Raw genomic sequence first — 135,854 nt, forward strand, 5'->3', positions numbered from 1 at the left:
TGAAGAAATGTTTTCTAATATCCAATCTAACCCCCCCCAGTGGAACTTGTTGCCCTTCACTGGACCTGCTCCAGCACCTCAATGTCTTTCTTGGAGCAAGAGGCCCAAAACTGAACATAGTATTCAAGGTGCAGCTTCACCAGTGCACCAGTACAGGGAAGTGATCGCTCCCCTAGTCCTGCTAGCCACTCTATTGCTGACACATAGCCTTGCCTAGCTACAGCCAATGTTAATCTATAACAAACCCTAGACATATAAACCAACTGTCTATCTTCCAGCTAAATATTTTCTATTGATGACCTTGTGTCATGAGCTTGCCCAGTTAAAATTAGCTTGCTAAATCTAGTCAGAGGAATATATATGTGCTGATACCCCACAGTTGCTGATGGCCTCACATTTTGACTGTAACCATGGCACTGCTGGATTTATCATGGCTGCATGGCACAATGTATACCCCATTATTCTTTCCTGGCAGCTTTGTATAGCTTTTATTTAGCTGTAAAAATAATTTACATTTCTTAAGCATCTGACTTAAAGATAAAATAAAATTATGACATTGAGAGCTGGAGATTTCATGCGAATTTATTTGTAAATACAAACCACGTTTAGAATGCAAAATTACACAAATGTCTTCTACATATCACCCATCTCTCAGAGAAATTAATTCTTTACTTCTTTAAGAATCATGCCTTAACCTGTTATCTATAGCGGCAACATGAATGGAAACTCAGTAGAAAATCTGAAGTGAAATTTGGGTACCCTGGGTTTCTGAAGAGATCAATTACATGATGAGGAATTCTCTCCCTTCTGTTTCACTGACTTGAAGTTGTTCCAGGTCACCAGCCTGTGGCACTCTCCGTCAGCACCTCCTGGCCTGGGATGAAATGCTGCCTCCACTGAAGTCATTGACAAACTCTTGTTTGGCTTTACAGGGGCCATGATGTTCAGCTGTCATAAGTGATGCACAGGAAATGCAGTGACACCACGAGACCACCTCATAGTGCTCATGTATTCACATCACACACACACCCCTCAGGTCCAAAAGTTATGTTATTCGACTATTCCAGAATAATACCTCTGGGAAAACCCAGATACTTGTATCTAACTCCATTACAACAAAACATCATAAATCCAAGTGATTTTTATGGTCTTTCGGAATTTCAGAATGGTACAGAATGTATTTTTTAAAGTGGGATACAAGTGATGGGGGAGTTTCTGACTATAAAGCTACTTTGTGCAAATAATCTAACAGTAGCTATTTTGATTTCAAAGTGGTCATAGATTTTGAATACAAATATGGCTTCATAAAATTGCTTTTAAAACTTTTGACAGTTTCTTTTTGCTTTTCCATTTAGCCCCTTCTCAATCTTGCTTGTTTCAACATTGTCTCTTCTTACACAAGATCTCTGCTTTATATCTAGGGGGAGGGGGAAGAATAAAATCAGTGGTTGTTTTCTTGGCATTCCAATAACAAAATCCCTATGATTTCACAGCTTGATGAACAATTTCAGTTTAACATCCCTTCTACTTGGTGGAAGCAGCATCGAAACCGTCTCAGGAATCTCCATCCTTCCCATTCTTCTGTCACACTGAATTCTCCACTGGGTAGGTCCTATTCCCATGGCATGTGATGAAAAAAAAAAAAAATTATAAAAAAAGTGGAAAATTATTTCCTAAGAGAAAAAAAAAAAAAGACCAGCATAAAAACAATATCTGCCAATGCCCTGCTCTTTCTGTAGCTGTGCTTCCATGTTGAGGCTGAATACAACTCCTGAACTGAAAGTAACACAGAAAACTTCTCCTTTAGTCAGAAAGCAGTTCTGCAGCGCGTTGGCTTTGCCAAACCTGTGTAAATCCACACCACCCGAACTTTTGAGCTTCTGCTCATTATACTACGTGTGAAGGCATCCAACTGAGTTTTGCTGTCTCTCAAATCACTTCTACACGAAGTCAGCTATCATCTCAGACGTATTAAAATAGTTATTTCAGCATTTCATACTAACAGACATGCAATTTGTCTTTGCCTCTTGCCTGCCACACAGCGCTGCTTGGCTTTCGGTGCGTACAGCTGGGGTGAACATGACAAAACCCTGCCCGATTCACATTTCTCCTGCCTGCAGCTTGCTGCCAGCTTGAGGGAAACCCAGGCAGGGAAAGGCTGAGTATGGAGCACCTCAGGAGCCCTTTGAATTACAAAGATGACTTTTAATTATAGATTGCTGCACTCAGCAGCCAACAGGCTGGTCCGGACCCCACACCTCTAAGGACTTGGTAAGATGGAAAAACTCAAGCCCCCCCCATGACTGTTACCACATATGTTACTGCCGTAGGGGCATCCTTATTTGCTTCAATAAGAATGTCCCTTATTTACCTCAATACTGTAGCCAGTGACAGAGTTGGGAGCTCAAGGAACACTGGTTCAGGTAAATTTTTACTTTCAAATTGTAATAAATAATACATTTAATCGTAAATTAAATAGATGTTTTTAAATTGTTTTGTTGTTTAGGGTTTTTTAACATCATCTTCTGAGAAACTGCGCAGGGAAGCAACTCCAGGATTACAACAGAAAATATTCACTAAATGATTGTCTGGAATTTACCAGGCTATAAACTTTCTGTTGGTGCTTTTAACTATCCACAGAATTCCTTAGAAGAAACATAATCTTTGGTGAAGTCTCATGGAAGAACTCAAAACACAAGTAAAATGTCTATTCTAGTGTTTTAACACTGAGGATGTTATTAATTTTATACATTATCAGAAGAATGATACCTTTTGTAACCAATCATTGCTTTACCAGCATACTCAGAAGGTGTCCTGGTGTTATGGGCAGAATCCAGTCATATTCTCCAAGACCACACCTATCTTGATAATTGTAGGGTAGCAACATCTACTGTGAAGAGCAGGAGAGTGATGGCTATGGGTGTTCCGCTTTGCATCCTGTCTGGTACTGGACCAAACTTTCACCAGAACATCTGAAATATGGAGATGAAATGAAGAAATGAAAAAAGAAAAAGAAAAGTAAGGTGTACGAATGAGAAATGTCATAATTAAGAAGAGCCAAGTTAAATGGAGACAGGTTTAACAAATATAGAATAGGTTTACATCTCAGGAGGCAATAATACTTTTACAACCTCAGACAGGACCTGAGGCTCCAGTCGCGAGGAGTTTATGTGCTTCAGTCCCATTGCAAACAATTGGATTTAAGCACACGTTTAAGTGTGTGGCTGAGCAGTGATGGTTTGTGAGATCTCTATAAAAGCACAACCTTCTATTCTCCCAAACCATATGGGTTTGACTTCCCATATGGAGTGACAAAATAAAAATATATTCTAAAAATAGCTCTCAAAAAATGCACTGGCTGAAGGCTGCTTCCTGTGCTACAATTTGATTAGCCTTGTGTTTTATTTCTTCAGCAGCAATTTCAATTTATCTCTGATTTGGAGCATGAAAAGCGGCTTTTATAGTTGTAAGCAGAGGAGAAAAAGGCATCCGGGAAGCAAATATAGAGAGCTCTTCTGGCTTTATAGTAGCTTGCAGGATCAAGTAAAAAGATTTCAGAGCAGCAGAAAACAAAGTGATGCTGGGGGATGATCTGTCTTTGCAATCTGTATTTAAGTTGCCTGTCAGCCCCTCAGCAGAACATTACATATTCTGCGCAGCTCCAAAGTAACCTAAAGGAGCCAAAAATCGTCAGTGCAGAAATCCCCTCTGTGGAAGGGATCTCTGCCAGCATGGCTCCTGCCCTGCTCGGCACAGTAGCCACACGCGGCTCCCTGACAGCTCCTTCTGTCCACTGCGATGAGAGGAGCTGGAGGAGCCGCTCCCACAGCATCGCAGCGTTGATGGATGGTACTGAATGCAAACATTCCCATTTTGGCTCTGCTGGGAGGTGCCTCCTTGAAGGCAAAAAACTTCTTTTTTTTTTTTAAGAAAAATACACTGGAAATTTAAAATTTTAAATTCATTCCTTAAACTTCTGCTGGGTCAGGGAGCAAACCACCAACCAAGCACATGGGGATCTGCTGGTGGCAACTAAGACCTGAATCTGCTGGCACTGGAGGAGGGGAAGGAGGGAATCTACCTTCCTTCTATCAGGTTCTTACTTGAAGGTTCAAGAAGTGTCACAACTGGGCTGAACAGGAATTACTTTCCCCCCCTGCCTCATGACAGCTGGGGAATAGCACCACAGCACAAGCACATCAGCATCCCTCGACAGCAGATGGGTCTGGAGTAGATGAAGGGTTGATGATCCCAGCATGGGGTTTATGTGTGCTTGGTTTGAGACTGACACAACAAGGTGTCTCAGCAAGGATTCTTCCTTTGGGATCCACTACAAAGCTCTTGCAACTCCAGAAGCTGTCCATGGATGCTCGGGCTTTCCTGCTCCCTGGTTTATGTTGCTGCCTTAGACTGAAGACTGGGATCTAACACCCACCCCTGCTCCAGCGGCAACACGAGCACAGGCAGCTGACATTTATTTTTCTGGGCTACACAGGTCCATACCCATCCTTGTAGCCTCTGAGAATCCAATGTGAGGTAACTACTCCGGTTAGAGACGTACATTTATTACTTGTGCCTTTTGCAAAACAAGTAAACAGACAGATAGCAGATAGAAAAGTAACTAAAAACATTTGTGCTCAGCTTTCCAGGATAACAGAGTAAGTCATGTCCTGCTTTTACAGCGTTTCAGTTTTCCCACATCCTTGAGTTTGCTCGGGTTTATGCAAATAATAAGTGTGGATTTCCTGCAGGCCTCTAACACTGCTTTAGTAACACACACTCCGGGAGAGGTTTGCAGTCCCATTTCTGGGTTAATATTTGTCACTGAGTTGCAGAAGTGAAATACAACCGAGAAAAAATGTGCTTGCAAGGAAACTGCACCCCTCTTTTCAGCATGGGGCGACGGGGATAGCGAGCACTGGTGGGGTGGGATGGGAGAGGTATAGCAACTCCCAGCTCCAGTTCAGCCCAGAAGGAATGAACAACCAGTGAAGGACCAACTACTCTCCTGGCCATGTGCATTTGCCAGGTATCTGGAGTGAGATAAAGCAGACAAACCTCTGGTCAGGCTCTTGGTACATGTCTCCAACCCACAGTCCCAGCATCTCCAGCAGCTGAAAATAAAGAGGGTTTGGGGTTGTTTTTTGATGGGTTGTTTTTTCTTGTTTCTCTCCAGACTATTAAAGCTTTAGGAATTACTTTTTCAGTCTGAAAAAAAAGCTCTAGATTTACCCTTAAATGAGACATTTATAATATCTAAGAAACATTAAGACCCAAACAGGGAAAATAAAAGATATCTAGAGTAGGAAGAAGCTGAGCTGCAAAAGCTTTGGAAGAGAAAGGATTAGAGGCCAGCTTTTTTCTAAAGAATTTATATAGAGAAAAAAGCCCAAACCACTTTGGAAACAATTATTTACAAAGTTTAAAGTATTTGGCACCCTTTGGTTCTGTAAGATAAGGGGCAACAAATAACATCCATAGTCACTAGGAGTTAGCCCAATTACTTCTGTCAGCAAAACTAATTCTACAGAAAATACATTTCTTCCAGGAAGAATACTTTCCTTGCTTCAAATTCAGTTTTACATTGCTAATAAGTCTCTTAGCAGTAGATTATAAGTGCCTCTTAAGCCAGGAACAGGCAGATCGCCCTGAGCGCAGCCAGCAGTCTCTTCTCCGGAAGAAACGTGATTGAAGCCAAGGAGAATTTCGCCTGAGGAGGTTCACTGCAGGTGTTTGGTCCCGTGTCTGTACCCTGCACTGCTACAGAAACTGTTAATAATTATTACACACCGCCAGTCTTCAGAAACACAATCTAGAACTATTCTGACCTTTTAACCTCTCCTTACATCTAGAAATGAGAGGGTGTTTCAGAGCTACACGCCCAGAGAATAAAGAGTCCATCTGCATGACAACTTATACAAGGCCCATGAGCCTCAAAAATATGGCCAAAATGATCCAAAAACTTTCTGAAACATCCTAAGCCTGGCAACTGCTGGGCCGGGTAAATCCTTCAAGGGAATGTAAGTTCAGAAGGATTTAACTTCAGTAAAACAGTGATGGATGAGAGATAAAGACAATCAGAGGCAGCCCTCTCTGGCACTGGTGGGTCCCAAGAAGCGGATATGGAGACAAACAGAGAGCTAAAACTTTCTGACGCATCAGCAGAACAATCTGTAAAAACATTTACTGTCTCTTTGTGGATAAATACAACTATACCAGCTCTACTTGAAGGCAGGGAGAAGCCCCAGGCTGCCCCTGGCACCTCACCTGCATGGTGCAAAGGCAGCTTCCTTTCCAGACAGCGTATCAGGGCTGGGCTGGGAATTCACCACTCCAACACCAAGGAGCCTGTCAGTGCCCTCTCATTTGCTGGGAGGGGTGGAAAGAATAAAAAGTGATTTTAGAGCTCACAAGAATTACAGCTGGTAACGCCTGTATGGAACAATAAGCTGTTGTCAAGCGTTGCCTGCTCTGGAGCGCTTTGCACGGAAAAGCATCAGAAACAATGCGCCTCAGGAAGCTGCCGGAAAAAATAAAGGCAGCATCTTAATTCACCCAGAGAACTGCTCACTTGTGCAAAGAAAATATTTAGATTATGAAGAGAGAGGATCGGCTTCCAGCTTTGGATATTCCGGGCAACTCTCCGATTGATTTGTGCATAGGTACTTCACTGAAGAACAGAGATTTGAGGTGTCTATAGCCAGTCCACATATCAAAAAGCATCTGACAAAGTTAGAAATCTAAATCCTGCACCCAGAAAAGGGGCTAAATTCTTTACATCGAGTAATTCCATTTTAATTCCTCATGTTCTTCAATTTTTTGTTCCAAAGGCTTTGTGGCGATTTATGTCAAAGAGCTGAGTAAATATTTTCTTGCACTGTGTGGAAGATGATGTCAGGCAATGATGGAAGTGAAATACTGACTTTGCATAACTGTTTGTAACTCAGATAGAATTGACTCATTTTCTGAGATTATAGAAAATGCATTCTGTGATTATATATGACCCTGGAGGCCCCATGGAGGTGAGATTATGCATCTCACAATGTTATTTTACCAGGAAAAATATTGATTAAGTAAATAAAAAAATCTGCAGGATGTGACTTCATCGTGCACTATTGACATCTGCTTATGTGATTTAAAGGATGTTACTATGAATATCATAGCGGCTAATGTAAATGCTGAAGAAATCATAGGTCAATCATATAATAATAAATACTATCATAAGTTTCCCAAGGCCAGAAATGGCTGAAATGGTAATTGGAATTATTAATTTGCTCTTGAATTATGTGATACTAAAAACACTTAGGTTGCTGCTGCTTTCCTGGAACTGCTCCATTAAAACCAAGTAGATACACTCTCCAATCTTTCTTATTCCAAGAAATAATGTCACCTTTTCATAAGGATATTTTCCTTTCACCTAGGCACCCACCTCACCCTGTGTGCTGCATTAAGCTGCTTTAGAGGGGTGCATTGAGCTACACATATATGTGGTCCCTGTCGTTCTGGGTGCTGGTCTGAGGATGCAGCACTCCATCTGTGCCGTCTGTGTTAGATACCTCACAGTGAGGTAGAAAAAGAGCAGAAAAGCCTCATAACTGTACTGCAGGCATAAAGCAAGCATCTAAACTCGTCATCAGCTGCAAGCCACTTCTTCTCTTAAACACCAGGATAAAGTGCTCTCAGAATGCATTAATGCAATAGCAGATACATTAAGTGTGATGAAAGACTGGCCTAAACAATATGGTTTAAATTGACAAAACACCTGAAACTCATGGCACTATTTATGACGCCTCAGAATTACCCTGGACACAGGGAAGACACAAAGAAAATGTGGTTGCAGCTTTAGCGCAATTCATTTAGGAGTTATCTGGCAGCACCTTGTGCAGCAAAAATAATCACCCTGGCCAGCCTGGTGTTGCAGAGCAAATACTTCCTCCGGAGGCTGAGGGGGCTGACAGCCACTTTAAAGCACAAAGTGCCATTCTTCACCTGCTTTCCCCAGCTCAGTACATGCCTCCTGTGATGAAGGCTGCATGAGTTTGTCCCAGAGCGGTCTGAAAATCAGACGCTGCTGCATGAAAATATTATAAGTAGTAGGAATTGCTGGGTGATCACTGCATTACCTGGTGATTCCTGCCAACAGCTGTACATGGCAGGCTGCTAAATCGTATTTTTACAGGGATAAAAACAAACCAAACAAAAGCTAACACAATCTAATCCTGTAATGCTATCTGAATATTGTTGGGTTGTTTTCCTTTAATGCTTTTAACTCCTTACTGAGGGGAAGCTCATAGCTGAGCAGTCATGTTCTAGCTGCTGCCTAATGTTGAAACACTTCATACAAAGAAATCCAGATATGCCATGAGTATTTTAGCACAGTTATACAAAAGTCTAAAATTAGGTCATAAATTATATAATCTTGCAAGGAAACAACAAATTTAATGACTATGCCAAACCAGAGATAAAAGCTGAGGAAGGAAATAGCATCTTGCTCATTAAATATTAAGGATCAGATCCTTCAAACATTCTCCAGTGATGAACTCTGTGGGAGTTTGGCATCTGTATTTGCGTGTATTCTATAGAATATGCTTATACATCATATACAAGTGCTGAATGTGATTTATGGAGCACAAACACATAGTAAGTATATTTATAATGCATAAATACATTCCATCAAGAGCACAGAAGGTGATTAGTGACAGTTTCCTAAGAGGTTTAATCAGATATTTTGAGGGCTTATTTCCAGTGTTGCTCCAAAAAATGTTTTTCATTACAGGGCACTGAGAAAGAGCAGGTAGAGGCATCTCTGTTTCACACTTACAGCAGCAGATAGCAGATAGCAGATTTAGAGATCAGCTCTGTTCCTCCTCGGCAGGATTGAAGAACCCTGTAAAAGAAAAAAGATTACCAAGTTATAACAATAGATTTGAAAATTCCCTGCAACCTTTGAATCTCTCCCCTAATGCCACCGTGCCCTGGCTTTTCTTCTACCCTTACAAAAGACAAATCTGATTTGATCTATTTGAAATAATAATGCAGGGGTGAGGTCTTGTGCACATTCCCTTCAAAGTTTTAAGCAATTCCCCTGGGACTGGTGGCTGGTGCTAATGTTCTGAGTATGTTAATGAGAGGGAATAAGAGCCTCTGATGGAATAAGCCAGATAGCGCTCCCTTCCTTGCTGTCGTCAAAGCCTCTCTGATAACCATGTCCATTTTTGCAAAGATTTGAGTCATTTGTGGATTGACTACATAATCCTTGTGCTGAAGCCTGGAAAAACTGCTGTTGATGCCCTTGGCAAATTCTTATCCTAAAAAAGCATGAAAAAGAGTACCAAGTAATTTCAATTCCATAAAATATATTAAATGCAGCACACAGGTATGTAAATGGGAAACACCAGAACTGTAATTTACTCATTTAGAGCCTGATCTAAAGGCTATAAAAGTTAATTTGAAATCTTTTCATTGATTTTAATGGCCTTTAGATCAGGCCCACATTATTCACTGCATATCATGTTTGTTTCAGTGCAATAGTGTATTTATCCAAAATGTGAATTATGTGGATTATTACACATACAGATCCACTTCTTATTGTCCAAAGGCAAAGCCTGTGAAATTTATTGACTTTAGCAGCACACATAAAATCTAAAAATCAAAAGAAAGCCCCAAATAATGATAATATTTTTTAAAATGAGATAAAAAATGAGGAGGCCTCCTTTTCATTACGTACTAATACAATCTAAATGTGTTTTAAGCATCATGAAATCCAAATGGAATTTGTCACAATTCCTCATGTCTGACTGCAGCAGTTCAACAAAAAATTGCATGTAAGTGATTCAAAACCTCTTGAAGAAACAGCATTTTTTTCTAATTTGAGGAGAAGAAAAATAATGTTACAACCCAAGCTCAGCAAGGGATAACAGTATTACAGTTGCTGCACAGAGAATTTAGCCACTCATAATTCTAAATCCTTCCCAAACGCTTTATTGCTATAAGGTGGCTAATACCAGCCTCTACACAACAGGACTCCCATAGCATTAACCATGAGAGATAGGCTTCCAGAAAGAAACTATAGCAGAGTAATTGTAAATCTCTAATGATGCATAAAACCAAGCTGAATTGGTCCTGAATTCTCAGCATAAAAGAAATGAACCATCAGAAGAACCAATTCTGGTGGCAGTATAACATACCCCAGTGTGGAAACTGTTTATGGTGGTTGCTGCAGTGGAAATATTCCTACTAATATGCAAGCAATACAAATTCATTAAAAATGCCTGAATGCTGCAACTTCTTATGATACCATGTGTGACATTAAAAGCAAATCATTAGCCAAAAGAAAACCTCATCTGTATCAAAACAATTCACCATCTTTCTCAGTCATAGATAGTTTTCTATACAATAAATTCACTGGGTTCTGCATGTTTTTAAATCCATCTTGCAAGACTTTGGTGATGGTTTTGCTCACCGTGCCAGGCTGGGCTGTCTTGGAGCTGCACCCCACTAGGACTTCTCATCACCAGGGGCTCATCTGAAACCAGACTGACTATGTGGGATCAGCCTGAAGCCTCATCCCCACCCTGCTTCACTGAAGAGAAGCTGTGCTGGGACCTCCAGCAGTGACCTGGGACCTCCAGCAGTGACCTTCAAGGGTACAGAGCCATCATCACATATCAGCAGGACAGGGTTGTCCCAGCTTGTGTGCCAACATAAACCCAAACTCTCCTGTTTCTTTTGAGAGTTTAGTCAATTCCCTCCTGAAAGGCATCTGATAAAATATTTAAGTCCATAATTAATTATACTATTTAATTGATTAATTATGCATTCACAAACTTTAGCAATAAACTCCACCCATTCCAGACACCCCAATGCACAAATCTGGACCTTCATCCATTAATCCATCACTGTCCAGATGCAACTTCCTCCAGAAGCAGGTCAGATTCATTATATAAGAGACCAGAGATCACTTACTCGTATAGAAGAGAGGCACAGCACGTGCTGAGGTTCTGCACGTTTCCCTATACAGCCTCACCCAGAAGCTTCAGTGTGGTCATAAACACGATTTCTTGAGATGAGAAGACCGTCTTGTTTTCGCATCTAGAAGATCTCTGGCTTTGTTTTAGACATTGTCAAGAGGTATTGCATGGGATGATGCTTTTCTAGCACCAGGGCATCTGTCCACCGAGAACTAGATTGACAAGGCTGCAACGGTTGGGTTTGTTTTATCATTTCACAACTCTAAAAGCCAGACATCTGAAAGCTCAGATACATCATTGCACAGTGTCAAAATCGGCGAAGGCACAGATTTGAAATCTGCATACATGGACAAAAATAGGGTGTATCTGAAATTAATTAAAATTTCTAGTCACGACCTCAAGAACAATATTTACCCACAATGAGCGTGCAGCAATGTATATCACAGTGCGTGTTTTTTAGGGAAGCTGCAGTTTTCAAGTCTGACATGTAGGACTCTGAGGCTTAGCAGTGACTTTTTATTTTATAAAAGCATTTTAAAGAATTCTGTTATAAAAACAAGAAGCAAATGTCCATGACAAAAAGTCAAGCAAAAATGAAATGAAACACGAATGACCCAATTTGGCTTTCTATGCTTGCAGTTGCAGCTATCTGTACTACATACTACATATGCGGTATAAAACATACCATAACTGTGTATAGGTGTTATGGCCTCATCTATAATCCCCATGGAAATTATGGGAAGAAAAGGTGAACAATTTTGTACAAAATTAAAACCAAAACGAAACCATTGATCTGACTGCAGTTAATGAATATTTTAACTCTGACAGCAGTAGCAAAAGTTAGGATGAGGATAAAAGGTGAAGAAATTAAGTTTCCTTATTAAATATCCTCCTCATACATAAATATATATATATAAAAACAATAAAGGAATGGAGAAACTGATGAGAGGGGAAAACCGCGGCAGGCATAAAAGAGAAACAGACTCCTTCACAATGCTACAAACTTAATTCACGTTTTCAAGGTGCTGGCACCATGAGCATCTTTTTTATTTACTTGTGAGCGGTCTTACTCTGTAAGGAATTTTTACAGCTGCTCATTTTGGACAAAAAGCCCAAACTACTTGACCATTTGCCCTGAGGATCTTACAGCAGTAAGTGCTATCCAAGATACTCCATCTGACACCTCTTTATTCAAAGGTACCTCCATTTTTTCCAATCGAACAGAGCAACTCTAATTAAATTTAAACAAGAAGCTAAAGTGAGATGAATGGTTTATAGGAGCTTCATGCTTCCCTACATTGATTAATAGATAAAGAATTCATACCTCCACCAAATTAGTTTACAAACCCTGCTGTAATTTATTCCTTGTACATGATGATCTGTAAGCACAGTGCACTCTAGTAGGGCCTGAGCTCCAGCTCCATCTAAATATATTTTGTGCTGGTTGGCTGCACCCACCAGGTATTTACATTCCACAAATCTTTTCTTTATATTCAAAATTTCTCAATATGGGTTTCATTTTAAATTAAACTAGTGGTGGTTATTCTAGCATAGAATGCCATTATTTGTGAATCAGGCTTGCAATGTGAGCAGTTGCATCGGAACACGCTGTTTCTTGGTGCCTGAAGAACTGCTGTGCTGAGTTTTGTTTTTCCTTTTGTTTTCCCTGATGTTGTCCTGCTTATTGCTCTGCTCTGTAAGTGAGCAGCAAATGCAATTTTCTTTCACATATGGATTAAGTTTTGCTAGAGCCATGCATTTGCCACTTCACAATCAAGCTCTTTAACCCACAAGCTGATCCACATGATGTCTGACTACTTGTAAAGCAGAGCATTACAAGAAGGTGGCACGCCAGAGGCTGCACCAAGTATTGCCTGTCTGTCCTGGGCAGGAGCAAGCCCCAGCCACCATGGACCAGGCCAGAGCTTTAACTGGGCTCTAACTTTTGGACACGACACTGGCTGATGTCATTTGTAAGGAGTTTACTTTTCAGACTTGTGGGGTTCAGGCTGGGGTGTGGACCAGCAGCTGGTAAGAGATGTATACAGGGCTTAATCTCATTCTTCGATTACTTTACAGTTCAATTTTGCAAGGGGCATCCAGCCCTTGAGATGGATATCCTCGTGTTGGAAAAACAGAAATCAATAAGTCTATTCAGAAAAACATAATTTCATTTTGCTTCTTCACCAGGAATTGAGATACACACAGCTCTCGTCCCCACTCTTCCCTGACTTAAATATATCCTGTGTTATATAAGTAATTGTTTTGAACCCACTCTAGGACACAGTCAGAGGCATGACTCCAATAACACATCATCAGTAAAACAAAGCAAAACAGTTTAATGTCCCTGCTGGTTTTGTATATACACTCTTAAATGAGCAGATTCTCTCATTATTCACCCTGATCTGGTCATTGTATGCTTAGTCACAGCTGTGACAACAGGTGCCCAAGCATCTTTCTCCTTCATGGTACTGCGTTTTCTCTATAGAGTTTGTTGTCAAATTCCTCTGCTGCCTTTCTCTGGTGGCTTTGCTGTTTCCTCTCCAGCTCTTCCCCGATGCAACTTCATAATTACCCCTGAAATCATCCAGGGCTGGCTGACTCTGGATGTGACAACCATTCATCTTAAGCATCATCTCTTCTTTACAAGTAGTTCTTCATCCCATCACATGAAACCAGTTTATCCACCAACTCTGGTCATGCTTTGCTTGCCTGGACCTTTTTTGCATCTTTCTTGATACATTCAATGACCACTGTTCCTAACTGCAGCGCACAGCTATGTGTTGTAGAATAGACTTTGGGACTATGCAGCAGCTAGAGATTGATTCCTCTATCAAACCAGATTATCTCCTCCTATGCCAAATGGCAGCAGGAATCTCCAATGACTGGTGGATTTCCAGATGGGCTCTTGTTCAACACTGTATTTAACATGAAAATTCTTTGAAATTAATTTATGCCCTAAGATATAATTTATATTTATGTACCATTTATATATTTTTTATACAATTTATATACATTTATGCCCCAAGATATAATTTCTTCACTTTTGTTTCTCTTTAACATCCTTCAATAGTAGTTTGAGGTTCCCAAAATTGACTGCAGAACTGCTTCCCTCCTATTTCACTCCTCTAGCCGCATATTTACGTACTGCATTTTCCCACTGAGCTTAGCACTCATTTGGGATCTTTTACTGCTGAAAATCCTGTGAGTTCTTAAATTATCAGCACTGTGCTACTGAGCACTAACAAAGTTTATCTGATACAACAGCATATCAAACATTTTTAGTTCTGTAACAAATGTTTACTTAGCTGGAAGCAAATCTCCTCTGATATTAAAGTACCTCCAAATAAAGAGACCATTTGATATTATTTTTTTGCTATTGTCTTCAAAGAATATAGTGTAGGTTGGATGCAAAATATACACAGTTCAAGCTCTTTTATGTTTTGTTGATATCAGAATTTAGGGCCTGATTTTCAAACTGCTATAATCTATCAGTCCTGCTGATTTGCAAAGGCTGGTGGGGGAGAAACCAGACTGAAAGCTAGCTATGCAACCTATATCAGTCCCCTGAAGCACTGAAAAGATTGGGCCAAAACATTAAGGCAAACACTTTCTATAATTTTACTTCAATAAAATTACAAAGGAGCACAGAAAATATCCAGCTTTTGAGTCACAGAACAAATAGATTCAGTACAGTACCAATAACATTTAGTTTGTTTTCTCCCTGAAACGCCACAGTTAGGTGTTAAGACATGCATTTATAGCTCAGGTTTCTTCCATTTGGGATCAGGACTTTTTTTTTCCCAATTCACCCTTACAGTACTGCCTTCCCTGTTCTATGGCACAGTATAATATCCCTACAGAAATTGCAACCACTTGCAGTCGATAACAAAGTATAACAAATCTTTAATACGTTGCCACCATATTTAACACAATTTATTAGCTGACAACCAGAAGTAGAGGCAGTATCATGTATTCATCTAGCTTTCTGTTGGTCACCTACACTTTAAAGAATTCATTTTATTTATTATTAGGCTTTGCAGCATTTTGGATGTATTAATTAGCATGTTGAGCTAAATTGAATTACTTAAATTTTTGCTGCCATAAAACTAAATAACGGATTCATTCATCTCTTATTTTCCCTTTTTCCCCAGATTACTCTGAAGGTAATGTAATTATTGCCAGGGTGTGTGGCTTGACACCTCCCAGGATGGGAAGTCTCCCAGGCTTGCATTTGCTAACCTAGATGGAAGCAGTTCATCTGTTCTGCTATGGTGCAAGTCTGCCTGAATGCAGGCACATATTGATCTTAAAGAAAATATAAATCTACAACAGATGCAACAAAATTAACAGAGGTGAGCAGTGATTCAGGGGAAAAAAAATCAGAACTCCAAGACCGTGTGAAGCAACACCAGCAGTGCAAAGAACGTCAAGGAAAGGAGCTTAGCCACAGCTCTTTTTTTTTTACCTTGTTCTAATTGCTTTAGTTCATGGCTTTAATTCACTTACTTTCTCCAAAAATCATTGGTCAGAATAAAGGAAACCTTGATTGCTGTCTGCCAAGCTGACTGGCAGGTATCACGTCTCCAAAGGTAACGGGACGCAGTCTTTCCCATGGGGCAGAGAGCAGGAGTTTTGAGCTGACTCCGTTTTACATGGCATTTCTGTAGCTGTAAAAGCTCCATGTTCCATATTGCTAACCTCTTTCTATTCGAGGATCCAGGAAAGGTGGCTGTGTCAGCTACCCAACCTGAAGTTGAAGACTTTTATGAGTTAGGTGACATTTTAGAGCACAATGACTACACAAAATCCTTATCAAAGACTGTCAGAGAGTTGGAATTACTGGTGGTTATCAGTCAATAATTGTTAGAGCAACTGATGGGTAAGCGGTAACCCTTCACATGCAATTCTTCTGCGGGAATGAAAAAAGCAGCTGGAAGGAATTCATAACAAGAACCTTGCAGAGCTGAAAGAAATCTAATGTATAAACAGATTATTATTTCCTGTGGATATCGATGATAAATGAACTGGATTGTGGTGACATCTGGGAAATAGCACCACACTCTAAGCCAGCTGAAATCCCTGTGGCTCAAGGTAAAAACCTCTGCTGTAACTTGTAAGAACTCAGTACAAAGAAAGCTCTAAGTATCTGGGTCACTAGAAGTACAGAAGTTTAACATTCCTCTTACACACTTTTCTTTCAATTAATCTTTCCTTTGGGTTTTCAGTGCAATGAGTCATTGATTATTACGTGGAGTGCTTTATAGGGTAAATTAATTCATATAAGAGAAACATTAAGATGTGTTAAGTAGCCAGATAAATAAATAAAACGCAAAGTGAGTTGGTCAATCGGTTGCAAGTCAGCCCCAGGGGACTCCCATTTCTGTAAATCAGCTACTCAGTGAGCACTACCAATACCTGTGCTCCTCTTTCCTCATTTTCCTCTTTACCTATACCTACAGCTTTCACAAAATATGAAAAATCCGCATAGAAAAAGCAAATATAACCAATAATCTGTTCCTCTGTTGAAAATTAGAATATATAATATTTTAACATATATAATAATATTATTATAAGAATATATATAATAATATATATAATATTCTAATATATATGTTGAGATGATAGCTAATTACATGAGAACATGCAAAAAATAACTTTTCCATTCAACAAAAACCTCTGTTCAGTGCATGGTCACTCAGTTCAGCATAATAAAGAGCATTTTTAAAAAGAAAACAAAGCAGTAAAAGTAAAATATGTCCATTTATGGTTAAAAAGAGAAAAAGTTGATGTTTGGAGAAGCTGGTGGTACCCATGAAATTAATTGTAAAATTATTCTATGGGCATGGGACAGATCTAAAGATATTACCTGGCTTTTCACAGTGCTCCAAAAAGATTAAACTCTAACGAAAAAGACATTGAAACAAGAAACATGCTCAGTGCAAACAAGGATGGAAAAGGAGCTACCTTCCTCCTTGATACATCTCCCATTCTTCTTTAGCCTTGTACATATCAGTATGTTTATGTAGAAAGCCATTAACCAAGCAGTCAGCAAAGAGTAAGTTTGCAGCTGGCTTTCAGAATTACACACAGGGGAAAACTACCCTAAAGAAACAATATAATTCCTCATGACATTACCTTGAGACCAGTCGTGCTGTGAACTAGCCTGAATCACAGAAGATTTTGCACCACTAAAAATATTTAGGAGATGCCGGGGTTATAGTTTATGAAGATCCCAAATTCCCTTAGTGTTAAACTGTATAAATCTAGAGTAAATGTTGCCTCATATTTTGACTGTACATGGAGCTACAGCATATGTGTATATCTTGGCTCCTTTGCTGGTTTTTAACATCGAGAAGGGTTCCCATCATTGTGAGGATGTTCACATCGGTCTCATTTTGTCCCTGCAAGACATGACCTTTGCTGTCTACAACTTTGGAAACTGAATTTTAGATGTTTGCCAGCAACATGCCATGAACATCCAAGCAGGGAAAGGTAAAAACCACCTCAGTTTGCAAATATATATTCTTCAATTCATACTGCAGAGAAAGAAGAAAAGAAGAAGATACCTTTATAGAGGAAAATATTCATAGAAATCAGAGTCTAAGCAGAGGGAAATGCTAAATTCAAGAAATAAATTAGCCATAATATGCACTCCGATCTAACCTGGAATGAGCTATTAACTCATTTCACACTGCAAACCTTCAGGGGCAAGAGCCACATCTTCCACAATGGGACTTGCACAGTCAAATTTAAAGCACATTAATGGTATTCACCGAGCACTGGTACCATAAGATGGCCTTACCAAGCAGTCTGAGCACTGGTAGAATAACTTATATCCATGTGAGTTCCTTCTTACAGTAATGAACATTTACCAGGCTATGTAGAGGTTGAATTAGAACCCCCTATTTGGAGCACAGTATTTAAACATAGCAAGGAGCCCTTTCCCTCCCTGGAGATCACTGTTTTCCCAAGCAAATGGATGGATTATAATAAGCCATTGTGTATTATTTTCTGTTTGTCAATGACCTAGTTCCCATGCTGTCTGCAATACTGAAATGGGAAACTAAAGCTTGGGGGTTTCTTCAGCTGGAGTAACTCAGCCCTGCTCGCTGTGTCAGTGCACAGCAGGCAGAGAGCATCTCCCAGTGAACACATGAAACTCAGAAAGTTTCATTTCTTGGCTTGAATAAAATGAGAAAGAAAGATACCTTCCCAACATCAAACAAACAGGTGAGTGAGAGCATCTTTACAAACATGAATTCTGAGGTGACTTCAATGACAGAGGTTGGCTTCTTTGACAGCTCACAAAATTAGGGTGCATTTCTGAGAAGAATGCATAGATTTTCCTTCTTGACTTGGGACTGATGAAGTTCAAATGGCTATTGACATAGGGATTTTTTTTCCAGGTTTCTTTGCTTATTACAATTAATATAAGCACGTGGTGAGAATCTTCACAAAAGAGCTGCATTCTGCCTTATTATTATCTTGGCAAAATACTTTTTATTTCCTTAAAATTGTGTGTTGCACACTGATGATCCTTGCAATGCTTTACAGATAGTGCATTTCTACATCACTTAAATCGTACATTATAATTTATAGGTTAGTTATTTTATTTTGGTGTCAATCAAAATCGGAAACTGTATGAAAGAGTTTAGATTAGAAGAAAGAGATTTTTCATGGTAATCTTTAATAAGGGAGTGATGATATTATAAGAGCTATTACACAAATAATAATAATAATATCTAATTATAAGCTTGTTCCTGTTTATTTAAATGTTCCATCTTGTGCTTGTTTGTAAAAAGTTAATAATTACATCGTGGTTAAACTGATGTAAATAGGTGAGTCTGCTCTGGGTAAAACCTGCAACACTGAGCTGCAGCGCTACCTAATCAGCGAAGAGTGGATACTGAGATTTCAGCCTTTTTTCTTGCAGCATACAACACCCTTCTAAAGAGGTATTTGATGTTTTGACCAAGTAAGTCCCATAAAACTGGCAGGGTGGACGACACCCAAGCCCCGCTCTAGCACAGACAAGAGGCTGGTTTTGAACGAGTACTGCCTCTGCAGAGGCTTCAGTACTGGTGTTGCTGGGTCAGCACAGACAGCAGTACACACAGCAGCAGAGGAGGAAGGCAGAACATCACTGTAATTTCCTCCTAGGTCTGTCTTGCCCTTACCTGACCAGGCTGGAAGCTTCCAGCGGTCCCCAGAGCATACATATATGATATTGGTGACCCTGCTTGGCACCTACCAGCTCTCCTGCCATCCATGAGCTAAAATACATTCAAAATCTTTTTAGCTAAACTTTTTATTTTTACGACTCCTTTCCTGTGTTTGTCACTGAGATCCTGCAACCCACAGGGCAAGAAATGAGCTGCTGTAAAGAATCTCTGTTGTCCCCGTATAAAAGTTATTCTTGAGGAACCAACTCTCAAAGCATCAGGAACCCCAAATGTACCAGCGTGCTCTGACCCCACAGGAGCACAGTCATCCTGACTACTCCTCCTGAAAGCCTCCCAGCAGAGGCTGGGACAAAGCACGAGTCATTAACTCCTGGAGACTGCACAAACACAACTACTCTGTTTGCTGCCCATACCACAGTGGTTAAACACTGACACTACTTACTACCTCCCTCATGCACAGCAGACCTCTGGCAGCTGTTGATAAATGCGATTTCAGGATGGGCTGTGTTAGATCACAGGTATTTGTACTTGTAAAGCCATCTCCTGTGGTAGCCCAGCCATCCACGGCCATATGGACCAGTGAGAGCACTGCTGGTTACATGTGTAGGTGGCCCTTTGGTCAGATTTGGCAGCAGCACTGCACTGCAGAACCCCCCCATACACACACACACTGCGCAGAGTCAGCTCCATAAATCACACATTACCATGCATAAATCACACACCACCATGCATCTCTCTCCAGCAATCCAGAGGCTGTCCAGCTGGACCACGGGCACAGATCATTCACCCCTTCGCATTGCAGTGGTGGGCAGCAGGTAGCAATGCATTTTGGCCAGCACAGGATGCTAAATGCTCTCCATGGTAAAAGGACACCCTCAGAGCAATGCAGGGCATCAGCTCAAATCATCTCAAGACCTAAATGGGCCCTGGTCTTTCCACCACCTTAGAGGAAGTGTAGGGGAAGAAGTCCACCTCAATTGACATTGGATTTTCTGCATAGAGAAACCCAGGTGCTTGGAAAGCAAACTTTCTTCTTCCTGAGAAGAAAACACCTCTTGCACACACCTCTTCCAGCATTTTGCCTGCTTAGAACAAATTGCTGCTGTGGTGGTTACTTTCCTGCAGAAACAAGCAGGTTAGCCTATGTGGTTTAGAAATAGCATTTGCCTTCTTCCCCACAGATGGCAAACTCCTTGGTTTCCGCCACCACTAAGCATACAAATAAATCAAGATATGATCTGCTAACATATTCAAAATTCTGTTTGGCCTGAATATTTTTTTTTTTAGCTTCAAACATCAATTTTGTTTCATAATGAATACATGCTTCATCTCATAGCATTTCATTTTTCATACATTTAGCAAAATGTTTAACTGGTTCCTTTTTTTTTTCCAAAGCAGCTTCATTCCTACCCTAAAAACATGCGAATCAAAGACATACACACTTATATAATGTGAAGAATTCCCTACCCTTGGTTCCATCGCTAAATTATAAAATATTCATAATATCTACATTTTTTCACAAAATGGATTTTATATCCTGACTTTTTTTAATGAAAATCACATTAGGATACAAAATTCTACAGGCCTCTCTGTGCAGCTCTTCCCATTTTTATTTGCCCCCCTCTCTGAAGGAAAACTTCCTAGCACCCATCCATGTGCTCCGCATGCCAGCATCCTGATAACATCGGTGAGGCACATCCAGCACTCACTTCCTAAGCTAATGCCCTTTGCAATTCTTGTCTGAACAGTTGTTAGCTGAAGACAAGAAGCCTTATTTCTATTCATTCCCTACATAATCCACCTTATGAATTTACACCTCACCTACCCGCACGTTCAAGGACCCAGAAACACAAAATATTTCCCACTGTGTTTTAAACCCACATCCTCCTGGATACAAGATAAGAGCTTAATAGCTTTGACACTGCACTGTTTTCATATTCATGCATAAGTTATGGATACAGCAACAGATCAGCTCTTCTTTGTGCTTCTCATTGGCTCTGGTTCGCTGCCTTAAACTGTCTGAGTCAAGGCCACGTTTTAATGCCATAGACTCTCTATTCAAATACCAGTATGACCACATTTTAAAAGCCACCCTGTACCACTTCATTGCCGCAGATGTCCTTTACATCTGGCAAGGCCCGTTTCTCTGCATGTCAACAGTAATTCAGTTTAACAGCTGTCTCTTTTGACAAGCTTAGTGTCAGACTCTAAAATGACAGGGTGACAGTTTTCCTTTTCTTTAACAGAACATAGTGCAAATTAACCATTTGAATGCAGGATCACTGAACGCCTCCCGAATACAGTTTTCAGAGTCAACTGAATAGGATTTGGGAATTGCTGGTATTAACAACCAACGCTAAAACCTGTAGGGTCTGACAAATCAAGGCACTTCTCCTATAATTGAGATTCTTACCTGAAGTCTAAGTGTTCAACAAGCAGTAAACCTTAAATTGGGTTGAAATAAGCGTCGGAGGTAAACACTGGGAATTTGCAAACTGGGATGAGAAGTACTTTTCCTGCATTGCAGACATACAAAGAATTTTCTGTATATTTAGTTAGAGTGTGTGTTACTACAGCAGCTAATGGTACTGTGTGTGTCAAATACCACGTGTATTTCAAACGGCAGGCTGCACACACACGTTTTCCACAAATGCCAGGAGTACAAAAGCACCACAACAGAATTTCTCTAGGGCTAAAACTGGGCCTGAGGTAATACTGTGCATTTTAGTGATTGAAACCTTTAGCATGAAAACCAGCTTGTGGACAGCAACAAAGCGCCACCATGATTTCTGAACAACTTGCAAATGCTACAAAGACACTGCTTTAGTCTGGTGCAAGAGCGAGCTTTATGAGTCTGCCTCTATTAGGCTCACATAAAAGTGAATTAAAAAAATATAAACATTACACTGTGCATATTTAAACCAAATACTGAAGTGAGTTGTATGGTGAGCCACTTCATTATGTCAATGTTATACCATGGCTGCCACAATGAGGAGGAAGGATATCGCCCTGGTTTGGTTCTTGTTCTACTGAAACCAATGTCAAACCTCGAAGCAACTGCAGTGGGACTAGAATCCAGGTCACACAGTTTGTGTTATTTTTAAAGAACTATAAAAGCCTTTCTGTTGTTTGTTCCTGGGTAAACAGTTACATCTAAAGCCCTACAAAAATAAGCTGGGTTTTAAGGATAGTACAGAGTGTAACATTGAAATGCCTTTAGTAATAGCTTTTGTTCGCTTATTAATATGTTGCCGTAAGCATTTGTATGTGATACTCATTGCTGTAACACCTGAGCATCTCATAATATTTAGAAAGATTCACACTCAAACGCCTATTACTACCTCTAAAAGGTATGCCCATTTATATGAGCAGAAATAGAGACTTCTCATTTCTCAAGTTCATAATACAGCCAAGTTCTTCCCCTTTTATTCAGCTTTTTTTAACACAGAATTGGTCATGACCACAGAAGAAGTCATTTATTCTCAACCACTCCGTAGCCAGGCCTCTCATACCATTAAACTTGTGTGTCCCTGTTCTGCAAGAGCTGGGGCAGAGATGCTGATGGTGCTGACCTCCCTATTGACTCCCTTCTTATACGAACATAACCTGTTCATTTCCATAGCCCACGAATTCATGCTTCCATAGCCAGACATGAGCCTCTGCAATTCATATTTTATTAATATATCATGAAGCAAAGTCAGCTGCAAACACATATTTTTAGTGCAACATCAACCCCATGGGAGAGTGCAGGTTGCTGGGTTTCGAGGGCTAGGTTGCTATTAGTATCACACGCAGCTCAGCTACACAAGACATATATAACTAAAACACTTAACCTCCCCAAAATCTATCATACACCTGAAACACTAATAATTCTATAATTTAAGCTAAACAGAGTACTCTTCGGCTATAAATTTTATGGCTACTCTCTCCACCTCTTATGAAGTGTGAAAAGAGGCTTCATATCTGTCAGTCTTTTCTCAGAAATGACTTTCACTGATTACTTAAACTTTCGTTAAATAAGCTTTCCACAAGCTGTAAAAACAGAACACAGTAGGGAAAAAATTGGCTCTCTTTTAAAAGTGCTGTAAAGTCTCTTTTTGAATGAGTAATTAGAAATGTGTAAACTCTTTTATGGATATGTGAGAAGCACACACAAAAAAATTGACATTCCATGCAAGTATTTCTGTGTGCTATCAAATTTCATTGTATTTCACAGAGACCAAAACTATAGAGACCCAAAATACACATACATTAGTGGACATGGGTTATCTGCCAAGAAGGAATTTACATACAGTACAAGTAAAACATCCTAATTTAAATCTATGACAATGGATACTCACATTCTTAAAGAGAAATCAGAGTTGTTTGTCTTTCCACTCATATTTATACAGATTGCAAAGCTGTTGACAGAGCACGATTTGAGCTGGGCCTTTCCAACTGCTTACTGTTATTTTTATTGCCATTGTCAGATATCTTTTCCGTATTGAGAACTGAGCTTAGATGGTCTTCTGATTTCCCAAACCCATACACAAACACAAAGAGATGCCATGCAATTCCAGGGGTCAGGCAGGGAGCAGGCAGTGAGAAAAATGGATTCCCACTGCTGGTCCTTGCCTCCTTGAAAACTCCCCAGATCTTTAGTTAAACCAACACACTTTTTCACTTTCATTTCTACATACACACACAAGCGGTCCATCCAAACCAGACTCTGCAGATGCTCTGCAACCCCTTGTACCTTCATGACTTCGTGTCCCTCTCCCTCTGCTTAAAACTCACTTTATTTGTGCTGAAAACTTGCTCTGACTTTAAGCCTCATGATCAGCTCCACAGCTGGGGGGGGGGGGCACAAGTATCTATCTAAAGAGATGCAAAAGAAAACTATAGACAAAGGGAGATGGGTGCTACCCCTGCGTGATCTCCTACCTCCCCAGGAAAGGGAACAGGGCATCACAGGGGCACTGAAATGGAAAACCTCCCCCCTCCTAACTGGTAGGATGTTTGCTTGAAAAGCTGCTGGATGTCACGCTGTGTACACGTACTGTGCACTATAAATAGTAATGTCTTCTATGCTCCTCTCCATGGAAAAAAACTGCAGGAGGGGAAATAGTCTCAAATCTGTGTAGTTTTCAAGCCAAAGAGAGCCAGCCTCATTCTCTCCTCAGTGGGGAAGCTGTAGGTAGGGGCTATGCCCCTCCAACCTGGCAGAGTCAAAGGAGCTGGATGAAAAGCAGGTCCCAGCTAATGAATCTGGGGGTGAAGAACTGCTCCCCACCTGCTCTCCAGCCTCCCAGTCCCAGTGGGTCCCACAGCCATTAGCCTCTGCCCTCCATGAGCAAACCCAGCCCCTCTCCAAAGAAGACGACTGCCACTACGAAGGGTTTATGTGGCATCATTAAGCAGGTGGCACTAAATGCCACACGGCTCCTTGCTCCCAAAAGCACCTGTGTTCAAGCGGACTGCCAGGCACTGATCCCCCTCCAAATTCCATAGATTTCCAGCATGGAAATGGTGCTGAGAACTCCCAAGAAGAGCAAAGAGCTCCGCGGTTTGAGCTCCCTTCTCCCACTAAAGATATTAATGCCGTTATTCCTATTTTCTTTTAATTCCCAAGAGAGTGATTCAGACCCCACCTGCAAAGTTCAATAATCCTGTTGACAGCAGAGCAACACCATCATTCCTGCTCCCCACGATGCTGCTCCAAGCAAGTTCTCTGGCAAAGCATTCACAGGCACAATTTGGTGCCAAGTCAGTTATAAAACCAACCACAGCATGAATGTTTTTGAGTAGAAGAACAAAAGTATGAGAAAGGGAAAGGCTTCACACATCTTTAGTGTGAAGAACGTATTTAGTGCTCCAAGAAGCTATTAGATGGGGTGATACAGGCAATTTATTGTTTTGTCAATACCTTTTATTTTGATTTAATAACTTACAAAACCTACAGTCTATTTGTCGCACAGCCTCAACTTTCTTTACACAACCCCACTTAACTTTCAAACACTTTAACTTTCAGGTCAAATCTCTGTCATATTGATAAATGGGTCTATTTAAATTTTTATCAGTGAAGAATTCTCTCTGGTGTCTTTTTCACTATCAGATTTCATGCACAAAATAACAGGATACTTACTGGTTTTTGTTGTCCAGCACACACAACAAAATGAGCCACTATAGAAAGCGCAGATGTCTTGGTGAAACGTCTGTAATTTGTCTTCAATGGTATCATTCCTACAAGCATTTCACATAGAGAGAGGTACAATACTTTCAAGAACGATGTGTAAAAACAGAGGGCAGAAAAGCCTACTCTAGGATATATATGGAAACTGCAGTCTGCCTCTGTTCTAACAAGTAAAAAAGTCAAACTATTTTACCCTCAAGAAGCATTACTGTGCACAATATAGAGGCCTTGAGTGAAGTTTAATCCTATTTGGCTATCTGACTATTACTTCATTAACCAAACTAAAAAAAATGCTGCAAAGTCAACAAATTTTTAGATATTATTGTAAATAATCACCTGGTTTTCCTACTAATAATGAGGAAAAATATAATCCTTATAGCCCTAAGCACACTATATATGTTTAACCTTTACTTTAAAATAGGATTAAATGCTGAACACTGTGGCTACTGTAAAGATAGTAAAAACAGATATTGCAGGAATATAACAGTGTTTAATGACAAGTTACAGAGTTCTACTGAAAGAAAAGCAAGAGCAAAAAAGGTTAAATAAACAGAAACCATAGTGCCTCCCATCTTTCTTACATTGACTTTTAGTAACTATGAAATTTCTGTTAGACATGATTTGATTTCTCAGATCTGTGCATTAAATATTTACTTCTAACTGTAAGCTTATATGAGACCCAAACAGAAACTAATTAGCATTATTAATGATGCAAGAAATGTGATGCTTAGTCCCTTAAGATTTGTAATAAAGAAGAAAATGTTAGAGATTTACTTTCTTTTTCAAAGGCAAGTTAAAACAATAAAACTTATTTAATTAACAGAGACTCTATTTATGAATTAGTTGTTTCTGCCAGCAAGAATGTTTAAAAAAAAAAGTCTGAAATGAGGCTGAGACTACAAAGAGTCCATTTTCAGCTTGGGAGTCTCGAGGGAAAAATCAAAGGGTTTCTTTCTTTCAACAGTTTGGGTGAGATGATATTTTGAGATTTTGACAGCTGCCAAACTGCAGAACCAGTGAAGAACTACCAAACTGAAATAATTTTTATCTTTCTGAATTTGTCTCATTATTTAGTTCAAATTCCTTTCACAGATCACAACTGAAATGTCTACTTGGTTAAAAGGTTTTTCCCCTCCTTCAATGCTTGCGTCTACTGCTTTGGGCCAAAAATGAACTCTTTCTCTTCTAAAATTAGCCATAAATAATAAAGAACCATTATCACTACCTTTAGTAGTGTTTCTAATACAGCAATGCATTAATTGCCATCCATTTCTTCCTTATGTGCTCAGAGGGGAACCAAATTTCAATGGTTAATCATCTTTATCACACTGAATGTCCTCACTATGTTTAACTTACAAGATGTTAGTAAAAACTAACAGGTTTTGCTACAATAAAGTAGAACTAAAAATTAACATTTAAAACATGTTTTCTACTTTTCTGACAAAAGCAACTTATAAAATTCAGAGCAAGACAGTCTTTAGTGAATAATAATAAGAAAAAGAACACTTTCCATGCAGCTAGTACCATTCTTAATTTTCCATTTTCTTCCTAAATCCTGTTTCCCCTGCTAAAGCCACCCCTCTTTTTCTAACCCCTTCATCTCTATTGGTCACATGACTAACCTTGTGATGGCTTCTCATCTGCTTCAGACATTGGCCCCATGTTTCCTCTTGAAGCCTCTTCCCCTGCAATCACCCCATGCGTTTCTGTCTTCATCACATATTCGTTAGCCACCTCAAAGCCGAACAAGCCCTTTCTTCTTTATTGTTCAAGCTGTCAGCCTCAGCAACAACCCCTGCTTCCTCCATCCGCTTCTGCCTTCTTCCCAGCCTTTGCTCAAGTCTTCCCTCTCACTGTCACATCTGTGTTTTGAAGATGACCTCTTTAATCTTCCTCCAAACAACCATTTCCAACCCTAACCGTTCTGTGATTTCTTTCTAAACTTGTCCTTAAAGACTCTGTCTCAGGCACACCTCTGTCTTGTCCCCTGCTTCCCCTGTGCACCCTCCCTTGCCTGAACTCCAGTAGTACCCATCACCTTTCAGTTAGCCCCCACCAAAAACAGCTCACACAACACCAGATTGAAGTAAGACAAGAGTCTTCCTCCAGGACGGGAAGGGCAAAGTCCTGCCGAGGGGTGAGCTCCTGGCACTGCTTTGGCAGATGCAATTTCTGATGTATTTTGCCATTACAGCCCGTGACCCTCAGCACTGTGATACAGAGGACCTTCCAGATTCCTGTAACAAGGATACTCTGCACTCTGCTTCAGGAGATCTCATGCAAATACTATCTGAATATAACAAGACTGACTTCTGCTGGTACAAATTCCTCAGAATTTGGATTAACTGCACTTTGGGCTTCGTTTTATAAAAACAAAAAAGAAAAAAAAACATATGCTGAATTAAAAAATAAATCAAAAAAACAGATTTAAATATCAACCACTGTTGACATTGAATATCTTTAAAAATGCAGTATCTTATAAATTATTGTGACAGCTTAATGCCCAGCAAAGATAGTGATGTGAGAGAGCGAGGGTAATATCCCCAGCTGTACTCACAGACCTCTGCCGATCAGTGACCCAAGGACTAACGCACAGTTACATGATAAATTGGAATGGATTTTAGTTTTTGATAGTTTGTTTGTTAGTGCAGAAGGCAGCATGTAACTGTTTGGGAAGAGTTCCTGTCAACACTGAAAGAAAAATATGCTCCCCTTTCAAGGAGACTTATCCACACCATTATGCTCCTAAACAAGTAAGACACAATACACAGAGTCCTTCTTCACTCTGAAAATAAGGCAGAGATATATACAAAGACTACTAATTCAGTACTTTTATGATTAATACAACAAAGACTCTCAAAATGAGGCTTTTAATTCTGGGCAACCCAGACCAGCAAAGTGCATATCCAGAGGAGAACGTAGCCTTGCCCTCTCCACTCATTCATTAATATTTTTAATATCCTCCAAGGATGATCCTCCTGCTAGCATAGACTTGATGCAGAGAGCACTGGCTGCATCCTCTTCCCCAGGGCAAGGAGAAGCAGTGCCATGGACAGCAGCATGATCTCGGCCATCAGCTCCTATGTGATGCTGCTCCCCTATGACCACCACTCAATGTGAACAGGAGCCAATGCCTCCCGTTATTCCCCTGCTGCAGCCTGGGACATTTACATTTGAAAATGGTATCTGTCACTTCCTCAAACCAGGTTTGTGTTTTTTTTTTCCTGTTTGAACCTGAATGAAAAAAATCCAAATCCCTGGGTGCCTGACATCAAAGTGTGGTAGAAAGAAACTGTTGGGATGGTGTTCTGGCATTAATGTGGCACTAGAAAGCAAGAGCAGATGGGCAGTGAGGAAGCAAATCCTGTTTAAGTGACACTGAAGATAAGAAAAAACATAAAAACTAAAAGGTAAGTAATGGGATTTTAAGTGCAATGTAAAAGGGGATTTGTGGCACATATAATTCCTCCTTTAAATGTTGATTAAACATAGACTATTTTTTTTTGCCTCTCAATTATAGTTACAGATCATTGTTTCTATGCCCTCTGCGAGCATCAGTGAAAGCTGAAGGTGCTTGGCATTTCTGTATCTATTGTATGCTTATGTTTTATTCGCATTCACTAACTGCATTTCCAGCTAAAGAAGAAAAAGGGAGGCATCAAGAGAAGAATGTGCCATAATCTCCAGCGTTCTAAGAAAAAAAGCCAATGATTTTCTGGAAGATTATGGTTTCAGTCCAAGCACAGTCCGAATCAAGCTTTATCAATTGCCATTTATGACTAGGCAAGCCTGGCTTCTGATCATGCTGCTTTTCACGTGTCTTTACCAGCAGAAAGTCTGCTGTGAGTATTATGGGATGAAGGAGCTTGACTTTCTCTTTTTTTAATTTATTTGTGCTGATGTAATCACTTGTGTATTCCAAAAAATCACTAATTTTGGGTGAATCATCATTCCTAGCATGAACAGAAATAGGTTTTAGTCCCACATTTCTGTACAAGCCCACCTCCACCAAACCCAGCCCTTGTGATGCCATTCTTCTTTGAAGCTCATTTACAGACCTAGGTGGACTAGAACAACCAGCCCTCCTGTTTCATCAAAAGGGTGGCCTTTCCAAGTGTTTTATGTCATCATTTCTATTATTTTCTCTACCTTCCAGAGCAGAAGCCTTAATTCAGTCTTTAAGTTCAACAGGACCTGTGGTGGAGCAGGACAACAGGGAAGGAGGGAAAGAGGGAGGGATGAAGACAGGGAAGAAATACTTCTTGTCTTTTTTGGGTCAATCCCACACATTTCACTGAACTTTTCCACAATCATAAATCTGAAGAGCTCCTCAAACACCCCTCCAAGCTGTGCTGCTCACTCTGCCTCAGCACTCCAGAAAAGATCTCCGTACCAGCCCTGCACAACTGACGTGATGCCGAGATAAATACGTCCCACTCTCTGGATACTAAATCTGCATTGATATTTTCTTTGCATGGGAGATCCTGACTCACGCCTGTGGCTGGGATTGGGCACGTGTGATGTGTGCTCATCTAGTATTGCTTGTGGCCAGTTAGAAAAATCATATAATCCACTGCAGATTTAAAGCATAATTTTTAACCTGCCAAGTCTCATAACTTCCAAGAAGGCAAATTTACCATAAAGAGAATGGTTTCCACTTACTAGATTTTATATTCAGATTTCTGGCACACAGCTTGCCACCAAAGAAGTCTTTTATGCAAGCACATAATCAATGGAAGCCTTCACTTCACTGCAGTTAGATTTAATGTGATAATGAATATTCCAGTGTCAGCTCTGGGTAAATGGATGAGGTTTCACCTCAGATTCCCTCCTTTAAATATCTCACGCAGGAACACACTTGCTGAGTGGTAAATAATTTAGCAGCACCCGAAGAAGGACATCTGGCATGCGTTCAAAATGCAGGTGTATCTGCCTCGCTCTTGTATTGCCCCGTGTTCCTGCTCTTGTAAACAACATCAGTAGCGTAGCAAAGAGTGCAAAGACTATGTTACCTGTTTATATCTGCCCCTTGCAATGGAGAGCACATGGGAAAAATGCATGGCTTCAGCAAGCTGCCAGTGGGGTGTACCACAGTCACACATGAAGCTCGCCGCTGTTCACCTGGTCCAGGTGTGAGGTAGAAGGTCAGGGCAGGGAAGCTTGGTGCTGCTGTTCCAGACTAAGGCCACAGCCATGAGGAATGCATTCCCTAACTAGCAGGATTTATTTTTATTATCCTTTGCAGAACTGCACATGATATTTCACATTCATTTGAAAATCTTTCTGCAGTTTGCAAACATTTACTCAAGCCATATGAGGCGAATTCTTCATGCTGATTTTAGGGACATAGAATGCAGGTGAATAATATTACTGGGAAAAACTTCGCTGTCATATTTCCCCACCTGTGTCACCATAGTTTATCCTCATTACCTAACTAGGGCTGCCTGCAGGAGCAGCTTCCCAACATAATTGTTATGGATCTGCTATTTCTTTGGTCTTTTCACCTATTCTGCAGTTACTGGCTGATGTTTTTCCTCTCCTTCCTTTTGCCAGTTTCAAGTTTCCATTCCGACACCAAACGCTTTCCTCTTTTTCTACTGCTGTTAACACTAGGCAGATCAAACGAACACAAAAGTGTTTTCTCAAAAAATAATCATTAAGCATATCGTGTAGTTTAGTTCAAGTGACAGCTGAATATTTGTTTCATTAATAAGTAATTGCAATTAATTCACGGAGTCATTTCTAAAAGAACATTGTGATGTTTCCATGGTTTTAAAGTGGCAAAACACTAGTCATTTTGTGACAAAATTTCAGTACAAATCGCTCATAAGCATCCACTGGAAAAATCCAGCCTATGATGAGGAGCACCCCCATGACATGTGAACATGTCTCCCATTAGTGCTAGTGGCGAAGTGCCTACATACAATATAAAAATAACTGCAGTATTTAGGGTTTGAATTTCAGGTGTGTGAGTGCTCACACTGCTCCTTTAAAATGATTAGTAATGAAATAACTAAAGTTAAGGGTTTTTTCCATGTAAAGCTCATAGACAACTCTTCTCCATGCTGGAGGAGTACAGCTTGTTCAACTGATCTCTTTTCAATCAAAAGGCTGGACAACCTAATGATTCTTGTCCTGAAATCTGATACTGAAGATGCTCCAGCTCACAAACTGCTGAGGCTCTAAAATCATGCCAGGAGTTACGGGCTACCCCTCCACCAAATAAGCATCTCTCCTTGGAGGTCCAAGCGGCTCCATTCTCAAGCCTACAAAGGTCATTTTTTGTGCAGAATGGAATAGGCACTATTTGCACTGATATTTTATTGAATTAAATAGCAGTTCACCATCTTTCACAACGTTATTTCTGACTTTACAAACTGGCATGATTTAGGAAAAATATGACGGGAAAGTGTTTTTAATCCTGGACACCAGCACCACTTCCACTCTAAAGCCAGGACCTGATACCTGCCCAGCAAAGGCTAAGGACATTTCTAAGGTACAGAAACAATTACAGTTGTTGCCATATCACCTTCTCAATAACCTTCTCCCAAAATTACAGGTTACAGTTGTCTGTAATCATTAACTGCCTGAAGGAGGGATACACATTACCAAAGCAGCAAACCTCTAATCAGCAGAACGGGAGCAGTGCAGAAGAGAAAAATAGCTACTTAACAAGCAAGTTGCAATAGTTTAATATACATACATATCTATACCTATCTATCTATATATGTAGTTAGCAACCCACAGTTACAAAATTAAAATGTTAGGAAAAGTGAACATCATAAATCTGTGCCTACTTGGGAATGTAATTTGCTAGAATTCCACTTTCAGATGGAAGTGCTTGCAGATTTTAATATTGAGCAGCAAGAAGACCAGTTACATTAACAAACTGACACGGGGAACACAACAGAGAGCTGGTAAAAAAAAAATAAAAATCAAATGTCTGTTTATTTTCAATTAAAATTAAGATTTTTCTTAAACTGAAAAAATGCCCAATTTCAAGCTGTTGAATTTAACAAATAGCTAACGTGGTGTCTGGTAAGCAAAGTTTTAGATAGACCCTTTTGTAAAAAATCTTTCACTGGAAGGTTTTTTTTTTTAATTTGTCAGAAAAATCAGGTTAAAAGGAATATTTTGAAAATTGTTGAAGTGCCACAATTTATGAGCTAAAAACAAATAAAGTTGGATATGAGAATCTACACATTATCTGGCAAGAAAATCTGGAAACAATCAGCTATTTTGAACCTTCCATCAATACACCATGCTTTGCTACACAATGATTTCTGTGATAAGATGTGACTTTGCCTTGAACGCAATTTGCAACCTATTCGCTTGATCCAGTTTCCAGTGAAGTAAATGAAAAGATTACCATTGACTTCAATAAAAGCTGGATTAAACTGTTCTCATTCACAGTGGGAAAAAAAAAAAAACTTAATGATTATTTATGCCAGAAATTCCAGTGTAAAAAGCAAAATTGGTGCAAATGTGTTGAAGAATTTGAAGAGAAAAATGAGCAGTTGATGTAAAATATGATTTCACTAAAAATTATAAGATTACTAATTACAGTGAATAAGCTTATGGAAATGCTATAGATGTAGTTAAATAGTACAAATATACTTCAAAATCCAATTATAGCAATAGAGAAATGATTGTACAGTTGCATTAAGAGTTAAAATAAAATATGATGCCAGATAAATGGGTATATTAGAAGGCCATTATTAGATTTTCTTGCATTTATCCACCATTGAGTGCCACTAACCCTTCAAGCTAGGGACAAATAGAAGAAAACAGATAGAAGAGGAATATTTAGTTTGCTTGCTAAATATAATCAGTAATAATTGAATATATTTCTACCAGAAAAGATAAAAGGAGATACCAGCTACCAATACATGACCTGCACAACAAATCAAAATGCTGAGTCTTGTTCACAATCCTACAGTTCCACCAGAATCATCAACTTCTCTAAGTACCAGACTATAGAAGTAGGAAAACCTGAAAAGTGTTTACTGCAAAAAGTTGGAGCGTCCCAGAGAAAACACAAATACCAATAAAGAGGCAATCATTGCAACTATCAATATTCGCCACTGGACTATCAGAGGAAAAGATATGCAGATTCAATTAAGAAAACATACAGCCATGACTATCGTCTGGGGGAAGAACATTACTTACAGATAGGAAAAGAGGCACACGCTTTATTTGTATGTTTAAATCATAATTTGATACTTTACCCATTATGTCAAGAAACTAGCATTTAGAGGAAACAAATATAGGCAGTGTCACAGTGAGTCCCTTTCTGATTTAAAACTAGAGTAAGTCATCCATCTCTCATTCTTGAAATTTATATTGATTTCAAAGAAAAAAAAAAGAAAGAAAAAATATAGTATGTGTCAGGTTTGCCAGCTTTTGAAACCCAATGGAAATAGTCACCAAATACCACAAACTTCCTTAAATCACCTTACCTGTTCTTAAAATTCAAACATAAACCAGGCACAGCTTACATGGAGTTTTTGTGAGAATTCCCCTCTGGTGAACTGGTAAATGCTCCTTTGGGAGGTTTCCCACTAACAAACACCTGCAGTTTATTCTATCTTGCAACAACAGGGAGAGGGCTGGTAAGGTTTTCAGTTTATAAGGTCACACAGACTGTATCTGCCCCCCCCATACATGTTGGTTCATTAGCATAATAAAAAGAGGAGGGGAAAGAACAAAAAGAAACCATAAAAATAGTCTTTTGTTCTGCTTTTGCTGTAATACTATAAAGACAAACAAATATCCACATGCTCAGCTATGCCTTGCCTAAGCAAATCTCATAAATGTCTGAATTTCCCATTATAGCCATGATTTCTAGAGGGAGATGAAATCTTTACCTCTCTCTAAATTGACGGGAGTCTCCCTCCTCCCTTCAGATGCCAGAATATGGAAGTAGAAGACTATCCCTCTGAAGACTGCATTTTATAATACTCCGATGAGATGCCTTTTGATTTAGGGTTTGCATGAAGGAAGAAAAAAAACCATGTAGTCTGCCAGCACATCCAACCCAACTTTAATCACTTACTGTGTAGACAGCTGTATCTGAGCTAGTCATCTAAAATCTCTTTAAAGTCAACGATGAGGAATAGATGTTTTTAGGATGGAATTAATTGATTGGAAGGAAGAGGGATCTATCATATGAGAATTGCAGCCCAGAGGGTTCTGCTTCTACTCAGCAGTAAAGTAAAACTCATTTACTTTACAGGGAGTTCACACATCTGCGTTGTAGTAGTCATCCAAAAGAGGTGAGAAGAGTATCACCAATCTCTACTAATCAATTTCTGTTTTTTTTTAGAGAAAACCTCTTTTACTCTTCCTCTTCCCTCTGTTTCTTCACCAAGTCCCTTCTGGGACATCAGTTCATTTTTCTTTACATTAGAAGCCCATTCATCCCTCAAGGAAATGAGTTCATTCATCTGATGGTAATAGAAATTTCTGGACCATAGATGACCTCTCACCTTGGCCAGAAAAACTGATCCATCAGGTTTAAAAGACACATTAACAGGCAGTTTCATGTCAACTGTCACAGAAATTTTCAGAATATGACAGAGAAAACGTCCTACCATTCTACCACTGTCCTAAGGACACACGGGTCCTTCAGCTTCCAGGACACGTCCAAATTACACTAAAAAATTATGAAGGCTCCATATACCTTAATGTGCTGGGTTGTGATGGAGACAGAGAAAACCATTCCCCCTCAACAGGACGTGGCATATCTGTTGACTTGAAACTATAGCAAACTTCAGGGGGAAGAAAAATTTCTAATAATAAATTTGTCTTCATCAAGTAAGATCCAATGAAGTCAACTTGAAATAAGTTTTGCAAGACCTGAATATTGTGGAGACCCCCAAATGCCTTTCTTTTGCCTGATCTACCACCCAATGGACAGCCCTGTGCAATTCTGTTCTGCTTTTACAAGCTGGTGAACCAGCCTATTTCCTCTCACCCACCAAAGAGCAACCATTGTACTGAAGATCTTTGAGAAATCTGCACACTCTGACATAAGGGAGTAGGTTTTGTTTCATGTTTTCCTTATGCTGGGGCATTCATCTTCAAAGTGCCTCACATACAACCAGGGAGCCTTAGAAGCGTATCAGGGGCAATTCAAAGAGCTTTGCATGGAGCAGGAGGGGGTGTCTGTTCAAAGCTGCAGCCTTGCATCTGCCAGAGAAGAGCAGATTTAAAACCGAAGAGGTCACTTCACCTACCTGTAGTGGGATCTCACATTCAGAAGACTCCAACTAAAAATAAGGGATATTTAGACAGTGTGATAACTGAAACCCTCTAGGCAATGCTCTTTCTCTCTCTCCCTCACACACAGACACATACAGAGCCATGTCTCCTTTAGGGATAAAAACCAAACAAACCAACAAAAAACAAACAAGGAGACATAATAGCCTCCAGAAAACTTACAGATTAGCTCCATTTATAGCATCCTCCTGGTTTAAGCACAAAAGTTTCCAATGAGCTGGACCACCACAGACCTCTGTTCAAACCACCTGAAACAAGGAAACTAGAATAAGCAGTTGCTTAATATATGATAGAGTGGTAAAACCACTGAGTTCTTTTAATTACCTAATCTAATGTCATACAAAGGAAATATTCTGCTTGGGTCAGAAATTACAATTACCTGTTTTGTGGTCGGACCTGGAAGCCCCTGGGTAACATAAGGGCTCTGCCAGGACGGGTGCTGTCTAAACACTGAGTGATACAGAACTGCTTTCCCCAGAATTTATCATTTACATGGGAAATACAGAAAAGGAGGGAAGAAAGTGTTATTCGCATTTTATACATGGAGAAGTGAGACAAGGAGTGATGCAGGTTCACATCAAGCAGATCAACTGATGTTTAACATCACTGATGAGGTTAAGGAAATCCAAAGTGGATTTTTAAGCGAAGCAGAAGAATAAATCTTGCAGATTATCTGTGCAGGATTTGTATCAGGCACCCAACCTTTTTTTTATTTTTAACAGTTTAGATTAAATCTTGGTAATGCCTGTTTTTTGATAAGATGCAAGCACCTCAGTGTCTGCAAGGAAGTCTCATATTTGCAACTGAGAAAGGGCAGTTGCATCTATGGGATCTAGTCCCACTGCCCTGAGTTAGCAGGGTCTATTCCCTGCTCCGATTGCCATCACACACCTGAAGCTAACCACCTCCCTCTTCCTTCAAACCTTCAGTGCTGCAGATACAAACCCCATCTCTTTACACAGATTCTACCATCTACTGTCTTCAAGGACTTGTTTTTTTCTCTTTTAAAATACTAGGTTAGAATGTACAGTGTTCTACACTGCTTCCTCAGACTCCTCTTATTTATATTGTAGCTGTCTTATTAAAAGCTGTAAAACCTTTGGGACAGTCTTTGTCTGAATGGTGCTTCACTTATGCAGCAACATTACTCCTGCATAAATTTCTGTGTTTATTAGAAGTACCTGGTTTTGTTTTTCTTTTAAACTCAGTTTAAACATTGCCTCCTGCTTCATTTTGCTGCAGTGGTATTTCAGATTCTGCTTGCTAATTCCAAGTTTTGTTTATAACAGCAGGCCAATATGGATCAAACTTTAGATAGGATTCTGCTTCTTATGTATATGTGGTTTTTCAAATCTTCCTCCTTAGCAAATGTATTATTAAAGAACCTGATCAAATATACTGTGATGTGGGAGATAATTACAAAATTTAATTGAGTTGTAAAATTATGCATGTACTACATGTACTCACACATAGCATCATTTGCTACGAGGCGTCTCTCAGGAAGAGCTAACCATTCTGAGAGCCTTTCATAATGTAAAGCAGCAAGAACACACACTATGCTATACAACCTGTTTTCAGCCTGTATTTGCAAGGTGCTTTCTTTTTCCCATGTTTTATTCTCACTTTCATTGCTCTTGCAGTGACCTCACCTGGAGCAACGACGCTGCAAGCCCTCCACAGGTCTTCACAGAAAGAGCAATTGGTGCATACCCTATATGTTTCCTAGTTGTAAAACAGCACAAATGAAGAGACTCATACTATTTTTCTTCCTGCTGTGTCCAGTCGAGCCAGAAAGTATCCCTTTACTCGGAAAGAACCTGCAAATTACCTCAGCGTGCCTGACCCACCACCAGTAACACGGCATTAGGACTGTTTTTGCCCCACTCACTCACATTGTCAGTGCAGCGCTGGCTCTTCTCCTGCTGAGCTGCTCAAGCAGTCTGTGATGCTGCCTGTCTCCACAATGCCTGGTTTGAAAGAAAAATCCTGAATGTGAGTGAAATGCAAACCTTTGCCACCAAAATATGTTAATTATTTTTTAAGAACTTCACATCGATTTACATATTGCAGGGGTAATCCCAGATATCTGGGAACTCCAAAACTGAAATAGATTTAGCACAGCTAAGTAATAAACATGGGAAAGCATTTTGGATCAAGCCAAGTATGAAGTAAGGCAGTCTGTTTTCTTCAAAGGAAGCTAAAGCTACCTTTCATTACATTCAAATACATCAATTATAGAGAGCTTTAATGGAAAAGGATTAAAAAGTGCAAAGGTAAAACAAACAGCATTACGGCAATGTCCAGTAGGATAAAACAAATTCCTTACATGGTAGGTACAATTACAGAGTTACTAAAAAAAAGGAAGAAAGGAATGGAAGCAGGAAATTCATGTACCTTGACCAAACTCACTATGACAATGATGTAAACCCAGGACACCACAGCACATACCTTTTGGATATTAGCCCCTGTGTCCCCAACCTCATTGCCAGACCTCAGATCTGAACTCTCTATTTCTGTATTTTCTGTTTATTTCTAGCCTGAAAATTACATTATTTCATAAATGCAGGCTTTTACATAATGTTGTATCTCTTTAAGTGTCTTCAAAGTATGTCTGCACCGTCCCAGACCATTGCAAGCTATTCATTTCACTCTACTTCTATTCACATTTTCACTTGCAGGATGCGCCATTCATCTCTATATTCTTTGAAAGTTTGATATCAAGTTTTTCATATGCCTAATTTGGGCTCTATTTGAGGCTGGAGTAAATTGTTACAACTTAGATGAAGTCAATAGGAGCACAGCGACTTACATCAGCTTTGTGTCAGTAAATGCTGACAAGATTGATCTCAAACTTTTGCAGAACAAGAGATTTTTGCAAATGGATTAAACAACATAAATGCTGAGCTGTTTTGCTAGACTGCAAATGGCATAACACATGCTTTGTGTGACATTTCTGAATTATCCCTTCGTGGTAATGTTGACATTACATTGCACTGACTCATGGAAGAAGCTTAAATACCCTTTTAAGTTTTCAAGACTCTTTGACAAAGCACTATTTCATTAACAAAATGTTAATGGAATCTAGGAAGCTTGAACATACAGTATAGCCTGCTGGTTTCAAGAAGCTCTGTTCACTGACCAAGAGATGTGACTGCAATACAGCAATGTAACTCTCATTTTTAGTCCAACAGAAAAGAGACAATACCAAGTGGGGCACTTGTCAGCTCAGAAAGGAGGACCCAAGGCTACTTCTGCAGCACTCCACAAAAGGGCTACCACACCTTCTGCTGGAGAAGATCAAAATAGCACAAATGAGAAAACATATCATAAAAGGTAAACTAGGAGAGACAGCAGGGTTGCATTGACTTGGAGCTAAGGCTTCTTGCACGTGAAAAGGAGGAAGATCTAGAGAGCAGAATCACACTGCAGAATCCATGCTCTGGGGACATGTTTGGGAAAAGAGTAGTTATGTGCCTACAACTAAACTCCTTGGCTCTAAGTATCCTGCTAATGACACAAAGGGCTCTCAGGTAAGTACAGGGTTTTATATTTGATGGGCTTACAGCTACAAACAGATCTGAGTTTTCAGGTTCTTGGTTCAACCCAGGACAGAGACTTGATGATGAGACAGGGGCAGCACAAGCAGAGGAGATGGCCTCAGCAGATGTCCCATGTCACTTGCTGAGATGGCAGTGGGGGAAAATGCCACAGTGGTGAGACAGTGCCACATGAGGGATTAGTCTGCACCACAGACAGAGCATTTCACCTGTGAATAGCAGAGGGCAGGTTTCCCTTTTCACCACAACACGAATCCCACAGCTGAGCTGGGAAGACCTGGTCACTGCTGAGCAACGTCCTACACCAGAGGAAAGATAGTGCTGACACTAGAAGAACAGATGCCTTTTTTTCTAATTGTCTTTTCTGAGGTCCAATAGAGCAATAGGTTGTTTATGAACAACCACCCGCACATCTTACCTATAACTATTTATAATGCACACTGCAAGTGACTCTGACATGCTCCCAACACCTTTTCAACATTGAACTCCAAATACATATAATTTGTGAGTTGAATCTTTCCATGAAAGGTGACAGACCTTTTTTTACTCACACACTGAATAATCACATTTCTAAAGTTACGCTTTTCTGCTGTTGAGTACATCTGCAATTGCTTTTATAATAAGGAAAGTCATTATTAGCAAAAGAGATTGAAAGGGTTGAGCAGCGAAATACTAAACCTCTGTCCATTTGCTTGCTTTCTGCATTTGACAGCATTTTGTGTACCACCAGCTTTCACATTTCCTCCTCAACAGTCCATTTCATCTTTTAGGTGGACTTGAAAAAAGTGTCAAGCAGAAGAAAATAATGTAAAAAGTAAAGGAAAAATTCACTGCACAAACTCAAAACTTGACTGAGGCGTTCGAGGGCCACCTTGCAGCCTGAGAACACTTCTTTTGTTTTTTTAAATTATTTAGATTTCAAGGCGATAAAATCCACAGTATTAAAGATAACTTTGCCCAGCTTTCCAGTGGAAGGAATGGTGAGAAGTTGTCTGGGAAGAGGGGAAAGCTCTCTGAGATACATGTGCATTCATCTGTGCAATATATTAAAAAACAAAATAAAATTAAAAAGAGAGATGCATATATAAATAGCAGAGTCAACCAAAAATGGCAAAGCTGTGAAACATCCATGCTCGGGTACAGATGACTGGATTAAAGGGTGAAATAATCCAGGTGTTAATGAGTCAGGATTCAAAGAGCCTCATGGGACTGCTCTGTACACCTGACATCACCTACACCATTAACAGTTTTGCCTCCAGTGTTGATGGGATTGGGACTCAGGGTTATAAAGGAAGAAGGAGATCCTCAGCTGACATGTCTGACTGATGGATAAAGGGCTTATTCACTGGCTGAAAACAGACATTTTGGTGCAGTAGTAAAGCTTCATATACATTACCCAATTTCTGCGTAGCCAAGTGGAAAGCGATGCTGATGGTCACTACTGTTGCCAGGTTAATGCTCTCTTTAACAGCATCTTATGTTCCATTTTCTTTTTTGTTGGGTTGGGTTTTTTTGTTGTGTTTTTTAAACTCAAGTAAATTACCTTTGCCTCCTGAGGTGTACAACAACTACAGTATTAATTGCAGCCTGATGTCCCCAAAGAGAAGACAAATATTCTTGTAGAAACAAAAAAATTTGTGCCAGGCTGAACACAAAGTGCAGATAATTTATCTTTCCCAATACCTTGCTTGTTTTCAAAAGGAGCAGAGAAAAGCTGCACCACATGAAGAGTGTTTAGCTGCATTGCAGCAATGCAAAAGAGCCCTGTAAATCTGCTGCTTAGAGGACTCATTCCAGCACAAGGAGATTCCACCTTTCAATTCCTCACCAAAACGCAAGAGGAAAGTGCCCAAAGCACATCCTTCACAGGCAAATCATCCCCCCTAGACTGTTCTCCAGACATGGCTGTTGGAGTGCACTCCTTCAGCTAAGACAGTTTCCTCAAAATCTTGATGTAACTAAATAAAAAAATAAAAGACCAAGGGTCTTCTAGAATAAACAAATAAAATAAGCAAATAGCAAACAAAGTGGCTATGTCAATGGCCATACCAGCATCAGTGGAGTTTAACTTCTGCACACAAGAAACACAGCCTATGAGCACAGGATCCAAGTGAGCTTTCAGGGCTCAATATTCCTACTCATATGAAAATGCTATAACCTAGTAAAAGAGAAAGGAAGAACACACACAACGTTCCTCAAAGGTTCCTTGGAGAATACCGCCATTTTTAGCACAAAACAATATAAAAGGACTTATAGAAAAGTCAAAATTCAGGGGTATTGTAGGAAGAAAGACTTTTTAATCTTGACTCCAAAGTATTGCACTCAGTCAAGGACACTGAACTTCGTGATCTCACCAGGGTCGTGAATTTTCCAGATGAATTAACAGGCGTCCATTGAGTTGCAGTGACCAAGCATGATTTTTATCCTGGCTGAGGAGCTGCCTCACAGTGTTCTCATCCCACTGCCAGGAAAGCATCTCCCACCCTCCAGATAGCGTTGGTCAAAGCCCTCTGTGAATAACCACTTTATAATGTGAGATACTTACTATGCAGTGGGTCAGTGGTAGCAGGGTTGAAAAAGGGACATTCAGATCTAAAATCAGAAGCCTCTATAGTCAACACTGGAAAAATTAACTGTCTCAAAGGCTCTTACAGACCTAAGAGGGTCAACACGTTCAAAGAACAGACTGCTGCAGTATGTTAGCAAAGGTTAGGCAAAGCTGAAAACCTTAAGGTCTTGCAAATCAATCTGTGCATTGCACAAAAGTTTCTCCTCTTCCAAACCTGAGACAAAAGCAGGTCGTATTTGTCATACTTTTAGAGAAACTAACCAAACTCTCACTCTCTTTTGAGCAAGACTACAACACTCCAGAGACACAAAGACAACTGGAAGGCAAAAGTTCTAGAGGAGGGGCATTTTACTTCTGAAATGCACTTCCTCCCCCTTGTGATTACACAGATTTTTCGTACCCTGTCAACTCAGTATACTTACATCCACATTTTTCTTCAGCTGCCACATTTACCCAGAAGTTCTGTGAGCATAAACTAAAGAAAAACAACAAAAACTTAAAAAAAAAATCCCTCCATTAACCTGCAATTGTGCAATTGCACTAACATAAAACTAACTAGACACAACTGGCACTACACAATAGGGTTTCTCCTTCCCATTCATAGGAAGGAGCTGAGCTATAGCCCACCCTCTTGCCTGCCACTCAGCACCAGCTGCTCCTCAAGGAGGATGCTCATTAGTCTAGAACAAAAACACCTGTGTAGTACAGGCACTGTTGATTTTCTTGAGGCAAGAGGGTATTTAGTATCTCTAGTACAATCACAGGAATTAGGGTTTTGGGTTTTTTTTCATCTCTGAATGGGTCTTTAAGTCAAAAGATTAAAGAACAGGGAAAAGGTATACAAAAAATGATGGTCCCAACACAGAAACTTTCCAATCATAAATACTTGTCATTCTTAGCATAATATGCAACCTGCAATATACTGTTGTGTTTCAGACACATTTATGTACCCTATAGAATTTACTTTATGCTGCTATTATTCCTAAAGAACTTCAGATGAGTTTGGATCCATCATCATTCATCATGTCAGCCACTGTACAGATAGATACACACACTTTGTCGCTCAGTTTTATCCAATTACTAAACCCCCAGGTTTTAGTAATTTTCACTGGTTTGAAGAAATTACAGAGCTCTTATTGCATATTTATAAATTATATCCTAACTTATATCCATTTTCTGTGAAAACCAACCAGTGCTTTAGAGATATATTAGGTCTTCTGATGCTGGTACTACTATAAGAAGGGCATCCCAAATCTTGTCTTGTTCTTTGTAGCTTAGATTTCTCTGTTCTTTCTGTTTACTGGGATTTAAACTTAAGGAGAAGTATTTTTGTTGCTGTTGCTGATAACTGCATTCCAAAGGGCTAACAATCAATTTGTATGGTGGGCCTTCCTCTTTTTGGATGTTCAGCAGCCTGATTTGACTTCAAACCTTTATCCTCTTCAAATAACTTTACATCTATGGGATTAGTTAGCATCCCTACATAATCAAAGGTACAGAAAATCTGAACTTCGCTTGTCACAATAAAGAAGGAGAGAAAACCAGTGGACAGTTTATTGCTGTCACCATCCAGTGAATTTCACTCCAAAACTTTTCCTGAGGTGAGGTAGAGAAAATCACCGTGTTTTAATAGTGTAATGTGGCAGCTCAGCAAAGCTTTAACTGTCACCATGGACTGGACAGCTTTGTGCTGACAAACTGGTACTTGGTGGGAAGAGCAGCAAAGGTCTCAGCACACACATTAGAACTCACATACATGAGATTACTGAGAGGAACAGGCTAAAATTTTACAGGGATGCTGGAGCCATGGGACTTCCAATATCAGCAAGACTTCCCCACAGCAGCCAGCAAGCACGTCCCGGCATGTGTGAGTGCACGTGGTGTAGCTACAAAAGTGAGCAAGAATCCTCAGAATGGCTGCAGCAGTATTTCTCTTCTCAAACAGGGAGAAGTGTCTTTATCGCGGACGTAATGGGGCTCTCCTGAGAGTACGTAACAGCCTCCTAGCATCATCAAGACAATAGGCAGCATGAATTAACTGCAAACCACAACAGTTTTCCAAAATGCTCTCTCCTCCCATCAATTCTGTTGTGTACTATTTGTATACTTGTATATGAAAGTATACAAAATACCCATTTATCTAGCATGCATAAATGGCATTTTAAATATACATGTGTAAAGCACATGTACATGTTAAATCAACATGGGTTTAGTTTATGTGCTTTCAGTGGAAATCCCCCTACATTATTGTTAACAATTGAACAGGTTTACTGCAAAGAAAAGGAAAAGCAGGACAAATATTTAGCATGCATATATTCAAATATTGTATGTTTCCTCTAGAACGTTACTATATTAGATTTTATATAGCACTTCTCAATGACATTTTGCTCTGTAAAAGCTGTGTAAGAGTCACAGTGTAAATCAGAGCAAGCCCTGGTGCAGGAAAGAAAGGCTCCCATCATGTCCAGAGCTCTACCCATGCAGCACAGCCACCCGAAGCCACACAAGCCTCATGTGGCATCCACAACATCAATCCTGTGAGCCCACACCACAGAGAAACAGCAAAATGGGGAAGCACCTGTGCAGGATGTGGGCCCCACTGAGGTGGTTTGGGGTTTGCAGCTCCTGCAAGCCTCCCTGCCACATGGCCACCTCTTGGGCCACCTTGAGTGTCCCTGGAGCTGGAGCTCCTCTCTGCCCTGGCTGCTTCATGGGTACAGAGAGCCATGGAGGTGGTTCCCTTCTTCAAACACTTCCCTTTGGAGCATTTCAGCCACCTGTTCAGTGATGTGAAATATCGGATCCATTTAATGAGGCTTCCGCTAAAACAATCCCTTTGAAGTCCCTCAGACCATGACAGCAATTAACTCAAGACCCATCTTCACTGTTGTTGTTTTACCTACTCTTATTCAAGATCAACAACACTGCTGATGGTGCGAATTATTTCCCTGTGTAAGTAAGGGAATGTGTCTCACAGCCAGCGGTTACAGTCAGCTGGCAAAGCGACCTGATTGCGATTCAGGCCACAATGTGTGGTTTCTTCAGTGTCCCTGGGCTCATCTGGGTATTTGTAATAACCTTCATTTTGTAAACATAAGACTGTAAGACAATTCATTGTGTTTACTACCAGCAGCATTTCGGTATGTAGCATACTGTATGTAGAGGTGAGGCAGCACAAATGGGATCATTAACTGTAGCTCCTGTTATTAACACTGTTCCCAAGCACATCCTGCGTCAGTATTACATATACATGCATATATTCAAAAACTTTAACCCAAATCTATGAAGTATCATTTGCATTGCAAACTGTTTATAACAATGACATTAAAAAGCAAACATGATACCATATGGAGTATAAATAAATGTAATTTTTAAAAGGAAAAAAAATCTATGAGTTTCTCCACATCAGAAAACGAGAGAAATAAGAAACGAGGAAGATAGCAACCAACAGATACCCAGAAGTCGTTAGTCTAAAAATGCCCTTGGAAGAAACTTTTTCGAGGTTTTCTGTTTGTTTTATTTCTGTTTCTGGGTTTTTATTTGCTTTGGGGTTTGTTTTTAAAGTGACCAAGAATAAGGATAAAAGGAAACTAATTCCCCACTAAAGGGCCTCCTGCAGACGAAGCAGGTTGGCCTGATGACTCCAGTAATGCCGCTGTAACCTCTGCGACGGGGAAGGCATGTGAGCACACATGGTCCCTCAAACGAGGCTCAAGACAATTCTCACTGATGGCAATACAGATGTCACAGAGGGGAAAACACAGAGGATCCAAATCCTTCTCCTTGTGTACATCTGATGATGCCACCTGCATCCTATACATTAATCTGCTGGCTGAGATTGTACCTCCAGACCCCTGAGGGTAGAACAATACACCACTCCAAAGGAAAAAAGATAGGAGAAATAGCTGCAACCTGGATTTTCTATTCTGTGTGAAATTCCAATATTTTAATGAGTGCAGAAGTGAAGTGAAATCTTAACAGATTTCTGCAAAACTGAAGTTATGAAAACATTTTCTGGGAATGTTACATTTTAAGATTATGCAGTGGTAGTCTGAAAATGTTAAAATTCCCCAAATGTAATAAAATAGAAGTCAAATTGTACAATAAACATGAAAACTACACTAAAAAATAAAAAATAAAATTAAAAAAAACCCCACCCACCAACCAGAAACGTGAACAAATCCACACATTTCAACGTCATCAAAATGGAAGACTTCAACATTATACCGGTAAAGAAACCCAAATAATGCATTCTCTAATAAATTATTACAACCAACAAAATTCCTACAGAAAATTTAGTTTTTACTCAAACTGGATTTTGGATTCAGAGCTGTTTGAACATGCTTTGACCACCTATACCCAAGAAAATTGCTGCCATCCTGAGCTCTTCTGCAAGGCGGTGCAGGCAAATAGAAGAGTGTTGCTCATTGTTACCAAAGAAAAGCCTAAGACCTATGTGTTCCATAAAATTGGTGGTCTTGTTTTTTTTCTCAGCAAAAAATGCTTTAAGGAGAGGTAAAGCAAAGCTATTGTTACTGAGACTTTCTTACTGTAAAAGCCCATACTACAGTGCATTTACTGGTATGCTATGAAATACCATAAATCATTCTGACAACATGATACTTGTCAAAATAAAGGCATAAAATACATCGTGGAGTAAAATACCCTCAATCTTATTTATTTGTTTGCTCACTCGTGCCATTTGGCTTTTCTCAGTGGGTTTCCCAATCATTAGGGTGAATTAGTGAGATTCCGCTGTAAAAACATAACCATGTGCATATTCACAGGCTTATAGACACAGAATATCTGCATATAGCACTGTACAAGGGAACTGAAAATAAAGCTTTCAAAGGATACTTCAGTTTTCCAGCAATATTTTTTTCCCTTTTCCATCATTTTTCGCCCTCCCCCCTACCAAATATTTCACTAATAATGCTCAACGGTGGCATGGTTTAAGGGAGTCCTGCATGGAAAGCTCCTTCAGCTGCTTAGCCCAACAGCATAAATTTGATCTCGTAATTAGTATTCAGCTCAGCATCTTGGATAGAAACCAATGTTACAGCCAAGAGGTGGTTTAAATCACATAAATCATAGATCAATGACAGAACTCTAAGCACTGGATAGATTACAAAAGTAAGCTTTAGTTAAAAATAGATTAACCATTTCCCTGCAGGAATTCCTTCAAAAAAGCCCTGAATATAAAACAAATAAAATTAAATCTGATAATTTTTTTTCTAATGTATGCATATACTAGATGAATTGTTCTTTCCCTTGACAGTTACACACTGATTAAAGAAATGTGTTAACATGATATTTCAATGGAAAATATTGTAAATTGTGGAGACTTTAATTTCTTTAATGAGCCTTTAATAGCCAGAAAGAACGTACCAGCAACACTGTGTACAGCAAGGTTTATAGCAATGTCACAGCAACTAACAGAAACTTCTTTTGTTGCTGTTTTTATAAAAAGGGTGAAAATCCTTCCCAAGCCAAGAAAAATGTTTTTGAGAAGCGTTTTTAAAGTATTTTATGCTTTAAATTTTAGCTAATGAAGCACCCAGCCCTAAGGAGTATCGCAAGCCACAAGCTATCCTGTTTTAAGCACCCATGGGGGTACTCAGCATCTTGAAGGATTGTGTCCAAAACCACCAAATTGTTAAAAGTTCGGTGGAAGAGGAAGTAAGGGGCTGAATCTCTTCCCTTTGACTAAGGAAGGAAGGAGGATTTGGCTCCTGCAAGGAGGATTTGGCTCCTGCAATCACATTCTCCACTGGTGTAAAACAGCATTACACCAAATGGAAGTGTACCAATGAATGCAGATCGTGTCAACAAGGAATCCACCCTGCAAACTGAGAACTGCAGAACGCAAATTAAAAGTAGGTGCTCACGCACATGTATTTTACTGTGTTTTCCTCCTCATGAGGTCAGAGGTTCAAAAGAGGAAAGAAACGCCAAACAACCCAAAACCAAAGCACAAATCTTTTTAGTATGTGAAGAAAAATGTGTACATCTATTTTCTTAGTTGTAGAACTGAAAGTGAGAAATGCCTTAGCCTCATCTCAGCCATTCCTCAGGCCAGAGGGCTGCACAGTTCCAAGCAATTGCAGCTGGAATAATGCACTCAAATTCCTCCCATTGACTGGCAGGAGCACAGAAGGAAGAGAGCCTTTTAAACACACACAGTCCAAGGCAGTTCAAGCAACACCAGACAGATGAAAAGCCGCCTGAGCATCAGGCACCCAGTCCTGCCACTTTGTGTGCACTTTTAGACTCTTTAAATGCAGCTTGAAATTAGTTAGTAAACAATCAAACAAACAGAGAGAAACCCAAAATTTCATATCCCTGGGCTAACAATTTTTGATCAAATGGAGAACTGAAAACACAGGAATTCATCCCAATAAGAAGTTGTGCAGGTCTTGAACTGGTTAATAAGTGTTACAGCCATGATATAGTGAAACCAAACTTCCTGAATAACAATGCCTGGCTGTATATTTAACTTTCTACAGGTCACAAAAATGTGAAAAATATTTCTTGTTGCCATATCTAGAATTTTAAAAATAAAGAACACCACTTCTATAGGCATTCACATTTGTTTTCAAATACTCTGGCTCTGACAAAAAGAACATTTTTAAAGTTAGTTCTTCATGGAAATTACTACTTTTGATTTCCAAGGACTTATTTCACCTTAAGAAGAAATAAAAAAGCAAGCTGCTCAGTGGCTATTTGAGGAACAACATTCAGATTTCAAAACTGGCATCCTGTGTGATAGAAGACTGCAATATATGCAATCAAGAGATAGATTCAAACAATAATAACTAGCACAGGCTCCAGGGCATAGCAGAATGTGTCATTTACTTCAGACCCGATCCTTTAAACATCAGTCCTACCAGTAGTTCAGTGGAAAATAGATGGGACTGCTCATGTAAGTACAGACTACTCATACGAGGAAGTTTTCAAAGGCTCTACATTTTCTAAGGTGCTGAAAAATGCATTTCAAGTTTAGTAAAACAAAAAAAGACGAAGAAAAAAGCCTGAATAAAGAATCTCTTGTAACAAGCCAAATTGTCAGAGAGATGTCAGGGTTAATTTTTAAAGGCACGTTTCCCTCCAGCAACAATTCTCTTTAATTATTTCAATGTGAAACACATTATCAGACATGTTCATTCCCTGTTCTCGGCTGACACAAGATAGGTACAAGATGTTAAATCTCTGATGCTCCCACACGTGGGTGCTGGGTACCCTGGTCCTTGCTGTCTCCGGTGTGAATAGAGGGTAGGCAGCACCTGCTGCACCCACAGCCCCCAGCTCCTTGTACCAACCTTTGGGGACACCACATCATAGTTGTTACACCAAAATGGGAGAGGCTATGATGGGGGAAAAGCTTCAGGATATCAGAGTATGGCTCTTGACATGTAAGCAGGCACCAAGCGCAGCACGGAGCCTGCAGTCACACTGGTTTAAGGGTTATCAGGTAACTATAACACAAGTGACAGCCTTCCAGCATATTTGCATGGGAATTTCTTCAGATACTTCTGGGTTTTTTTCACACTGAGGTTTAACAGTCACGTGGAATAGATAGCACAAATCAGGCAAAGTCCAGTGAGAAAGCTACTGGTACACAGCAGCGCACCGAGCTGCTGCAGGGCATGTGGGATATTTCTACAGGAGCTTATGAAAAACACTTTATGCTCCTCTCGGGTAGTAAGAAACACTGCTAAGAGACCCAAAATAAAACAGCACCTTAAAAATACAAGTTACAGGGGTTTCAAATTCAGATATGTAGAAGAAAACTCGATCTATGAGTCGGTTCAGTGTTGCACAGCAGCGTGTTTGATCAAGTATTTCAGATGGTGAAGGTGGGTTTTCTAATGTCTAACTTCATAATTTGAGAGACGTGTATTTTTACAAGTTCTTAAATATGCCAGAAGTCACATTCAGCCCTGATTTTGGTGCAAGGAAAGCCTAATCTTTTCTCAAGAAGGAAGGCTGGAAGGGAAGAGGCTTTAGACCAACTCCACCAGATCGGCTGTAATCTAATGGTATTTTTTATACTACCTACAGTAAAACTCAGTATATAGCTAGTCGTAAGATTAAAAGCTTTTCAAGTTGCTATCTTGGGAAATTTCTTTCAAGGAAATTACTACAAAGCCTTGTTTTAGTGTGTTCCCCTACTGTGCATCCTACTGTGTTTTTTTAATAAGGAAAGCTAGCCATCCATAGAGGTGTATCCTGTTCTCCATGCTTGAGTGTCTAACAGCAGGCACATACAGTAGAAACTCTGATGTTTTGCCTCTTTAATTTTCACTCCATAATGTTGGTGCCTGGTTTTCCTGACTGCACCTTCAGAGTAGTTTAATTATGGGCGTGCAGAGAATTTTGAGAGGGGATTTTCAGCAACAAAATTCAGATGTTAAGAACAAGCTTAATACATAAAGATGCTCAGAATTTTTTACCATAAAATAAAATCCTGCTATGCAGCTAGCACAGGATGGAAAGTGTGATAAAATTAACATGAGAAAAAAATACAAATGCTTCATGACTAAACCAGAAAAGTCTATACGGATGCTTCATTTAGTCTTCAAAAGATGCTTCATGCAGATATAGCAATGCTTCTTTTTAGTCTTTAAAAAGACAACCGTATGCTAAATATGAAAGAATGGCAGATACATCACCATGCTTTCAAGCAAATAGGACATAGTCATAGGTTTCTACACTCAAACTCCCAACCAAATGAAAATAAGTCATGACACCGAATTTATTAGCCCAAGGATTTTAACACTGATTTTGATGAAGTTTTTTAAATCAAGTCAAGCAGCTCCCTGACAAAAGGTTACCACACCACTCAAATATCAGACTTGAAACGTGGGGTTTTTTATAATAACAGGCCAGGTACCGGGTTATAAATGAGGGCTGCTCCATTGACTTCAGACAGGGTATGAAAATTGATTCAAGGGAGCACCATCAGTTCTCACCAGCTGAGTATCTGTCCTTCTAATCACAACTAAAAAGATTTTCTTAGTCAATTAAAGGCTTGAAGCCTTTACTCACTCACACAAAATCCCTGTTGAAGTCAGTGCTAACAATGCATTCATTTAAATCTTAACAAACTGCAGTATACGCACTGCCTGGTGGCACAGTTAGTGCTGTATATTGAAATACGCGCTCCTGCCATCCTAAGGCACTGACAGAGCAGTACGTACCGTTCCATACTGTCTCACGTGGCCCAGAATAATACCTGACTACCCTCCAATTCTGACACGTTTCTTTAGTAACTGACAAAAAAATTAGCACATTCATTATTTTTGCTAACAGGAGTATGAGCCATACGAAGAAAACATGTACCTATGCTGACAGAATGGGAGTACTTTAATTTCCAAATTACATACATAAATAAATCAAAGCCATATAACCTGATAAATGAAAGATTATGAAAATAGTAATATCCTGCAAAATCTTGAAAGGCATCATAATTCCTCAAACAATTATCTTCTGTCATATTTGTGAGTAGCCCGTGTAGTTCAAGAACAGAAAATACAAATGTGCTCCTTTAAAATTCATGAAACCACTCATTCTGTCATAAAAGCAGGCATCTTTCATGGCTACTTATTTCACACAGTCTCATAACTAATACTGACAGATACTTGGAATGCAAGAAAAAAATGAGCACTGGACAAAGAACGTGAGCTGCTCAATTCTTACATTTTAATGTTTAAAAGAGAAAATAAAATCATATATACTGCTACAGAATTTCTGGTATAATTAAATTAAAATTTGTAGATAAAAATGAGATTGTACAAAGACTGGTGGTATACTGCTACCAGGATTGGGCTGTGCTGCATCCATGACAACAGGATGGAAGGTTGCTTTTAATACTATTATCTTACATACCCACAGCTGAATGCTAATGCAGCTATACTGAGGAAATCAAGTTTCAGATCTGTATCCACTGAACTTACATCCACTAGGCAGGGAGTTTAAAAGCCAGGCTAGCATACAAAGACTAATATTATAGCTCTGTCAACTCCCCAAAGGTCAGATATTTCAAAAGGTATACACAAATATTAATTGTCAGGTAGTTCTGTACTGAAGACCAGAACTGAAGCAAAAATCAGGTTTTGTGACCATAATTTTCTTCCAATTTTATTTTATAAAATAGAGGCACAGAAGAAAACAGAGAAGGTTAACTCAGATCAGTTTATATTCTGCACACTGACAGATGATGATGCTGTTTCCTATGAGCATTGCCTCAGAAAGGATTTTACCTGTTTTCCTCCATGAAAGAGACAGAAAATGTGTGGGAAAGCAGCTGGGCAGTCTTGGTTTTCAGTGGATACCAGCAGTTCAATTGACCCATCCTCATCCTTGCTCAGTGACAGAGCTCCCTTGCCTGTGCCCGCATGAGGAACCTCTACTCTACCCAGAGGAATAGCGTATCTGCTCAAGCTTCTCTGCAGACATTGTCTCCAGCTTCTCAATTGATCTTGTTCTGGATTTAAAAATATGGCTTGCTATAAAATCATTAAAAAGAAATTAAAAAAAATAAAAGTTCCCGTTTTGGGACAAATTTCCCAGGTGAAAAAATTCTGAGCTGTCCTGTAAAATCAATGCATCTCTTCCTTGTTGATGCCAACAAAATCAAACGGTTCAGTGAATCCCCAGGCAAAGAAGCCCTCTAAAGCCTTGTTCTACCTGAAGTAATCTCGCGTGGCTGGCAACACTGATCCATCTTCAAGAAGGTGAAGACACCTCACAAATGCTTTAGACTTCCCTTAGTGCACAGGTAATTTTAAGACATCTAATTCTATGTATTGTTTCTTCTCCAACCCACTGCACTTGTAGGTGGAGAACTACAAAATATTTGAGCTCCTGACAACTTTCCTACAGTAAACTGTAACCCATTGTTCCCAAATCCATTTTTTTTTTAATGAAACACTGGCTCATATGCTGTCATACTCTGAACAATTCATTTTAAGTGCAGCATAAGGTTGCTGATGGGAACTCCCCTCCATAGTCTAGTGTGTGGACATTCTGTCAAGTAAAAATGCCCAAAGCTCCATTTTTTTTTTGTGAATGTATTCTTAGAGTTATATACATGAAATAAATATAATAAAATAGTTACATATACAAAGAAATGGAATAGTATAACCTAAATCAACTAAGCTGAAATATTAAGTCACTTCTGGCAAAGGCTTCTCAAATCCGTAAGGTGTACTTGGAGGAGACCAAGCCAGCTATCATAGAATTGAGGGTTCATTAGCAAGCCACCACAGAAGTGCAATTCCCAAAGGGCTTTTTCCCTGTGCAGAGTACCCTTTCTCTTCAAAAGCACGGCTTCAGGGGGCAGCAAAAAGATGCTTCATTTAAGGAAAAGTAAAAGGTGGCAACAACCGTCACAATGATGAAAGGGTTGGCTTCTAAGTAGCAGAATGACAAAAAGTTGTAGGGCTTTATGATATAGTAATTGAAAAAAGTATTAAGTTGTTAGTGGAAGTGTATTTAAGAGCCCCACACGTGGATGTAATAGAAAATTAATCCTCAGAGCCCAGAAAGTCCCTGAGGATGTAGAATCCATCATGAAGTTACCTCCTGTCCCAGATTTCCTTGTTGCTTGCCTCTGCTGACAACAGTTGTCTTTTCATTAGAGTATTTGATATCAATTTACTCAGACACCAGGGGCAAAAAAGGGTTTCACTTTCTTCATCTGAAAGACACTGATCCACAGAATTAGTACTTTGAACAGATGCCAGAGTAAAATAGTGACACATTTTCTAAACTAATAACCACAGGTGGCCACAGCAAATTGTCCAAAGCCTCTCAGGGCTGCCCAGGCAGCCACGACTCTCCTGAATTTCTGATGATTCTGATACAGACAACAACCCTCACTGCAAAGGTATCTTCTTCCAGCCAGCTCTTGCTGTGATTCGTGTTTCTAAACTAACCCCATAGAGAAATGCCACCATTTTTAATGCCCTCTGTCAGGTAATGCCCATTCTTCTGCAGCAGAGAATGCGAGGCAGTAACTGATCTAAGTGCATTTTCAGGATAAAATCTCTCAAAAAAGGTTAGCCTGCATTCTGCCATGAATTAAGCATTAAATTAACTTCATGTGATACAGCAAATAACCTCAGGAAGGGTCTCTACCTCACCTAATTTGACAAGAGTTGGCTACTACTGCTGCAAGAACCAACGGTGCAAAACGCCTGGAGAAGCAATGACCCAGTTGGAAGAAGGTTATCACACAGCTGATTCCAACTGACTTGGCATCTTGTGAAACCTATGGTTCCCCCCAAACGCAGTGTGAAACTTTGCCTACTTACAAATGTTTCCACGGCATTGGCTCATTTCTTTCTCAATCCTTGATTGCATTGAGGATTCATCACAGAAATACTTACAAAAATGTACTGCTCTGAAATGGCTGGTTCTGCACCCACAGGGGTTCAGATTTAGTTGCTCAGGTTAGAGCCCAGTTGCCCTGTAAGAACCCTGGAAGGGGAAGAGCCCTAGCTGAAACGTGGCAGAGCTGCACTCTTCACTGTGCTTTCAGCACACCTAGAGTTAGGCTTAAGCAAGAAGCTGACTCTGCAACTGAAGAAATGCTTCTGGACCTGCAGCAAGAAGAGCTTGTGCTTTGCTACAGGCAGAAGCAAATATTGAATACAAATTTAATATCTAAAATTAGACAGTATGAATTTTCTCCTAAGCACTGATGGATCTTGGTGGAAGAGTGGAAAATGAAGGTGGAAACCTGAGAGCACCAGAAACAAACCCCTCTGTTTATCAGCAGGACACCTACACAGTGGACATGAGAGCCTCTGTACTCAGTACATCACTGACCTACAGTGATCCCTCACACGCAGCAAAGATCTATCAGGGTTTGGACTCGACAAGGTTTCTAATAAGGTACAAAACCATGCTATTTTTATCAGAATACTCGTGATCAAACGGAGACAACCAATTTATTCCAACAGAAACCAGCATAACACCTGAGAATACTTGCATAGTAGGTTTTTCTCCAAAAACAGAGTGAAAGGATGTGCAAAAGCATCAGTTATTGCTATTCCTCCATCACTGTTTTGTCATGTTACTTTGATGCCCAGATGAGCTTACTCACTCAAAGTCTCCCCCTCCCTCAGGGTAGGTGTGCTGTTAATTCGGTACAAGGTGTGAAAAACAGCCTGCAAGACCATGAGATGCTGAGCAGAGCTTCCCCTCTCATCTTCAGCTGCTTCATTGCCTTCACTGCAGCTTCAGCAAAGACTGAACACAAGACCCCACTTTCTGCCCATAGGAGAAATTGTACATATTTTATCCCACAGTCATTTTGCAACATGGACAACACCCAAAAACACTGATCCAGCTTCAGTCAGATGAAGTGTGTTTGTCCTTACAAGCATCCCTGATCTGGGATGAGATCCATGAGCAGGAGAGGGAGCAATGGTCCTAGCAGTCGTCCCATCCCACAGGCACAGGATGCTCCCTGTGCCTCCCAAAGGTACAGGGCTGAAGCCCTTCTCAGCCCTCTTTATTTTGACTGCCAGTCCAGGCAGGAAAAGTGCACAACAATTAAGTGTGTTCAGATACCACATTTGCAGGGATTTCATCCCAGCCACCGTTTCCTACACTGAACATTAGACTTGGTACTTTTTCTAGTCAACTCTACTTTGTTGCAGAGAAAAACCCTGAAAAAAAAACAAACAAAAACACTGACAAAATTCAGCAGCTTTTGAAAAGAAACCTTTAAAGACAGTTACTAGTTATGTTTTTGAAGTCAGTCTAAATGGTTGGGAAGAAAATGCTCAAACCAACTTAATAATTTCTGTACTTGAATAATTGTGGTATGCATGCATATAGTAGTCTGAATGTTTTTACTGGACTTTTTAAATATATATATATGATTTGGCTATGATTCTTTAGTATTTACTTCGGAAAAATTCTGAGGTCATATTGTTATTGAGGAAGAAAAATCATACTCTCTCAGTCCAACAGTTTGCCACTTGTCAGCAGTTAACGCTATCTTCAACTCAGGTATTCAGATTTCATATAAAATTCTCTCCTCATATTTTACTCTTCTTTCTCTTAAAGAGATGTTCCTGTTTTGCCAAAGACACACCATAAATTATTTGTACTTCTATTACTAATAAAGAAGTTTTACAAGACAAGGAAGTTATAGGTGAGATAGCTCCTCAGGCTGATGCTGAGTGCCTTTGAAAAATGCCCTCCATAAACATAACATTGACATTGCTACAGCATCATAAAGTCAGAGTCAAGTCCTGTAAACATTAAAGTACCCAAGTTACTCATCTATCCGTGTCTTTAAAGTCAGTCACTTGTTGCTGTGCAGTACCACATTCCAATTACCGGAGCCCTGCTTTCCCAGCCGTGTTTCTCTTCCCTCCCCTGCATCGCTAAGGAGCCTTGGGTTTTGAGAGGTAAACTCAGCTCAACCTCCACCCAATGACTTCAGATTCATTTTCCCCATTTTTGACCAATTCCCTGTTTTTCCTGATACTTTCCTGGCCGGCTTTTCCTCGGCGATGTTTGCAGGGTGGAGCAGGGCTTTCCCTCCTCCTCCAGCTCCCTGGCAAACAGCCCATCTGGCATCCATGTGGCAGCATTTGCTACGTGGGATCTGGAGGAAAAGTGCCACATTACCAGTAGCAATCACGGCACAATGACACACAAAGAAATGACTTCCAGATTATTCCCATTTCTCCCTGAGATGTGGAGAAAAGCGTATGTGTAAAGCATCGCTTTTTTCTTTTCACTGCAGCTCACAGTGGTGATAATGTAGCACGGGTCTGCAGTAATATGTTTTCTTTAAGCCACCCGCTTCTCTCCAAAGGCTTAATACCACAAGGTCTCGCCTAAGCTTGGCTCCCAGCTGCACTGCTGAAGGTACTTGATGCATACACTTCGTAGTGTATGATCTAAAGAGCAGGGAGAATACATTTGCTATAGCCAAGTCACCCCAGATGAGAGCTGTTTGGGTTTAATATATACCCCTTAGGATTCTCTGCATTACAGGGGAAGGGAGGCAGGTAAACAGGCTTGGAGAAGAGAAAAAAGCATTGCTCACATATTTTAAAAGTTGCCTCAGGCAGTTATAAGTTACATAAAGTTGCTCCTGTTCCTGTTGTAGTTATGTCAAAGTTATCTAAGGTGACTAGCATGAAGTGACAACTCCAAACTTAGAAAACAAAGGTTCCTAAATGGGGCCTTTTCACATACACAAAATCGGAATATAACCCACAGCCCACAAACCAAGACACGACTTCCAAATCTTATTCTGATCATGAAGGTTATTCTAAGACACTTTTAAAAATAAAACATCTGTACTTAAAACCTAATTACTGGGAGATAAGCAGCACCTGAAAGAAACTATTCTTGTTTCCAGTAGTTGCAGTCATGGACTTCATTTAGCCTGGCACTTGTGTAATAATGTGAATATTTAGCTTTTTTGAGTATTTATTCCCTACACTCACGACTTCTAGAAATCCTTCAAAATCTATCACATTCGAAAAAGAAGATGAAATGAGAGATATTCTGGGGAAAATTATTCCCTTTTCTGAACATTCTTCTTCCCCACTTGCATTCTTCATTTCCCACACACATTTTTAAGGCACTACAATGCAAGTTTTCAGGAGCAAAATCTATGAGAAAAACCTAATTATATTTTTAAATAATCAAGGCAAAAATAAAAATTATCCCAACTAATTACAATGGAAAAAAGTTGTACATCTTTTGTGTATTTTATGAGAGAGAAAGGAATGATTAAAAACGTACCAAGAGCCATGAATGCCATTTTACTGTCATTTCCTTTGATTAACCTTCACCTGACCTCAATCCCTAAGGCAATTTCAGCTTCTTTTTGTTCTTCTATTTAAATTCTTCAGTACACCAGGTGAGCACATCTCCATCACTGCAGAACATTCATGGGGAGCGGATTGGTTTTGGGGAAGATTTCACAGAAAATACTTGCTCTGGAGAATCGTTTACAAAAACCTTAACAGGGACAGTAACAGGTCACATTTACTCCAAAAACGGGATTCTTACAGTCCCTGTGGAAGTACATAATGACCTTCCCTAGGTATTAGACACAACACACTTGAGCAAGCCACACCAGTTTACACCAGAGCAGGACCTTGGTGCCGCTGGCCAGTACAAACTTACCAACCCGGTCATGTTGGCAGTTCTCACTGACATCTCCGCTCTGCATCTGTAACGATGTCTGCTTCCACATGAGATATAAAATGTAACTTGCCCTCTGGAATGGGAAAAAAGCCAGCATGAACAAAAGCTTAAAAAGTAGATTATACATTCTTTGCAGAAGGAATGGATCCAGAGTTCAATGTTAGCACAGAAACCTGATAGCACAATTCTTTCTTATTTTAAAACTCACTGTTTTCAGTGAGTCTTGTGATCAGTAAAAATCATTAAATGCTGCATACTCAGACTCTACAAAAATCATATAAGATCTGTGAAGTATGCCTGATGAAATCTTAAGGAATAATAGAATCATAGAATCGTTAGGGTTGGAAAGGACCTTAAGATCATCTAGTTCCAACCCCCCTGTCTAAGCTATTTAGTTCATCAGAGACTGACTTAAGTGATGAGTCAATCCTCACCCTTAAATGATGATATGATGCTATGACTTCTGATAACAGAATCTATCAGGAAAAGATATGAGATTCAACAGTTAAATTAAGCCCAGACTCAAGGTGCATAGTTTTAGCTCTTAGGAACCACAGTGAGCCACTCTACCAGCTTACTTTGGGATGAAGAGATACTGCATCACACATGGCCTTTAGTATCATTCAAAAATATATGCTATTACATAAACAGAAGTTATGGATTCAATGAAAGCTTTACTTAGCATTGCTGCAAGCCCAATATGTGATCTGAAGGGTTCATAATATCTCAGTTCCATATTATTCACCTTGGATGAATTTTTAGGATTCAAACATAAAAAGTAAAAAATTGTCCCAAGCTGTGACATGAAACATCAATACATCCTGCAAACTGCCATCCAAAAAAAGTTCAGTTTGGATCAACTGAAACTTAAAAGAATGAATAATTTTGAATATTTTTTTATATATCCTTTTTAATTTTTATTTTCTTGCTGGCTGTAGATAAAAACAATGAGATTAGACACAAACCTATTGGGTTTCAAAATGGTAGACTGCCACGGCAAATTCTACCATTGTAAAAGAGGTGACACATTAACTCTGATCTACTCCTGTTGCAAATTTATTCTCCACAAACTGGCACTTCCTGACAACATGAAGAAGTTGCAGCAGAAAAGTCCTGTTGATCTCAGTCACGACCCTTTCCTGATCTTAAATATTTATTAAAAAAAAATAATATAAACTCTTAAAATTCAGCTATCTTCAACTGCTTTTATGCAAGCTCTGCTTCCTTTTCATTTCTAGGTACATACAGTGGGTGGTACCAGCTTTGCACATTAGACCGGGTTGTCTAGTATGTGACAGCTTCTGCACAGTTTTCCATTGCAACATCTTCACTGGGTTCCCCAGTAAAACGGCCAGCTCTTGAATGACAGATGTACTCACCTGACAGAGTGCAATATGTAAATGGAGGAACAAAAGGATCTGAAACTGCCTTAGGGAGGGAGGTCAGGTGAAGGTTAATCAAAGGAAATGACAGTTCGATGGTATGCACGGCCCTTGAGATTACATGTGTGTGTTTTGCTGGGAAATATTTAACTGCTTTAGCTCTATTTAGGAAGAAACCAAAATAAAGTGCATATATGAAAAAAATACTGAAGAATCCACAGAGGGCTTCTTGGCCCAGTAGAGCTCGCATCGGTGGGATGCAAACTTGCCAGCTGAGAGGTGAAAAAAGCCAAAAGATGACAACTTTTCATTTGGTTTAACTATCATAAAACATTTCACTAACATAAAATAAAACACAGTAGCTGGGAAGCTACTGAAATTCAATAAAGCCCTTATTTATATTGTTTCCGTATTTATCCCCAATATTTAGTAGCCTTCTCCCAGAATGGGCTCTGGAACTAATGAAGTGAAACTGCAGCTAGAAAATACTGTAGAAGTCTAGAGAAACTCATTTGTGTCTTGTAATGAACTTGGTTTGGCCATGTTCCTGCCTCATTTGCATTTCCTTCCCAACAAGTATCACACACTTGGATTTTTCTTTCAATAGTACTTTCAAAGCCTGATTTTAAGTTTGCAGGCATGTAGAAAGGTATTTCCAAATACACTTTCCTCAAACATTTAATCATGAAATTTATTTTAGTATTTGTCCTCAATTAATTATGTAATTAAACCAGTAGCACATGACTTCTCAATCACAGATAGGTAACACACCCTGAATTCTGATTGCTAGTTTTGATTCAAAACAAAAAACCCCAAGTCAATAGAACTCATGAAAGATTTTTGACAACTTTTTTTTTATTCTTCCCACAGAATAAAAGGCAAAATTCACCGAATGAATTATTAATTATGAGTTATTCATCCAGCTCTACTAGAAACTAATCTGTTTCTTTTTTTAAGCATCAAAAAGGTCTTTCAAATATAAGTTGCAATAATGAAATATGGCAGCAGATCTTGAAATGCGTCCTCACCCAGTCTGCAGATACGTAAAAGGTTACAGCACCAGAGTTATTAATCCCCCGTCACTCTGACAATTGATTTTGAACAGTCTGTTGCAGTCTTTATAATTCAAGATCATAAATGTTCAAAACTAATTTATTGCTCTTTGTTCCACCTGGCAAAAATATACTGTCAAAGTGAGTCGTGTTGACACAAAGATGCAGATGAGTCTTTAAGTCTTATTTTTATCCACATCTGTAAATTTGTTTGCAATACCTGTGTGTGATTAGAACTATTCAAAAAGGAGCAAAGAAAGAGGAAGAAATTATGCTGTCTTTAATGAACAGGAAATATTTACACAAATAGTAATAGGTATTTCTTTTAAACTTAATGGGGATGAGTCATTGTTTTAATTTGTCAGTATTGATATTTTTGGTTTGCACTGGGTTCCCTGGAAGCTGTCAGATTTTCAAAGGTACACATGTAAAAGCTCTTGCTCTATATGCATATTGACATACATACCAGGCAAGGATTCCCACAGACCAATGAGGGATATGCAAAACCTTTCGTCCTACATGGCTTTTTTTTTTTTCTTTTGAATTAGTGATTTTGAAGCCTGAACCAATTCCACTCATACTGAAAATTCCTGAACTTGCCTTTTCTGCATGCAGCAGTTGCCACCACTCTGCCCATGCCAGGGAAGTGCCAACATCCAAAAAGGGACAATCCAGAAAAGGAAGGAGAAGGGCAAAAAGAGCGAAAGGGACGCACTTTACACCAATATAATACATTCATCTGTAAAAATAAAGGGGGGGGTGGGTTAAGGATCAAAAAGAATATATTACAAGGAAGTTTAAGAATAAAACCCTGTTCCATACAGCAAGCATTCCATAATGAATGAATTACAAGTTTCCTAAAGCCTGCTACTGAAGCAGGGAACTGAAACACAAAGGGAAGAAAAACAGAAGAGCATTTCAACATCAAAAATATGCCTATTCAGAAGTCTGTTTCTCAGTCTCTGAAGTATTTTTTCTCAGTAGAAAGATGAACCTGTAAAATTACTGTTCTTTTCAAAATAACCACATAATACTTCTTTAATAACACTTTTCAATCTTGCATATTTTACAGCCTAAGAATATAAACTTCATCTTTCTATTATCTAGGGGCAGAATCAATTGATTGCCCTGGCAAGTTTGCTCCATTTGAATTAGTATTTTTACTGTGATTATGAAATAGGAGAGCTATCTGACCGCATGCTAGAACTGCCGCATTCATGACTCTTAGACATCTGTATGATATTGAAATTAATTTCCAGTATAAAACAGTTAACAGAATAACCCGAGATAAAGGAAGTATAGTATTAATTTAATTCTTCTTGTTGGCAATGTTGTAAAGTCCATTGCTCAAGTAAGGAACACTTTTCTGAGCCAGATACAAATTAATTTTGCCATTCTTCTTCAAATACTAATTTTAAAAGTCAACTAAAGGCTACAGCAGCTTTGAAACATTTCAGTGATTGTTTTAATTACCTATCATACAGCTGTGAGACACTGTGAAAGGGAGCGGTGGAGAGAGAAGGGAGAACAACACCTGGTATGCGAGCAATTGTTTTCTGACAGAGAGAAGAAAAAGCAGTTTCCAAGCACTCAGCCCAACAAAAATCTAGCACAGTCAACACAGAATATTTTTTCTATCAGTACATTAATGTGGTATTTTTATTCTGGACTGCGTGTTTTTGTTCCGTCAATAACTACTTTCACTGTTAAATAACACCACCAAATCTCCAAACGTTAAATATATGACTTCTGACAGCTTTTAAAGCTTGCTTTTCAACCCAAAGTTGATGCACACGCTACAATAACTTGCTAAAGGCACACTTGGGGCTTCTTTCTAGGGTCTCATTCTCTAGGAAAAAAAGCTCACTGCACTTTTACCACAACTACAAAAAAAAAAGGCATGTTTTTGTCATTCCAACCCTTAATAGAATTGGAATCTAGAGGCTATTAGGACTTCTGATGGCCTTTGACACCCTGGCTTCCAGCACCTCAGCAATCAGTCAGTGCTGGGGTAACAAAAGACCACTCAAATGTACAGTTGTCATCCCCACACTACATCTGTTGGCCACGCTGTTAGGAAGTGTTGACCCCATCATTTCACCATAAACACTGACGAAATCAACAACAACAAAAACAGAAATGAAAAAGGAAACTGGATGTCAGAAGTCAGGTCAGCACATTTTATTTGCACATGTGTCAGTAAAGATAGAAGGAATCACTGAATTAAATTAAATCAAAGCAAACCTGCTAATTAAAACAGCTAAAATTATGTTTGTGAAGATGTGTGACTGGTTTCCTGCTTATCTGCAAATAAGCCTCCCCATAATATAAACATGTTTCTATCTCCACTTCATTTATAATAAGTCTTTAGGCAGATTGTAATTAGTATTTTGAGTTTCTAATAGAAGATCTTTGTGTTACTGGAGAAATATTTTCCCTGACCATAAAATACTTATTATTTCAGCTTCTCTTCAAGGGTTCTCACCTGTTCTTCTCATGCTGGTCAGTCTTCTATCCAATTTATCTGAATCAAATTGTTTGGGTATGCATCTGAATACCACCATCTTCATAACATATTGCTTGTAGGTAACCACAAATGCGGTTTGAATGTATTCAGCTCCACCTACAAGCCAAACCAAAAGCAATTACCAGTTTTGTTTGGATTTGTTCTCTAGTTTTGTTTTCATTCCACAATGAAAGAATGATAAAAATTATCATGTTAGGGGGCAGAAGAATAGGGTCAAATCAGAATTTTTGCACAAAAGATATACTATTCACAAAAATCAACTTTTTGCTTCTGTTTTACTTATTCCCAAGTTCACAATGCATAATTTTATACAAACCCAATTACATAGCTCAGTGATTTACTGGCAAAGCTGGCCAGGAGAAATTATATGGCTTTAGCTAACGTGTATGCCTATTTACAATCAAAACATATCCATATAAATCTGCAAAATGACCAGAAAGGAAAAAAAAGGTCAAGTCAGAAATGCATCTGAAGTCATACAGAACGCAAGATGAAAATTGTTCTACTTATATTATGGTTTCACTGGATAGCAAATAAACTGTGATTACAAGCATGGATTCAGTCTTTCAGATCATGTGTTATTTATATATTTATCCCAGTATTTAACTTTAAGCACGTATGGAGTTTCATTGGCTTGGAAAGCATGGTGCTTTCTTTTTGCCCTTTTCATAACTTTTTAAGGATTAGTTTGCACAGTTAACGGATGTCTGGACTGACTTCAACAGGATTACTCAGATGTTTACAGTCACCCATGGGTTTCAGCAGGTCTTTTAGATTCAGGGCTAAAAGGCATTAGGCCACAGAGCTGCATGTGCATGACATGAACAAATGGCTACACAAATGGAATGTGATCTGAGGCTGGTATCTTGAACACAAAAATTGTATAACCGGAAACACTGCAATAATGTCTGTGTATTATGTAATTACTTATGCTGACAAATCTCTCTTGGTTTTGTTGAAACATTTCTGAAACAATACAGAATGCCTTGGGAAGAGCACAAGCTCTTTTTATAGTTTGCATAAAGTTAAATTTCTAAGTCAAAAATATGAACAAAACGTCTATGATTTTTAATTGCCCACCAAATAATTTCAGATTATGGTACACATATTTTCCCTGGAATGACCACTGGGCACAACTGTCAGTCAGAGATTTTGTTGGACATGGCCCACAGTTCTTTTACTCACCTCAAAGCAACTGCCTCCTAAAAATGCATCAAATTGCAAATATGCTAAACCCCAAATTTTGCTGTAATTGCATTGCCAGCACTAAGTCCTACATCAATAAGAAACCCCACTGATGTCAGCATGACTTGTGACAACACAAGATTTCCCTCCCCCCAGTACAGCTATAAAACTGGATTCTTGGTGAGTATATTTGAATTATGTGGATTATATATGATTAAACAGATTTGGATTAAATCACGGCAATGGGCTGCCTTATCAAGAACATACTGTCAGGACCACATTGATGTACAGTAATCAAGGTGACCTTACAGACTTATTTCAGCCCCAAGAAAACTCTGATCAACTTCAATGGATGAGGATTTTTTCTGCTCTGCAAAGATCAGCCTGCAAGATGTAAGGAGTTAAAACGCTGCTTTCCTGATGAATAGTTTTCAAGCCCTAAAATTATGATTCAGGCAACAAAGAGCAATCTTTCTTGCAGGGGAAGCCAATCTCAGCTAAACTCCTTGGGCTCTGTTTCATTCATCAGGATGGAAAATATGGTTGGCTGTGCCTTGTCCTAGCATGCAATAAAATCTGAATAAAGGGGAACAACACCTAAATAAAGAAATCCACCAAAACCCTCCCCAATCCAAGTTTGTCCTTCATTACATCACTGCATTATTACCTTACTTCTTTAAAATGCTCTGAATATTACCATGAATCCTTCCCTTTTATCACTGTGGTTAGTCTTCATTTAACCCGTAAATATAGCCTATCATTTCTGTTCTAAATGTACAGTAGGGTTAGCCAGAAACGACAGAAACAAATTTCTTCCTCACTGGAGTAGTGAGGATAAAGCTAAGAAAAGATTTTTGGTTACAGGATTCTACAATAACTTCCAGCTAACCAGAGTTAAAGTGTTAACTCAAAATGCTTCAACAATTCACAGGCTGCTGCTCCAGTAGAAGGGCTTTAACAGCTAGGGAGCATGTGCCTTGTGATGCTGATACATGTCCTCATATTTAATATGGGTAACATTTGGCAATCATTGCTACAGAGGTCATTCTGAGGGTAGGGAGGAAAAAGACCTAACGGATATAAAAAGGCAAAAAGAGACCCAAGCTGCCAAAGTCTGGGCTTGGCAGAGTAACAAAGATAAACTAATGAGCAGTGCAGCTTTCCTGCACTGAGGCTGTCTGATTTCCACACAGAACCCTGTGCCTCTCTCCTTTGGATTAAGCAGCCCAGAAGTTCCTAGATCCACATAGAAAGTTGAAGGGAAAGAGGGAGAAAAAGGGAAAGTAATGGTAACAGAAACACTTTCCTGAAGTTTACCGCAAATTATACATCAGCACAAAAAAAGTTTGTACCCCAAGATACCATATAAAGATTTCAAAAGGCTTGCTGGGGGTGGAAAGCTCTTATATAATCTATTACACTCCAAATATTTTATGCTGTGTTATCTCTCGTATGGACACGTGTAGTAAACATTACTCTCTGAACCTCTGGGTTCACATCTGCATCGAAGGACTTGCATCACCCAGTGAAGCTGTGGTGAAGCCACAGGTCTAGAAACTTCCTCCCCTTTAACATCCATCCTCTAAACAAGTCTCCCACCCCATCCTCTCCTCCACCAAGGACGTTTTTAGCAAGATTGCTGTGCAGCTAATTACATTACCATGGCATCCAAGTACCACACAGTCACGAGACCTACTTCTTTTAACAGCCCTTGGGTTTGTAGAGAGGTGTTAACAGGGAAACATCCTTACATTTGGAGAGCTGAGGCACAAGGTCAAGTCATTTGTCCAACATGACTGCAGAAGATGCACTGGGCAGAAAATTGCTCACTGTGGAGTAGCTGCCAGAATGCACTAGATGCCAAAGCAGCTGCATGACCACCTACTTAACCCAACCACCATGCCCTCAGAGATGCTCTCAGGACGCAGTGCAGGGATTCCAAGAGGAAACCTTGAGCAAATAGAGAGAAATACCTACTTGCCACCTGCATTCTGCTGTCCAAGATAGCTATTCTGAACCCTTTCAGCTCTTCAGGAGCAGAGAGCTAACTTAAAGAATTATTTTCTCCATGCTATTCCTCCATACATAACACAAGTATGTTTTATTTCTAATTCCTCTCACTGAGCTCACTCATCTGTTTCCACTTGCTTCCTTTAACAGACATTTTAGTCACATCCGTGCTACTGGAAGAATTTGGGCATGACTTACTGCAGCTTGTTGTTCATTAGGCTATTACTGCTATTAAGTCAGCATAAACCTTTAGGAGTTGTGCATTATCCTTGGTGCTGCCATCTCTCACTGCTCTGATGCCAAAACATTTGTTCCTATATACTTGCACAGCATTTTCCCCAGGTAATTATTAAAAAGCAACCACAATAAAACTTAGAGTGGAGGATTCCAGCCCCACTTGTGGAAAGCAGAGCCTGGCCAGTCTCACCTCCCACCATATCACTAGCACGACAAGCTTTATGATGGAAAAGGCTCAACCACAGCAGTTTGACAGGCTCTTAATATATTCAATTAACAATAAACCCACAGCACAGCTTCCTGAACCTGCCAGCCAGCTGAACTAAGACAACCAGCTGCATACTAAGATACATTCTGCCACTAACCTATCTAACCGTGCAAGACCTGAGGCCTGCTAGAATTGAAAGTAGACCCTAAATAGTCAGGAGTGACGGACTTTGACCAAAAGTGTACCCCACTAGAGAGCTCACCTCTATGACAGAACTTGTTCAAACCTTTGCCAAAAAGCTGTGGACATCATATCGTCAGTCTGCTCTGTTACTCAACATGCAATACTTGCAGTAGCAGACAGATGAATTAATTTAGATAACAGAAACAGTAGCATATAACCATAACAGAAAGAGCTGAAACCACAAAGGACTGCAGTTTCTCTATGGCACAGCAGTATTTTTTTAAGTGTCCAGTCCCTTTTCAGCAGTATTTTTAGGGGAATAGCAGTTGGCCAGATACAGACATGGATAATCAGTGGCAGAGAGAGTAAAGAAAACCCTGCCCCTGACAGTCAGCATCTACACTTTAAGCTGCAGAAGAAACAGCTGCCTTGCTGCTCATTAGAGAAGGGATTTGCCAAACACACTCCCTGATGCTCTGTTATGCAAGGTAGTACTATATGTATTCTCTCTTTTAACAGAGATGCAGTCTAAAAGCATTCGTATTTAGCTCTCCCATCCCCCTAAATCTTCTCCACAAAGGACACTGTCATCACCAAAGCTCTGCAGCAAGGATGTTGCAGACATCCTTTAAACCCCCAAAGAAAGGGAAAGGGAAGCAGTAAAGCTCTCTGAAGAGCTCTTTGGTGGAACAAGCAGAATTATGAGCAGCAGGAGAAATATGAGTAATTAAGACAACAGTATATCTATATCTTACAGCTGACAGAGTGAAGCTGCAAGTTAGCTCTGGGCAAGATGTTAGCAGAGGAAAGAACTGAGCAGGCTGTTTCTAACGTTACTGTTGAAAAGCCAGCCTGGAAAAGGGCTAAAGGGACAATTTCATTAAAAAGAAGGAAGTTGGTTGGATTAAGACAGCAGTTAGATGCAGACTTGTAACATTAAAGGAACAGGTCAACAGCTATCTGTAACAAGACAAGCAATCATTTGGGGAGTCAACCAATGTGACACTTGCTGTTCTTAAAAGAAAGCACTCTTAAATTATCTATTGGTGGGTTATACAGAAAATTAGAGCTGCAGAATTGCACTGCAGCACAAACCAAAGCACTAGGGTGGATCGAGGCTGCAGAAAAGCAGGGGAGAGCAGGTCACAATGTTTTCCAACAAGCTTCCCAAAATAATGGCTCGTTTTAGGCAGTCACCATTCACCCAGAGTCGGCACTGTGGTCATGGCACAGCATTTGCTCCCGCCCGTGATGCAACCAGCATGTCCCCATGCCAGCTCCGGTGCAAGGACCCAAGTTGACAGGGCTGTAACCACTGCACAAAGGGGCCGGACCCACTCCCATGCCACAGCTCCTCTGACAAGTGCATAAACTCGATTCCACTCCTTCCTCCAGTCCCAGCACTCGGCATGCTCCAGCGATTCCCCAGCTGGCAGGACGGCCCTTTGTGGCTACAGCAGCATGGTTTATAGCAGCCCCGAGGCTGTGTTTTCCATCTAGTATATATAAGTGAATTAGTGGAAAATTTGAGCTTACACAAATCACAGCGCCAGCACACGGTTTGTCATGGCCAGGCAGCCTGTTCTCAGGGCTGGAGCAGCAGTAATGAGGTGCAGTAAAGAAACTGAGGGCTGCATCCATGGTTCCTGTATTACAGCTGGGTTTAGAGCTGGGAAGGGAAGTGCTGTTAGACAAGGGGGGGGTAAAAAGACCAACAGCAGCTCCCATATCTACAAAGATCGAATGTATGGCCGGTGCAGTCACCTGGGGCTTGCAGCCGAAAAGGCTGATGCACGGATATTCGGAAAGGACAGCCTTCCTCCCTCGCCTCCCAGGCTCCATCTGTGTGAAGGAGGAGATGGGAAATACACAGAGTGCAATATTTGCACTGGAGAAATGGCAGAGGGGTTACTCCAAATTTACATTATTGTAAACAAGAGCAGCATTTGTCCAAATGATAAGAGCCTCAGCAAAGGCAGAGCCAGAGGGCACCAAATGAGGGTCACCAGCTGCAACTGCTGTTGCCACCCAAGAAGAGGAGCTACATGTCTGCAGCAGGATGGGGGACAGGGGAGGCTGGAAGTGCCAAAATCTCTCATTATAGTTTTCAAGTGATTGCCCCTTTATGCCTCCAGCAATATTCAGTACATCCAAGTTTCTAGACATGCTCTGGCCGAGTGCCCCAGCAGTTACTCATTCCTTTCTTTATTTGCACCTACAAGACCCAGCCCTTCTCAAGCATTTGTGTGTCCCTACCAACAGCAACAACACTCGTTTACATTAAAAATACACCTGGACTACATGTTTTACAGTGAAGTACAACATAGGTATTCCCTATCTCTTTCCTTTTCTACTTTCTCAGCCAGTGCTGCAGCGAGTGATGGATCATGTCATTCCTAAACACTCCATCACTTATTTGGTGTAGAAGGTCTCAATGTGAAGGGGTTTCTTGCTACAGACTATTTTCTGCCTCTTTCTCTACTATAAGGAAGCATGTATGCCTGTGCAATAAGCCTGCGGCACCCTTTCATATGCAATGTTGAGGAGAAGCCTGCCCTCCGCATATTTCAAATCACAAACTGTAATGGCTCCTTAAAATACACACTTATATTCAGCCCATAAATCAAAATAGATAGTCAAATCCTGCTTATAGATCTAAATCCTTCTTATACTCTTGTGTAGCTCCATTATGTACCTAAGGTGTCATACTGCCTATATATTTCTGCCTCCAGCTTCAGCCACATCCTAGCACTGATTAAGAGCACCAGAGTGTGTAGCCCTTAAAAATTCAAAAATTTCTCACTTTCCTGAGCAGTAAAATGCATCTAAAATTAGGAAAAATGGCCACCTGTCATTTTGTTGACTTGCCAATGAGTTTATTTACTCATTCATCCCACATAGCAATTGTTTCATGGAAATGCAAAAACATTTAATATTCCTCCGCAACACCAGGCAGTTACCTGTGTCTTGCCCCTGTGCCAAGCAAAGACAATCACAAGGCTGAAATGGCTCATCAGCTGCTTTTTGTATAAAGGTGAGCATCTTTACAATTCTTTGGGATATATATTGTTAGGAACTGAGCTCAGAATTCCATATTATTATCATGTTATAGACAGCATTCCTTTGATAAAAGGTCAAAGGTCAGGAAGACAAGAAAAATAAGGAAATAAAATCCCGCAACAGTCAGATCTTTAGCTGGCATAATTGGACACTGAAGTCCACGGAAATGTGTCCATTAGCAGGAGTGGGTGATCTGACCCATATGCTTACCACTTTCAAGTGTAAAGATTAAAACAACATGCCTAACAGCAGAAATGGGTTATCTTACATTTCAGAGAGGCTTGGGTTGCCTAAAATTCTGGAGAAATGTTCAGCCTGCCATCATAAAGACTTAAAGGCTGTTTACCCAAACTCCTCAATAGCTCCTTCTAAAAAAGGGCGATGAGCAACCACAGATTTTTAATGTAATCTGTTCATAGTTTTAGAACAATTTCCAGAATAGAACATTTTTTAAATGTCCTGAGCCTTTAGCATTCTCACTTTGATCATCTCCCATCACGTTATGGTTCAGAACAGAACGTGGTGGAGCCACACTAACGAATCTGCCACAAATGACATCAGAAAGCCAAGTGACCTGAAAAAAAAAAAAGTGCTCTATTTGAGCTCCATGCTTTTCTTGAACATTTTGGGGTTCATTTTTTTTATACATTTTAATTAATGTTTTACTTTCGCTGGATTTATTTTGCTTTCATGAAAGCTAGGAACTTGTTCTTAGAAAAAAAAAAAACCTCCTATTGAAAACAAAAGGAGTCTTATTTAACCAAGGCAAGACTGTAAGAGGTCCTCAGATAACAATAGCTAACAATTCTTCCTGGGGCTGAACAGTTTAAATACGAAACACTTTCTTAGGAGTTTAACTCTAAATAATAATTGTGGATTTTGTAGCCTGTGGAAGGGAGAGATTGGTCTTTGACAGAGTTTATATTACTAACCTGATGAGTGCAGACAGCTGCAAAAATGAAGTGATATCACTGATAAAAATATTCTTTCTACATTTAGGCAGGAGGAATTGCATATAGCAAAGGGCAAATCCCGCTGGCCTCCGTGCGTGTGAGCAGTCCTTACCTACGAAGACAGGGACAGACTGACATGGCACTACTATACAGACATAGTATATATTTACTTGTAATGTGTTGTAGCTCTTTGCATTACATTTCAAACATAGAGCTTGCATTCCTTTAATAAACTTGATCTACAAAGTAGCATTTATCGCCTTTTTAACACAAGCCATGGTGGAACTTGCAAATAACTTGGTGAAAAAGAAATGTTGTAATGATAGCCCGCCTTCCTCTTCTATCTGATGTAGAAATAGATAATTTCTAGCACTAAAAGTGATTAAATTTGGTTCATTTCCAACTTGTATTTTAACAATGCATTACCTCCTGAATTGCTGCATAAATATTAATAGGCAGCCTGATATGGAACTTTTGCCCGTAATGCCCTTGGAGAACCATAATCACGGCAAGTGGAGCAAAAGAGATGAGAGAGTGCACTGAAGATGGTGGCTCTATCCTCCAGCTTCACAGAGCTACCCTAGGTCAAGCACTTTTCATGCAGTATCACAGATGAGCAGTATCTCAAAGCCTACACTTTGTCTAGTAGAAGATGAAAATACTATAGACATTAATCTGCCTGATACTTATCTGAAATACAAAAAAAAAACCCATTCCACTGATAACAAGAGTAGCTACACTGATTTTTCTCCAAATTAGCCAGACTTAATTTTTGACATAGTCTACTTTCAGATTTCATCTGCAGATGTTTGTTACTCTGATCACCTCAAAAATGCCTGTATAGTATTTATCTACCTGAATTTCATCCCTCTGAAACAATCTCATTAAAAGTCATGATCTCTCTGGCTACCCTTTAAAAGAGGCCAAGTGCCTATAGATCCCCTGAAGTCATACTTGCCCTTCTTGAAAACTGGCCAATTATTTTGATCCCTAAATATGGGCTTTGGGGGCTGAAATTCAGGGCACCCTTTTGGAAAACCTTTTTGGGCAGCCTTTCTTGTCTGCTGTAAACCATGCTTCTGCTATCTGAGGAGCTGACACTATTGATTTTTGCCACTCCAATACAAGAACCTTCCTTGAAACTGTCAAGTTTACTGCCAGTCAAAATACTGGCAGTAATAAGTGCAAGGAGAAAATATTTCTGTTTTTAAACACCTCTTACACAGCTGTATTTTGGACACCGGTGGGCTATGCTAAGGGTTAAGTTAATTTAACTTTCACCAAGTTAGAAAGCTATGAAAGTTTAATCACAAATGAACTCCAGTGGGCAGTTTGGTAGCTCACAGACGAATGTTCTCATTTTTATTCTTTATAGGCAGTGCTCAAATCATCATAAACCATATTTAAGGAGGCAGAAATTTCATGAGGGGAGGGAGCTGCTTTATAAGATAGAATAAGAGAAAAAGGCAACTTACTGTTTTAAAATTTAAATCCAACAAAATTATCAGAAATGCTGCTGGAAACAGAACGTTAAGAATTCATTATTTTGTTTCAAAGTTAGTTTATCATAAATCTGCCCTCTGACACGTAATAACTAGTAACATTTCGAAGGTTATTTGATAGTAAGTTCAACAGTGTAGGTGACTGAACGTGTGAGCTGCATGATAATGAGTCCCAGGGGAAATCAGGCTTTAGGATGCAGGGTGAAGCATCCCTAGGCTTGTATTCAAATGGAAAAAACATATTCAAAAGTTTATTGTTTATCTCCTAAGAACATCAAATAATACACAGCCCTTTGAATCAAATGTATAAAGCAAGCCAGAGAACTATTTGCTGGGGGAAAAAAAGTCTGATTTGATCCAAATTCAGAAAAATTAATAGCTTGTACACTGAAATGCATTGAGCAATTCTGATACAGAAAGCAGAGGGTTGTATTTCAGTTTCTTCTTTTACAGAACTAAAAGGCACAGCAAGCCAATTTGCTCTTGCATCAGACTCTAGAAAGAGGAGCTAGAAAGCATTAAAACTAGTTGTTTTCAAATCCTCTGCATTTCAGTACAATAGAGCTCTTTAAGTGTGACAAACACAAATTGCGCTTCTCATCCTGAATTTCATTTCCAAAGTAGGTTGGCCGTAATCGATTAATTTGTAGTGTACAAACTAATTTAGAGCCAATAATGAGAGCAAAAGGTTTTATTTTTCAGCAGGGAGGTGTGGTACATGCAGCCCACTCCAACAGTATAATAGAGCCCCACCTCTCAGCTTGTTAAGCTCTTAAATAGCAAGTCGGATGCTGCACTTATCAAAGTCAAGGATAGTCTTGCCATGAGCTCTGCTGGAAAAGCATGCAAGGCAGAACTTTTTATATAAGCTCTCTGTACCACCAATGCCAAGGGCAGCAGCATTCCAAGCCCGTGACTACCCAGCCGCTGGCATCCCGCCACCCCACCATGGAGCAGAGACAGAGGGACAGGAACTGGGTCCCCTTCCTGCTCCTGCCTTCCCTGGGCACAGCCCATCTGCAGCTTCAGTACTGCTGCTCATCTCCAGCCTCCGTGTTTCTATACACGGAAAAGTTTGTGGAGGGGGCATTGCGTTTAAGGATTGTTGCTGAGGTTGGATATATCGAGTGCTGAATTTCCATCTTTGGAGAAACATCTGGGCTATTAAAATAGATCAAACGTGACTCATGCTGTTTAGGTGTAGAACCATTGCACACTAGCTGCCTTCTTTTAACATGGTTACGTAGACCTCTCTGTATCAAGAGGCTGTTATTTCCAAATGCATTTTGGACATCGAGAACAAAATTAGAATTTATTCTCAAGGTGTCTTTCAGTAACCAAAATCCATTTTCTGTACAGCTTTTGAAAATGTCCTCCTTTTTTAATTTGTTACTTAAATTATTACAGACTATAAACTTAAGCAGTGAAAAGTTACGCAGCATGTGTCTTACTGAACATCCCTCTATCGCTCCTAACTCAATATTACGAGGCCTTTTTTCAGAAATGCAGCTGGCAGAGGTTTACTGACACACCACAAATCCTAATTATCAATAAAACTCTAAGTTCTGTGTTGGCAAAAGTCAGAGATTGAAGCGCTCTTATCTTGACAACCTCTAAAATATCCAGTGAATGTTTCTTTATTCACTTACTGTATTAGTTTGTATTTCCAACGTGGCCATTTTCCATACCTTAACTTTAGGAAAACAACTGCGTTTAAATATGTACCAAAGGCAAAGACAAATGAAAACAAGCAAACAGGAAATAATGCTGTCTAAAATGCTTTTTGCTATTCTTAATCAGGAATTACTGCATAGAAGATGACTGAACCCAAAAGCTAACAGAATCTTGAAGAAAAAAATCTTTACAATAGATGGCAAACTTTCCAGATTCATTCCTCCTGTTGTTACGTTACCACTGTTCAGCTTCTGTTAGAGTTTACAAGCGTAAGAAGTACTGAGCAAATTAGAGCTACGTTAAAATAGAGAAGACATGGAAAATGGCCACAGAGCCATTCATACGAATACCAAACAAGAATGGACTAAAACAGATCGGTCTCTAACTTTTATTACTGTTCCAGAAAGAGTTGATCATGCACATTACTAGAAGAAGTTAGTTCTGCCCGGTGCTGTGACATTAAAGTGTGCATAAATCACTGCGCTCATTTTCCTATCAAGCATAAAGCTCCCGGCTGCCAGTTACCGGAGGTATTCGCAGATCCACACCGAGCAACTCTACTCGGGGTCCTTCCTCTGTGTGGTCTTTCAGAACTGTCGTTATCAGCTTTCTGTTTATTATTGTGCTCAGTTTAAAGGGAATTTGCCAAGTGATCCCTGGACTCCAATCTTTAGGCCTGTTGTCAGGACAAATTAATTTCTGTGGAAACCCACTGTGCCTCAGATACCATCTAGGAAATGTAGGATTAATGGAGTCCCTGTACAACAAGCTTTGTAGTGCGGCTGCTGGGGGAGGGGAGCCACTCTTGGAAGGGAGAAATAACAAAAATAAAGCCCCTGCACTTTGGGTCAGTTTGGGGCGACTTTACCATTTTTTATTACATCAGCTCACATCAATAATATTGAAAATACGGTCAAGTAACTGAATACAAACAGGCAACTTTTTAACCAAAAGAACAGCAAACGGAAACTCTGTATTGCCAAAGATGAAGGACCTGAGGTCTAATTCTCAATATTTTATATTTTATGTGTTCGAGCCAATCCTGTCAGTAGGTAAAAACAGGATATTAAAAGAAACAGTCTCCTGTGAATCTTAGTAGAAAATAATGAAACTCAATACGTGCCCTTTTGGAAAAGGGGTACTAAAGCTCGATTTCCTACAGGGCCGAGTCATTACTGTGTTAGCTGACATAGGACTCTTTCTTTGCAAAATACATACTATTGCATTGTTAAAAATGTTTAACTGCAACTGTTCTTGCAACAAGTATACTTAAAAAGATACTTTCCTGCCTAGGAAAAAGGAGGAATTATTTTTCTTAGTGATGATAAATTACAGCTGAACTTGGAGCTATAATGGGTAAAGCAATTTTTTCTCCCTTATGTTTTTCCTTTGTCCACAGTGTAGCAAGAGAAGAGAAGAGAGGAGAAGAGAGGAGAAGAGAAGAAAGGAGCATTCCAATACATTTTTATCAATCCTTTCTCATTTTCAAGGGGATGACCCTGCCCATGGTGAGGTATACAGGGTATATATTATCTTACAAACAATACCTTACAAAGTGGGAGTTTTTACTCTTATTCTTTTCTCTCCAAAAATAGATCAGTTGATAATCTACAGGATAAAGATAGTAGACATACAGGTCCACATTCTGTATTGTATTCCATCTTGTGATTCCCCTGTGGAATCAGTGATCTGTAAATCAGCCCTGAAGTTAGCCTAAAGTGGCATTAAAACATCCAGTGGATCATAAAAAAGCAAATAAAATACCATTCCTTTAAGGTGAAACGCCAAATTTGACTTCTAACATGATGTTGTTACCACACTACACTGTTAGTAGCAGTGCTAATTTTGCCACAGTGCATTTCTAATGCATTTCTCACAGCTTATAAGCTTGGCAGATGCAGATGCTGAAGCTGCAGCAGAAGGCTCCTTTAAGATGTGCCTCCAGTTTGCAAATACCTCAATGCACACTGCTTTTCCTTCAGAGGGCAAAACCAGGAGTGCTCCAAGAATACATGGGGTTTGTGTGAGACCATACTCTGTTTGGAATAGTGTTTATGAAGGTTCATTTGGGAAGATTATTTTATTAATCTAAAACTCACCTGCATATGAGAACTACTTTCTTTTCATTAAATATTGCAAATAACTGTATTCCTCCCTAAGTAAAACATTTAATCTTGAGAGACTTTTTATATACCAGTTTTTACTATTACAGAAATTTAATTAACTCCATAATTATGAACACAATTACCACTGAGCATTACATGTGATTTGATGGCGGCAGCTACATGGCACACACATACTTTCTGGTTTACGATTAAAAACTTACAGTAATAATAATGATAGGCAAAAAATCCCAAAGATCATTCTTATTCTTTGGGTTGCGCAAGCTGTTTTATGTATACAAACAATTATCAAATATGCTGTTCACATTTTGGCAATGAAGTGTTTAATTGCAGTAAGCGTGTTATTTGCAACCAGTGGGCGGGATTCCCAGCTGATAGAAAGTCACCCAAACTGTGAGAATTTACCTTAAGTGTCTGGCTGGCCCCATTAACTCATCCTATGACAAAGCCAAACCCACAGCAAAGGCAGTCAATGGAGTCCCAGTGATTTATGTATAGAGAGGAAAAAAGAAACTGAAAAAATAAAAGAAAGGGAAGAAAAAAAAAGGAAAGAGGAAAACTTATATGATGGAGGAAGAGAAACTCTATAAAGTCTTTTAGAACTTTACAAAGAGGCTCTGGGCAGGGGAAGGCTGCAGAGGACTGCCACAGCATGGCCCTGGAAGCCCTGCACACCAGGGACGATGACCGGGTGTTTCGGGGTGGAGCTGGCAGGTCAAGAGACAGGATGTATTCGGCTGTACCAAGGCGCTGCCTGGCAGGAACCATCACAAAACCCGGCTGCAGGTTGCTCTCACAGCAAGCAGGGGGGCTGCAGGCTGGAGCACTGCCAGGCTCAGCCCCAGAGCACTTCACTGCTTCGTTAGGAAGAGTTACAGCACAACCGCTTTCATGCTATGAGATGGAGTGCCAGGCTGGGGTCAGCAAGGGGTCTAAGGACATTACGTTTAGGGGGGTTTAGGACTGAGATAGCTAAAAGCAAAGTTTAGGAGTAGGAATAGCCCTGATATGGTTTTACTCAGGGAAACGGAGAGTTCAAGGTGGACTTTGGAGCTACCAGCACACACACAGCACTTGCAGGAATACCTCAGGTAATGGTCACCGTGCCAAAGTCACCATTCACTTGCTGCTGTCACACAGTCTGTGTCACAGGTGTCTGTTGACTCCTCATGATAATCTCTGTTCATGCTCCCATCGCATTCGGAACACTACATACTCTGCACATCAGAGGTCAGGCTTCGTTACTACACCACACCACAAAGGAGTCAAACTATCTTATAAGGGCTTAGATTATTTCAGACGTTATGCAAAGTAAATCTGATAATCACTCTTACAATCTTTTCATTAGACTACACAGATCTCCAGCCTAGCTCCCCAAAAATGCCCATTTATGTCAGCTGAAGGTCAGGCCCCACATACTCTTCTTAATCTTATAAGAACCCATCTCTGCTGACACAGTAATATCTACAGTGATCTCTACATTCACCTACTCTTGTTAGTGTAAGAGGGGTTTTCCCCACCTACAAGTAAGTTGCACAGGGTAAGACTCCTTCAACACAGCAACCAGGACTTTATCAAGAGATGTTTGTGGACTTTAAGCACACAAGACATCAACAGCCTTTTATTGTAATCACTCTCCAAGTAATTGAAAATCAGAATTACCCATTTGGCGCCTCTAAGTAAAAAGTGATCTGCAACCTACAAATCTGGATTCAAAACATGTTCACATGAAACATTCAAAATACAGAATGCAGTCACAGCTCAGCCCTTGGTGGATGCTAGTCACTACTGCAAAACTATTGCATGAGTTATTTTAAAAGGAAAAAGCGAAGGGTATGGTATGAAAGGGGTCAAAGCATTTCCAGATTTGCCAAGGGTGAGGTCTTACCAGCACTGTAAAATGCTTAAACTTTAATGGAAAACTATAAATGCAAATATATATAAAATGAACCATAAAATAGGCTTCTTATGGAAATTCATGTCTCATAACAAGAACAGTACAAATATTTCACAACATGTCAAACCCATTGTAATATGTACATTCATGCTTTCCTCATTTCTAGCACTATAACCACAGAAAAAGGTAACTTAATGACACTGGTAATGGGAGTTTTCCAATCTTGGGGTATGGAACCTCTGTCTCAAGAACCTGGCTAAACCTGGAATCCCAGTCAATAAATGAAAACAACAGGAGAAAAAGAGAAGACAGCATCAGAGGGCTCAAACCAGCAAGATCCCAACCCAGCAGCCCTTAGCCATAGCCATCCTTTAAAAACACACCAGATATATCACTGCAAAGGAAGCTGCCATGTGATTTGTTTTCTAAAACAACATCTCACTCTGCTGTGGAAGAAATTTATTCCTTATTCCTCTTTAATATTCATAGGGTATAGAGCCACATTAACAGCTAAGTTTTAATTTCAGAAACATTCTGACATTTACAAAGAACAGATTCCAGCCCTGGTTTCACACTAGGATTTTTTTTTTCCTATTATCACTGCTATTGCTGGTATTAGTATCACTGTGGAAGGGATTAAAAGGTCCTGGGCATCTCATTAAAATAGTCTAGATCTACTCCCCTCTTCACCATCACGATACATTCTGTTATGTTATAAACAGGAATAATCTTTCTGGAAATGGAATGTGAAGTATTCCTCTCTTCTTTCTGAAAGAGGTACTTTTAAAATTGTGTGTAAGGATTATTCTGAATATTTGAAGCAGAGGCAAGAATATTCACCATTAACGCTGAACTCTCCCCTGATCTCCTCATAAAATGTGCAAATAATGAAAGAGCACTAACAAGCCAAATCTAGAATTTTCAGGAAAGTCAAGGAGAGAGATCCCTCATGGAAGTCAACAGCATTAGTCCCTACATCTATTTTCAGGGGACCATTTGCTGAAGCACAGGCACACAAGACTTAGGATTTTACAGGAGGGGCTGGTTTGGCTGCAGTTTTGGGAAAATGCGTTCTTGGTTACTGAGATAGCCCATAAACTGCGTTATGTTTGTGCACCAGACCTCTTTTTCATATTCTTCAATAAGCAGATATTTAAAAGAGTCTGAGGCATAGATTAAATTGTTTCAAAAATCAGTTGTAGGCTGCCATAGAAGTTAACCAGTCTGACCTCGTGATTACAGACTAAACACTTCCTTGGGAAACAAAGTAGAGGAATATTTTATGTTTCAATGATTATTTGGGATAGTACTACCGCATTATAAAAAATGAGAAACCATGCAATATTTAAGGAAGTTTATCCATGGGTAATTGCAAAAAGCATTGAAACAGGACTCAAACAGAGGGTTGGGACATTGCAGTATTAAAATACATTAACAAAAGGCAGTACCCAGTACACAGCTCGCCCAAACGGTAGCAATCACTTTGAACTTCATGTAGCATTGCAAAAAGGAAAATCATATAACCTAGTTCCTACCCGATTACTGAGATGTTTTTACCTCTGGAACCTTAATATCAAGATACATGATGGCCAAGAAAGCAGTACTAAGATACGTTCTTATTCTAATGGCTAAAAAGCATCTTCCAAACTACCTTGGTAGTGATGCAAAAGAGTTACAAAATATACTTCTCCAGTTCCATATTCCCGAGGATGAAATGCAGATTTAATGCCCAAGTACTCATGTGCCTTGTGACCGCGTTATTTTCATTCTTACTAGTGCCAACAGCAGTGTAACCCCAGAGCTTTCAAATAAACGGTTGCATTAGTTTGGTCATGTAAATGTGTTACCCGGTAATTAAATCCGGTTTGTATTTTTAAAGTGCACACTAACTAATATTCCACACAGGGCCAAACTGTGTGGTATTTGCATCCACCATCTCTTGGTTCTGGGGAATCCAGAAATTCGTTTGCCAAAGGTAAAAATACTTGCACAAAATTCCTTCTAAATCTTTTGAAATGGTTTGTTCAAACTCTTGACGTAGCATTTTGCTCTAAACAAATTTCTAGACGACCCTGTGATTTTCCATCTCTGAAAATATACTGTTTCCCCTCCATGAAACCAGAACAGAGGGTCTGAGAGAAAGGAAATTATTAAGCATTCTAGTGGGTTTTTTCCAACAAAAACTAAGATAGAGGTCAATGAATAAGTATGTGCAGGCTGGAACTTAAATCCTCTGGGGTGACTGTAGGCTAATTAATAATTAATGCCAGAGACATGGTGTTTGAAATGCAGATGTGATAACTGGAGGCCTGGCAAAGCTGTTCAGAGGAAGCAGATTTGGATGCTATAGGGAATAGGCACTCCCTTGCCGGCTGGCTCTGAAAGCAGACCTGGGTGCAAAGCAGGGCCTATGGTTTAGATTATATTCCCCTCAGCTGTTAATTACCTGAACCTACTTTGAAGTTTTTCTCTTTTTATCCTCTGCATGAAAAGAGATTGGTTCAGCCAAGGGACTTGAAAAAATGATCAAATACATGGAGTAGAGGAGGGGAATAGAACTTCAGATATAAAAAAAGATAAGGAAGAAAAACACTCAGGGAAACATATAGGAACGTATTAGGAAGTGCACGAGCGTGGCTCGATGTTTCAAGCAAGTTGTGCCGCTCTAAGTTATTTCAGCCATTAAGTAAACCCCCTGTGCGTTCTATGAATAGATTGCTTAAAAGGAATCTCTCACGATATGTATATAGTTTACAGTAATTATTTGATGAAAGTACCATAGGTGGTTTCCTATGCTATTTTTACTTCAGTAAAGCCATTTAAACCTCCTTATGTTTGGGGCTATTTAATGAGGTGTGCAACATTAACAGAATCACCAATGAGCTGTTACTACAAGTATTCAGATTTTTGCAAAAAAAAAAATAAACACTTATTTTTTGCAAAGGGATGAGCTGGGCACAGCCTGGAAAGGAAAGGAGAGGGGGGCAGGTGCCTTCAACCTCCGGGGGGTGTAGGGGGAGAGCTCTGGGAGAACACACCATCCCCGCGGCAAACGGGGCACAGGCAGGGCTGGGAAGGCAGGGATGATAGGGAGCCAGGGGTGATGGGGGTGCCTACCGCACCCCATCAGCGGTCGGGAGGCGTTTGGGGGCCGCACAGCACTCCCAGCGAGCAGGGAAAGACCCCGTTACCAAAAGCAGTGGGATACCTCTTGAGAAAGTCTCCCCGAGGGTGCGGATCCTCCGCGGGTGCGGACCCCCCGCGGGTCTCAGCGGCGGGAGGGGCCACCGAAACCGCCTCACCCTTTCCGCTGTGCAGCGACAGATCGTTCCCTGTTCAAAGCGTCTCCAGAGTCTTTTTTTGACGCCCTTCCCCACTCGTTAGAGCCCGTCCGTTCAAAGGCTCCCCCGGCCAAACTTCCAGCAACTTCACTAAAACCCTTTGAAACAGGGGGAAGGGGGGGGGAAGATATAATTTTCTTTTTTTCTTTCCTTTTTTCCCTCTTTTCCCCTGGAGTACCGCGGGTGAAGCCATCTCTCCTGAGCTCAGGGCTGCCTGTGTTTAAAAATTAATTTGGAAATGCCTGTCTTCAAGGCGCAGGCGTCTCGCATTTGAGCCTATCACCTTGGCATCTCGGCACAGCTTCTCCTCCCGCTAATGCGGAAAACCTCCGCGCCCCACCTCACCTGAAACCAAATATTTGTACCCAATTTCTCTTTCCAAGCACCGTCTTTCCCCGTGACGTAAGGGGAACACGCAGCTGTACAGCAGCCCAGCGCACGGGTCTACACCTGCCTGGTGCTCCCACTCCTCGGTAGGGCAACTCGCAATGCGCCCCGGTATACCCCAGGCTGGTGTTGTTTACCTGCAGCTAAATAAAGCTCCGAGATGATGATTGATTATGGCTCTGTCCCGCCTCCATCTCCCCCAAAACGGGCGTGGGAAGCCCACGGGTGTTGGCGTCACGGGTGTGGGGTGGCCCCATGGGAGCCCCGCCCGTGAGGGTGAGGGGCTCTTCCTGCATCCAAACGGATTTCTATTAAATCCTGCTAATTTTCTAGGTGAAGGCTGTGAAGTGAATGTGAGGAAGCATTAAAAGGGAATTGAATTTGCATTCCTTATGCTACAGGCACATGTTTACATGACCTTTAAAACAGAATTAAAGCTGTATCATCAGCAGCTGTAGGCAATTCACATTACTAAGGCAATCAAATCAGAAGGCTAAACTAACTATAAAACATAAATTAAACTGATAGAGAATCATCCTAATTCACTAGGTTTACTTGCAATTTACTTATCCACTACTAGTAATTTCTAAACAGTTTGGAGGAGCAGCAAATAGGAGACACTTGAACGTGGCAATTCAAAAATGTGCTGTCCGAGGCGGGGAGCCGGCTCTCCCGGGGCGAGTGGGACCAGCGGCCCGGGCACGGTTCACCATCCCGCGGGTGCCCCGATGGGTCCGCGAAGGGCCTACAAAGTGGTACCTGCAACTCTTGCATCGCTAAACCCTCAATTCCACTGCGTTAGCTCAAGCCTCCCGGAGTCCCTGTGCTCTCTGGGAGACCCTGGGGCACGCTGTTTATATTCTAAACTATGAAATGTCCCAATGGCCAACAGAGCCTTCGTTGCACCGCTCCTTCCCGCCCTCCTCCATCCCCAAGAGGGACACCTTCCAATGCCTGAAGCATGATAAAAAAAGGACCAAAAATCGATACCGCCCGTGATTTCATCACAAGTTTGCGGAGTGCACGTCTTGGGCGGAACGGGGACCGGCACTGGGCAACCCCTGCCCCGGCGCGGCTCCCTCCCTACCCCCGAGCACCCTCGACTTGGAATTGTTTCTATTTATTCCTTACAGGCGGCTCAGCCGAGGGGCTGCCTCTCCCCCTTTTGATGGCGACTCTCACGAACGCGCTTTAATTTGTCCCGGGGACCGCGCTGGTGTATTTATTTATTGTCCGGCCCCCACACCTCCGGAGGGGAAAGCAAGGAGGGGAAGGGCCGGGAAAGGGGTTCTACAGCCTCCAGAGGCTTTTACCGGCCTGTGCCTTGATGCGGAGTAGGGGATGAGAAAAGGTACCAGGAGATGCCAGGGGACCTCGCACGCCGGGGGAGGAGCGGCTGAAGAGGGCTCAGCCCCTCAGCTTCTCTCTGCGGGGCCGGGTTACTGCTGGGGACCACAGTGGGGCCGCGGCATAGAAGGGAGCGGCGGGGCGGGGGGGGCCGCTCCAGCATCACCGGCCGCCCGAGGCGCGCCGGGCCCAGGCAGTGCCCGTCAGGGCCCTGGATCCGCGTCCCGGCCCCTCAAAGCTTCTGTGCTTCGCCCAAGCGCGGTTCATGAAGGAAACACCTTTTATCAGCACAGCCTGGCCTGAAAGTTCAGGGTTTATAACAGCTCTGACTGGCGCGACCTGGCTGAAACTGGGAGTAAACTTTCCAACAAGGCGTGACAATTTCTCCTGCGAGAAAACAAAGAGTTAGCAGTACCATCTACGTGTTTATAACGTGTGTTTATACGTGTGAACTTAGCAATGACGAAGAGCTTCAAAATGCAGGAGGCGTTTAGATCCCCCCTGCAGAAACGGGAGCATCCCTGGATGCTTTTGCATGCTGAATGTTAAAGCCGCGAAAACGTATGGTTGAAATAAATAAATAAAATTAAACAAAACAGCAACAGAAAGAAACGACCGCAGTGAAATTGCTCAGCAAGCTAACAAACAACAGCGCAGGTATTTGTCATCCAAGGAATGGAGCTATTCAGTGTCTCGTTGGCCAGCAGAGGTTAGATAACACGCCATTTAGTGCGTTTCCAAATCCAGCCGTTTAAATATGTCTGAGCAGAAATCTGTCCCTTCAGGAACCCTGTTTGGATTATTGCTAAAATACAGACAGAACGGCCTCTGGTTTGGGAGAATGGGGGGGGGGGAGCGGGATCCACGCCCAGGCCCGCCCGTGGGTGCCCGGCGGTGGGTGCCGGGGATGGTGCGGGTGGGTGAGGACCCCTCGCAAAAACCCACCCGGGATTTCGGGCCGGGGTGAAACGAGCGCGTCCTTATCATCACGCCCGTGTGAGCGGCGCGGGGAGGAAAGTGCCTACGTAAAAGGGAAGTAGCGCTCCGCGGTGTTGTGCGGTGCTATTAACTCCTGACGTGACCTTAAAAGCTGCCAAAAACCGCCCAGGGAAGGGACCCTGTGCCGGAGCCCCGCTCGCCAGCCACATTTCTCCATTAATCCCAACAAACCCCGACGCTTCCATACGTGGATTTAATAAACGGCAAGACCGGTCCCACGGTAAAAATACGCACTTTGGAGACACTTCCAGGAATATATATATATAACACTACGGGGTTTTTCCCCTCTCGACTGCAAATCAACCAAATGTTCAAGACAAGACCTGATGCAAACCAACACAGCTAAAAAATAACAGTGACCTGAACAGGACGTGGTAGAGCACAAATGAACGACATTTTTCTTTCTTTTTTCTCTTTTTTTTTTTTTTTTTCCTCAAGCAAGTACATTTTTCAAACATTAACAGTGTGGAAAATAATAATAATAATAATAATAATGGTAATCATAATAATAGGCGATTCGAGCAGGGGAGCGAGGAGCCTCCCCAGACGCTTTAGAAACCGCAGCAGTTAGAATACAAATGCCATTTACCTTGTGATTTCTCTGCCCGGCACTGGCTTTATTGTCCCTCCCTAGCCTTTCTCCGGGCGCAGGACCAGCCCCGCCGCAGCCACGCTCCCTCCGTGCCGGGCTTATTACTAACGGGCTGGTGGTGCTCAGAGAGATTGGGGGGTAGGAGAGGGGAGGGGGGGGGGGGGGCTGCATTCATTCTTACATTAGGACTATTTGAATTTGCAATCTGTCAGTCCATCTCCTGGCCGTGGCTCCCTTCCTCTCTCCCTGCACAGCGTTTACTCACGTTCAAGAGCAGCCAACAGAGACCAAAAAAGAAAAAAGGACTAATTGAGCTTGTGTCGGCATTGGCTAATTTCTGTTAATACCCTGCAAATTCCTCTTTTCCTAACCGTCCCCCATGCAGGCTGGGTTTTCACAGAGCATCTCCGGAGACCCAGGAGCTGCTCTCCCAGCCCTGCTCGCCGAGGTGATGGGTGCTGGGCTTCAGCGCCTCGATGCACACAATGCAACCCTTAACTCCTGCCTTCAGAACCGCTTAAATTGCCCTTTCCCAGCCCCCACCCCAGTTCTGATTGACTCTGGGTTTAAATTTGCACTTGTTCCCACCAAGCGCAATCTAACTCGTCCTGTCTCTAAAGTGAACTTGTGTTGAAGGTGAAGTTTTCAATATAGAGGTCATGACACCGAGCCACAGCTTACCGCTCCGAGCTTCATGCTGTATTAAACACAATCAAAACGAACCTCTTTTAGACTCCCTCTTTTTTTTTTTCCTTTCCCCTCCCGCAGATGAACAATGAGGGGAAAAAAAAAATACAATAAAATCAGCTCTGCCACGATAATAAACCCGTTCCTCTTGCTCTGGGCTCGCTCTCTCCTAGGTCCCCACCTATGGAGAAGAGCCTATAGAGCCGCTTAGGGACACAAACACATACACACATACACCCGCAACACACGCACCCCGCGTTTCAGTTATGGCTCTTAAAGGGGCATCTGTGGGTCTGCCTCCGGGAAAAGCCCCCGAGGTGCACCCACCCTCCGGCTCCACGCTTGGGGGCCGCTGCCCACGAAGGGGAAAGGACGCGGGGGAGCCCCGGACCCCTGGTCCCGCCTGTGCCTCCTCCGGGTAAGGGGGACCCGGCACAATCACGGCTCCTCCACTTCAAAGCGGGGGTTTTTCTCTATAGCGACTTCTAGCTGCCCCAAGACGGTAGGCTGCCTTCAGCCATTGTGCGATCTTTTCCATGCCAAAGATTTAGCAGAAAAAAAAAATAGATATTAAAGGGAGTTATTTGTCGCGGAAATGCGGGTCCCGCCGGTGCGGAGGTTCCCGGGGGCAGAGGGATGGAGCGCCCGGTCCAAACCAGAAACTTTTTCTTTTTCTTTTTTTTTTTTCCTTAAAAAAACCCAAACTTTAATGGATTTCAGTCTATGAAAAATAAGTTACAAATTCTTGCAACAGTAGCTTTGCATGTACTTATTTTTCTCCCATGTCCAGACGGGGTCGTCTATTGAATAAGGCTCTTTTATTCTGCATGGGGCAGGGGATTTGTGGCCATGGTCCCCCTTTTATTCCTCTCTCTATGGAAACCCAGATCATGGGGAGAAATATGCGAGGCTGAATAAAGAAAAGCAGCAGAAAGGACCGCTTGAGAGCGGCATCTGTTACACTTGGGAAGTTAGACTGACAGGAAAGAGCTAAAGAAACCCTCTCCAGCAGATTACTTAGAACAGCAAGAAGATTTAACTATATGCAGATAAAAACACTATAAAATACACCATACAGGCGGGATGAGAGGCTCCGCTCTCAGGAGCGGAGTGCCGCGGAGCCAGGCTCTGCCTTAGACACATTCGCAACTAATATTAAAATGGGACGTTCGGGGTTTTATTTCCCTGCTAAGAGACTCCGTCTTAATTAAACGGCGGATCCGAACATCTATTTTCACGGGCAATGGGATTTGAAAAATGCTTTCGGAAGTTAAAGTGCAAATTAATTTTAAATAATTTAGTTACATTTTTATACGGTGCGCATTTTTGATTTTTATGTTATTTTTTCTCTCCCACCCGCTCCGGTGATATTTATTTCGAGAAGCTTGTAAAGGCGGAGGGCGGGGGGGGTGTGTGTGGGGGGGAGAATGGAAAGAAAGGGGAAGAAAAAAAAGAAAGAGGGCTGCTGATATAACTCTTTCTGTGCCCTCCCGCCTTCCGCGGGCGCGGTGCTGGCTACGCCGCTCCGCTCCCAGCCCTCGCCGCGGAGCTCTCCCGGGGACATTTTCCACCTCCCGCCCCCAATCCCCCCTCCTCCCGCTCCTCTTCGCTTCCCCTCTCCCGGCAAACTTTACTCTTTCATTTATTTTCCAAGTTGCCCCCGGGGCTGCGGCAGGCGCGGAGCTGCCGCGGGTGCGCAGCGCAGCGGCGGCCCCGCCGCCTCCCCGATATATCGCGATCTGCCTCCAGCCACGCACCCCCTGCTCTTTGAGGGCCATCCCTGTCTTTGCCCCCTCTCGCACGCTGCGTCCTGCCCGAGCCCCGGCGAGAAATTATTGCGATTATTATTATTATAATGAGGAAAGCGACGCTACCCGGCTATAAAGGAATCAGAGAAGCGCTCACCTTATTTATATCTATTTTCTCATTTTCTTGAATTTTCTTCAGATCTGTCTTCTCAGAGAAACTAATGCCTTAATGACTTTCTGGTAGCTGCAAGCCTTCTTTTATTTCTGCTAAATATATGAAAATGTATGCAAATTTAAATCAAGCTTAACCTAGGAGCTCTTGCAATATATTTAATGGAATTTCAAACCAATAAGGGAACTCTGATGCAGTCTTCTGTAAGTGCAAATATAATTACGCAGCTAGGTTACCTCCAAAATTATGCAGGGAAAGGTCATTTTTTAGCTCGGGAGCGGGCCGGGGGTGCCAGGGCTCTGCCTCGCCCCGCCGCCGCGGAGGGTCCCGCTGCCGCCCCGGCGGGATTCCGCGAGTGCGGAACGGCGCTGGGGTTCTGCCCGCCGGGCCCGGGCGAGCCGGGGGGCACAGAGCTCCCCCCACCTACCCACCCCTCATCCCCCCTGGTGGGGCCTGGGGACCGCACGCGCTTCCCCCCCCCCCCCCTTTATTTTCCACTTTCTCTCTGTTTGTTTTGGGGGATTTTTAATGTAATTTCCACACACCCCCCCTTCCCCGCGGACCGCACTCCAGGCGCGCAGCGGCAGCGCACCGCGCCCGTGCGTTCCGTACTGCGAACTTTGAGGAGAGGCACCACCGGGGTTTACCGGAAAGAGCCTTTTGGGGCTGTTTTTATTATCTTTAGTGTGTGTGGGGGGGTTCCACCTAGTTTTTGCCTCTCCGACAGCACCTCGGAGCGCACAGCCCGGGGCAGGCGGGGGATGCGCGCAGCGGGGAGGTGGACGCGGGCACCGAGCACCGAACTGCGCAGCCCGCCCGGACCGATGGGCCAGGCAGGGCGGGGGCGGGGAAGCAGCGAGAGTCCCGGAGGCGCGGCTGAGGCCGGCACCGGCTGCGCAGGGGTGGTCCCGCGGGGCTGCCGCCGGGGCGCCGCCGTTTAACCTCTGCCGCGCGCTCCCCCTGCGCTAATCGCTCCCCATTTAAGCCGTGCCCCGCGTCCTCCCCTCCCTTCCCCGCCCGGCGCGGAGCGGAGCGCGGCGCGGAAGGAGTTAAGCGGAGGGGGCCGCCTCGCGCCCGGCCCCCGGTGCCGGCGGAGTGATTCACTTCCTGCCTCGGGCCCGCGCGGCCCCCGGGCGCCCTCGCCCCGCCCCTTCGCCGCCGCGGCCGGCCTCCCCGCCTCTCCCATTGGCCCGTGCGGCGAGGCCCCGCCGGCGGCGCGGCCCCATTGGGCGGCGCTGCTGCCAGTCGGCGGTCGGCCGCTGCCCGGGCCGCCGTGCCGGTGGATGTCAAAGGCTGAAGCGGCGGCGCCGCCACAGTATAACTCGTGGGGGCTGCGCGGCGGCCATGGCCACAGCCGCCTCCAACCCCTACAGCCTGCTCGGCTCCGGCTCGCTCGCCCATGCGGACGGCGCGGGCATGCAGCAGGGGAGCCCCTTCCGCAACCCGCAGAAGCTGCTGCAGAGCGAGTACCTGCAGGGCGTCCCGGGCAATGGGCACCCGCTGGGGCATCACTGGGTGACCAGCCTCAGCGACAGCGGGCCCTGGCCCTCGGCGCTGGCCGGCGGCCCGCTGGAGCAGCCCGACGTGAAGCCGGGCCGCGAGGACCTGCAGCTGGGCGCCATCATCCACCACCGCTCGCCCCACGTCTCCCACCACTCGCCCCACGCCAACCACCCCAGCGCCTGGGGCGCCAGCCCGGCCCACAGCGCCTCGCTGGCCCCCCCCGCAGCCGCTGCCGCCGCCGCCGCCGGGCAGCCCCTCAACGTGTACTCGCAGGCGGGCTTCGCGGTGGGAGGCATGCTGGAGCACGGCGGGCTGACCCCGCCGCCCGCCGCCGCGCAGGGCTTGCACCCGGGGCTGCGGGGCGAGGGCGGCGGGGATCACGGAGAGCTGGGCGGGCACCACTGCCAGGACCACTCGGACGAGGAGACGCCGACCTCGGATGAGCTGGAGCAGTTCGCCAAACAGTTCAAGCAGCGGCGCATCAAGCTGGGCTTCACCCAGGCCGACGTGGGGCTGGCCCTGGGGACCCTCTACGGGAACGTCTTCTCGCAGACCACCATCTGCCGCTTCGAGGCCCTGCAGCTCAGCTTCAAGAACATGTGCAAGCTGAAGCCGCTGCTGAACAAGTGGCTGGAGGAGGCCGACTCCTCCACCGGCAGCCCCACCAGCATCGACAAGATCGCGGCGCAGGGGAGGAAGAGGAAGAAGCGCACCTCCATCGAGGTGAGTGTCAAGGGCGTGCTGGAGACGCACTTTCTCAAGTGCCCCAAGCCGGCCGCCCAGGAGATCTCCTCGCTGGCAGACAGCCTGCAGCTGGAGAAAGAGGTGGTGCGGGTCTGGTTCTGCAACCGGCGGCAGAAGGAGAAGCGGATGACCCCGCCGGGCGAGCAGCCGCAGCACGACGTCTATTCCCACGGCGTGAAAACGGACACGGCCTGCCACGACCTCTGACCGGGGCTGTCCGGGCAGGCAGGACTGCGGGCAGCGCGGATTTTCCGCCGGGGCTTTAACTTATGGTTTCCGAGAGGCAGGAGACGCGGAGCGGGGGCTCCCCGCCCGCCGCCTGGGCAATATTTTTTCTCTCTCCGACCTTTCCGCTGATCAGTGCACGGTGTTTACTCGCAGACAAGGTTTGGTTTCGGTCACGACTAAGACGAACGGGGAAAGAAACAAAAACAAAACACACATAAAACGGGGAAAAAAAAAAAAAAGAAAAAAGAAAAAAAACTCATGGGAAAAAGGAAAAAAAAAAAAGAAAACCGACAGAAAAGGAAAGACAGATGTGTGCCTATGAATAACCTTCCAGCGCCTTGGTTATATCAGCTGTATTTCAGGTGAATCTGTTTTACAATAGACTAGTTTTGCATTTTTAAAGACTTATATAGCGTTTTTAAATGTCTGAGGTGTTTTACTACAAACTGTACACAATATTTGTGACCTAATTTGTATCGAATTGAGCAGGCAAAACGTTTCTCCCTTCCCCACGCACCGGCAATGTCACCCAGTGGGGACGGGGCAGGGCGGCTGCGGCCCTTCCCCCTCACCACCACCACCACCACCCCCCCCCCCCCGAGGAACGGGGTTCCCCTCCGCGCCCGCGGAGACCCGCGCACCCCACTGCTGCCCGCGCTGTTCTGAAAAACGGGCTTATTTGTTGCAGCTTTTCTCTTCCTTTTCCAAGAGCTTCCCAACACCGTAAACCGGCCGGGTTCCGATCCTGACCTCTCCCCTCTTCTCCCGAGGAAAAGAAAAATAATAAAAGTAATTATTTAAAAGAGATTTATCCGAAATTAAGCACCGCAAACAAACCCGTGGCATTTGCCAGTCGCTTTCTTTCCGAAGATGAGTTGGGCTTTTTAATCAGCGCCAGACTGAGAGGTCTGTAGTAAAACACCTTTATACTCCTGCGCTTTGGCTTCGGAAATCGGTTTCTCTGTATTTTGTTTCGATAGTGAAGAGGAATGGGAGGGGTGGGGGGTGGCTCATGATTTCTTTTTGGAGGGGAGAGGGACAGCAAACACCCGCATTTGGTTCACGCTGAGCTTATTTCCGCGTCACAGGGAGATGCTGGATTTGTTGAAAAGCTTTTATTAAGAAAAACAAAAACAAAACACCGCAACCACGAACAGGGAGGAAAAAAACAAAACAAAGTCACTAAAATGCTACAACCACCGCAGTTTTTGGGCACGGGGAGGTGCTGACCTGGAGCTGCCCCCCCCCCCCCCCCCCCCCCAGTTGTGTTGCACACAGGGCCGGACGCGCAGCGCCCACAAACCCACTCGCAAAGGGGTATTGCTGAGCGGGTGAGTGTGCGGGAGCGCACGGCCACGATAACCCACTGCTCCCGCAGCCTCCCCACGGCCGGGCTGGCTCGGGGCCGCCGGGTATGGACCGGGCCGGGCACCCCCCGGGTCCCCGCAAGACCCCCAGGGGCCCGGTGCGGCCCCGCTCTGCATCCGCCTCCCTCTCCGCGGCTGCCCGCACAGCCCCAATCCTTCCCCGGCGCTCAGATTTTTTCCTTTCAACATTTATATTTTTCAAGTATTTTTCAGTAAGCGCTAAAAAAGAAAAAAAGAAAAAAAAAAAGATAAAAATTAAAAAGAAAAAATTAAAAACAAAGAGAAAAAAAACAAACTCGACACTGAGGACCTGCCTATTTCTGCCAACTTTATAACTGTACAGTTTTGTATATTAAACGTTTTTTGGAAGTTATTAATTTAAAGAAAGATCATTTAGTTTATTCATTTAGTAACTGATGTATAATAAACGCTATTTTCATTAAAGGTTGCTTTTTTCAACTATTTTATCCAAAATTGCCTATTGCAGTTGCCAACAATTATTTATTTTCAATAAATTCCGCATTATGTTAAAAAAGAAAAAAAAAAAGAAAAGAAAAAAAAAAGAAAAGAAAAAAAAAAAAGACGTTTCAGAAAGCAAAAAGCCTGAATGGGTGTCGGAAAAAATAATAACGAAACACACGAGTCGCTTGTAACGTTTGATTGTCGAGAGGTTTTAGTCAAGGGGTTTATATTGACGCAATATTTTATTGTTGTAAAAGGAAAAAAAAATGAAAAAAGGTTTAAATAAACATTTTTACAAAAAAAAAAAAAAAAAAATAATTATACTGACCAGCTCCGCTGCGTGGTTTGTGCGCTGGGTGCGCGCAGCGGGGGCTGCACCCGGGCCCGGCCGCGCAGTGCGGCCGCGTTACACCTGCGCGGCCCCGCGGAAAATGCGCAGTTGGGGTGGGAAAGGCTTTTTCGGGGGTGGCGTATATATATACTGCATGTGTAAATATCTGTGTGTGTATATCAATATATATAGAAGGTATAGCAGCGCTGCCTCCCCGCCTCGCCCCAGCGCACCGCGGTACTGCGCGCCCGCGCAGCCGCCGCTGCCCGGTTGTTGCCTCCCGCAGTTCCCGCGGCCTATGGGGAAGCGTCGGGGGGGTGTCCCCGTCCCCCCCAACCCGAGCTGCAGGAGGGGCGCGATGGAAGTTTCTTTTGTTCCGTCCTTCCTCCCCACTCCCAGCAGCAGAGGGGCCGCGGGTCCTGCTCCTGACCCCCCCCCCTACACAACATCCCCCCGGGCTGCCTCCCGCTCCCCCCCCCCGCCCCGGGCGGGACGTGGAGTGTTCGGGAGGAACAATAACAGTTAATCACATCTAATGGGGTGAAGCGGGGAAGCTCCAGTCCCGGCAGCCGGGCAGGGCGCGGGGAGGAGGGGGGGGCTGCTGGGGAGAGGCAGGAAAACAGCAAACTTCAGGGCAGCACCAGCCAGAGAGGCTGTTATTTTCTCCTTTTCCCCGCTCTGAAGCGGAACCTTGGGGAAAACAATAACCAACCCTTCTGCCAACAGTGTACGGGAGGCAAGAATTACCTTTTGGAGTCCTGAGAAGCGACCCAAGAGCAGAGTGAGGTCTCTTGTCTCCATAACCCAGCAGCAGGAGGACGAGTGGACAGGCACTTTCCCACATGGCTGCAACCACCATAGCCCGGTACCTGTTAGTGAGAGGCGTTGGGATGTACACAGTGGGCAATGCTTTATTTCTTAACCATAAAACTGATTTATTTCTTGTAAATCTTTGCAAGCTGCAGCACAGCGCCGACACCGTGGTCTTGGGGTGAGCGGCCTGCAGCTGCCCCTGTGCTGGGCAGTGAAGCCTGGCTGCCTCTGCAGCGGGACGCCAACCTGCCACTGCCTCAGAAAGGATGACAGCAGGAGAAGAAGAGAAACTCCCCCCAAATCCCATTTCTCAAGTCAACAGCAGAAACAAAACAAACGTGCAGCGAGTAGCGTGGGTACCAAACCAGGAGTAAATGGCCGCGGTTTGTAAATAGCCCCAGCCGAGGACACGGAGGAGAAGCTTCACAGTAGAACATGCCCTGCGTGGTCATGCTGGCTCTGAACAGGCAGGGTGTGGAGAGGTGAAGCCCTTAAAGGCAGCACTGGTCTGGAGGAAGGACAAAAGGTATTTCACTGAAATGAGCCCGTTTTAAAGCCCTGTGGCTGTTCTGTAAATACAACTACAGCAGGGGCTGGGTTATGCGTGATTTTAAAAGAAATCATGTTAAGAGACAAAAGAAATGCAATGAGAGACGAAATCAAGTGAGTTTATGAACAGAAGTACTTCAAAGAATACTTGAAAGCTGGAAGAAAAATAGGGAAGGAAATTTCATTTAAAGAAAAGAAAATCTGTTTGTTATTGCCCATATATTCCAGTATTACTGTGAGCAAAAGGAAACTCTTTTGTGCCACCTAATGTTAAGTACAGATCACTGTTGTCTTCTTTGCTGCCCATCGTGCATGGCGTGCGTGGGGAGGCCTCAGGGTGCTGAGTTAATCCAGGCAGAGCGGGGTGCCTGGGAATGCTCAGAGTCCAAAAGTCCAATGAAGCCAAGGGCAGGAAGAGAAACTTCAGCTTCACCGTCACGGATCAGGTTATCTTCTGAATTTAGGAAATTATCTAAAAAAAAAAAAAGAACAAGAGGGGGTGGAAAGAAGCACGGGATATGATCATAAGAGCGAGAGACTCCAAATTTGGTCTTCGTTGTAATAAAATAAATCCAGAACGAGCATACCCAGGCTTTATGTAAGCTGCCTACGATCAAGCATTGATCTCAGCAGCCTCTTGCAAACCTCAGGGCTTTCAGCATCTTCTCCCTCTGCTCTCCTCAAGGACCCAAGCAGCTTTGCCTTTGCGGCCTTCGCCCGTGCATGTCTCCCAGTATGAAGAATTTGTGGTGTGGACGTAGCAGCCGTTCACCCTAATGGGAGGTAATAATGTAGTATGGAAATACCTCACACGATCTTTTAACAATGAATTACACCATTTTTGTGATTTTAACGGAGTGTTAAACATCTTAAACAATTTTTGAGGCTGAATTTTCTTTGCTTTTTAAGTTGTATGGAAAGAAGAGAACCTGAGGCTTCCCTTCAAGTTTTAATTTCGAATATTCTCAAGCTGAACTCTCTCTCTGAACTTTGTTCTCCTCCCCTCTAAAGACAACCAGGACCGTAGGAGGGGCTTCACTTGAAAGCAAAAATTACTACAAGTAAGCAGAGATGCTATTTCACTTTATAGCATTCTTTATCAGTCATTCGGAATACGGACCATTCAATCCATACCTAGACTGCACTTGACCAAGATGTGTTCCAAATCCCTCAAAAATAAGTATTTTGAACTTTTTTTCTTTGTTTTTAAGCAGCAGTTTCATAGGTTCAGCCAGAGCGGACTAGAGCACCTTTCCCTATTGTTCCTGCATCCATGTACCACTGATTTTTAGGGTAGATCCACATGTGGAGGTCCATTTAAAATGTAAGTCCTTCCCCCAGGAGCCAGGGAGCATGCAGGGCCATGGGGATACCCTTTGGCCAAGGGTCTGACTCAAAAATCCAGCTACAATTCATCACTTCAATCACTAGAACAGCTTCCTTGTAATTCAGTGAGCTGCTTCGTGCAAATGAAATTATTCATGTGTGTCTTTGCACAGTCTAATTCCAAGGCTCCATCCTATAAAAAATGTATATCCAATACTTTAGGCAGGTGACCAGTCCCAGTGAGTATTCCATAATATACTTGCAAAGATCAGGGCCTACATTTGTACTCACTTTCCATTTTTTCTAGTGTCCTGTAACCAATAGACTGGAAAGGCTCCACAGCAATTACATATTTAGGATATGTGATAGCTGCAGTTAAGATCTTTACAACTGATTGCAGGATAAAATTTACTTCAAATGTGCAAGAGCCCATTTTTAAGCCCCAGTATTTCAGCTGCTTTCCATTATATATATTCTGAAGAATCAAAAGCAATTAGAGCATACAAAGTCTAAATGGTAAATAATTTCCAAATCAAAATCTTTATTAAAGCAATAAGCATCTATTTTTGTTAGCGCTGTAAGATACGGAAGGGGCCCAACTAAATAACTTTTGGTTTAATGTCATCAAAAGAAAGCCAGACTTCTAATGCCCCAGATGGACTTTTTGTTGAGGTTTTAAGATTTGGGAAAAGAGGGCAAGCAACAGGATTTAAAGGTGGTGATGTGAGTGGTGCCATGGTTTACACACGCTTGTGAAGGGTTTGCACGTGGATCTGTGGCTTGCTGATTCACAGCCTGCTACGCCAGCTTGTAAATGTTTGTAGAACCACATCCCTAATTAAAATGGCAAAACAGCATTAAATCTTGGACAGGGATAGAAAGAGGAGAGCGAGGAAGAGCTGTCATTGCTAAAAGCCTGTCAACAAGAAGTTAAAAAGCTAATGGCAAATATCATCTCTGCTGGCTCTGTTTTTGCGGTGCAATCGATCGCCGGGTCCTGGCTCTGCAGCGGCTCCTGATCAATGTTCTGCTGGCACAGGGCAGCGCTGAAACCACACCAAGGAGTCGGCTGCAGCGAAAGTGTGGTTTAAAATGTGGGTATTTCAAGCAGGGACTGTGAGGAGCTGGGCAGCAGCCCCTTTCTCACCTCTTGTACTATTAAAAACCTGAAAATGTGGCCCCATTATTCTGCTGCTGGGTTTTATTTTATTATTTTAAATGATGCCAGTCCTCGAGTTCTGCGCCTTGAGTACAAATAATATTTATTCAACGTAGAAACACCATTTCTGAACTGAAGTTGTTTTCCTTTTTGGCCGAAGCGTGACGTTTTGTTTTGCATATTTATCTTTGGCCTTTGGGAAGGAAAAATAGCATAACAGAAAATCAGCCCGCAGATCTAACTTACCAGGGAACGGCTCAGGGAGGGGAATGCAACGACTCAACTCCTCCTGCCATGTCGGCTGGAGTGCAAATGGAGGTAACACGAGCTGCTCCCCATCCAGAGCTTGTACTTCTGTCTAGATTACGGGATTAGTCTCTGTTACATCTATCTGCAGTTAGGAATTTGTGATCCAGTTAAAGCAGCTTGAAAGGCGCCCAGCAGGTGCTGGGGGTCCGACTCTGTGCAGTTACTGGGGAAAAGCTGGGGCTGGCCTTGCATGGGGCTTCCCAAGGCTCTGTACTGGAGCAGGAGGGAAGGAGAAACCCCAAATCCTGCCAGAAAGCACTTGGAGCCGGGGAAAATTAGCCAAAGCCTTCTCGCCCTGCCCCTGCATCCTGAAAGTGGAGCTGCTGATGCATCAGTGGAAACGCTGTCAAACCTGAGTTTGTGATACTTTGCTGCTCCTAGCTTCACACACGTTGTATGGACATAATGGATCTTGTGGACCTAAGAAATACTAATTCAGTGCTGGAATTCTGAGTTTGCAGAAACTGTCCTGTAAATGTCATGGGGGATTACTAAACCCACAGGAAGGTTATAGCTCTGCATATGTTTAGACTATTGATTTAAAGCTTTATTATCTTTCATATAGATTCTTCATGAAGGAAACAGTTTAGCAGTGGGAATTCTGTCCACATTAAACTTCTGCAGAGTCAAATCCTTCTGTACAATCCTTTTTTTTAATAGAGCAGACCAGTCTCTCTGTAGGTGACATCATAAGATAAAGCCAACAAGAGTGCAGGAGACATGCAGCACCTTACAAACATGAAACCCTGCCCTGCTCAGCCAAAAGGTCTCATAACCACAGCAGAGAGAGGATGCAACACGGCCCCAAAATTATACAGCCATTATAACTTTGTAATGGAAAAGTTATAGTATAGGGTTTACTATTGTGTGTTCTTCATAGCACAGTAAAGCTGTACAGCCTAAGAAAATCTGCCTTGGTAACAAGATCTGTACAGAAATGAATACACGGTAATGTGACTGGCAATGGTTTTCCCAGAAAAGCCATGCAGTTATGTAGTAAGATAGCTATAACAGGATTAGATTTCAAGTACAAAGCTGAAGTTCAAAGATTTGTCAGGAAGGTATATGAGAAAGTTGCAAACTGATTTTTGAGCTTGCACTTCCCCATGGTGGAGACCCTTTGTGACTAAGCATCACCTGGGCCTGCCTCAGCTGGACCTGGGAAAACCGTGGCCTCTGTTCTGCTCCTGCCATCCCAAGACTGAGTTCAGATGAGTGCAACACACTGGGGGGTCAGGTCCTGGGCTCCCCTCCCTGCAATCTGTGCTCTCCTGAGTCTGACTCCATGGTGCTGGTCATTCGAGGTACAACAATCTGCACATTTAACATTCAGGGCTGGCTCTCAACCCTCTGTGCAGGCCCTTTTTCCTTCCTAGGAACAGGCACTACTGAATCTTTCCAAACACCATTTCTTGGACAAAAATAGGGTGTGGAGCAATTCAAACCCAATTCAGTTAAAGAGAGCACCCGTTACAGTACCTTCACTCTAAATCCAGATTGAAAACTGAAGTCTGCAGAGCTTTTTGCCCATTTACTTTGCTGCATGGCAATTTCAGATGATCTCCAGCTACCCCACATCTGAAGTATCAAACTCACTGTAAACATTTCCTGCTCTACAACATTGTTCATCCTTGACTACAGAATACTTCTTGCCATTAGATATAAAACAAAGCACATCCAGTGAAAGAATACGGAACAATTATTTCAGCAGAGAATTCTTGAGGTTTCCTAATCTCCTGAAAACACCGCATTCTGAGTTGCTGCTACCTATTGTGTGTATTGAAGGTAGGACAAGCAGGAGATGTGGCAAGAGAAGGGCAGACACCCAGCATGGCTGTAGGAGAGTTAAAAGGGATGAGTTCAGTGGGTGCTTGTTTCCATCCACATTACAATGACTGTCTTCAGAAGAGATTTATGTCATACCATTTCTCCCTCTTGCCCCAATCTAAGCCACAAAAATGCAGTATCAGAGTTGTAACGCCTCATATATTCTAAAGAAGATAATAGTAAACTGCGCTGCTTTGACCTTTTCTGGTTTCTGCTGTTTGATTCACTCACCGCGGCCATCCCTCGTGTTCACAGCAGTAACCTGTGGGGATGCAGTGCAGTGGGAGCCAATCCAGCTATGGAATATTGAAAAGGTTAAAGTCTATGTTTATGAGTCTATTAAATGTTTATGGTCTTTCACAGGCTATACTGGGCATTAAAATTATGATAGCTCATTCTCATAACAAACACTGTAACGAGACCAGAAAATGGCAAAGCACAAATCCATTCCGAAGGCAACGTTTGCAGTGAGAGTACAAAACCAGCACAGTGTTAATTTGCTCCTTTGGAATAGTCAAAAAGGAAGACATGATGCCATGCACATAAAACACACTTAACATGACAGAGCAACAGATTGCCCAGCTAGAAGGTGCCAGCCACCCATCGTACCCAGCCTTCCATCTCCAGCACTGACCGGCAGTGGATGCTCTAGTGGATATTGGAAAACCTAAAGAGAGACTAAACATCTACATCAGTTGTCAGAGTTTTTAAGCTAAACTGAAAAAAATAAAACTCTTTTGGAGACTACTGGCACAGAGCCATGCTGCTGGGGACACCACTCCTGTTCCCAGCAAGTTCCTCCATGCCTGCTCAAACCACCATAAGCTATCTATCTGCTTTGCTTTTATACAGAACAGTGGGTTTTATAGGTTGATTAAACACTTAACATGGTTGTTTGGGGGTTTTTCATCTGTTCTAAATATATCGCCTTTTAATTTCACTGCATGTTGTAAGATGGTTACAGTACATTAATGAATGCCCGTAAACATGGACAATTTACACCTTCTTCAGCCAGGCACTTAACAGCCCCACATTCCCCAGTTTAGGCTGCATTAGTAATCCCCTAGATAGATACAATCCTATGAATACATGGGAAGACACTACCATGAGCAAAAAGGGGTGGGTGAAACAGGGTCTTTGCTATTCCTGAGCAATTTTACATGAGAAGTGATGAAGTGTGACTTACTAGTTCTCTGGTCCCATGTCCTCGAATCTCAGCCAGAGTGATGTGATGATGTGATGAGCACCAGCCGTACCATGCCAGCAGGTCAGTCCCCAGCAGTGCTCCTTGGGCAGCACAAGGGTTGAATCTAAAAAGAAACCCGAAGATGAACACTGCTGCTAGTGATGGAGAATTCCTCCCCAGCATGAGGAGCAAGGCAGGAGAAAGTAATGGAGAACAAAGTTTCTTTGAACTACAGTGGATGGTGATATCAAATCATAAATAGACAGACAGGCACATGTAAACACATAGAGGATCAACGGAGCCAGCCTAAGTGCAGCCAGCAAGCTCACAGCCAGGAAGGGCTTGGAGGCCATCCAGCTGACGCTGATGGTCGTTCAAAAGGTCCCCCAAAAAGTGGGATACCAGCAGGCTTCAGTTCAATGCACCCCACAGATTACCAGGTTTTGATGGCCAGGGAGTAGCCAGAAACCTTAATGGAGAGAGAAGGAACCCCCCAAAGCAATAAGAAAACCCCAAACCTTTCTGCCCTGTTAGTGAAGGTCTACATTTCTCACAGCAGAAGAAAGGTGAGAAGTGCTACTGAGACACACCAGTGGGTGTTATTGTGGAGTGCCCCATATCAGTGAAAGCCACAAGCTTCATGGCTCTCGGGACTGCAATGGACAGCCTGTTCTTCCCCAGGAAAATCTGTACTGTGGTCTGACCAGCTCTGAACACAAAGACCAACTTCTCCAATACCTGTGTAATTTATCTACACGTACCATAATGCCTTTAAACACCATCACCACTCTTCTGGGGAATGATCCTCATTTTGCGTACGAAGCTGCCTACAAAATGACTCAGGGTCCTCTGCTACTGCCAACTTGCATTTTAGAACAAATGCAAGACCAGGGTTAGAACATGGAGATGAGAAGACAACACACACTAGCTTTACCTGGAAGATCCTGATGTTTGCATGGTTGATATTACACCAAGAAATAAGAGTACTGGGTGACTGCAGACCTCCTAATGATTACTGGGACCTGGAAAGGTGATGGAAACTGGGCAAAAAGGGAACAACGAGGGGGTAAAAAATCAGAAACCAATTGGTCAACAGGTTACAAGCAAACATCTTTAGGATGGGCCCAAAAAGAAGCATTAGCAGTATTCTGCTAATGTATCCCTTCGGAAACAGCATGGTATGCCTGGTGACTGAAGGAAAAAATAAATTAAACTTCCCTACTGTCACTCCTCATTCAGGTAAACTCACAAACATTGAACTCACAAACAGCAACAACCCCAGTGGTGCCCCGAATCAATGTATGGGGTGAAGGGCAAAAGATTTAGTCACCAATTTGCAAAGCTCAAATAGTATTTTCATGTCAGGAAACTGTCAGTGTGAACCAGCCTTAAAAAGGCCTCATCCTTCCACTGTTAAACCTCTGATTGTCACCACAAATTGCTATATTTACACATAAATTCTCCTGGCCAAAGAATAGACATAACTTTCCTTTCTGCTTGCTGTAAATGATGAAGATATCCCTTCAGGAAGTAAAGCCTCCCAAACAAACAGCAGCCTTGTGCTCTTGTGAGCTACTCAAAGACTGAACTTGAAGTAACTTCTGTTTAAAAATGGCTGTGAAAATAAAACATGCAAAGTCAGTAATTGTATTTTCCCCCACTATTACCTCAAACAAATTACTTCAGAAAATTACACTATTTTTTCATTTTACAGTCACTTCAGACCTGATAGTTGTTAATGAACATAACAGGTTGTTAAAATGGCAGTTATTACAAGTATATGAAAAGTAAAAGCAAAACATAAAATACAGTGTTATTGATACTTATTTTACTTTCCACTATGTCACTAACATGATTTTTTATTTGTTTTGTAATAGCGTATTAAAAAACTATATACATAAAACACGATAATGCTCCAAAGGATTAAAAACGTTGTGTAGGCACCAAACCAGGATTAGTATCGCAGAAATAGAAATACATAATTTCAAGTTAAGTAATATGTGGTACCCAGCAGGGACTGAGATTCCTTGACACAGGAGAAGAGGACAGAAAGAATGGAGCTCTTCCAAGAGGAATGACACACATGTAATTCCCCATTAGGGCCAGGTTTCCCAAGGGCGACTGCCCCACACGAGGCATCTCAGCCTGTGCTGACAGGGTCCTATTAAAGTATAAGTGAACTGATGGTTACTATATCATATATATCAAAACAATATGTAGATGAACTCTTAGAAATGCAAGATTCATATCCCAGGCAAGGAAAGTTCCTGCTGCTCTGCAAAACCAAGAGAGGAGAAAGAGAGGGATGGAATTAGGATGTGGGCTGAAGCATGATAGGGATGCTCCATGGTGTACAGCAGTGCTGGCTTTAGACAGCAATGCTTTGGGGCTGTTATTGAGCTGCTGCATGAAATGTAGGTGGTTCCTGGGCTTCTGTGGTGCTAACACAGGTCTTTGTGCTCCAGAATCATCTGTGTAGTAAAATCATCAATGTTGAATGTGCTATAAGGAGTAATTCATAGAATAGTTGGGGTTGGAAAGGACCTTAAGATCATCCAGTTCCAACCCCCTTGCCATGGGGAGGGACACCTCACACTAAACCATGTCACCTAAAGCTCTGTCCAGCCTGGCCTTGAACACCACCAGGGATGGAGCATTCACAACTTCCTTGGGTGACCCATTATTCTTATGTTACAGAAAAACAGCCTTTACAAATTCAATTCCTTAATAAATAAAGAAATAAATAAAAAACCCTAAGTAGGAGTTGTTGGTTTTTTTTTTTCCCAAAAAACCCTAAAACGCCTTCCCATGTCCGAAGCAGAATATTTGATGTCCATTCTAGAGTACAAATATTTTTATCTGTTAATTTTTTGGGTGTTATCTCATAACTCTTCCAAAGAGACATAGACAAATTCAGACTGACCATTAACTTTTGCCATCCCACACAAATGTGAAAGTATTAATGTGCTCCCATAGCAAACCAGCAAATACCAGTATGAGCCAAGGCAATGAGGAGCATACAGAAGATGCAGGGTTGTTGAGCTCAGCACACAAGCTTATGATTAGACAAAAACTGTACTTTCTTAACGGTGCTTAACATCTATGTGATGTATCCGAGCGATATATTGTGCAAATATCTGGTGTTCCAGCGGTGAGATGGATCACGTGGATGGATGATCAAATACAGCGAGGCTCATCGCTCTTCCGTCGGAGACGCACGGTCACGCAGTGAAGGCGCATCTTTCTACTTGCTCTGGCTGCTGATCTATTGATTTTGAACTGCTCTGATTCCCCCTGTGTCTGGCTGTAGATGCAGAAGAGATGAAGCAACTGGGAAATCAGCAAAGCAGCAAGCTGAGCAGTACAAATTGGTAAAAATTATTTAATACTGGGAAGCTGATCTAGTCACCCCCTGGTAATACTGTCAATTAAGTGTATGAAATTAATATTAATTATCAACAATGGATTGTTTGCAAGTGTAATAATGAATAGAGAAAATAAGGAGAAACACAGCACATTTACATTGCAAAAGTATTGGCTGTCTCTGAATATTTCCTCTGAAATCTCTTTTGGTTCCATTAAGGAGTACATTCATAAATATATTTTCTTAATATTTGAGTTGCAAATCAGCCTAGACAGATTAGAAAGTACCATGAAGCAAATACATACACTGAAATTCTGTCTGATCCAAGAAGTTATATTCATTTGAAAAAGCCATCATGAGAAAACAACCCACAGAGCTGCTCAGCAAGATCAGTCATCTTTGACACAGCAGAAACCAGCAGCACTTGGATGTATTTTAACAAGAGAAACACATGCTAGAATATCACTCCCAGCCCATGCTGATGCCTACCAATAGATTGCAATAATTTTCTTCTCATGTTGGGGATGGGGGGGGAAGGAAAGAGGAAATAGCAAACATATAAGAAAAAAATCTTAATCTCTGGTATGCAATTTATAACTAGCTTTAACTAATATTTTTAATCAAATTCTGCATTGAAAGTGCACTTTGCGCTGCACCTGCCAGGAAGAAAAGCCAGGGGAAAAAGCTGTCAGAAAAAGAAAGGCATGAACCAGAGTGTGAGAGGCCACTGAACTCTCTGAACCCAAGGGAGGACAAGCTGGTGTCAAACCCCAGCTTCATCTGCTCCCCTCTCTTGTGCGCTGCTTTTGCTTCCATCCTAGTAATTAATGCTGGTTTGCTCTCTAACTTTACATTTAAAAGGATGGAAACCTTCAAATACATGAAAAGCATTTTCTGCTGCATATTGATGGCATTTGGGAGAAAGTGTTCGATGTCAGATGGTTTCTGTGATGATAAAATAGTGCAACTGTTTAAACAGTAGTGCAAGTTTTGTGTGTGCCTCCATCAGTCTGGGGAAAACCCACTCCCCTTGGCATGGCACCTGCTAGGAGGGATTTTCTCCTTTGCCATTAAAGCTATGCTCTCAGAGAGGCTTTCATTACAACATCACTAACAAGGGCTCATTGTTATATAGTATACCACAATGAGATTTGACCAAAATAAGTCTTTAGGGAAATATTTCCCCCAAGAACTACCTTCCTCCACCACAAAAAGCTTTCAGAACACTCCTACCTGACATACGGTGCAAGTGTAGTCAAGTCCAAAGGCACAACAATTGTTCACCACCAATCATGTTGTTTCTTTGTTTTGTTTTTAAACTTGCTTATAAGACCAGAAACTGAATTTGGGATAATTTTCCAGAGCTTACTTATCTGAATTGAAAGGTGACAGTAGTTTTGGGGTTAGGAAAGTGTTTGGCAAGGGAATTCTAGCCAACTTGTATGGGTTTCCCAAGGCTGGGCTCTAGGAAAGCCAGATGCAGTGCACAAGAGGGCAGGAGGTTATGGCAGTAAGGACAGTACTAGAAAAAGGGATTCAAGCGGTTGTCTCCCCAGTTGGCTGGGTTCTCAAACCTGTATCGTAAGTGAAGAATAAAGAAAACTGGTCAAAATACCACAGTTTTCCCCTGGTGTTTGCCCCCAGCTAGGAGAAACTGCAAGGCTTCATTTCTGCTGGAATAGGAGGATGGTCTCTGCCAGCACAGTGAGTCTCTGGGCACAGGCAGCCATAGGAAGTCAGGGAATAAAACAGTTCATGACACTAAATCAATGCCAGCCCCAGCTATTTAGAAATATCAGAAAGTTAACATTCAGTCCCCAGTTCCACTTAGGGCAAGGAAGAATTAAGCTGCAAATGCTCATTTAGCTAATTTCCTACCAAATACTTCTGCTTGCTTTTGCTACTGGACTCCTGTAGACCTGGGGTTGGGCTGTGCTGCGTGTCTAAGCAGGCTGTAACCTCGGGCCAGCTCTGGCTGGTGCCACAGGAGGCATTTTGTCACCACAGCTGGTGCGGTGCTCAGAACAGCTGGAGGAGGCGAGCAAAACACCGATGCATACCACAAAAATCAGCTGTACGTGCATCAGTCTGCTAATACAAGTCTCTGTACAAACACGCACATGAAGGACCTGCACATTAACCGAAGTGCTGGTGAACTACAGAAACCCATAGCATCATAAGCAGTATTAATCCTCCTTTTAGAGCCATGTATAAAGTGATGGATCAGCTATGCTGCTTGAGGGACATAAATATCATTTATTAAGACAATCTCGGTTAGTTCTTTGCAATTATTTTTTAATAGAAACATGAATCTCGGTTAAAGCCAGATTTATGCTCCTCCTTGCCTAACCCCGTGCCAGGATCTTTGATCCCAAATTATTGTGGAACTGGAGAACTCCCTCCTGCACGGGTCATTTCTGCTTGAAATGTGCACTAAGTAGCAAAAAGAGTAAGATCTTTGGGGGTTAAATCTTTCAGCATCCTCAGCACATATCATGGACTTAGTTGAGCCACAAAGTTGTGCTTTAGAGTTGGTACATTCCAGAAGAACCTCCTATACCCAAAACAAACCAGATGCTCACAAGGTGAAAAAAGACTTCCTAACTCAAGGAAAGGAAAACAGCATAAGGAGAGAAAACAACTCTTTATGTTTTTAATGTTGATTAATACTAATCTAAGTAGCTATTATGGGCCGATCTGTGGCATTTTTGCCCTTCCTCCAATCTGTCACAAAAGCAAGGCATTCGGCATTACCTATTCAACCAAAAAAAACCCAACAAGTGGAACCCAGATGGGGTGCCTGTTCCTGCAAACTGCTTCTCTGTGGTTGCTTAAGGAAAGCAGCAATGCAAACTAAGTTATACAGAAGTCATACAGTACGTACAATAAAGGAATAAATGCAGATTACTTACCCAGACTCTTCCTAAAGGCCTTTGCACTTTTTTTTTGCATAAAATGAACCATTAGTGAAATGCATTTGTAGGTGCAACAGGCAATTGCTTTAAAAGCACTCAGCAAAATGACTTAAAGTTTAGGGCAGAAACAGTAAAAATGAATAAAAATGTCATTTCCAGTTTGGATGGTGAGAGAACCTGAAACAGTGATAACGTCACATTGGGATTTCAGCAGGGGGACTTAGGCAAACAGCGTTTCCAATGGGGAAATACCCACTAACACGTTCAGTAATGAGCAGTAATGAGCGCCCTGAACCTCTCCCAGAGCCAGAAACGGATCACTGGTGCAAGCTCCCACAAACAAACGGCTGCAGGCAGCCATCCCCATCACCTCCATCCTGCTGCCCACCAGCCTTCTCCCTGCCCTGACTTCTCCCTTTCCCTGCGGGAATTATTGCGGGGTTTTTTCCTTCTTTTCTTATTTTTGCGGTAGTTTCTGTCCCTCCTCCCCCATCCTGTTTTGCAGCATCACAAGAGACCCCACTTGGTTCTGTTCTAATTAGAAATTAGAATCAGATTTCTAAGTTAAGCTTGTCAAAGTACATCCCAGCCACATGGGTGTGGGGTGTGGGAAAGGCCATAACCCAGCCACTACTAGCATCAAAAGGCACGTGAATATTAAAATGGAAATCACAGACGAGCTTTAATTTGGACAGGAAAAATAGGGATAACAAACTATTCAGGACATAGCTTCCCTTCCAAATGGATGGATGTGCCGATTCTCACTAGATCAGCTTCAGGAACCAGAAATCAGTTTGAGCAGCTGCAATCCATTGAAATTATGGGAGACTGAGAGAAAATAATTCTGAATAATACAGGTCCTTTGACATTAACTTGAAATTATTTTCTAAGCAAATTGAGTACAGTTTTATTTATAAGCCCAATCCTTCTGCAGCCCACAGCGCTACTGAAGGGGGAGGAAAGACAACCTTCAGCTGGCGTAAACTGTCAGAGCTGGAATTTAAAGGAATTGGGACCATTTATGCCTAGTAAAGGTCTGCTCCAGCGTACTGCTCAGGATCATATGAATCGCTTCTCTTTCAGGAGAAAAGCTGTCTGAATGTCACTCACATTGCCCTTTATTTTTATCCATTAGACAAACAAAATGAATGATCACATTTATGCCACGGACAGAAAGCAGACCCCACAGGCTATATGTTGTGAAAGGAACTCTTTCTACCAAGCGAGATAATGCTTGAAAAGGTGAATGAAAAGATTTTAGTAAAGAGGAAAATGTCCCTGTAGGACCCTTCCTAATTCTGAGCTCTTCAGTAACGTCAGCCTCACTAATCCATACCTAGCTGTGAGTTCAAATGAAAAATTCATTAACTTTGTGTCCTTTAATTTATTAGGTGTAGCAACACTCCTCATCAGGGGAAGGGCTGAAAGGAGGGGACAATCAGGGCGCTTTCATTCTCTCTGCAAATCTATGGGCTCACAAAGGGAGAGGACCAGTTTGGGAGAAATTACACTCGCCTAATTAGAAGAGCCGCTGTTTGCTCTCACAGGCACGCCGAAACCAGCCAAAGGGAAAACGTAAAACCTGCCATCAAAGACCTGAAATGGCCACGACTAAAACCGTGCCAGGACCAGACAACAGCAGAGGCACCTCGGTGACCATTTCATCGCACAGTGGTACGTAAAAAAGGAACGCATTAGGAACGAGAATAACTAAGTCTTTTATACAGTGAATTAAACCTGAAATCTGGACTGCCTACACTACAGCAGGGCTAGATGCTGCTTTACATCCACCACACTAACTGCTAGACACCTCTTCACCTGCGTTATGGCATGTTGTAGAGGTTTTCCAGCAAACTGCCTAGGAAAGCTGAGTTTGGGTGCAGGAAGCAGGAGATACAGAGGATATTTTTCCTCTGGAGGCTGTCTTGCTCTGGGGGCTCAGGGATCACATCACAATCCCTCCCTGCTCAACTTCCACAGCTGAACCTGGTGATAGCAAACCACTCCTGCCTTTTTCGTTGGGCTGATGGAGGGATTCAGTTTTATTCACAGTAACACAATATATTTGTCCTTACGTGACCCTCTCTGGTGTCTCTTCCCTCCCTCTTTGGAAAGGAATAAACAATTATCCCTGTTTTCTGCCAGGAAACACAGATAGCGAGTGGGGTGAAATGGACTGCAGCCAGGGCAGAGCCAGCATCGGAGCCGTGTCTCCAGCCTGCCAGTCCCAGGACCTATTAACATTAATGCTTAATTAGTGTTTACATTTCCCAAGCAAAATGTAAACATGTATCTGCACCGGCCAATACCAGCTGTGACGGAAGAGTGATGTTATCCAAAAGCAATTTCCTCTCCTTTCAAAGGGGTGTCTCCAGCAGGTAGGACCATAAAGCAGCATCCGAATCGTGATACCTCATATTGTGCATTTACAAAGAGCAGCAGTGAGGCCATACCACCAGCTACAAAGTAAGACCAGTCACTGTTTAAGACTGACCAGAAAGGCTAAGTAAAGCAGTAGGAAAACAAAAAATAAATATCAAAGAATCTCACCCTCTTTGAGGATGCGGCAGCAGTCATGTATGATTTCAATTATGGAAACACAAACCGTCTTGATAGCCATATGAACATACCCTTTGAAGCAGCGAATTATTGATACCAAAATTAATTGTTCTTGGAACAGCAGAAAACTCCGAACAGCTGTACAAAATGTTCACAATGAAATCTGGGTGTAGTGGAGGGTTAATCTGGGTTTATATTCCTTCACAGATATTAAAATGAGGCTCGCTGAGCCAGAAGTTCATAAAACCAGCTTGTTTCTCATGCTTGTATGAGAAACCAATACAGATATTCTGGCTGGCGGCAGTCCGCCCTTCAGAACTGATGCCCTGTTTACCCAAACATGGAGCACGTTCCTGTGTCACCAGCAGTACCTTCTCCAGGCTGGCTGGCCAAATGTCTCCAGAGACAATGCAAAATAAAATACGTATATAGAGCTGTTAACTGTACATAAATGGCCATCAGTGCTTACGTACAAGACCTATACAAGGATAGGTGAGATATGTAAGGTTCTAGTGCAGTTATTTAAAGGAGGAAGACTTAAAAAACATGTATGGCATGCAATCATCTCTGAGGTTGAAGTCAACTATCAGGTAATGTTACCTAAGGAGTGCATAATAACCTAAAACTATGAGAACCAATATGGTCACCTGGCAAGAGCAAGAGCCCATTCAGGCTCAGGTGGGAAGCGCAGGAAAAAGTCTGGCAAGACATTACAAGCTGTAATAAGTAAGAATAGTAAATAACACATTAATACCTTCGTTGTGTCTTATGGTAGAGCTCAAGCTTCAGTACTTGAACTCTACCATAGGACAAGGAAACATATGAAAGCAAAGAGCACCGGAGAATATGGTCATTGTCACCATGGCTTAGATAATCAGGTATAGTGACTCCTAATCAAATAGTCACACACATAGTTGCTGTAGAGGAATTCCTCAAGCAATTATGAACATATTCATGACACCAGGGTCTCCAAACCAACCTGTGATCTCTGAAAGCAGGACCCATGAAAGAGTGAAGGTGCAGGACTGTCCTCAGCCAGCGAGGTCAGTGTTATCACCGGCACATGTGCGGGTACATGCCATGGTTCTCAGTAAAGCATAGGTCACAGGAGTTGTTATGCGAATACACAATGTGTATTTGCATATAATATTGTATTTTTTAAGCTGCACTTGTGCTCTTTGAAAGCTAAAGCTGGAAAGTTTTGTGGTTACCCTCCATGCAAGCACAAATTTAACACAGGGTGTCACAGCGGCACCAGAATAACCAGCCTAACCACAGTCCACAAATGGAAAATTGCATAAAACTGCCTTGGTGAACGATAAAAAAAGGCAACTTACCCTGGAAGAGCAAAACATGGGCAAATGCTGTCATCTCGCACCCTCATGGGAAGCTTCTGAAAACATGCATAGCTGTAGCAATGTGTTTTGGAGGCTTATTGCTGTTTGCAGATCTCACCTGCCGATTGCGGGTGCAATGCCAGCCTTGCCTGCCTAGGGATTTTGATCGCCTGCCTACCTTTCTTGAATATAATGTATTCTGCAGTGTCCCACAACCCTGAGGTTAGGTGACAAGTGCATTTCACAAAGTAGGTCTCACCTGGAGTCGTTGTACGCCACGCTGTTGGCAGGTGACACCCACGGAAGGGGCTCAGTAACCTGGGTATTGTCACTCCCATCAGCTCTAATCCTTTGAAATAACAGCTTCAAGTCACAGCAGGGGGATACAACGGGAAGCATTTATTTGCACGCCACATCAAGCTAGAAAGGTAGATTGCGAGTGTGTGAGGGCACAAAGGTTGAAAATTATTTATTAAGACACATATAACTTTGCAAAGGCTTAGCTAGACACCTTTGATGTTTCTGAAGAGCTCCATCTGAGCTCATTTTTGGAATAAAGTAGCTAGCTCAATGATATCTTCATTTCTTGAAGACAGTTGTTCAGTCTCTTTTCTATACTGTATGTTCCACATTAAGTCATTATCTATGCTGTTCACTCCATTAATTCTGCTAGTTTTATTAGCAAAGTTCTGCTGCCTGGTCCTGTAGCAGTGACAAGCATTTCTAAAGCTAATCTGACAGATAATGACTCCATTAAGTGTTGAATACTAATTGGTTTACATCAGGGGCCTGAAATTAATTGATGTAAATAAATTAGCACCTGAGCATGCATCACCCCAGCTTTGGATTTTCCTAAATACCAATGATTTTTAAAGCTTGTATCTTCAGCAAAAAGCAATGGAATAACAAACAGACAGGATGGGTAATTAAAATGTGGCAACAAAATAAGACTATCAAGATGAGCTTAACAAAGATTGTTTACCTATTGATGGAAAGGGTAGTGCCTGCCTGTACAATCTGTTTACACTGCTCTGACTCGTAGAAAAGACACTTTTCTGACAGCTTCCCGAAGATATAATTATCATTACTATTAATAACAGTGACACTGACCCCCACACCATTACTAAGATTTAGTAAAGTTATGTGATACATAGGGAATGCATGCTATTAATCACAACAAACACCTGCCCCCCCTTTAAAGTCAAGCCTTCAATTATTAATTCAAGGAATTAATAAAAGTTATTTTGTTTTAAAAGGATAAAACCTCATTATACTGGAGATTTGTCATTGGAATGAAGCAAGTAATGGCTAATTTCTAAAGCTTAAGAGAGCAAGAGTGTGCGTGTGTAGTTTAGGCATGTCAACAGCAGTCAGTAGGTTAACGACACCAACGAACACAGGCTGTTCTTATATATAGATTTACTACATTTTTCTCATATTTATAAGGAAAGTAAAATCTAATATAAAACAGTAAAAACTGGAGAAGACTCCACACGTCTTGGGAAAGCAGGTATCATTTGGAGGCAAACTCAGCCTTAGGACAATACAGACTCATAGAATTATTTGGTTTGGAAAAGACCTTTAAGCCTGAGTCCAGCTGTAGAGCTAACATTGCCAAGTCCACAACTCACCGGGTCCCCACACCTTTTAAATACCTTCAGGGGCAGTGGCTCCACCGCTTCCCTGGGCAGCCTGTTCCAGTGCTTGACAACCCTTTCAGTGAAGAATATGTGGACAGCATGAGTCAACGTGAGGGTTCACAACTCCACCACCACCAGGGAGCTCACCTGTATCAAAAGCAGGGGTGGTGGGAAGCTTTGGGAAAGCCACCAAGGTTGGTCAAACGACACCCATTAAATTCAGTCTGCTTCAGATCAACTTTCTAATTTACTCCCATCGATTTCAGGTCAGATACACAGATTATTTTTACATGCACGAAAGAACAGTTTGTTTTGACAGAGTTATCACCACTGTGAAAACATTAAATGACTTAAAGTTATCCTGGAAAGAACAAGATCAAAAATTTCTGGAGGCTGACATCATCTTCCTGAGGGAATTAGGAAACACAAGGTTATCAGGAAGAAATATGTTAAGAAAATTTGCAAGGAACCTCTTGCAAGATCTCTTGAGATATACAAGAGCTTCCTCTATGAAAAGTAATTTTGAGTATAATTTCATTTCAGTGACTATTATAAAAACTTCTGTAAACCCCAATCAAGATAATTTCAACCACATGCTATCGTTTTGCAGTATTACACTAACAGTGTTACTGTATATATATTACATGTATATATACATAGACACACACAAATATGTGACATTTATGAAGCCAATGGGGGTTCGAACCATAGAATGGTTTGGGTTGAAGGGACCTTAAAGCTCACCCAGCTCCAACCCCTGCCACGGGCAGGGACACCTTCCACTAGAGCAGCTTGCTCCAAGCCCCTGTGTCCAACCTGGCCTTGAATGCTGCCAGGGATGGGGCAGCCACAGCTTCTCTGGGCACCCAGTGCCAGCGCCTCAGCACCCTCACAGGGAAGATCTTCTGCCTAATGTCTAACCTAACTTACCCCTCTGTCAGGTTAAAGCCATGCCCCCTTGTCCTATTACTCCATGCCCTTGTGATAAGTCCCTCTCAATGGAAGATGCTTGCACAGTCTCAGGAAGAAGTCAGGGTCCTCCTCTGCCCTCCCACTCAGACACCTGTAACCTTGTGGGGACCCCAGCCTCCAGCACCAGTGTCGAAGGAGAAACCCAGCTCTCAGCACTTCCACGCCTGGAATGTCCCTCTGTGACAGCAGTTTTTATCTTTCCTGCGGAGCTCCTTTAGTAATGCACTTTGATCTAACGCCAAAGTGGCAAGTCATCGTAAACAAGCGGCCGGAGCTCCACACTGCGGTCATAAATAACAACACAAGTGTTCCTAGTCTCACCCCTACCTCCTTTTGGGGCCAGGATCGCAAGGGATGGGTTCATCCCATGTTTCAGGAGTTGTAGCTCCTGGACAGCACATTTATCGCCACCCTGACTCTGGTTTCAAGTTTATCAGCTGTTTTTCAGTTGCAGTGATTTACCTCAATCAGCATGGATCCCGATTCCCACACAGAGGAACCTCTGCCCCATCCCTGAGTCCGAGTCATCTCCTACACCAGCAAACCATTTGTGTCAGTTGAGTCATCAAGACATCATGAGCTGGGGTTTTCACTCGGGCTGGCATCCCCCACAGGGCAGCTGACAGACAGAAACCTCCTATACATTCTTCATGCAGCACCAAAGCTGAACTGCAAGGAACACGGGAAAAAAAAGTCCTCTGGAAAGTAGCTGTAGTAGAACCAGCAATTTCTTGATTCTAACACCCCAAGCGATTCTCCATTTCAAAGCTACCAGCCATTTTTAAGTAATAAATGTAAAAGGTGAAGGTATTATTAACACTGAAGAGCTATAGCAATGAATAACCCCTTTGGTGCTTACAATAATGCAATTAAAATATAGCTCCAAGTGATTAAACAAGCCTTTAAACATTGCCTGAAGCTAAATAATAAGTCAGAAGCATTTAGTAATATGTTTTCAGATACAGGCTTCTTTTGAAAGCATTCACCTAAGAGAGGTGGAACGCTGTGCAAAGTATTACCTCTTGGGTAACAGTAGACAACTTCCATTATCATTCAGAATCTGGGCCAAAACCAGTTCACACCATTTAAATGGATAACAAGCTTTTCCCCTTACAACAAAGCAACAGAACCCCTCAACTCCAAAGCAACGTCCTTGAGGTAGGGAGAAAGCCACTGCTTCATGGATGCAGGGATGTTCACTTATGGTCCATTCCCTTCTCTAGTCTCAAATCCTGTTTAGAGCAGCTTCTCTTTAACCTCTCCATTGCAATGATCTTGAGTCAGCCACTACCAGTATAGCACTGGAAAGGTGTCAGGAGTGAAAATTAATGACACAAATAAAACTTCCATGAGTCTCTCTTATCATCAGTATTTAAGTATAATGGATATTTATTAGTCAGCGTAATGGACAACAGAGCTCAACGGGTGCAGTTTTCTGGTAGTCGCCGTACATATGCTTAATGAGAATTCAAAAGGCATAATGAATTAGGATTCCCCTGTTGGGCACTGAGTATTTCTTCATTAAATTCTAATGAACTGGGAAGAGTATCAGGTTTGCACATGCAGTGTATTTTTCCCTTTTTTATGGTTATGTTTAAATGCATTGGGTTAATCCTCATCATACTTATGACAAAGAAGTGCTGAAAAAACATTTGTTATGAATGGAAGGAATATAAATATGTAAAGACAGAAAAGCCAGCAGCACAAATTATATGAAATAACAGCCAAAGAACTTTTGCTGTATCATGCAGAGCCAGTATCACCCAAACCAGCCTCGAATGTTTCTCTTCAGAAATCATAGGATGAGATGCAATCTCATTTAGCAATGACATTATGGCACATGATGGTGTGATCTCATTGATCACCACCTTCAGAAACGAAAGGACTAACTCCTGAAAACAGACAGCCATAACAGAAACCTCTCCCCATCCCTAAATGAGAGGGGTTGATGCAGACAAATCCAAATTACTCATCACAACGGCAAGTGTGCAATACTGCTAGAAACAGCACAGGAAAAGCACCAATCTTACTGAACAACTATTTCAAGTGTGACCACGATGCCACCTGAGTAAGTGGAAATCAATTTGCAAACCATTTGTTGTCACTGTACCCATACTTCAGGCAAAGCAGCACCACTGCTTTCCCCTCTCCAGCACCACAAAGCTGCCCCGAGCCTTGCTCCTCTGTGGTGGCAGCCGTTCAAGTGGGAAGGGGCCATCCCTGGCGTGGTGACACTGCCCATGCAGACCCCAGCATGTCCCCTTGATCACTGCCTCCCACATCGAAATCCTGTGGATTATAACACTTCATCTTCTCACTGGCTGTTGGCAAGACATGCAAAGCAATTAGGCTGTTATGGCAATTTTATGGTGCTTATAAAATTCATTAGCTGCCTATTAATTAATTTTTGTCATTAATATTATTATCTTTTTCTCTAATTTCTTCTCTGCTCAGGCTCTATTTGCTGGTCTTTTCTGTTTTATTTTTCTCCTCGTTTTGCCTTTCTTGTTTGCTTCCTGAGACAGACACAGCCCAAATTTGTTCTCCAGCCATATGGAGGCCCTGGAGGGGCAGGAGAGCTGGCTTTCCCAGTTGGGTTTTCCTATTCAGGATGAGCCTGGAGCAGTGAAGCCACACTCCGACAGAGCCCCACGAAGGCTGGAAGAGCAGCGCTGCTCCAGAGGGTGGAGAAAGCCCCAGCTGGGCTTTGCTGGTGGAAGCCATCGTATAAAACGATGGTTTCAGTCAGGGGACAAGCTCTCTTTCTTTCGGAGAGCTCAGAAATCTCTGTTTGCTTTAAATAGAGGATGAAGATAAAGACTGGTGATGTGGAATCATCCCCAAGAGGTGATTTCTGGAGGACAGCGTCATACAGAGGTTAGAAACCAGGCAGTTTGAGGTTTTCTTTTGTTTGTTTGCTTATATTTTAACTCCACATTGGGAATAATCTCTGAGAGACAGTTTCATCATATTTTACATTAATAGAAGACTGAACTGTATTTTATTTGTACACTTGCCAGGATTTTGATGTCTCCCTCCCAGGCTCCTGTCCTCTTTTTAAAGCATCTCCAGAAGGCTCCTTTGATGCTCCTAGCGTGAGAGATCCCACCACCCCACAATGCAGGAGATGGAACTGGAAACTTTCCCAGAACAAGTTTGCTGGTTAAAGGGCTCTGTTTGTGATGAAATATAGGTTACTCCACAGGGTCGTACCTTCAGTACTCTCAGTGTGTTGTCTCAGACAGTGTTAACCAGTACTGCACCTGATGGGCTCGTCTCTCTTGTAAGAAATACCAAAAGACTTTGTTACTGTCAATAAAATTATTACTGGGGCTTGGTGTGGCTTCGCCTGTTTTGTCCTAGATTTTCACTGAGTTTTACAGGGCCATGTTTAGGACCAGACAGTGCCATGGACATGCCTTGCATGAGCTGCACACGTGGTAATGCACTGCACAGCTCCAGGCCGTCTCTTACCATTTGGGTCCTACCCTTCACTGGGCAGAAGACACAAGCTGAAAAGTTAAGCAGCAGAGTCATAGAATAGTTAGGGTTGGAAAGGACATTCAGATCATCCAGTTCCAACCCCCCTGCCATGGGCAGGGACACCTCACATTAAACCAGGTCACCCAAGGATCTGTCCAACCTGGCCTTGAACACTGCCAGGGATGGAGCACTCACAGCCTCCCTGGGCAACCCATTCCAGTGCCTCACCACCCTAACAGGAAAGAATTTCCTCCTTATATCCAATCTAAACTTCCCCTGTTTCAGTTTTAACCCGTTACCCCTTGTCCTGTCACTACAGTCCCTAATGAAGAGTCCCCCCCCCAGCATCCCTATAGGCCCCCTTCAGATACTGGAAGCTGCTCTGAGGTCTGCACGCAGCCTTCTCTTCTCCAAGCTGTCAGTTAAAATACACAGGCATGGAGTTACATCAGTGGTCCTTCTTCCCTGCCACGCTGTACCACCAGTGAAAGCAAATGCCTCTTCTCCTGGAGCTCAGGCTCACCGCTGTGCCTGGAGCAGGGTGAGTGCCCAAACCCTTATATGCCCCCCCACTCCCTACATGGCAGCACCAGCCACAGCACAGTGTGTGGGGCAGGAGTCACCCTCGTCTCTATATAAACAATTAGGAGTGGAGCCCCCTGCGAGCAAGCATCCGTGGCAGAGGTGGGCAGTGGGGTGCACTGGCGGTGCTGGGGCTCGGCGCACTGCACAGCACCGGTGGAGCATTGCCATCTACAGCACCGCGAGCAGCACTGCACAGGACCGGCTCCCTCCATGCAGTGCTATTGCTCCATTCTTGGCCGAGGGCAAACAAAGAATGTAAGATTTTTGGTGCGGTGCAGATGTGGGGACTGCACGCACAAACTCTGAGTCAGGTCCTCAGCCGCGCCTAACGTTATTTTGGCTGGGTTTTGAGCTTTGTAGTTCATTCCTCACTCAGAGAAAACTTCAACCACCTTGGAAGTTCAGCTTAGCTCTTATTTATTAGGAGCTAATTAATCAGATACTTTTGAATACTTGATGCTTTTGAATACTCCTCCCATCGCACAGTGGTGCTTGCTGTAAGTTCAGCCCATAACCCTCAGCACAGATTTCTACTGAATGATATAATCCATTTGGTGCAGACACCCCCTGGGATTTTCCCCCAGCTGCAGGAACCTCCAGACTAACTTCCCTGCAAGCCCTTACCACCAGGTGAGCCAATGATAGATTTGTTTTGGAAGCATATTGCTGGCATGTGAGGTGCTACATTACCTGTGCTGCAGCCATTGTGACACTCGAGCGGGTGAACTCAAAGCAGCCTCATATTGTGGCAGGGAAAAAGCATAAATTCAAACATTAAAACATACTAGTTGGCACAGTCATATTAATAAACAACATTTGGAGCCTATTATATTATAGTTCAATGTTGTTGTTGGTAACATTTCATAAATTGCTGTTATATGTCATGTTAAGGGCAAGTTAAGGGACCGCAAGGCTGTTAAAGCATTAAAGCACCTAACTGTTGCTGCTTACCAACAAAGTCATCTTTCCACTGAAGCCATTCTAATGTATACTGCATTGTTAACTCAAAAAGTCATTTGTCTTGGCAAGCGATGACCTTTCTTTTCTATTAAAGTCTTTAGTGTTTCTAACTTTCTTCCTTCGAGATTAAAGCTTCCTTGTACTTAAATAATAGGCAAAAACTGCCCACAGGTTATTGCCTTCACGTTTGGCTCTGTTAGTTGATTGATAACATTCCTGCCCATTGCTCACATGTGCTAGGATTTACTGCTCTGTATCACTCGAGAAATAAACCTCCAGGAGCCCAAACCGAAGCCCAAGTTACGTTCACTTTTGCCTGTGCTGGTGCAGTTGGTCCGCAGCTAAAAGCACTGTGAGGTTCATTGAAGGGAGTGTATGGCCAGCCACTGGGAATGTGTCCTGCAGACAGCCCCTGTGCCACCATGCCAGCAACCATCCGAGCCAGGCTTACCTTGAGGGAATGCCTCAGCCTCAGTCGTCTTCATCCTTCATATTGCAGTACTGAATTGCACACCAAAGGTACTAATACAATAAGCCTTCACTGTTATAGCAGAAAAATTAAATTTGCCTTATTATGCCTTCACACAAATCCTCGTGGAAGAGTTAGCTGCTATTTGCATTAAGTAACTGTATTTCATATTGCACTGTTAATACCAATGTCTTTAGAGGTCATCAGACTCAACAGTTAAAAAAATTAATCTGAGAATTTACAGCAGTTAAATACAGCTAAATAATTAATGATGAGGAAATTGAACTTCCCATTGAGATTGGATTAGGAGCCAATGTGGGACACCATTGCTGTAGAGCATGTTTCCCTGGGGAACCTCCCAGCAAAAATCTGCCCCTTTATTGCTTTCCATATCACTAATAAAATATGAAAGGAGAGAATACAATAATATTTTCATATCATATTAATGACCTTCAGAATGCAATCAGACTAGCAGCTCTCACTGAGCAATTTGCTAACATAATATAAAAGTGTTAATATGATATGAAGGTCACTAAGACAGTATAAAAATTAGTTTAATGACAGCAACTAACCCAGGCCTTTCAGCAACAAGAACAATTAACTTGCAACTTCATTTCTGCAACCCGTACCCTGTATGTGTGTGTCAGGCACAGCATTAACAAGAAGCCCCGCAGTGTCATTAGGGTAGGAGGGGTTCACCTGTCATTGCTTTGCTCTCCCTTTAACTTGGCTGGCTCAAACCTGGTGTGGGAAGAGGCACCTCACCCTGGTCATCTGCTAACTCAGCATGAGGGGGAAAAGACAAAATGAAACAGGAGGGAGAAAGGGCAAAAGTTGAGATGACAATTTCAAAGGCAAGACGGAATAAAAGGAAAGAAGGAATGCAAAGAAAATCAGAGAAGCACCTTCAGATTCAGTTAGGAAATCCACCAGGCTGGGAAGCCAGACATAGCTTGACATGCAAGTGCAGGAATCACTGAGCTCTGGATGGCAAGAAAAGGCAGCACAGCGGCAGCCGGCAGCCAGGGGTTGCGGTTTGGTCTAGCATGGCAAGGTGCCACTAAATCCCAGGCAAGTTCTCCAGAGGCTTGTAGCTCACGCTTCTCCTTCTGCAAACCTGGAACAATACTTGCAGGAGGTGCTGCCATGCTGACAAGGCGCCATGGGCTCCTCGGAGCAACATCGCTGCAGTCCTGTAAAGCAGCTTCCCAAAGGAGGAGATGGACATCTCCAAAGGATTCATTATTGAGAAAAGCTTTGATTCAAGAGGATTTATGGGAAATAAAAGAACAATAGTATTTTTAATGGAACCATGTATTAAAAAAACAATAAGATTATTAACATAATAAAATTATGTTAATAATTTTCTACCTGAGTACAACCCAAATGTTTAGAATGCGGTTTTGGTAGTTAAAATACATGAATGCCCAATAAAAAAAAAAAGTTCTGAACAGCTTTAAAACTGAGAATTTAAAAAATAGGGGGTTTGTTTGTTTTTCTTAAAAAAACCCACAGTTAAAACCCATTCTGAAGTAGGATAACTTTGCTTTTCGTTATGTAAGCACATTGCTGAAGTACTACAGAGCATGGAGAGCGGTGAGCATCTTAAAGTCATTCTTCTAAGTCATTCTTAGCAAGTGGATCTAGTTAGAAGAGGAACTCTGCACTTGATCAACTATGTCACCTTTAAGAGTAAGACCCCTGTTTTCAAGCCTGCCTATTTGGTCTCACGTTAATGGCCACCAGTGCAGGAGCTCAGACTCCAGGCATCTTTCTGAGATTCCAGCATTAACAGCTAGGCTTTCACTGCCAGAGAGCTGTACCCCAGAGGAACAGATGGAGAGGGTCAGACCAACATCTGCTGAGCCCTGGAATGTCCCCTCCTGGGCCCAGGGAGGAATACAAGGAGGGGGACTACTACATGAGGCTTCTCCCACATCAAACTCCTCTTCCAGACCCTCTGCTCCAAAACTCCTTTCTCCTCCCTGGAGCTCACCTAAATTTCACCATACAGAATTATCCTATGATAAGGTTATTTACAATTTAAGAACGTGCTTAATGACAAGTCATCTCATTTTACTAAATTTGGGCATTCTGGTTTCACTTTATGCCTCCCATCACATTGACTTTATGAGGGACCTTGTCAAAAACCTTTGGAAAAAATTAACAACACTTCAGAGTTATTCTTTCCTCAATTAGGGATTTGTCTAATTATACCAACATCACCATAACAAAGCGAGGATCTGATTGAAATCAATGGAAAAGTCTTTGTGAAATCTCTTCTGCAAAGCAGGAGCAGGTCAGACCATGGCTTTGTTTCCACAAACAGGGCTTTTATACAGGTACTTTCGTATTCCAAATGGAAAATACAGTGGGGAAAAGTGTGGGGGAAGTCATTTTTCAGCTGCACAGCGTGCAAGAGGGGTTATCTCCTCCTGGAGACTCATTTTACTGCTTGAGTCAAAGCCCCTTTATACGTATCTTATAAAGGAATTGATTGGTATTTAATTAACCTACACTTTATGCCATAGTCAATCTTTAATTAAACGCATCCTTAAGCATAGAATTTAGAACGTTACTCAAACGACTTTAAGTGCAGAAAGCAGTTTTATGTTTTCCTCATAAACGAGAAATACGGAATGAAGTAAATAGCTGCTTGAAAGGAGCCTCCTCAGTCAAGCACAAAACTTCTTGCAGGGAGCCATCCACCTGCAGAAGGAGGCATCCAAACCTTTCCTTTTGAGTAGGGAGATTTATGGAGGGCGAACCCAAAGCAGTAGCAAGGCTTTGAAGGAAGGAGACCCTTCAGATCCCATGAGCTCTTTAAAGCCTCATGCAGTCTTTGAAAAACAAACTCCAGAAATAAAGAAAAAAGGTATTAAGAAAACCTTTCTAATGTAAACTGCAGTGATTCATTTTAATATCTTAAGTACCTAAATACTGTTTAAATAAGAACACCTAGCAATGAAAAGAACATCTTCATTACTTGATAATTTGCAACAGAAGCCTCTTTCCACACAAGCCAGCATCTGCTTTCTCTGCAAAATTTGGAGCCTTCTTATACAAAAGTGCTGAACATGACCAAGTTTAAAGTCAGCTTGTATTCCTTGTAATACTCATCTTTACATTAACTTTACTCTCTAGATACATGGAAGCATGGAAGCATCATTTTTTGCTATAAATGTAAACATGCAGCTACTTGTCCGCACTTTTACCTTCTGAACCTCAGTCCATCCCTCAGTGTGGCTTAGCTCTCATTCAGCGGCAGTGCTGTGCAGAAAATCAGATATCCACCTCCAGCCCCATTGGGTCCTACTCTGAGCATCACGCTGAGCGCCTCCGCTGCAGGCAGGAGAAAGCGGCTCAGATCTTCAAAGCTTGAGAACATCACATGCCATAGAGGGCAGGCAAGTGCAGGGACCTGCTCAGCATCTCCTTGGCAAGCTTGGGAGACTCCTGCATGCAATACAGTCTCCTCTTGTGATGGACTCTAGTTTCCTTTGAACGTTACAGGAAGATGACACCCATATGCTTTGACTCTAAGGTGATACCAGGAGTAGCAGCAGTCTGGCAGCTCTCAGGGCTGTATCACAAACCTCCCGTGTTGGCTTGGTTCTCCGAAAGCTCCCATTCTCACTCTGCTGGGAGGAATACCCTTCCCATTGAAGGCCAGAAGCCCCAGCTAGCGCAGGCTGTGAAGCCACCACACTCCCAACAGGGAAAGCCACCTTATGCTGGAGCAGAGCCTGAGCTTCTTCCTGGGGAGGAGCTGCTGACACATTTGGCAGAGGCCTTGAAGAAAGAGCCCTCACCTCAGTGCCAGCATGTACAGGAGGAAAGTGGAGCTGCTGGAGCTCCTCTATCCTGTCATCCTCCTTCCCTGCCCAGAACCTGATCTTTCCCTGCAAGAGCCTGCTGACTCCTGTAGGCAGAGGTTCAGATGCTGGTGGGCTCAGGTGTATTGGTGCATACACTTTCTACCTCCAATATTTTTTAAACTTGATCAATTTGTCCTTATTAAAAAGATACAAGTTTGTGAGCAGAATAACCCTGTTTCCTCCCCAAAACAATGATTCTGTAGTTATTACAGCTAAATGCCTGTGACTGAATATTTTCACATTTATAATGTGCTGGCTACCCATGAACAACAAAGCATGGCAGGCTGCTGCAAGCTATGGATGTAGGCAAACCTGGGGCACAAGAAGCTTCAGAAAGAGCTCCCATGTCTGCTCAGGGTCCTGACCCCAGTAGTCCTCATAGCTTCTTCCCTATCCTGCAGGGACCATGAAGGTGGCCCTTTGTGCTCAACCCTTTGTAGCTGAGGGAGATGCTCATCCCAGAGCATCCCATCACCTGACCATGATAGGGCTCAAGCTGCCTGAGGAATAAAGTGATGAAGATGATCTGGAAAATTCATTCTGTGTGTGAAAACAATGGTAATCAATTTTAATAAGTTTTGAACAAGAGATCAAATGAATGATTTACAGACTTGGGCAAGCAGACAGGGACACAAAAGGAATAAAAAAAAATACAGGAAAAGCCATTATCTAAATCTATGTTGTTAATAAAATTTACAGTTATTCAGATGCAGTCATTTTCCAAATCTCGTTTACTTTTCAGCATGAATGTTGCTCATTGCACTGTACAATGAAAATAAATGAGCTAATCTGCTCTGCAATGCAGCAATGGGGTCCAAGGTTTCAAGGATTATCATTTAAATATTTCTTCCTCTACAGCTTTTGTTTTGTGAATCACCTCTTACAATAAATTACATGTAGAGGCAAATGTTTGCAGCTATATCTGGGTTACATATGACCACCTGATTTAGGGAGTTTGACATCAGAAGAAAGGTTGCCACTAGCAAATATGTATGCAAGTGTATGCTCGTGCGTCTGACCTGCATCAGTCAGGCCAAGCCCACCCAAAGCTGATGCTGCAAACACTTTCCCGGTGCAGCTGGGAGAGGGGAGGAAGGGGTTATGGCAGGAGGCAGCTGGGAGGTTTTGGTCACATCCAGCTGCTCCCCAGCCCTTTGGGGAACCCAGCCAGGCCATTCATTCCCCAAGAGGTTCATCAGTTCAGTGCATCACAGCACTGCCAAAGAGAAGTGTTAACTTTCTACACAACTTAAGCAAGCAAAACCACTACTGCCACCACCACACACCCCCCTAAAACAACCCCACTCAACCACCAGTGCTGAGGAATCATGATCTAAAAAGATGGAAGAGATTTATTACAGTGTCATAACCAATCACTGGATCACTGCTGGTAACCAGATCTATTTAGGCTTAAAACATCACTTCAAAATGAAGTTTCGTGTTATTTTCAGTTTAAAAAAGTATCAAAGAAAGCATGTCTATTTCTTTTCCTTGAAGTTTTTCTCCATATCTGGAGAATACAATAATTTGCCACCTTTAATGCAAGTAGCTCATTCAACCTAAAAGTTTCCCACACCTGAAGCAAAGATGCAATAAAAGCTGCATGAGGTACCTGCCTGTAGAGCAATACAGCTGCTGGCACAGGGCTCCCTGGTCAGCACTCACTGGGTCCAACATGGACCATGACTCATACAGGTCTTAAAGCCCTGTTCACTTAGAGAATGCCCAGGAACTGGCTAGAGTAGATCCATAAAAAGCCAGAAAAGTATGATGTCATAAACCCAGTGCTTTCTAATTTAATGATGCAATAACATGGCATGGGCCAATTATGCTGCTCTCAGCAGAAAGAAACAGCAAGAAAAATCTCTATCGGAGATCCCGGTCTTCTGCTTTAGTCTAAGAAACACCAAAGATGCATTTTCAGGTCTATAACACAAGTGACGCTAAGTGCAAGACAATATATTTCAACAGATATACAGAAATAACTCTTTCTGGTGGCGTATCTGACACTGAACATATACACTGTCCTAAAGAGAAATGTCTCAATCGATCCAAAATTCTTTTTTGATTATTAATGAAAAAAAACATGAGAATGGGGCAAAGGGGCAGGCGATTGTTCTGGAAATCCTGAAGGCCACCAAAGGTGATGAAGGAGCCAAGTGAGACATAGCTGATTGATTGCCTGCAGACCTACATCCCACCCTGATGGCCTGGAGCTGTAGGAGGATGGCCATTTCCACCATATCCAACACACAGACTCAGGGTGCTGCTGAATTTCACCCCCTACCAACAAGCAACTAAGGTTTTGATCCATGAGTCTTGTTAGGTTCATCATCATCTCAGACATATTTAATGCCTCTGCTTTTGTCATTGTAGTAAACATTTTGCAACTGTCAAATACCCGATCACTAAGGGTGAACAAAGACCCATTAAATTGTCTTGAGGTGCATACCTCAGCAGTCACCATCCTCTTTAAAAGAGCTTACAAAGCACCTCCTGGACACCATTCTGGTCCCATAATATACATCCATTTCTGGATATGCTTTGCAATTTTCTCGGTATGACAGCAGAAAAATAACTACTTAAATTTTAAACTCACAATGGCTCAAATTTCAATATTTTACCTTCCTCCACAATAGAATTTTTTTCTCCACCCAAAATCAAAGGTCTGTCAAAGTAACAAAACAGAAGACTAGGAAATGAAAGCAGGAGTTCTGGAAAACATCAGTAAGAGCAACAATGCACACAAACATTCAGTGCATGTTGGTGGGGTGTTCTTTGCTGGTGAGGAAATATAACTTGCTGAGTGCAATAGGCTCACAGGTTGAGCAGCAACAGCAGGAACATCAGCTTTACCCTGCTCTCTTTCACTGCTGCTCTCTCACAGGAGCAACACCCACTGGGAAATCCTGATCAGGCACCGTTCAGTGTGAATAAATGGAATGATCTGCCTTTGTGAAGGATACTGTCATACTGTGGGTGTCAGATGCTAACCATATATGATTTTGTACAAGGTACATATGATCTGGATACAACCCTTGACAAACAGTTTGGGTAATCTCATCCAGCTTGATATCTTTTTGGAGGACGTGGTGCCTACCTGTGTGGATTAGAGCTACTTGACCACAGAAGCTCCAATTTGTGCTTAGCATGTGGACAAAAGCTTAGTAAGGCAAAATATCAAAAGAAGTAAGGTAAAGATTTTGAAAGAAGATACAGGTGAGAGGCACTTGTCAAGGAAGCCTCACTGGTGTTGAATCTTCCCTCCTTGATGCCTACTCCCATGGAAGAGACAGCTCCCAGGTTTCCATACACAATAACCACTTCACAGTGTTCAGTATTCTACTCTACAAATAACATTAGTCTTAATAACAGTTTCAGAAAACATTGTTTTCCTTTACTTCTATGATTTGCATGCAAGGAAGCAGAAGCTGCTCATTTTTTCCCCCATCTACTATTAATTTCAACCTGCTAACATGTACTAAGGGGAAGATCGCTTTTTCCTCGCAAAAGACAACTCAACACTTCTTGATACCCAAGCACTGAGGCGGTGTCTTCTCTAGCTGTCCCTTCCAGGGACAAGTACATGCAACCAGGCAGGAGCCTTTGAATGAGCACCCCACTCTGTTCACACCACATCCTATTTTAAGCACCGTGAAGATGGCTCAACTAATTTTCCTCTGAATGCTGCCTTATGTAGATGTCCGAGAGTCACTGCACAGCTTTTGAATTATTATTTACCAGCTTGCTAATATCAATGTGATGATTTAGGAGGAATTAACATTACACAAGTAAATGAGGTTCTAGCCTCCAAACCCAAGCAAGGCAATTTCTAACTAAGCCTAGTCATTTCTGAAACAACAACAACAAAATCACATTATCCCACACAGAAAAGAACCTCCTCTATACGGCAGTGGATTCCCTCCATTTCATACAGATTTTCTTAAAAAGACGTTTCTCAGACATCTCATGGGCAACTGTTCAACGTTTTCCCTGGCTGCAGCTTTGCATACAAATCAAATCATTCCCAGTGCACAGTACGCCTGAGCAGACCTGCTTGGTATGCCTGACAACAGAAGGATTTTAGCACTATGCCAGGACTCGTACGAATTCAACTAACACTCACCTCTCATTCATTTCTATCAATAAACCCCAAATTAATGGATAGAAAATTAAAGACTGGCATTAGATCATGATCAAGCAAGAGATGCATCTTCTCACATTGTCTGCGGTCTGTATTGATGTAATATGGATAAGTGAACTTTCAGGTTAATCTTGTGTCCCGGGTTCAGCAGCAGCAGTCATTTTTTCTCCTTCTTGGTAGCTGGTGCAGTGCTGTGGTTTTGACTTTGAGCCTGGGAACAGTGCTGATAACACCAATGTTTTTAGTTGTTGCTAAGTCATGTTTAATCTGACCAAGGACTTTGTGAGCCTCATGCTCTGCCAGGGAGGAGGGGAAGCCGGGAGGAAGCAGAGACAGGACACCTGACCCAAACTGACCAAAGAGGTATTCCATACCACAGCACATCATGTCCAGGATGTAGAACTGGGGGCAGTTACCCAAAAGGGGTAGATCACTGCTGGGGTCAGGCTGGGTATCGGTTGGCAGGTGGCGAGCAGTGGTATTCTCTTCCCTTGTTATTTCCCTTGTCATTATTATTAGTGGTAGCAGCAGCAGTTTGTGTTACACCTTAGTTACTGGACTGCTCTTATCTCAACCCATGGGAGTTACATTCTTTTGATTCTCCTCCCCATCCCTCTGGGAGCTGGGGGGGAGGAAGGGGGGAGTGAGCGAGCGCTGGGCTTAAACCACAGCATCTTGCCATATTAACAAAATGCTATACTATGGAAGAACTTATTTCAATGCAGTTTTGACTTTCAATTGCTCCACTGCTCATGAAAGACTCCCATCCCCTAATTCACAGCATTTAAATAGCTGTAATGCCACATGCAGCATTTATGGCAAACAGCAGATGCAGAAACCAGGTAGAATCCCTGGTGGAATTCCTATTCTCCTTATGATGTCATCTGCTCAGGGCAACCGTGTGATGTAAGCAAAGCAGACATCATCCACGGGAGGAGAGTAAGTGTTTGCAGAAACTGAGTGAGGAAACAGGAAGGACCAGGAAGAATGTAGTGTTGTTGAAAACATCTTCTGAAGTGTGGGTTTGAGATGTTGTCCTGCTTTAGGGAAGACAAAAAAAAAAAAAGGGGAAAACAGGTTTGGGAAAAAACAGGAATTACTGAGTATTACAAATGACAAGCAGGAATCTTGATACTGGAAATAGATGCTACGTACTAATGTTAGCCCAAAGTTCAGTCTGTGATAACATCATTTTTTTCTTTGTGTCAAGAAGGGGGGAGGAAGGGGAGATAACCCAAAAAGAGTAATTCCTGCTTCCAGTAACTGTCTCTGCAGGAGGCAGAATCGCTGGTTTTTGATGAGTCTAGGATCCCAAGTTATCAGAAATAACCTCAAATATCCTTGTATTTTGCGCTAAATTCAGAATTTCATCTGACCAAGAACAAGGGACAATCCTTTCTCCATCAGTGGAAAAATACCTTTGGGGCTGGTGGCCACATAGAATCATAGAATAGTTAGGGTTGGAAAGGACCTTAAGATCATCTAGTTCCAACCCCCCTGCCGTGGGCAGGGACACCTTACATGCTCTGTTTGAACTGGGACCTGGGGATTTTTCTCTGCAGACTAGTGCATATCACTTCCCCAAAAATATACTTGTGTTGCTTCTAGAGAACTAATTATACGCAGAGCTCACCTCACCTGAATTCAAAATAAGAACAGGCACATTGAGTATTTTCCTTATAATATTGCAAAATCTCAGACACTCTGGCTGACTTCCATTTTTTTTATTTCAAAAGAGAAAGAAATCTATGTGTCCTGGCAGATCCGCACTAAAATCTATCCGCGCTGTAACTCCATACTGAGGACTTTTTCCTAGGAAAGCATCTCAAAGTACAACCATTTCTTTTCAAAGCGCTGACAAACATTTCTGTGGCTCCTGACTTACAGTGGTGGAAGGTCACCGGCTCAATTCACACTGTTTGGGCCTCTTTTCCATAGACGGAAGGTCTCACTGAGCAACTCAGTTTGGAGACAATGATCCATGAAGAGACTCATGCCTTTCCTAGAAAATACAGTCTGTCTAAATCATTTAAGCAAGATAACGCCTTCTTCCTTCATGGAAAAAAGTGTCTTTCATGGCCTGTCTTATCTTTGTTATGAAATAAATAATGCCTTTCATTCGAGCTACAGCACAATGATCTCGTCCTACTAGTACTAGACATTCCCTCTCTCTGAGCCCATGTCTCCTAGCATTGGGTCACCAGCATGAATAATTGCTCTGCACAGGCCTGGCAATGGGTAGAGTGCAGGTTTTCTTGACATCTCCACAACAAACTCAGACTTCACCCCGTCTGGCTCCGTTCCCTCCCGGCGTTGGGTGAGCTTGACTCGGGAGATGCTGTGTTGTAGGGTTGTGAGCAGAGATTCGCAATGCAGTCACACACGGTCCTACAGTAAGGCCTTGGGTGACATGGTTTAGTGTGAGGTGTCCCTGCCCATGGCAGGGGGGTTGGAACTGGATGATCTTAAGGTCCTTTCCAACCCTAACTATTCTATGATTCTACAGTAAGCATTTCTGCCATTATCACTCTACTTATCTACAGTGAAGCTCTGACAAGGGACTTCAAAATACCCTCACATCTGCCCAGCATCTGGGCTGCCCTCCTGTCTGTCTGACCTGTGGCCATCTCCATGATCTGGCAAAAACTTCAGCTTCATATCCCTCCTCCAAGATTAGCTAGAAAAAGAAGCCATTTTTGGCAGAGCTAATTAAAGGGAGGATGAAAACAGTTGGTCAAAGGTAACAAATCAATAATCAAAGCTTTAAGGTCAGTTGTGATGAGCTTACATAATTCCTCATATATTTACAATATAGCCCAGATAGGAACGCTCACACTTCTAAAGCCCCAGGTAATGTGCTAACAAAGAGGGGTGTGCAGGATCTTGGTATTCTGACATTTGAAATCTTTAAACTGAAGAGAATTTAGATGTGTCAGCCTTAGTCCAACCACAAACTCAGTACTTGCCATAGTGAATGCTACTGAATTCAGTACCCCTTTAAGACACATCATCCCTCTGGCCTTAAAGTACATCATATGCAAGTGCATCATGTGCAGCGCCAAGGCACTAAAAGAAAATGAGATTTTTTCCCAGTAAACCAGCAACCTGCATGGCATCACAGCATCCTTCAGGGCAGCCTCTTTTTAAGGGCCAGATTGCAGCCAAACAAAAACCTTCTTCCTGCCTAACCCAGACCTCCTGGATGAGCAGCTATCTCTGCTCATGTTCTCAGTTTCTACAATATACTCAGTTATTTGCTTTGTTGTCATGATATTTAGGATTAAGTTATTACATTTCCACATATTTCCCCATAGACATTTTCTTAAATAGCTTACGTTGGAATAGCAATAATCCTACAGATGGCCCAGCTGATTGTTCACCTTATTTCTTTTCACTAGGGTAGGTGTGTAAATTAGATCTCTCTTCTCCAAAGTTTTCTCGGATGAATGATTTCATTAATAAGAGAAGAAACAGAAATCGATTCAAGCATTCAAAAGGCTCCAAAGAAAAATAATTTCCAAGTAAAAATAATTAAGGAAATTTCAAAGCCCCGAGAAAAAAAAAAAGGACTTTATCTCTTTTCTATAAATCCTATCTTAAAAAAATAAGGGGGAAAAAAATACAACAGCCTAGAGAAACTTGCCAAAAATTGCAAAATTTCACAGTTAGATAAATTGATTTTCTAGTGTTTCTTTCCTGATGCCTTTTTATGATAGCTTCATCCTCTAAGCCGTTAAGAAATTCTGTTTGATGTTTCATTTTGAATTTCCCTTTCTAGTTCCATCCAAGTACTAAATTGCATACAGCTTTTTTATCTTCGCCTCTCAAACAATACTTTCCTCCCCGCGACGCTCACACCTTTGGAAAACAGTTAGCAGGGACACCTTTGTCGGACCTCTAGCTTTGTTGAGCATCTCTGTTTCTGGTTCTCAAAGGTTTTGTGTCTTCTGCTGAGGAGGAATGGTGGATGTAAGGTGTAAAAACAACCCCTGCTAAGAGGTAGCTCGTTGTAGAAGATGATGGGATGCGTGTGTATGTGCATGCATTCCCGCACACTGAAGAAAGGGAAATTTGGAAGGAATTTGTGTTTTACTGCCCCCACTGATGAGCTGGACCTTCCTATAACAAGATCTGCAAGCAAACAGTTTTTGCTGAATGGGACCAAGTGTCACTGGCAGCAAATCATCCTATTCTTAGCTCCGGATAATTTGTAAGGACATTTGAAGGCATGTGCTAGCGCATAAATCATTCACAGTACACAATTGATTCATGCGAAATTTAAGCTAGTTCACTCTGAACTCCAAACAATTACCACTGCAGTGATTTTATAAAATGTCTCTTCCCTTGGGAAGAAAGCATCTAAATCAAGCTCAGTTTCCAGCCACAAAAATTAATGATAGGTATTCTCATCTCAACGTGCAGGAAGCTGTGCACATAAATCCCCATGTCAAGATGAGGCTCGTGTAATTTTAAGCATTACACGAGCCCCAGATTCAAAATTTAAATTAAAAGCTCACCTAAACCATAAACCCCTCTTCATTCTCACAGCCATTTTCTTTTGTTTTCACTTAAAAAAATACAAACACATTAAAATGGCCAGAAAAGCATGGGCTTATAACATCACATCTCCTTGATGTAGTGCTATTCCAGGTAGAGTTTAGTTGCACCAGTTTTAAACAGGCTAAGCTGCTGTTCATCCAGCTGGCCACGATTCAGAGGTTGTATCTGCTTCCGTGTCACTGCCTTATCTGAAGGATAAGACAAAGAGACTGGGGACTCATAGAAGAAAATAGTGTCAGAAAAAGCAATGACAGACCAGCACCGTCAGCCAGCATGGCAGGGCGATGGAGCACACCGCCTCTCAGCAGCAAGTTTCCCCTAAGCAAAGTAACCCCGAAAGGCAAAGCAAGATGAATGTGGGCATAGCCTGACCTGTCCCCAGCCAAAAGACAAGGAACGAGGTGCCTTCTCCCAGGCTGCAGTTTTCTCCAGAGCCTAAACCATTAATACAGAGACCAGCAGGAAGACACAAAGCTCCAGACTGAGCTCCACTGGGGCTCTACCCTAGGCGGTGCTATCATATATTATATGGAATAGGGTTTCCAGCAGGAGAGGGTGACGGCTTAGGTGATATTTAACCAAAAATGTCATTCTGAATTAGCAGAGTACCTTTATGTGTTGTATTTATTTACAGCACTATGCATGTATTACTTCTGTTAGCATCAGTCATTAACAATATGCAACTTGCTACCTGTTCAGAGCGCATTAGAAAACGATTTGTCCTGATTGACTTCAACAGCTACAAGAGAATTTTCATCATCCAATGTCCATCATTATGTCCAGACCCGAGCGTCACATGCACGTTAAAACTTCCTTCTCCTGTGCTTGTCTCCCCTTCTAATTTTCAGATATCCAAGATTTCCATCTCCTGCAACAACCAGGGATGAATTTTGCTCTGGCGTTTCCGAAGCCAAAGCGGCCAGGGACAAAGCCCCGCTCAAAGCCATCAGCTTTACGTGCCCGTAAAGTTACTGTGAGTATTTAAAAGGGTCACTGCGCATCCCCCATTTAAAATCTATCCCAAAACACCGGTTCTCCCAGGACCACAGGGAAGGGAGCGCGTCCTCACGCCCAACACAGACGGGAGAGGTTGTTGGCCAATATGAGCAGCTTGGGGATGTTTAACAAAACCAAATTCTCTTCCTGGACCAGGATCATCCCGAGACACCAGATGGTCAAACAGCCTCCGCCACGCCAACGTTTCCATCCCAGGGGCTGCCTCGGCACACTGGTGCCAGCCACCCCCTGCAGCCACCCATGGGCAGCACGAGGTGGCCATTGGAACCAAGCCGGCAGCGTTCCCGGCCCCAGCGCAGCCGACAGCACCTGCTGGTTTTCATCACTGAGTGGAAAAAGCCATCTCCTGCTCCAGCCACCAGGATGGGCTCTGCTCCGGCCCCGTGCTCAACAGCCAGTGACACCACAACCCTTCCCACAGCAGCCCTCGTCACCACTCAAGCTGCTGTGAAGGGAAATCATTCGGGGGCTTTAGATAACTGGAGTGAACTGCGGAGAGCGCTGGCGTCCCCCCCAGCCTCCCCCTCCAGCCACGGCTCCTTCGCTCCGGCCACACAGCAAAGCCCATCGAGGGAAAACCATCAGCAACGCTCAGAAAACCCACCCGTGCTCCCCACACTCTCTGCCGCAACCACCAGGGAAGGCCAAGAAGCACCAGGAGCTGGCGTCCCACCTCCCTGCCTGGAAATCATCTCGCTGAAGGAAGGATTCACCGTCACCACCTTCCCTGGGTCACACCAGAGCTCCTCACCCGGAGCCGGTGGTACCACGAGAGCCAGGACTGAGCCTCTGCCAAGGGCTGCTGGGAGGGACCACCCCGAACCACCGGGCACCGATGGGGACACAGCCACGGGCAGCCGAGCGGAAGGCAGAGAGTGCAGGTCTGCACCTTGGGTAAGGCTGTGACTTAATTTGATTGGATTAATTAAAAGGTTAATTGAAGGGTTAATTAAAACTTGCCTCTTTCTCCAGGTGACTCTCGCTGATGATGGGGACACCCAGGTACCCGCTGTGGTGCATCCCCTGGTCACCCTCCCCATGGGACAGCATCCAAGGTTACGCCAACTGCCGGCAGTGATTGAACGTTGCTCATCCACTCCTCCCCAGCACCATCCTGCAGCAAAATGTCCTATCTTGCCTATTTATACAGAGGATGGAGGAGCAGGTTTAACTGATAGATCTTCAGCTCTGGGGTTTGATGCGCCATGGGTGGGTGCAGAGTGGTCCCAGCACCACAGGAGAGGGATCCCAGCACGAGCAACGCTTCATATAAAGAAGCCAATCTGTAAAGAAGAGCTCAGGCTCATGGGTGCGCACCTACCTAAAATGTTAATAACATCTCTTATTTTACAGCCTGAAGCCAAATGGCTCCACAAATTTCTTTAGAGTGAAACTTTCCCCACCACTCCAAGGACGGCACAGCTGGAACCATGCAGCAGCTCTTCCTCAGCATCCTGGACAAGCTACCCCACAAGAATACACTTCTGCTTCAAAGCCACTTTCTCGAGTTGCTTCATCATTTTGTCAGGAAAAACAAGGCAACTGTGTCCCAGTGGGGAACAAAACATCCCAACAATAAGGGTATTCCACGGTTCAGGGGGAAGCTTGCCTGAGTCAAGCCAAAAATCAAACTACAGAGTCAGCCCCAAGGTCTGAAACATCCAATAATAGCTTTCCCAGCAGCACCATGAGCAAATGATGCAGAGGGAGAGCTATTTGTTAAAATCAAGACAGTGAGAACTATCTGTATTTTGGGAAACGTTTCGCCAACTACAAATGAACAAATAGGCTCAGGAGCATCCCAGAGCCAACCCAACACTGGGAACTACATCAAGCAACTAGCACAGGACAAGTGCTATAATTCAATCCAACCTTGCCACAACTCCTCCACTGCAGCAAGGTGACCTGCGAAAAGCAGCAGCAGATCAGGTAGCAAATACTGGTATGAGTCACCCAACCACTACCATTCACATACTGTAAAGTTACAGTTTGGGTGTCTCATACCTGATAACTTACACCCTAAGCTAAATCACTTTTCTTAATTGCTTCTGTGTGTTAAATCACTGTTAGTTTCCCCACATCTATGAGCAACCCCTCGTTGGCCTTTTGCACAGCCTACGCCAATGACCCATCTGGATGTCTCCTCCAGAGGGAAATTATTTCCCTGCCTTTTAGGAAGAAATTAAAGGATCCTTATGATGGTTTTTGACCATTTTGCTACATTTTCCCCCAATCTCACCATAGCATCATTTTACAGACAAGCCTTGCACCGGGGCAGCGTGCAGGGGCCTCAGGGGATGCTCATGGTGGAGCAGGGCTTAACCCCACACAGCACCAAGAGCTGGTTCCTCCCCAGCTCAGCTCTGCTGCAGCAGAGGGAAACCAGTTTGTGATTTAGCAAGTTAAATCAAAACTTCAATTGATCCATTTTGTATTTTCTTTCTCTTTACTTTCCAACAATTTAGGCCAATATTTTAATTAAATACAAAGGTCTCTCCTCATTGCAGGAAATTAATCACTTTGGGCATTTATTAGTTATTCATTTTTGTTTAAAACACATTTGATAATTCATTAAAGTACCTCAAAAATTAAATTCTTAACAGCCCCAGGTCCAAAATATATTTAAGAAAGAAAATGAAGCACAGTAATAAACAGTGAAGAGTTCTGAAATATGCATTTGGCCTGTAGCATCGCAAATGTTTATTTGCAAGAATTAATTTGAAACCAAGTTTGCACTGCCTTTGTCAGGAGCTGGCTGGGAACTTTCAGTTGTGTTACCCATCTCCAGGAGCTTGCCCTTCCGCTGGCATATTCCATCACTGACAACCATGCATTTACATTCATTCTTTCAGCTGTTTTTGAGTTTGATCGTTTTCCAGGAGGCACAGAAAATTAGGCACACTGCTAAAGGATATGTTACCCCTAAAGGATATGTTCCCACTTGGCATGGGAGAGGATACAAACAAGTATTAATGAAGGTACAAGAAATCCCATACACCAAAGAGAAGTCCCAGCCAGTGAGTTATGGCAGTTCCCCCTTGCACATGGCAGCCCTCATGGGACATGGTGACACAGGGCAGTGGCTCTCTTCATCACCCTTCAGCAAACCACATAATGCGCTTTTCTAACTCGGGGAGGCAAGCTCTTAAATGATTTTTAATCCTAAATTGCTGTCTAATTAGCAGGATTTAATGAGAGCTTTTCTATTGTGGAATTTACTCCAGATGCTGAACCCTGGAGTACCATAGCACATTAAACTGCAATAGATGCTGTAACCAAGATAGTAATGACGTGTAAAGTTGTATTTGTAAGTATACAGGTGTCCAAGTTAAGTTTGCTGAAGTAGCATTCAATAGCTTTGAAAAAGTCACTAAAAATATACACCTGATCTCTGCTTTGATCTCAAAATTCTTCTATTTAAAAAAAAAAAAAAAAAAAAAAAAATCAATATTTTGTGGATTTTTAGGTTTTTGCTCTAGTTCAGAAGTTTTTAAATTTGCCTCTTGCCTGTTCCCATATCTGCAGCTTTTCTATTTAGCTGCACCAAGTTTGCCTACTAAGGAAGAGCAAGTGAAGTGCCATAGGAGGCCAGTCCCACATCCTGGTATCACCAAACATTCTACATGAGGTGTCCCTGCAGGTCCCGTACCACAGCCCACCCTGCTCTCCTCGCTGCATCACCTTCACCTTTCCCAACACTGATAACCCTGGGAAAAACTTGCCAGGGGTGCATGGACTCTGTGTTCCAAGGGCTGCCCCACAGGCTCCCTGCAGAGCCCTCCACTGCAGGCAGCTGCCTGCGCCTGCCTGTCCCTTCCTCAGTCAAGAGGAGCAGGGGGGTATTGGGCAGCAGGGGTGAAGGCATTTCAATGCATGTCTCATAGAATCATTATGGAATCACAGCCTGGTTTGAACTGGAAAGAACCTTAAAGCTCATCCAGCTCCAACCCCTGCCACGGGCAGGGACACCTTCCACTAGAGCAGCTTGCTCCAAGCCCCTGTGTCCAACCTGGCCTTGAACACTGCCAGGGATGGGGCAGCCACAGCTTCTCTGGGCACCCTGTGCCAGCGCCTCAGCACCCTCACATGGAAGAGCTTCTGCCTAGGAGGTCATCTCAACCTCCCCGCTGGCAGGTTAAAGCCATTCTCCCCCATCCTGTCCCTACAGGCTCTTGCCAAAACCTCTCCAGCTTTCTTGTTGGCCCCTTTAGGCACCAGAAGCGGCTCTAAGGTCTCACTGGGGAACGCTCTGCTGTTTTTGGGGTATGAACACCGAAGCTACCCCACAGCCAGGAGAACAGCAAGTTGTATTCAACAGCGCAGCCGCAGGAAAAAAAAACACAATAAAGATAACGACGATAACAACAATAACAATGTAAATGCAATCGGATTCCAACGGCACCGTCCTCGCTCTGTGTCCTCCAGCCGTAAGCGGCCTCGGAACATCCTCACTCACACCGGGGGCAGCACTGCGGGAGCGGCCGGAGCGGGCTCGGTCGCGGAGCGCTGCCTCCCTCTCCCGGAGGCACCGGGGAGCGCAGGCTGGGAGCGGGCGGCGCAGGAGCCGGCGGGGCGGTGGGACCGCAACCGGGGGCAGCCGCGAAGGTGCCCCTTGAGCTCCATCGGGCCAAGCACCGCCGAGACCCCGCACCGGCACCGCGGAAGGCGGCAGTGCCACCGGTACTGAGCGCGGGTGTGGGGTGCTGTGTCTCTGTACCTTACCGGTACCCATTTCTCCAGAGCAGTGAAGAACCGCATCCTTTCGGTGCATCAGCCCCCATGCTACGCCTCAGCCCTCCTCCTGTAGCTGCTCGCTCACCTGTAAAACCATCAAATTCAGCCCAAAAGAAGGAGAAGACAACACAGTACCTGCTGCTAACACCTTGCTACATGATCAGCATCCTAAGTTAAAAACCTCCAAACAACCCTAAAGGCTCTCAGTGCACCTAGCTGCCAGATGAGCAACGCACAGTGC

At 42.4% G+C, this 135,854-nt stretch overlaps 1 protein-coding gene and 2 long non-coding RNA genes across 5 annotated transcripts; 1 reads left to right on the forward strand and 2 right to left on the reverse strand.

The window, feature by feature from the left end:
- Positions 1-564: 564 nt before the first annotated feature.
- LOC133265314 (uncharacterized) lies at positions 565-10,463 on the reverse strand. Its single transcript, XR_009741920.1, has 2 exons — positions 6,268-10,463; positions 565-2,972 (listed from the first exon to the last, which is right to left on the reverse strand). It is a non-coding gene; the product is annotated as an uncharacterized LOC133265314 (long non-coding RNA).
- A 6,935-nt stretch (positions 10,464-17,398) lies between these two features.
- On the reverse strand, positions 17,399-87,654 carry LOC133265315 (uncharacterized). Of its 3 annotated transcripts, XR_009741923.1 has the most exons (4): positions 87,178-87,654; positions 57,906-57,999; positions 37,502-37,561; positions 35,812-35,857 (listed from the first exon to the last, which is right to left on the reverse strand). It is a non-coding gene; the product is annotated as an uncharacterized LOC133265315 (long non-coding RNA). The 3 variants fall into 3 exon arrangements; XR_009741921.1 differs by lacking the exons at positions 35,812-35,857; positions 37,502-37,561 and adding an exon at positions 17,399-17,509; XR_009741922.1 differs by lacking the exon at positions 35,812-35,857 and having other exon boundaries at positions 37,483-37,576.
- Positions 87,655-88,431: 777 nt separating this feature from the next.
- POU3F4 (POU class 3 homeobox 4) lies at positions 88,432-89,876 on the forward strand. The gene has a single exon (XM_061445692.1). It carries the CDS (start codon positions 88,537-88,539, stop codon positions 89,644-89,646), a length of 1,110 nt encoding a protein of 369 aa, XP_061301676.1. The 5' UTR covers positions 88,432-88,536; the 3' UTR covers positions 89,647-89,876.
- The last annotated feature ends 45,978 nt before the right edge of the window (positions 89,877-135,854 follow it).

Source organism: Pezoporus flaviventris, unplaced genomic scaffold (assembly GCF_033815535.1).
Source record: "Pezoporus flaviventris isolate CSIRO_AGI_PZ_B2104156 unplaced genomic scaffold, CSIRO_AGI_Pfla_v1 ptg000005l, whole genome shotgun sequence".
NCBI classification, from domain to species: Eukaryota; Metazoa; Chordata; class Aves; order Psittaciformes; family Psittacidae; genus Pezoporus; species Pezoporus flaviventris.

What these genes read in the sequence shown, in the direction of transcription:
- POU3F4 (XM_061445692.1), top strand. Translation starts at nt 88,537, where the DNA reads ATGGCCACAGCCGCCTCCAACCCCTACAGCCTGCTCGGCTCCGGCTCG.